Genomic DNA, 144179 nt, shown 5'->3' with positions numbered 1-144179 from the left:
CGTTTTGCATAGAGGGTGAGAGAGGAAGAGGAAGAAGGCTTGCCGCTGCCGCCGCCATTCACGAAGGAGAGCAAGAGCCTCCGCCGTGACGAGGAGCCGCCAAACCCTCGCCAAATCTTTATGGTGAGTCCATTCTCTCTCTCTTTTACTTGTTTAGGGTTTAATTTGTGTATATTGAGAGAGGGAGAGGAAATGAGAGAGAAAGAGAGGAAGAGAGAGAGGGAGGGAGAGGGAGAGGGAGGGAGAGGGAGAGGGAGGGAGAGAAAGAGAAACAGAGCGAGAGGGGGGGGGAAGGGGAGGGGGAGGGGGAGGGGGAGGGGGAGGGGGAGGGGGAGGGGGAGGGGGAGGGGGAGGGGGAGGAAATGAGAGAGGGAGAGGGAGGGAGAGAAGGAGAAAGAGAGGAGGGAGAGAAGAAGAAAGAGTGTGACCGAGTTGTTTAGGTACCTTGTACATACACTTCGTTGATTTTTTTTTTGTACTATTATTACAAACATTTATGCTTTTTCAAGGTGCTTATGATTTTTTTCAAGTTATTGAAATATCATATATTACCACCTGCAAATACCATGCCTGAGTCTCGTGATGATGCACAACATGTTTTACGAAAGCTTGGCATGGACTATAATAACATCCACACATGTATCAACGATTGCATACTGTTTCGAGGAGAATATGAGACTATGGAGACATGTCCAAAGTGTGGTGCTCACAGGTATCGACAGGACTTGCAAGGGCAACTCACCCCTCAAAAAGTTCTCAGACACTTTTCGCTTATCCCCCACATAAACCACATATTTCGTAAGTCCGACATGGCGAGCTTGACAACGTGGCATGCGCAGAATAGGTCCACGGATGGAGTTCAACGAATATCAGCGGATTCACACACATGGAGCCACATTGACTCTACCTTTCCATACTTTGCCCGAGAGCCAAGGAATCTTCGGCTCGGTCTTGCAATGGATGGCGTGAACCCATTCGGTCTGCGCTCAACTTCTTACAGTGTGTGGCCTATAGTCCTTGTCAACTACAATATCCCTCCATGGCTTTCTACAAAGAAAGGACATCTCATCCTTAGCTTACTCGTCCCCGACCGCTACAAAGTCAAAAATATGGACATGTATCTTCGCCCATCAGTTGATGAGCTTAAGATTTTGTGGGAGGAGGGGGTCACCGTGCAAGATATGAGCAAGCGAGATGGCCGACGGTCTGCCAATATTCGAGCCATCCTCATGTGGACGATGCATGACTTTCTGGGATTCGAAGAGTACTCAGGTGAATAGGCCTTCATTCTCGTTGGTAATATCTATATTTTATCTCGTTCAAGCTTATATTCACTGGGTCGTGGTGTTGAAACAAGTCTGGTTACCTCAGGTTATCATGCATGTCCATTGTGCGGGCCACAATTAGACTCCCGAAGGTCACGAACCATGAAGAAGATGGTATATTAAGGACACGCCGCTTTCTTGCCAGAGGATCATGAACTCATGGAAGGTTTTCTTGGATGACCTCCAATACGTATGAATGCTGCAATCTGGTACAAGCTGAAAATGGTCCACGATGAGTCACATCCAAACGGAATATGGTGGTTCTCAGTTTTCTACGCATTGCCATATTGGACCCACTTATAGGTCAACCACTTGTTGGATCCCATGCATATTTTCAAAAATGTAGGCAGCTTGCTATGGGACCACATCACAGGAAAGAGAGACACTATAGGGGCATGAATGGATTTGAAGGAGGTAGGTAAGATGGAGGCCCTTTGGCCGCAGTCGAATGCTGATGGTCGCGTGTAGCTTCCTCGCACTCCTTGAGTTTTGTCCACTAAAGAAGAGCGCATTGTGAAGCAAGTATCAAGTCTAGCTGCACTCCGACGAGTATGATGCGTTCTCTCATGTCTACATTTTCTAAAGACGACCAAAGCTAAAATCCCATGACTAGTATAAGATATGTCAGGTTTGTACTACGAATGGATTGTAATTGGCGTGCGCATTTTGCTATTTTGAGTGTAGCCATTATTCATAATGCTTTCTCATTTGTGGCAGTTTGTACTACCGACCGCGATCGCAGGACATCTTACTCCAGAAATACGTGGGTTCATTTACAGGTTGTTGACTTTGGTGCAATGGATCTCACAGAAGGAGATTCAGACGTCCTCTATTGAATCCGCGAGGCGGGGAGCAGTGGAGACGGTCTGTCTCTTTGAGAAATACCTGCCCACCAGCATACTCACGATACAAATCCACCTTCTTATGCATCTTCCAGATGAAGTGGAGATTGTTGGACCTGTCCATACGCAATGGATATTCTTCTTGGACGCTTCATGAAAACCCTGAAAGGCTTTGTGCGACAATGAGCTTGGCCAGAAGGTAGCATGGCTGAAGGTTGGTTGGTGTCTGAGGCGCTAGTGCATATTTCACAATGGCTACCAACGGTGGATCCAGACAACAAAATGCTATGGGTCGCTGAAGGACGATGATAGACTAACTAGAGATGTGGTGGTTGGAAATGGGGTAGAAAAAAGAATGGATGCCTCAATGGAGGAGAAGGTGAATCGCTTTTGTATGTTGCACCATGCCTCTATGGAGACGTAGCTCGCCAAGTACCAGATTGCTAGAAGATCGACAGGAAGCGCGAGCTGAATTCTAACGTAGTACGCGTCATCAACCAATTCGATATCCCGAGGGCATGGAGAAGATGCTGCGGTTCATGTCAATGCGATGGTTGCATGGAGCTTTGACCGCAACGTCTCGCAAAGGAACAGAGGTCTCAATTGAAGAGTGGGAATTCTCAAGGGGATGTAGTCCAAAGGTGATGAGGGGTTTAAAATTTGTCGTATCTAATTTTATATGCAAACGGCATTTTCGCGTGGAGCGTATTGACAAAATGCACTCCACAATGGACTGTGGTATCATGGCAAGGTTCGAGCAAGAGAGCCGGCGACGAGCAACGGATCCAAACACGGTTGTGGATGAGATGGAGTATTTTGGGAACTTGCAAAGTATTATTATGGTGGATTACCGTAGCTTCTCCATGATACTATATGATGTGCAATGGTTCAAAGTGGTACTTGGAGGAGCTGGAGCAATAGTTCGACAAGGTCCATCTGGATTTCTCAAAATAGATTTCGAAAAAAAATGGATGGAGTTACGCGACACCTTTGTGTTGCCGGCCCATTGTGAACAGGTGCATGGACTCATTTGTTTACTGATTGTATGACGACATGGTTTATGTCACAATGGTTTGAACTCTCTTGTACATGTTTGTGAACAGGTAATCTTCTATCCAAACTCCCGACAACCTCATCGTGGTATGTTATACCTTCAACTTCCCGAAGTGCGAGAGTATATAATCAAAGCGATGTTCCGAGCATAGATGAATTTAATATGCAAATAGAGGGGTCGATATTGCAAGGGGTGGAGGCCGTCGCAAGCTTGGAGCCAGCATCGGCTAGCAATGATGGAAACACATGAGTCCAAGATTTCTTTGAGAATGAGGTGGACTCATCCTTTTGTGGTGCCTTCCAGTGTATGTGGAGTTGTGTCAAGGGATTGACATGGGACCATAGGATACTTCATAGTTGGAGCATCCACTAACTCAATTCATTGACCAATCGCTTATAAGGGTATATAAGATATGTATTTTAAGTGAGATTTTTTTTTAAGATTTATATTACTGTACTTTGTATGATTTAAATTGATTATTCTAACATCATTTTTTATCTGTGCAGGTGACATTTTCAGGATGAGTCAAGGGATTAGCGATGAGGAGTTACAGGATATCGTAACACGCATGTCTCCAGACCAGATCATGAGATTCAGAGATATGGCAGACCAAGAGCTGTCTTGGTCTTTGTCAGGCCGCTCTGCTAGATCTACTTCAGCGCGATTAGATGCTTCAGCTTCGAGTAGATGAGGTTGACGCTCCAAACTTGGGCCAGAGGAAGGGAGTGCTTCAGGGCCAAGGGGATGCTACAGAGATACGGAGGCAGTGAGCCCGCGGTCGACACAAGATACAAGTGCGACTCCTCGCTCTCGTGGCGGTTCCAGGGAGCGTGGCTCAGGCTCAGGTGGATAATGTGGAGGCACGGACGCGGTGTCTCCGTCTCATCGTTCAACTGAAGTTGCATCACCTCTAGGATTTGTCACACCTGTTGAGACGTCTACTCGAGTTACTCCAGCTTTTGCTCAGCCATCTACAGATGGCACCCCTATGAGTGCCACTCCGACAGATATTACCCCAGTCAGTATACCAGATGCACAGGGGTCTCTTGGATATGCCCAGGAGCGTGGACGCAGATGGAAGAGAACCCATCTTAGGCATACCCCAGCGGGATATGCATATCTAGTCGATGATAGGTCAGGAGCCATCATCATGAATGATGAGGGGAGGAGGGTGATGGCTCGCATGAGAGAGTTATGCCAACAAGTTTTTCAGCAGCACATCTTAGATCATTGGAAGAACATACCGGAGGGGAGCAAGGACTACATAGTAGCATCCTTGCATGAGGAGTTTCCGGTTCTAGTCTCAGAAGATAGATTTTCTACGAGCTGGATGATGGATTGTATGCGTGCATATATGTCACACAGACAATCCAATGCACGCAAGGCAATCAAGAGTGGGGCTGCAAAGCCCGAGTGGTTAGATGCAGACGACTGGCACCGACTAAGGGAGAAAGCTACAGATTCTCCAGGACGTTGGAATCAGTAGCACGAGGTGGCGAGGTCACGACTCGAGGCCGAAGTGGTCCATCATCTTGGGAGTGGCAGCCACAAGACATATTTGGAGGACTTTGTAAGTTTTTCTTTTGTTTTGCTTGTTTATTTTTTTGCAATATCCTTTGTATTGACAATCATGTTTCTAACAATTAGCATTTTGTTTTCTTTGCAGCACTTCATTACAAATCACGATCCAACTGGCCTTGAGACTCGATATGTAGAGAGGCACGGTCTCACTTCATTGATCGACCAATTATATAGACGCGGCGGCCCTGTAAGTCACTCATCTTTCTTGTCCGTAGTTACCATGTTTAATTAGAATGCATTATGTATGGTGGACTGATGTGTTGTTTCTTTTTTTGCAGAGTCTGTTCGATGCTCCTTTACGGTGGGACGAGCTTTCGGAGGGCGAGGATATGTAGCTCGCCCTTAGATCCCTGGAGCTCACACACCTTTATTTTTGGGTCGCATGATCTATGTAGACATTTTCTATGTATTAGTGATATCTTGTCATGATTATACCAATCGTTTACTATGCAATCATGTATTTATTTCATGTATCAGTATTATGATTTCAGTATACATTGTTTTTGTTTGCAAGCGCATTGTACACAGTGCAGAAACTATTTTGTATGGCTCTAATAAAGCACACAGTGCTATATGTGCTGCCCTACCACATAAATTTTTTTTTCCATGTTACCGTCGCTATTAGCATCGTAAATTTTACTGCTCGCGTTGTTATTTACGTCGCAAACCGTCACTATCAGCGTTGATATTGACGTCGATATCAATACCGACGCTGATAGCGATGTTGATACCAACTGTTCTATGGCGTCGCCAATAATGACGCTTTTTGCGACGATGGGGGCAAATTTTGTTATTTGCATTTTCATCGCTTTTAACGTCGGTATAAGGCCTATATCTTGTAGTGGCTCCTCAATCCAAGATGCAAGCTCAAGTAAGCTCGATCCTCAAGCTCCAAGCTCCAAGCTCCATTTCCATGTGTGAGACAAGAGAAGAGAAGAGAAAAAGAAAAAGAGAGGAGAAGAAGGAGAGCTTCTCCACAATGGTCACTCACCCTCACACACTCACACACACACTCCCTCTCTCAAGCCCAAGCTAAAGCAAACAAGCACAAGAACAAGAACAAAAACAAGAAGAAGAAGAGGAGACCTAGTTTTGGCCACACACCATAATGAGCTTCTCCATTCGCTTTTTAGCTCTTATACATGCCCTCATTCCTTTTGGGCACCCACTCATTTTTTACATGATCAGCTATTTTAGCGCATGTCCTTTTTTTCATATTCCCTTCTGTTTACATTATGGCTTCACCCATGCCTATCCACTCTTTAGAAATTGCACAAGGGGGAGCCTAGCACTCATTTATAAAGATATAGGGGTGCCTTTGCATTTTAAATGCACCTCTTCCATTCCTGCAGCTCACCTTAGCTTTTTAAGGTGTCTTTGTGCTTTTGGTAGATTTTCCTCTTATTTCTACTGTCGAGTCACCTTTTTCCACTTTACCCTGTATTTTAAAATTTTATTTTGCTTCTCTTGTGGTGCTAGGGTTAACACTTCCACCATGTTTTCTTAGAAGCTATGCACAGCATCTATAAACTCTTACTTATCTCCATTATTAAACACCATCTTTCAAAGCAAGGGAGCCAATTTATTGAGACTAATCTAAACCTTGGCTTTGGCCAACCTTGTTTTATCTCCATCACTTTGATTAGGAACCGTGGTATGAAAATTATTCCATCCATTGTAATCTTTTAGTCTACAAAGGAATTTCTGACATTTCCTTCCTCATTAATGGATGTTAAAAGAAACTTTCTAGCCTTTTCTCCTTCAAAGCAAGGCTTTTTTGGTAAGTTGCCATTTTTTCCTAATCTCTTCTCATCTTTTTCAAATCATTACTTGATGCTTATGTAGCCTAATTTCTGGCGCGAGTATTGTGCATTTACACCATTGGAGATTCCTCATATGCATTTTAAATTTTTCAAGCATCCTGCAAGATGCCATTCCACCAAGTATTAACCATACCCTTAAACTAAGAGCATCTCGCCATGATGGATGATGATTGGGATGCTTGTGTGTGTAAAGAATAATTGTAGCACCTCAAATGTTTCCTTAGAAACCTCAAATGCAGTAAGATACCACACATGAAGCTCTGATTAAACACTAAGTTCCCTGGGTTTCTCTTATCAAGTTGTAAAGCTCCATTCATCAAAGTTACACTAACTCTTTCAAGCTTGACTCCTTCGAAGACCTTACTTTCATCTAATTTTATGACACACTGTAGTTTACCATTACACTCCTCAATGGACAAATTGTAGTATATATTACCATTGATGTCTACACCTTTATTGTTTCCACACCTTGAACCTACATGGAATCTCCTATTCGTTCTAAAACCTTTGCATTAAGTTGTTGTTGGGTCTCTATTAACTTTGAAGGTCTAGGAAGAGGCATGATTCTATTGCTCTTCAGTACATGACCAAACGTAGCCTTCACACCCTTGAATATTTTTTCGAGTAATTTGTTGTACTAATACCAACCATGTCACAAATGGATTGTGCGTCCACAATTAATAAGAACTTGTTTGACACATCTTTCAATGTGGACTCAATCACCTTCTCATTTACAACATTGACCTTTGGATTGCTCAAAGTGTTTTCAAATGTACTCATCTTTAGCAATCTTCTAATAGATGATCCAAGCTCACCCTTACCTAGGTTTTCATTCTGAGCTTTCTTCATGTTTTAATACATCACTTTTAGTTGTTACTATTTACAATTAACTCATTGATTAGCTTCTTATTTCGTTTGCATAATTACGTTAGCTTGTTTTTGTTGATTTTTTAAAGGTCATCCAATTGTGCCTTTGCCTCCTCATATGAGATACTAATGTCATGGGATAGTGTCTTACATTGTGATAATCTGATTATTTTGTTAATCATAGTCTCATTCAACTGTACTACTTATCATATGAGTTGTTATATATAAAGTTAATATGCAACAATGACATCATGATAATTTTTTATGGTTGCTTAGAAAGTTGTAAACACTTTGAATGCCTAATCAGTGAGCCGCTTAGTGTAACCAAGCAACCTATCGGTACCCTCACACACATGCTTTAGAAGATTTGTAATTCCTAAGAAAGTTGGAGGTTTATTGGTTAGGGGATCAATTGGGTAGATTCTCCCATCAACCCACAAGTCCACGTACTTCAATCCCATTTGTGTCTAACTCTATAGAATCTAAGAGTTGTCATTGGTATGTGGGGTCTATTTAAATAATGGGGCATACTTGACCTATATCACAATATGCAACTCCTTTTCTATATGCATTTTACTTATTGCTTGTGCCCTAGTTGTAGGTATATGAATTGATTACATAGAGATGCTAATGAGAATATGAAGTCAATATTTAGAGAGTTAGATTGAAGAGAAGTCAAATGGCAGACTTATACGTTGATAGGAATAGGGATATTGATTTTATCATGGTAAACTAGAGAGGCACATGTAGAGACATTGAGATAGACACATAAAGATGCTAATGGAAATAGTTGGTTTGGTATCCATATGGATATATATTGGAGGGGATGCATAGAGATATTAGTAGAAATGGAGATTCTGACTTAGTTATCTCAGAAAATAGAGTGGAGAGGCACACAAAGGTCAAGTGAAAGGAGGTAGCTTAGTGCAATGAGGGAGGATAAATAGACAAACATAGATAGATTGCATACAGTGGTTATGGATGAGTAATTGTGAGCAAGAGCGGTGTAAGTAGTGCGCTATGTTAATGAAGGTTGCATAATCACAAAGAAGAGGTCATAGTAGAGCCAAGAGTAAAGAAATGGGAAAAAATGGCTCAAAGAGTAGGGGTATCCAAGAGTTCTCGTATTTTAGAAAATTTAATCTCCAAATGTATCTCTAAAAAATGGAAAATTTGACAACTATTTTTAAAAAAAACCAAAATCTGTGATATAAAAAATCTCTAAAATATCTTAAAAGGAACTTTTGAATTTTTTGTTTTTTATTTTGATTGAAATATCAATTACTTCATATATGTTGATTATTTTGTATTGAAAACCAAGGACCATACTCCCTTATAACTTCTTTTCTAATATAAAATTTGGTTGAAAAAGGTCTTGAATGAGGAGAGAGAAGAAATCTAAGCAAATCATTTGTGGTGGATAATATAAAAAAACAAAATGAGTTTGCAAAAGTGGAGGGAGAAGAGGATTATTTTACTATTCTTCTCTCCTGTTTCCTTGTTTTAAGAAGAAGAGGGGGTTTAAAATGCCCTTTTTTGAGTTCATTCTTTTTCCTAATGGATATGAGGTAGTCTCCCCTGAGGTAGTCTCCCCTGAGGTCATAAATATTGTGCAAACTCTTGCAACAAAAAAGTTGAGTACTTCCTTTCTATTAAATAAAATTACTATACATTGAAAATAAAAATTTGCAATAGATCTTAGGTATCCCAACCCTCAACTAATTTAAATTATCCTCAGGAGAAGAGGTTTTTATTTAGACAAGTAAAACCCCAAAAATTGGATGATGAGAGAGTTAAGATTGAAACCAATGCTGAGACATGGCTTGAACAAATGGAAGATTATTTTTCCATAGCTTGTAAGCATAAGTGTAGCCAACTAAGCTATGATTTCATAGCTCTGGGTCATCAAGGAAGACCATCGATGGTGGAAGCAGTGGTGTCATGAGATAAGATAGTAACCAAAACTTCACAATCATGGGAATGAACTAAAGCCATTGTTCAAGGAAGATATTTTTCCTTGTCAAATTAAATTTACAAGATGGATGTTTTTTCAACCTTAAAAAAGGTTTGACCATAGAATACTATTATTCTCTCTTTGTGACACCTCTAAAGTATGCCCCCAAGATGACCATGACCCAATTAGTCAATTGTTTTTGTCACCTCTCAATTGTCAATTTTGAAGGCCATGAAGCCCTCCAATCTTGAAGATGCTTTATTAAGAACCTAACCTTGATTGAGACATTTCCTAGGTGGAACTACCATATCTTTCCACATTAATCAAATTAAGGATTTCCCTACTCTAAGAGAGCTCACATAAACCTACAAATAGGTTTGTAATTAGGAGACATCAATCTAGCCAAAAACCCCTAAAATTATCCCCTCAATAACAACAATATCTATTGAAATCAACTTAGCCACTTTTGAGGTCAATATCTTGTTAAGGAAAATGGCACAAACACCAATGCCCCCCTCAATCCTCTTAGATGAGGACATTTTAATAATCATGGTTTAGAATGAGGGGCACAAAAAGGTGCTAGTCTAGGCTATGTATATGATATAATGGAATAAGAAGAAGTTGACCCAAGAAGTCAAGAGAGGAATCGTTCACATGGTTATAGATAATCAAGGATCCATATGACAATGTTCTGTAATCCAAGTACTTGTGCAAATCATCAATGCATCTTCTTCAAAACTCGTATTGGCTATGAATCTATGAGGGAGCTACTCATTCCTTCATTTCTCCTAAACATGTTAAGAAATTGCAATTAAGACTCGAAAATGCCAGGAAACTCATAGTTGAACTGGCAAACATCAAGGAAACTTTTTCTACCCAAACATTTACCAATGTCATGTTTCAACTGGGAAAGGAAACCACAAGGGTTAACTTTACCTTAGGAATCTATGAATGTCTCCTAGTATGGACAAGGATAGTTCCCAACCAAGCTGACATTCATTGCGGGCAAGGACAAGCCACTTTTAATAACCTTCAAGGGACATCAATAAAAACTATGGAAAAACTTGAAAATTTAAAAAATCAAATTAGCTACAACTAGCCAATTTTTTAAGGGATTCAAAAAAGGTCTTTATATTTACTTATTCAAACTAAATAATATTGAATCACCTAAAAAGACATAGAAGATCAATCATGGCTTAGTGAGTATGACGATGCCTCCTTTATAGAATTGATAGAATCGCCCTTTAGTCTTGAGGTACACCATGAGATCAAACTAACCCCTAGAGTTGAAGCTGTCCTTGCAAAGAGAACTAATAAATACACTTGAACCTATTGAATTCAATGAACATTCAAAACAATTATTAGACCAAGGATTTATCGGCACTAGTAATTTTCATTGGGGTATTCTCTTTCAAAAAAAGAAGGGTGGAAACCTTGGACTGTGCATTGACTATAGTGGAATGAATTAAGTAATTGTGAAAATTAAAATATAGGGAGCTAAAATCTTGACCAAAATTAACTTAAGGTCATTGTATGATCAAATTAAAATTAAAGAGGAGGATATTCCAAAAATAACATTCAATACTAGGAATGGTCATTATGAATTTACAGTAATGTCCTTTGGAATTAAACCTAGTTTTAATAGGTTACTCTAGGATATTTTTAGGCCATACCTCCTCAAGTTTTCCCTCACCTTCTTTAACAACATTCTAACCTATTCAAAGGAGTGTGAACACTCAACCATCTTCAGATCATCCTTAAAAATCTTGAGGATGAATAAGCTTTACACCAAGAAAAGCAAATGTGCCTTCTTTAAAAATGTATTTTATATTATTAAAAAAGAAGATAGAATACCTAGATTCCATTTTTTGAAAGGAAGGAATATTAGTTAACCCATCCAAAGTAGGAGATGTACAAGAGTAGGCATCACCCCAAGAATATGTGAAATTAAAGGGTTCCTAGGGCTAATAGGATGGTATGTAATACTTCCACATAATTAAAAGTTAGTTTGTTAGATCAAAAGTTAGTTAGCCAATTAATAAGTTAGTAAGGTTACTAACTAAAGTAAAAAACTAACTAACACTAATAACTAACAATTTTTATTTAATTAAAAATATTAAAAAACCGAGAGTCGTAACCATATATTTTTTCCAGATTGACAAAGACTGTAACCACTCATCACGAAAGTTACCACATGAACAAGAGTTATGAGCCATATTAGTCATTAGATTTTTGGACAAGACTAACATATTTTAGATATTATTTATTGTAAATATCCTAAAAAGATATGGAAATTTCTAGAACAAGATGTCATGTAAAAAAGGCAAGTGGTTTTTTGAGCGAGTTTTGAAGATTTAATGAAAAAAAGAAGGATTCACGAAATCACGCGCATCACGATCGCAGTTTACAGACAGCAAACAGCACTTTAAACAGGGAGAAGAAGAAGGATTGATTTGGAAGATTTCTAATCAAGTGTCTTGGGTTTTTACCCCCTTTTTGGAGCCAATGAAACTATTAGATTTGTGATTTGAGCATCAGATTTCTGATTTTTCCAAGATCCCCTCCACAAAGAGCTCTTCTTCTCAACCACAACCCTTCTTCTCTAATTCACCTATAAATATGAGGCATGGGGAGCAGTTAGAGAAGCACAAGGAGACCCTAAGAGGTTGCAAGAGAGAGGTAAAGACAAGGAGATAGAAGGATACTCCTCCAAGAGGCTGTGAGAAGGAACTTGAGAGAGAGAGAGAGAGAGAGAGAGAGAGAGAGAGGAGTTACCCTGAGAGGCTACAAGGGAGAGAGTTATCTCAATTTTCCCCTATCTCGGTCTCTGACTAAATCATATTCTCTTATGCTCTCCCATTTCAAATTCATTCCTCCTTCTTTATCTCTCAAATCCACTACTATGAATGATGGCTCCAAAGAAATGAGGTGGAAGGACCATGGGAACCACCACAACTGGTCAAGGAATGGGTATTGCTAGAGATACGGGAGTGCCCGAGGTTGCCGGAGTTGCCACTACCAAACAGTATATCAAGTGTGGCAAATGCGAGCGTAGGCAAATATGAAATTCCCAATGTTGTCGTGCCAAACCAGGTTATCACTTCACCACATAAAATAATCAGGTTTATGGCGAAATACATAAAATATTAGCTTTCGTATCTAGAAAGCATACTAGTGCATGCATAAACAATTAATCGCTATGAATTGTAGCTAGATTAATTGAGATTCTAAATCATAGAATCGTGTTGGAGATAATTGCCAAAGATTATTACACATATATCTTTATGTGCATTTGATATAGTTATGGTCAAACGCAACAAGGTTAAGTGTTGAGTAATGCTTATTATGAAAAGTGAAACTCTATTTAAAGCATCTGTAAGTCATCTCATTGAGTTATTGGCACAATGTATTTCTTTAAGGAATTTCTCTTATGTTGGGTAAGATAGCCTAAACAGAAAGTTCATGCCTTGCTTAATATGTTATAAGAGATATACTCAACACTTCTTTATGGGGAGGAGAATCCTCATTAGAATGTAAGGTTACCTTAGGATAAGGCCTACCTTGGCTATGGAAGCTGTGAATTGCACGATGGTGTGATTGTCATTACATCATTTGATATACGTTTGAAAGGATCATTGTTGTGCCATCATTATAATAATGCCAGCTTCTGAGGGTTTCAATAGTGTATGTTGTGAAAAACACTCTGTCTACCAACTTCCAGTGGGTTGCTAATTGAACAAACAGGAGGTTGTCAGTGCACCAAGCATCCCACGTATCTTGCTGTTGAGCATCCACAGACCACAACTCCTAAAGCTTCTTCACGATCTCCCACTTAATGATGTCTAGAAACTTCTCAATGAATGCCAAATCTTCCATGGATGGTCATTCTCTCAGTTTCTTCTCTTTAGTTTGTTTCCAAACAATTTGCCACCGAGATGCACATCTCTGTTGCACAAGAAGAGGAAATAGTCCACCACCTAGAGCTTGCATCATGATGGTAATATATTTTCACCATTGTGTAGAACTTCTTGTAGAAAGTGGATTTGGCAATAAGAATCTCCAACTCTTCAATGGAAGAATGAACTTTGCAAACATCCATTGAGACTGCAACACCTTGCGGGCTGTCGTGTCTCTGCTAAAGTGTCCTCCAGCAATCCCACTATGCGCCTCTGTGAGCACATCGTGCATCTCATGCTGACATATGCATCTACATAGTAACACGTCTTGCCCTAATCTATATAATTGGCTTGCTATCAACTGATAGGGTTGGATTTTTAGGATAAGTCACCTAAGTCAGGCCTTTTCTATTGGCCACTCAAGCAATTCGTGCTCTAGTTCATGGACGATGTCATCTACCCAATATGGTGTTAGATCAGTCTTGAATAAATCTCTTTTGCTGGAAAGGTTGAATAGATGGGCGTCTGGCAGTTCATCGGCAATGCCTTGTCCAGCGGCCTCTCCCGTGGGAATGTGTGACATGTGGTCAGCCATGTAGTGCTGCTTTCCCTTTCGTACAACCACAGAGAAGTTGAATTCTAAAAGCAGAAGGAGCCATCGAACTATGCATCCTGTAGCGTAGGGTTTGTTCACTAGATACAACAAGCCTTGATGGTCCACAAAGAAAGTAAAAGGCGTAGCCAAAAGATAATGTCGAAACTTCTTTATAGCAAATACCATGGCTAAGCCTTCTCTCTCAATCGTCGAGTAGTTGATTTTGGTTTCAGTGAGTTGTCTGCTAGCAAAGCTCACTGGATAGTCGAGGTTGTGTTCGCCAAATTGGCACAGTACTGCCCCCACGACGACTCTTTGAGTTTTTGTGCAAGATGAAGAGAAGCTGACTTCACAAGGAATTCATCTTGAAGCAGTTAAAGAATTAATTACCTCAATTGAAGCTGAAGATAAAGAAAACATGAATGCAAAAATTAAAGAAGTGAAAGCTGAAAATGTAATGGTTGGCTGGTCCAAACCAGTTGGGTAGCCCACCTCTCAAAAAGAAGGCCGTCTATAGAACATGCATGAGGAGGAAGAGGCTCAGTTCATTCCAAGCAGTCACTACTCCCATACACATTGGGCAAGAGCAACAACGGAGACACTTGTCAAAATTGGAGAAAAAGAAACACCGTGTATTGCACTCTTAGACCATGGCTCGGAGATAAACGTCATGGCAAGGAGTCTCTATGAAAGTGGCGGATGGCCCATAGATGTTGATCCAAGATGGCGAATGAGAGAGCTGCAAACAACTCTTCTAGAGAGTTATATGATGCATGTCCTAATGTGCAGGTAACTATTGGAGACATAAAAGACAATTTTCGCTTCTTTGTTCGAGACTCTTGTAGTTACCCTATCATTCTTGGGTAACCTTACATTTCTGAAGCCCACTTGGAAACAAAAGCTCTTGATGATGGATCTTCCTATGCTCGAATCTGAAGCAAGGATAATGAATGAGCAGTCCAATTTCTTACTGCATGTGTTAACCATCATTGAAACAGAGATCGACTGCATGATTATCCTGTGCCTCCTAATTCCTGAGAATTCAAGGGCTTTCGGGCTGCACTACTATAAAAGGAGGCTGTGATAGTGCGTCATGTAAAAAGATTGAACCTCCTTATGCTATAGAAACTGTGTCTCTAGCAAATTTGTATGTATGTATAGCCAATAGTATGAGCTATTATAAGTCTCTTCCGGTCATGACTAAGGCTGAAAGAAAATATTTATGTCATGTAAAAAGGGAGTTGAAAACTTATGACATGATGGCTAAAAATGAAGATATTTCGGGCTTTTTTTTTTAAACTGAATACTACTGACACATTGGTTGAAATATATGCAACTGCTCATGCAAAAAATCAGGCAAAAAATCAATCCATAGAAGTATGTACATTGGATTTTTATCAAACAATTCAAGAATTTGTTGAGCAAGAAGACATTGGTTTACTCAACAAGGTTGAAGCGCAAGTGGAGACAAAATACAAGACTATGGATAAGAAAGTCAAAGCTGTGGCAGTCCCACTGCCTCCTGAAAGTGAAGGGCTAGCTGATAGGGCGGCAAATCATCCAAGTCTTCGTGATCCTTCCAACATTGGTCACAAGTTCACATCTGAAAGTATAAAAGAGCTCAAAATAGGTGAAAATTATTACCTTTTGCCGGTTGAAAAACACTCTTTTATGCAAATGCTAATGAAACATGGAAAAGCTTTTGCATTACAACCAAGTGAAATAGGCTGTGTGGATCCAAATATTGTCGCTCCTATGGTCATTTTTACAGTCCCACATGTGCCTTGGAACCTCAAGTCTATTCATGTTCCAAGGGTGCATTTGCCCAAATTACTGGAACTTCTAAATGAAAATATCAGAATGAAGATTTTAGAACCTTCTTCAGCGCCCTACTCAAACTGATAGTTTACCATGCCCAAGAAAAATGGATCTTTACGATTCATTCAAGATCTACAGCCTGTTAATCATGTCACAATCTGAAATGTTGGTTCATGTCCAATTATTGATGAGTTTGTTGAAGCTTTTGTAGGTAGAGCAATTTATTCTATGGGTGACCTATATTCAAGATATGACCAATTTCAGCTTTCATTAGAAAGCGGAGACATTACCACAATGAAGACACCTCTTGGATTGGTCCGTGTGCACTCTACCACAAGGTGCAACAAACTCTGTAGCCCATATGATGAATGCCATGCACAAAGTCTTAAGGGACTTTATTCCACAACTTACTTTTCCATTTCTTGATGATGTACCTATCAAGGGATGTGAAGTCAATGAAAAGAATGAGGAGCTTGACGAAGATGGATGCAGGACATTTTTAGTAACCATATTCATGATTGTGACAGGATTTTGATAAGGCTAGAAGAGGTACATCTTACCCTTTCTGGAGCTATGTCGATTTTTGGACTAGAAGAAGTCCTAGTGGTCGGTCATCTATGTGGCCCCTATGGACGCAAACCTTCTCCAATCAAGATAGATGCCATTAACAGAATGCAAGAAAAATGCACAAATGTTTCAGAAGTGAGAAGATTTCTTGGGGCATGTGTATTCTATCTCATATGGATACCACATTTTGCTCATGTAGCTGAAAATCTTTATCAATTATTAAGAAAAGGTGAAAGATTATCTTGGGGTTATGAGCATACTCTCACTATGCATAGATTAAAGAAGTTGTTAATTTCAGCCCCCACTCTCAAAAGGGTTGATTATTCAAATGGTAAACCCATCATCCTTACTGTGGATACAAGTCCCATTGGGATAGGATGGGCTGTTGGCCAAGTAGATCTTGAAGGTAACAGGTATGCAATTCGTTTTGGAGCAAAAGTTCTCAATGAACATCAAAGAAGGTATGCACAAGTAAAAAGGGAATTGTGGGGAGTTGTAACAGCATTAAAGTGTGATCGTGAATACTTTATAGGTACTTTCGTAGTGGTAGAAACTGATTGTCTTCCACTCTTGGGCATGATTGCCAATTGCTCTACACCCGACATTGCTATGCTAAGATGGATTGCATATATTAAGTCTCTCAACCCCGAATTAAAGCATATTGCAGGAAAGGCGAATCCAGTTGCTAATATGCTATCATGTGCAAGATATGACAATGAAGAAGAGCTGATGGGAGAAGATGAAGCTGAAGAATCTATACTTGCTAAATTTCATTCCATGGCTACTGAAAATACCTTTTCAGTTACTACATATACTGGTCCAAAGCTGAAAATAGCAGAATGGGGTCAACTAGAAGCCAACATGCTCATTGCATTGCTCAAGTTCTAGTTTATTTTCTTGAAGAAGATTATGAAGAAGATTAACTAAAGATCGGCCATTATGTGAGCACAATGAAGAAGAAGGAGACTTGGACTGATGAGGAGTTCAAGTATATCAAGAGGAAAGCTTATGGCTTTTTTTCTTAAAGAATGACATCTATGGAAGCACGCAAAGAAGAAGAAATGAGCGCCTCTTCGAGTTTTAGGTAACAAAAGATTGCAATAACAGGTAATGAAGGAATTTCATGAAAGCCTGTGGGCTGGCCATAGAGGCATATGGGGAACCTTTAGTAAAGTCAAAGAAAAATATTGGTGGCAAAACGTGTATCGGGACATAGCACATTTTGTTGAAACCTATTATGTGTGTCAAATGTATTCTATGGTTAAGCATCGAGATGGGTTACAACCGACTTATCCCTTGTCTATACATTATAGATGGGTTATTGATCTTGTAACCATGCCTACAGGAATATGGAATATGCGGTATTTAGTGCTTGCAAGAGTGGATCTAACCAATAAAGTTGAAGGCAAAGCCTTAACAACCACATTCACTCAAGTTGTTTGTCATTTTTTGCTTGAAGAAGTGTTTTGTAGATATGGTTATGTGGGTAAAGTAACTACAGATAGAGGAGAGTTGGATGCTGATGAGGCATGCAACTTCTTTGTTCAATTGGGTATTAATTTGGCTTTAACATCAACCTACAACCCTAAAGGCAATGGAAAGAGTAAGAGAGGTCATCAACCTATTCCAAAGCTATAGCAAAGTCTTGTAGAGGAAAGATCAAAGAATGGCCTAAAATGCTACCTTTTGCATTATGGGTTGATCGGACTACTCACAGTTCAGTGACTGGCTATATGCCAGCTGAACTTATGCATGGACAACAATCGATTATGCCAATTGAAGAATCTATTCTCACATGGAGTCTTCTACCTTGGGAGGAAGGCATTAGTAGAGAAGAGTTGCTGACTTTGCGCATATGGCAGCTAGAAAGAAGGCTTGAAGATGTTCATATTGAGAAGCTAAAGACAACAAGACTAAAGAACAAAAGAAGATTTGATAAGCATCATCGACTTCAGCCAAGAGCAATTCAAGAAAATGACTGGGTGCTTATCTATGACACTAGCTTAGACAATCAATACGTTGCTTTTAGGAAGATGGTGAAGCGTTGGTTTGGCCCATATGTGGTAAAGGTCGTTCATGACAATGCCACATATTCAGTGTGAATTGGATGGAACAAGTATGAAGATACCCATAGCTGGAAAAAGAATCAAGCTCTTCAAATGAAGAGAAAGTTCAACATATGAGCTAGAAGACTTGAATATAATTCAAGAACATGAAGACATAGAGGAAGAAGAAGAGGCAGAAGATTAAGACATTGACATGATAGAATATACTTCTTCTGACACTGCAAATCCATAAGACTTTGGCACATGCCAGAGGATGTGCAGGTTAGGAGGGGGTGGATGTCGTGCCGCTATGCGCACACCGTGTAAAAAAAACTAGAGTGTGACTTCCTTTAGATTTAGAGAGGCAATGCCATTTTAGACATTAGTGTTAGTGTCCATGGTTCAAAAATATTAGATTTTAGTCAATTTTTAATATTCTAGATATTATCTCTTGTAAAAAAATCTACAAAACTATAGATAACTTCTAGATTAGGATAACATGTAAATGAAAGCACATAGCTTTCAGCTAATTTGAGAGGATTTTATGTAAAAAGAGAGATTAGCAAAATCGCGCGACAAGCAATCGCTGTTTTCAGGCAGTGAACCGCACTCCGAAAGTGGGAGATGAAGAAGGAGTGTTTTGGCTGGATTTTGGCCAGGCGTCCTAGTATTTAACCCCCCCTTTTGGAGCCATTAGAATGATCAGATTGGCTATTTGAGCATCATAGAGAAAGGTATTATTTTGTACATGTTTTTGTCTATTAGAGTTATATTTTCTCATAATGATGAAAGAAACTGATAAGCTTCATCTCTATTAGTATTCTTCTATATTTTCTAATTCTTTTTGGAAGTATTCTTTTACATCTTCAATCTCTTTGAACCGCTTCTCTTCCGTCTACTCCTCTCCTTGAATCTACCTTCACCCTATTGTCACTTATCTTCAAGAACTTGACTTGAAACCTTCAACCCTTCTCTTATCTCTACCATCTCTGGAGTCTAAGCTCTTGAACCCCCATACATTCTTCTCTTGCCAAACCCCTGTGGTGACCTTCAACCCTACGCACTGCGACAATGCTGGTCTTGGTTGTATTTCACTATGCCTTGTAGTGCCTTGTGGGCTAGCTTCCGTTCCTCCTCCAAGTGTGTTATGATGGCTTCTGTTATTCTACCGCGATGCTCATACCAAGCATGTGCATCATAGTTACTTATCAACTACTGAATCGCCTCTGGAAAAACTCCTAAGTTGAGTTTCTCATTCGACCTGCGGTCTGAGCTTTCCTTTGACATGATCGCATTCTCATACTCCACCAAGTTGTCGATCAGGTTGCACAAGCTGGTGAGATCCACTTCTCTAGTGCTACTTGCTTAGTCCTACTCTGTACCTTGGTTGTCCGTCTATGTCTTGGGATCTTCTCCTACTGGTGGGTTCCTTGAGGTGTTTATTTGAGTGAGTTCCTTGACTTATTGCATCCAATCCTCAATTTACCTCTACTCAATATGTGTGTGTTCTTTTCCATGCACTTATACTCAATCAGGCTTTCAGTTGTCCTTAAGTGTATTTCAAGTGCGAAAATTCAGGGTGAGCACGGAAAACAAGCGTCTAAGCAGCTTACGCACTCTCTCGCTTCCTTTTAGGCCCAATAGGCTTGTTGATCCACGTCTGGCTGTCTTGTCCGTTTTTAGGGTTTCTCACTGCGTTATCTTGCACGTTTTAGAGTTATTCAGGATCTTTGGCTCAGCTGGCTATCGTTAGGACTCTAGGTCTAGCAATAGCCTACTCGAGCTGCTAGGTGACCGTGTCCTACAAATTTGCTTATTCCATGCGCCAGAATCAAGTTCCGTGCCTCAAGGGGTACTACGAAGGTTTACGTGGCCGAAGGATTTTTCCAAATCCTTCGGCTGGAACAATCCTAACTTGGCCCAACTCGTCTAAGTTGCAAGGGCCGAGTGTGTCACTCGAATGGGCCAAGGGCCGAATGGAATTGTAGGTCGAGTGGATTCACTCGGACAGGCCGAGGACCAAATGGTAACTAGTCTGAATGGGCCGATGGCCGAGTAGTAACTGGTCCGAATGGGCCGAGGGCCAAGTGGCCGAATGGTAACTAGTCCGAATGGGCCGAGGACCAAGTGGCCGAGTTAAGTGGACTGAGGGCCGAATGGTGAATTCGACCGGGCCGAGTGTTGACTTGTCCGAGTGGTACTGGGTCAAGGGCCAATTTTTAAGGTTGGTTCGAATACTTCACTCGGACCGGCCGAGTGAAAGGCGTTCGAGTATAGTTGCTTGAGGGCCGAATGGCAACTTGTCCGAGTGGGGTTGGGCCGAGTCGGCAGGGCCGATTCTAGGACTCGGCCCAGAATTGCCAACACTCGGATGGTGGGTCGAGCCGTACGCCGCGTCGGGAATGATTTTGTCGAATCTAATGATCCGCACAACCACCGAGCATGCCGCATTCTAGATCACAACAAATACATAACAAGGAGGTCCTGACGTACCTGAATCACGCGGAGAACTTCTCAATGGCAAGATCGAATCAAATCAATGCTGGAAACACACTCTCGCTCTCTCTCACTCTCTCTCAATGTCAGGGCATGAAATGAGCTCTTCCCTGTTCCCTTAGCTCTTAAATCCCTTCTCGGGTAAGGTTTCCGTGTCTCCAATCACTCACTTTCCAACATTAACATCCCAAGCGCTCTTTTTTTCCCATTTTTGCATGACTTGTGCCCTATTTTACCCTGTTTTAGAGCAACAAACCCTACACTTTTCCTATCCGGTTTCCTAATCCTAACCTACTCTAAATGCAACAATGGTCGAAGGTAAAACACTGAAATGATTTCTCCATCTTTTTCAATCATCAAACCAACAAAATAACCCAAAATACTTATTTTTTTCAAAGATCAAAAACCCAAACTTCCTACCTACCTCAAGCACTAGTTCGGGGATCAATCCCTTACTTCGATGCTCGATATGAGGCGCGTGAGGGCTCAAGCTTGAATTTGTTGGTCTCGACAATGGAACCAAAATGTGGGAGCTTTCGCTCAACTGCCAAGACCCATGAACTGCTTATTGCTTCAAGCATTCCAAGCGAGCTCTCATGGCTATCTCTCACCTAGCCGACACGTCGTCGATCCTCTCAGGGTGCAGTGAGCTTACCTTGATGCCGAAACGAGTTGCCTCCTCCCTCACACAAGTCGATAGCTCCACGATCCTAGATGCTAGCTCAAGCATCCTCAAGCCTCCTCCATCTCCAAGCTCCATTCTCCATAGCCACATGCAAGGTAACAAAAGGGAAGAGAAGAGAGAGGAAAAGAGAAGAGGAGATGGTGAAGAGCTTCACCCTCTTGATCCCTCACTTCCACACACTCACTCACTCCCTCACACTCTCACACTCTCTCCCTCAAGAACACACACACAAGCAAGAAGAAGAGAAAAATAGAAGAAGAGAGGACTCTTGTTAGCCACACACCAAAGAATGAGCTTTCATTCACTTTTTGAACTTTATATACACAAACCCTAAAACCCCCATGGGCGACTACCATCCCTTGTTACATGACTGGCCATTGTGGCAAGGCCCCTTTTTCTAATTCCCTCTTCTTGCTTCATGCCCTAAGCCTATATCCATCTATTCTTTTACAAGTGGCACAGGAGGGAGCCTGATGCTCTTTTACAAGAGTTTTTAGAGTTTTTGAGGTGCCTTTCCTTTAAAATTGCTATTTTTGCCTTAGTTTAGTTTTCGAGACCGCCTCTATGCCTTTGCTCTCTTTCAGTTCTTTTTGCACTTTTTCCTTTATTTTTCCACCATTCTACTTTGAGGTTAACAACTTGGGATCAACTTAATAAATTGTTTGAATCTCAATCCAAGAGTTCCAAATTTGGCCTGCTAATTGAAATTTTTCTGCATAGAAATGAAGCCTCAAACTTCTCTTGCATCTCACTCGAAGCACATGAAAGGCTTGTTAACTCAACTTGTAGGAATTGAACTTAAGGTGGTAGAAGGTGAAAGGTGAGAAGGATTGAAGCTTGCTTGGAAGTGAGCTATGGCGAAGAGCAAGAGCAAGAAGAGAGAGAGACACAAATGGGAACTCCAACAGTCACAATGTGTGACCGGGCCTTCCTTTATTCAAATTGTCACTAAAAGAATAAAGAATAAAGTGACGGTGACGGGCGCCCGCCACCTACAGTGTGTAGTGGCGAGTACTGTTAGTGTAGTAATACATGGGCGGCTAGGCAGAGGCGCCTTTACCCCCAACAAAAGAAGACATTACTATTGGTGTCTTACTTAAATCTTTGATTAGAGTGTAAGACCTTGTGGTCACTACTCTTATCAGCATCCCTTCTCCTAAGTTAGTTGAAATTGAAGCCTCTCTTCTAGGAGAAGTGAAAAATATTTTGAACTTTAAGCAAGAGATCAACACAACACCAAAGCATGAGGCCCTCTACGCCAAATCCAAGTTCAAAGGGAAGAACAAGGTCAATCATAATGTGCCCATTGTGTGTGCCTTTTGTCACAAAGCTTGCCACAAGCGCAAAGACCGATTTCATAGAAAGAAAGCTCAAAAGGTTTTTTTAATGCAATATCCCCTATTCTTCGCATATGAATGAAGGCTAGTGGAGGAAGGGAATGACAATTAAGGTAAAATAAAAACCTTAGGAATAATCCAGACACCATTTTCTGTAGTGTGGACGTTGTCTTCATCATTGTCATCATGAAAAAACTCACCATGATCAATGTCATCACATCAAGTCATCAAACAAATCAAACCTTCAAATCGCCATCATCATTGACACCATGAGCTGCATTAAAAGAATCATCAAGTCATCGAACAAATCAAACCTTCAAATCGCCATCATCATTGACACCATGAGCCGCATTAAAAGAATCATCAAGTGTATCATCAAAAATTAGATGAACTAAGATACCATTGCATTGCAAGATCCATTGTCTAGTTAATCACCATCCATGTCAATCACATGCACTTGACCATCAAATCAATCATCACAGGTATCAAACTCATCGTCGATCAACAACATGACAATGAAAACAAGAAGGGACAATGATATTAAGAGCGAGAGTTTACGAGGCTTATATAAGCCTTAATATGGAGGCTTTTCAAGCCCTCTCTAGGCGTTATTCTCCTCAATATGCTACAAAAATCAAGGAAGAGAGATTGACAGAAATAGGAGGAGGAAGGGAGATTGAGAGATAGAGGTAGAGAAAGAGGAAGGCATAGAGAGATAAAGGGGAATATAGGGGGGAAAAGAGTTTGAGAGAGAGTGAGAGAAAGAGAAAGGCATGGAGAGATAAAGGGGAATAGAGGGGGAGAGAGATTTTGAGAGAGCTAGAGAGAGAGAGAGAGAGAGAGAGAGAGAGAGAGAGAGAGAGAGAGAGAGAGAGAGAGAGAGAGAGAGAGAGAGAGAGAGAGAGAGAGAGAGAGAGAGAGAGAGAGAGAACAAGAGAGCATATAGGGAGAGATAGAGGAAGATAGATAGTGCCAAGGAAAGGACTTCTTCAATTCTCTAACAATTACTCCATTATCCCCCAACATTGATTCAAGCTTAAGTCAATTATTGAATATCTACTAAGTGAAGAATGAGAAGGGGATTCTGTACCTGAATTTTGACCTTTGAATAAGATGTTAACATGGCACCTAAGAAAAGCACTTTGGACTCAAAGCACACAACTGCAACTACAATGTTTGTTCCACCCATGTCACAAGCTTTCTAGGTGCTATCTAACTCAATGAATATGTTGCCACAGAAACAAGGCTAAATTGGGGTTAGTTGGTAGTATTGTATAATGACTTAGTTGAAATCAATTGACAAACTTCTATTATAGCTATCATATAGAAATCCTATGCTTTTGCTATGGAAACAAATTGCATTAGGATCAATGAGACCCAAGGAGGGTAAACCTCAACCTAAATTTCTAAGGCAAGTAATTAGGCAATCTTTAGACATGCACTAGGGGGCTTAGATGTAAAACTAAACCTTGGAAGGTAAACTTGCATTAGCACAAATATGGAGGAGAAATTTGAGTCAAAACCCTAAGAAAACATATATAGGTCGGTAGAATCCTTAAGCTAAGTGAACTTAGGGCCGACTTGATCACCAAGCATAAACCCCTTGCTTATGGCCTTATTATTAAGTGCTTTTATGAAGTTGTCTTGTTGTGCAAAGATTGGGACTACGAGATTGTGAGAGGGGCACCTTGAAAGAACTACACATGAAAAGAGAACTGAGAATAACTCCTACACATGTGCTTTATTTGCTTAATATTCTTATCTTATTGTACCCTATAGATTTCCTTTCAAAGTATGAATAGACAAATAAAGCTAAATTGATTCATGAGTACAAATTGTGATTGGTGAATATTTATGCACCAATAAGCTGTGTGTTTATTCCTAAGGTAATTGCACTCTTTAGGAGGAAAAAGTTATGGACTATATCATTCATTATGAAGCATTCAAAGGGTTTGTCTCAGTTTTTATCGAAATACTTTAACATATACTTTGTTGCTTTGTGAAAGAAATGATTTCTTAGTTAGAGATAGACTTTTTTTGCCTTGTTCTTGTTTGAGCCTTGGAAGTCCTCGAAGGGGGAGAGCTTCACTCATTTCGAAAAGATTATCGAACAAGGGTTTTGATGCATGGGTGGATTGCCTCCATGGAAAGAAAATGTCAATAAAGGCAAGAGACCTGGATGGCACTACTCGATACATTGGCCGAAGGTTGAGTGGTAAGAAGGACACCATGGAATGTTGATTTGCTCCTCTAATAGTTGTGGGTCAAGAAAGCTCTAGATAACCCATGTTGGGCCTAAGATGGGGAGCTAAAAAACCCTCAGTGGTCTAATGTCTACACATTGGAATACCTTATTCTAGATAAAGAGTGGATTATGGGTTGTATCCATGGGACTTGGATAGGGGTATCTAGGTGCTTGGATATGGGTCGTAGTATAAGGGACAGAATGCTAGATTAGCATTGCACCTTGGAGAAGGTGTGTGTGAATACATTATTACCACACATTTTTCAAGAACATTTGATATTGTATTTGTGTTTGTACATAAATTATGTGAATGAACATCGTGCTAATGGGATTTAATTAAGGAAGTTTTTTTTGTATGCTACATTAACTATACTAGGTAATTAAATAATCAAGACACTCTATCAAGGGAAGCAAGAGGATGGGGTCCCCCCCTCTGGTCGGTGGTCTCGATGAATCAAGAGTTTCCTTTAAAAGTGCTAGAGTTAGGATGTTTGAGGAAAGGGCAGACAATGACTATCTTAGGAAATACTATAGAGCCTGACCTCCTATTGTTTTAGGGGATTGGGTTGATACTTTGCCTTATGGGCAGAGGGGTTGACATGCCAACTCCCCTCATTTCTCACCCACTTTTAACTAAGTGTGACACGTGTTTGCTTAGATTTGCTTGCTCTAACAAGCATATATTTGAGCATAATAACTATTTTAAGGTTTATTCCACGAGTAGTAGTCGTATATATGCAACCATCAAGCTAGAGATCATGCTTTGGTATTTGTGGAGATCCCAATCTCATGCCCTCATAGACATTGTAGTGTGCAATAGTGTGGAGAGAAGATGAGGTGAATTGCCAATCCTATTCTTAGTGAGTGCAACCTACCCATAGTCATGGTCGTCGTGGTCGTGGTCGTGGTCGTGGTCGTGGTCGTGGTCGTAGTCGTATTCGTAGTCGTGGTTGTGGTGGTCTTGGTCATGGTCGTGGTCGTATTCGTAGTCATGGTTGTGGTGGTCGTAGTCATGGTCGCGGTCACAGTCGTGGTTGTGGTCATGGTCATGGTCATAGTCGTAGTCGTGTTCGTGGTCGTCGTAGTCGTGGTCGTGGTTGTGGTCGTCATAGTCATAGTCGTAGTCATGGTTGTGGTTGTGGCCGTGGTCGTAGTCGTAGTCGTAGTCGTAGTCGTAGTCGTAGTCGTAGTCGTAGTCGTAGTCGTAGTCGTAGTCGTAGTCGTAGTCGTAGTCATAGTCGTAGTCGTAGTCGTAGTCGTAGTCGTGGTGGTGGTGGTGGTGGTGGTGGTGGTCGTAGTCATAGCCGTGGTCATGGTCGTGGTCGTGGTCGTAGTTGTAGCTATAGTCGTAGTCATAGTCATAGTCGTAGTCATGGTCGTAGTCGTCGTCATGGTTGTGGTTGTGGTCGTGGTCGTGGTCTTACTTGTGGTCGTGGTCGTAGTCGTAGTAGTAGTCGTGGTCGTGATCGTGGTCGTGATCGTAGTCGTAACCTAGAAAAAGAGAGAGAGATGGAAGGAGAGGATAACAATTTAAGGAAAAAAAAGAATGATAACAAAAACAAATTGTTTGTTGTAATGTAGACAAAATGGAAAACGATGAAGGTCTTGTTGTTCAAGATCACGAGCGTATCTTAATCAGCGTGTCCCATATCCTTGCTCTCAATGCAAGCTGGCAATTAGACGAAAACGTCGATTGTCTATAGAACACGTACGATGATTTGGCGAGTTTCAATCTAAGATCATTGATCAGGTGATTGTGGATTTTCAGCAAATGGTAAGAAAAATTAATATTAATAATGCATTGTACTCGCAAGTTTTTTGAATACCATACAAAATTAAGATTGGGTCTGGCTGGCAAATTTCTATCCAAGGAGGTGATGTCTCGTCCCAAGGAGGAGTGCACCCTTTGCGGCCGATTAGAAGAGTTCGTGGGTGTGCAATGGATAGAGTGCATGAGCCAATCCACCACTTGCAAGGCCAATCTATACCATCAATGCCAAAGGAGACAGGCAACCTCCCAGACCTACCTACAATCTTGGAGCCTGAATCAGAGGTAATGATCGATGCATTGATTTCCATGGATGTCAAGATTTCTGATCTGCTTAGAGAGGAAGCATCCATACCATTATATGATGGGTGCCGAGTATCTCGCCTGAAGACACTGCTTGCACTCTTAAGTGTGCAAGCAAAATACAAGTGGAGCGATGCGAGTGTGACCGAGTTGTTTAGGTACCTTGTACATAAGCTTCGTTGATTTTTTTTTTGCACTATTATTAAAAACATTTGTGCTTTTTCAAGGTGTTTATGATTTTTTTCAAGTTATTGAAATATCATATATTATCACCTGCAAATACCATGCCTGAGTCTCGTGATGATACATGACATGTTTTACGAAAGCTTGGCATGGACTACAACGACATCCATGCATGTATCAACGATTGCATACTATTTTGAGGATAATAAAAGACTATGGAGACATGTCCAAAGTGTGGTGCTCACAGGTATTGACAGGACTTACAAGGGCAAACCATCCCTTAAAAAGTTCTCAAACACTTTTCGCTTATCCCCCGCATAAAGCATATGTTTCGTATGTCCGGTATGGTGAGCTTGACAATGTGGCATGCGCAGAATAGGTCTACGGATGGAGTTCAACGAATATCAACAGAATCACGCACATGGAGCCACATTGACTCTATCTTCCCAGGCTTTTCCCAAGAGCCAAGGAATCTTTGGCTCGGTCTTGCAATGGATGGCGTGAACCCATTCGGTCTGCGCTCAACTTCTTACAATGTGTGGCCTATAGTCCTTGTCAACTACAATATCCCTCCATGGCTTTCTACGAAGAAATGACATCTCATCCTTAGCTTACTCGTCCCCGACCGCTACAAAGTCAAAAATATGGACGTGTATCTTCATCCATTAGTCGATGAGCTTAAGATTTTGTGGGAGGAGGGGGTCACCGTGCAAGATATGAGCAAGCGCAATGGTTGGCAATCTGCCAATATTTGAGCCATTCTCATGTGGACGATGCATGACTTTCCGAGATTCGGAGAGTGCTCAGGTGAATAGGTCTCCATTCTCGTTGGTAATATCTATATTTTATCTCGTTCAAGTTTGTATTCACTGGGTCGTGGTGTTGGAACAGGTCTGGTTACCTCAGGTTATCATGCATGTCCATTGTACGGGCCACAGTTAGACTCCCGAAGGTCACGAACCATGAAGAAGATGGTATATCAAGGACATGTAGCTTTCTTACTAGAGGATCATGAACTCAGGGAAGGTTTTCTTGGACGACCTCCAACACGTATGAACACCGCAAGTTGGTACGAGTTGAAAATGATCAACGCGGAGTCACATCCAAACAAAATGTGGCGGTTCTCAGTTTTCTACGAGTTGCCATATTGGACCTACTTACAGGTCAAGATCCCATTCATATTTTCAAGAATGTGGACAGCTTGCTATGGGACCACATCACAGGAAAGAGAGACACTATAGGGGCACGAATGGATTTGAAGGAGGTAGGTAAGATGGAGGCGCTTTGGCCGTAGTCGAGTGCTGATGGTCGCGTGCAGCTACCTCGCGCTCCTTGGGTTTTGTCCACTAAAGAAGAGCGCATTGTAAAGCAAGTAGTCAAGTCTATCTGCACTCCGACGGGTATGATGCATTCTCTCAAGTTTGCATTTTCTAAAGATGACCAATTATCAAGGCTAAAATCCCATGACTGGCATAAGATATGTCAGGTTTGTACTACGAATGGACTGTAATTGGCATGCGCATTTTGCTATTTGGAGTGTAGCCATTATTCATGATGCTTTCTCATTTGTGGCAGTTTGTACTACCAATTGCGATCGTAGGATGTCTTACTCCAGAAATATGCGGGGCCATTTACATGTTGTCGACTTTGGTGCAATGGATCTCATGGAACGAGATTAAGACGTCCTCTATTGAATCCGCGAGGCGGGGAGGAGTGGAGACGGTTTGTCTCTTTGAGAAATACCTGCCCACCAACATGCTCACGATACAAATCCACCTTCTTGTGCATCTTGTAGATGAGGTGGAGATTGCTGGACCTGTCCATACGTGAATGGAGGAGTGAAAATTCTCGAGGGGATGTAGTCCAAAGGTGATGAGGTGTTTAGGATTTGTCGTATCTATATTTTATATGCGACATATAATTTGAGTGTTTCAATGTACAGTACAAAATATATAGTGCAGCGTGGTCGTGGGAACGACATTTTCGCGTGGAGCGTATTGACAAAATGTGCTCCACAATGGACTATGGTATCATGGCAAGGTTCGAGCAAGAGAGCCGGTGACGAGCAACGGATCCAAACATGGTTCTAGATGAGATAGAGTGTTTTGGGAACTTGCAAAGTATTATTACGGTGGATTATCGTAGCTTCTCCATGATACTATTCAATGTGTAGTGGTTCAAAGTGGTACTTGGAGGAGTTGGAGCAACAGTTCGATGAGGTTCGTATGGATTTCTCGAAATAGATTCTGAAAAAAAATGGACGGATTTGTGCGACACCTTTGTGTTGCCGGCCCATTGTGAACAGGTGCATGGACTCATTTATTTGTTAATTGTATTACGACATGGTACATGCCACAATAGTTTAAACTCTCTTGTACGTGTTTGTGAACATGTAATCTTCTATCCAAACCCCCGACAACCTCGATGGTGGTATATTATACCTTCAACTTCTCGAAGTGCAAGAGTATGTGATCAAAGCGATGTTCTAAGCATAGATGAAGACAATATGCAAATAGAGGGGTCCATATTGCAAGGGGTAGAGGCCACCGAAAGCTTGGAGCCAGCATCAGCTAACAATGATGGAAATATAAGAGTCTAAGAATTCTTTAAGAACGAGGTGGACTTATCCTTTTGTGGTGACATGTCTATCGACCTTCCAGTATATACGGAGTTGTGTCAAGAGATTGACATGGGACCATATGATATTTCATACTTAGAGCATCCACTTACTCAATTTCGTTGACCAATCGCTTATAAGGGTACATAAGATATGCATTTTAAGTGAGATCTTTTTTTAAGGATTTATATCACGGTGGAGTTACAGGATATCTTCACGCGCATGTCTCCAGACCAAATCGTGAGATTCAGAGATATGGCAGACCAGGAGCTGTCTCGGTCTTCGTCAGGCCGCTCTGCTAGATCTACTTTAGCGCAATCGGATGCTTCAGCTTCGAGCAGATGAGGTCAACGCTCCAGACTTGGGCCAGAGGGAGGGAGTGCTTCAGGGTCAGGAGGATGTTGCAGAGATAAGGAGGCAGTGAGCCCGCGGTCGACACGAGATACATGTGCGACTCCTCGCTCTCGTGGTGATTCCAGGGAGTGTGGCTTAAGCTCAGGTGGATACTATGGAGGCACAGACGCGGTGTCTCCGTCTCATCGTTCAGCTGAAGTTGCATCACCTCTAGGATTTGTCACACCTGTGGGGACATCTACTCCAGTTACTCTGGCTTTTGCTCAACTGTCCACAGATGGCACCCCGATGGGTGTCACTCCAACAGATATTACCCCGGTCGGTACACCAAATGCACAGGGGTCTCTTGGATATGCCCAGGAGCGTGGACGCAGATGGGAGAGAACCCATCTTAGGCATACCCCAGGGGGATATGCATATTTAGTCAATGATAGGTCAGGAGCCATCATCATGAATGATGAGGGGAGGAGGGTAATGGCTTGCATGAGAGAGTTGTGCCAATAGGTTTTTCGGCACAACGTCTTAGATAATTGGAAGAACATTTCGGAGGGGAGTAAGGACTACATAGTAGCATCCTTGTATGAGGAGTTTCCGGTTCCAGCCTCAATAGATGATTTTCTACGGGCCGGATGATGGATTGCATGCGTGCATATATTTTACATAGAAGATTCGACGCACGCAAGGCAATCAAGAGTGGGGCTGCAAAGCCCGAGTGGTTAGACGTGAACGATTGGCGCCGATTGAGGGAGGAGACTATAGATTCTCCAGGACGTTGGAGTCAGCAGCGCAAGGCGGCGAGGGCACGACTCGAGGCCTGAGTGGTTCATTATCTTGGGAGTGGCGGCCACAGGACATATTTGGAGGACTTTGTAAGTTTTTCTTTTGTTTTGCTTGTTTATTTTTTTGTAATATCATTTGTACTGACAATCATGTTTCTAACAGTTAGTATTTTATTTTCTTTGCAGCACTCCATTACAAATCACGATCTGATCGGCCTTGAGACTCGATATACAGAGAGGCACGGTCTCACTTTATTGATCGACCTGATTGTATAGACGTGGCGGCCCTGTAAGTCACTCATCTTTCTTGTTCGTAGTTACCATGTTTAATTAGAATGCATTATTGTATGGTGGACTGATGTGTTGTTTCTTTTTTTGCAAAGTCCGTTCGATGCTCCTTTGCGGCGGGACGAGCTTTCGGATGGTGAGGATATGTAGCTCGCCTTTGGATCCCTGGAGCTCACACACCTTTATTTTTTGGTCGCTTGATATGTGTAGACATTTTCTATGTATTAGTGACATCTTGTCATGATTGTACCAATCGCTTTCATTATGAGATCATGTATTTATTTCATGTATCAGTGTTATGATTTCAGTATACTTTGTTTTTGTTTGCACGAGCATTGTACACAGTGCAGAAACTATTTTGTATGGCTCCCTGCCACATATAGCACTGTGTGTGGCAGGGAGCCATACAAAATAGCCATACACAGTGCTATATGTGGCAGGGAGCTTCTTTGGACTCTAATGGCATCTCCAACCCTTGTGAATTAGCCAAAAAAATTACATCTTTACTCAAGTCTAATTTGGAAGCTTGTACATTGACTAGGCTTCACAACTTGATCTCAATTGACCGAAACTAGTCATAGTATGCCTTAATCATAGTTGACTTCTAAAAATTGAAAATGAGGATAGAAAGCATTCTTAATCTCAATCCAAAATTCTCACCCATAATAATACTAAGAGAAGAAAATCCAACCTTTTTGAGCATATGGTGCCAAGAGCAATGAGTGACTCTATCAAAGAGGGAGAGCTAGAACTTCAATTTGCTTAACCAAGAGAGCCTTTCCTCATTGAACAAACTAGACGTCAAGTCACCTAACAAACTAGAATCTACAACTAAATCTAGAGCTTAATCTTTCCCTCCCTCTCTATTCTCGTACCCTCTCTTCCTTTTCCCTCTTCCTCTCAGCATACCTTTGTTTATGGCTCTTCCTTTCCCCCTCCCTCTCGACATATCTCATCTTGTCCTCCCCGCCAGCTAAGAATTCGTTGAGTGCCTCAAGGTGTGGAGCGTGCAGAATTGCCGAGCTTGTGATTAAGCCTCCTCTTCCTGCTGGAGCTTCGCTGCGACGATCAGGTGCACAGAGATCTCACCTGAAAAGAGTTCAAGTTCCTGATTTAAAAGTCTCTGCAAGAGGCCGCGCCGGCGTAGCCTCCCTGGGCAAGGTCTAGTGGCTGTGGCTGCAAGTGGTGTGCTTTATGCACTGTGGCGTCGTGCCGTTCAGTGCCATGTGGCGTCGTGCTATGTGTCCGTTGTGAAAACCTGCGCAAGGAGGCTGCACCGGCACGGCCTCCCTGAGGGCATTTGCCTTGTGCTACGTGTGTCCGCAGATTAGCCATAAAAGGCATGGTCTGATTTCTCCACAGACTGCCTCAGTCTAGGTCAAACTCCAAATCAATGCTCCTTGCTCCCCTCTTTGACAATCCCGTTAAGAATTATGCACCAGACTGTCATAGCGCTCAATCACTGCACTCCTATATTCAGTCTTACAAGCCTTTCTCCATAGTTGTTTGTCATCTTTTCCATCCCATTGCTTTACCAGCTCCAACGCAAAGAGCAATTCATTGGATTAGAGCACCGATGGCCATTGCACAACACTTATGTTCCAGGCCGGTGCAGGTATCGCCAGAAGCTTCACCTCCCTGTCACTCAGAAGGGTCGCCTCCCTGAGCACATTGATGATCAAGTTCTATAGGAAAGAAAATCAGCCAGCTTTTCATAGATAGTGCTCAAAGTCTGAAGCATTGCCACCTTATCACCATGCACATGGGAGCATCAGTAGAGTCATTGGCATGACTCAACAATTGTATCATCATCACACTCATGATCATCAAAATTTTCATCATCGTAGTCATCACAAGCACGAGTACTCATAATCATAGACACAATTACCATTGTTGTAGACATCATTGCATTGCCACGAGAATGCACTCATGGACTTGCCCACCACTTGTTCATCATTGCATACTTATCACATAATTATCTACACTCATACGTATCACCCCACACACACAATCATCATCTTCACGATTTTCACTATATTAAGCATCTCAATTGCAATCATCAACATAGGTGCACACACTTGCAATCATCTCCACAAACCCACTCATATTCATCACTATACTCACATTTGTAGACATGTTCACTTGTGATCACCCCACTCATGACATGCATATTTACAGATTTATCGTCTAGCCACCTGCTCATAGATAGACTAGCCACCTGCTCATAGATAGACTCACCACCCACTCATAGATAGGCTCAATCGTAGCCACTGTAGTGCATTGTAGCCACATACCACACCAAGGCACTCGTGGTCATCAGAGGTACATCCACTTGTAGTCAAGCACTCACCACTCATAGTGATGAAGGTAAGGACACAGAGAGGCACAAACTAGACATTTATAGGTGTAATCCACTCATAGTCATCATAAGTGCAAATCATTCATAGTCTACACACTACACACACAAGAACTCATCATAGTCATTGTAGTCATAAGTCACACTTGCACTCTTAGATGTATCACTCGTAGAGTTGCATTCCTAGGTCAACACATTCTTTTGTTCTTTTCTTTCTTAGAATCGAGAGAAAGGGTATTTGGTTGGTCTAGAGCTTGAATATGAGCCAAACTAAGTGAGAGATACTTGAGCTATAGTTGTTAAAGCTCTTAAAACAATAAGAGTTCCATCAAATGCCCCATTATTGAGCATTGAGGCCAATACTTTGGTTTCATTTTGCTGGGACCAAGGATGGAATCAACTCATCAAGGTGGTCATACTCTTATTGGATGGCAAAATAGAAAGCTTGTATGCATAAGTTTGGGTTGGAACGATGAGGAGTCGATCCCCCACACTTACTTACTCTAAAACATGCATAACTAGGTTAAGAAGGATAGATTGATGATGAATTGGTTTGATGGATTGTGATTGAGTAGGCAGGTTAGGATCAAAGAAGAAGAAATATGCAACTTAAAAAGCTAAGAACACAAAAAATTTCAAAGTAAAGAACACATACAGAACTCAAAAATGCAAAACTTGAACTTGTCTTGGTAGTTAATTTGTGTGGCACTATTGTGATATGAAGATTAAGTGCTATTGCATTTGTTTGTTTTATTGACCATGTGTGCATTGGGCAAGAAAAAATCAATGGAAAGCAATATCTTCTAATTAGGACTTGGATTGTATATACATCGATAGGTGCACTCGTAGTAGGGCCAAGCATATATGCATCATTCTTAGGATTCTATGCTAGATTCCTATTAGATGCATACAATTCATTACTAGGCACCTGATGAAACCAACCCTCACCTCACAAGGTTCAGACATCCAACCCTTTCAAGGGAATTTGGGGGCTGAAACCTTAAGCCCTTAGGCAATTAGGGCACATACACAACCACTATATATTTTCTCTCTTAAGAATATTCACATAGGAACTTAGGATTAGCCATTGTGATAAACTCCAAAAATCACCAAAACATGCCCCGGCACCATAACACAGCTCAACTCGGCATATCACGTCCCTTGGGACTCCACACGGCACCATAACATGACATATCACAGCATAACACGGTTTTCCAACTCGGCACAGCACCGCGACACGGCACAGCCCAACGCGACACGGAGGGCGACACGAAAGGTAACACGCCACGGAAGGTAACACGACGCGGTAACGCAACACGGCCCAGCGCTGACGCGACTCAACAGTCCACCTTGTTATCTCCCCCCATCGGGCAGGGAATTCCTCATGGCACTTGATATTTCTTGGTGCTTACGCAAGGACGCACCCCCGAAACCCTTCACGGTAACACCACACCCCACTCACCTCTTGCCCCATGAAAAAGACTACCCAACCCCCTCACTCTCACTGTTTGCACTCACCACCCCCACTCACCTATTCCTGGGGGAAGCCCCGAGCCACTTAACCATGCCCAAGCGACACGCACTACGGCCCCATGCCGCGATGCGCCCAAGGAGAGCCAAGCCTCGAGTAGGGTACCTCCCTTATACACACCCCCTCTACAAAAATCCATATCCACTCTTCAGCCAATTCACCTTCGTTGCCCACAAAATCCTGCGTTCATCCTCACAATCATACCATCTTGCCAAAATCTTGTGTTTTGAATCATACAAATTCTCAAATCTACACTTTTCGGCTTCGATTTGTGCTTTTTCCACTTCATTTTGGTCACTTTTCACTCTTTTCCCACTTTTCTTGCGTTTTCCCATTTTTTGAAATTTTTATGAATTTTTGAAATTTTTTGAATTTTTTATGATTTTTTCGGATTTTTTTCGAATTTTTGCCTTTTTTTGCCCCTCCCCCGCCTCAGGACGTCTCCAATGCGTCATGGGGTCCTGCTCTGATACCAAGTGTGATAAACTCCAAAAATCACCAAAACATGCCCCGGCACCATAACACAGCTCAACTCGGCATATCACGTCCCTTGGGACTCCACACGGCACCATAACATGACATATCACAGCATAACACGGTTTTCCAACTCGGCACAGCACCGCGATATGGCACAGCCCAACGCGACACGGAGGGCGACACAGAAGGTAACACGACGCGGTAACGCGACACGGCCCATCGCCGACGCCACTCAACAGTCCACCTTGTTATCTCCCCTCATCGGGCAGGGAATTCCTCATGGCACTTGATATTTCTTGGTGCTTACGCAAGGACGCACCCCCGAAACCCTTCACGGTAACACCACACCCCACTCACCTCTTGCCCCATGAAAAAGACTACCCAACCCCCTCACTCTCACTGTTTGCACTCACCACCCCCACTCACCTATTCCTGGGGGAAGCCCCGAGCCACTTAACCATGCCCAAGCGACACGCACTACGGCCCCATGCCGCGATGCGCCCAAGGAGAGCCAAGCCTCGAGTAGGGTATCTCCCCTGTACACACCCCCTCTACAAAAATCCATATCCACTCTTCAGCCAATTCACCTTCGTTGCCCACAAAATCCTACGTTCATCCTCACAATCATACCATCTTGCCAAAATCTTGTGTTTTGAATCATACAAATTCTCAATTCTACACTTTTCGGCTTCGATTTGTGCTTTTTCCACTTCATTTTGGTCACTTTTCACTCTTTTCCCACTTTTCTTGCGTTTTTCCATTTTTTGAAAATTTTATGAATTTTTGAATTTTTTTGAATTTTTTATGATTTTTTCGGATTTTTTTCGAATTTTTGCCTTTTTTGCCCCTCCCCCGCCTCAGGACGTCTCCAATGCGTCACGGGGGTCCTGCTTTGATACCAAGTGTGATAAACTCCAAAAATCACCAAAACATGCCCCGGCACCATAACACAGCTCAACTCGGCATATCACGTCCCTTGGGACTCCACACGGCACCATAACATGACATATCACAGCATAACACGGTTTTCCAACTCGGCACAGCACCGCGACACGGAAGGTAACACGACGCGGTAACGCGACACGGCCCAGTGCCGACGCGACTCAACAGTCCACCTTTGTTATCTCCCCCCATCGGGCAGGGAATTCCTCATGGCACTTGATATTTCTTGGTGCTTACGCAAGGACGCACCCCCGAAACCCTTCACGGTAACACCACACCCCACTCACCTCTCGCCCCATGAAAAAGACTACCCAACCCCCTCACTCTCACTGTTTGCACTCACCACCCCCACTCACCTATTCCTGGGGGAAGCCCCGAGCCACTTAACCATGCCCAAGCGACAAGCACTACGGCCCCATGCTGCGACGCGCCCAAGGAGAGCCAAGCCTCGAGTAGGGTACCTCCCCTATACACACCCCCCTACAGAAATCCATATCCACTCTTCAGCCAATTCACCTTCGTTGCCCACAAAATCCTGTGTTCATCCTCACAATCATACCATCTTGCCAAAATCTTGTGCTTTGAATCATACAAATTCTCAATTCTACACTTTTCGGCTTCGATTTGTGCTTTTTCCACTTCATTTCGGTCACTTTTCACTCTTTTCCCACTTTTCTTGCGTTTTCCCATTTTTTGAATTTTTTATGAATTTTTGAAATTTTTTGAATTTTTTATGATTTTTTCGGATTTTTTTCTGAATTTTTACCTTTTTTGCCCCTCCCCCGCCTCAGGACGTCTCCGATGCGTCACGGGGGTCCTGCTCTGATACCAAGTGTGATAAACTCCAAAAATCACCAAAACATGCCTCGGCACCATAACACAGCTCAACTCGGCATATCACGTCCCTTGGGACTCCACACGGCACTCCACACGGCACCATAACATGACATATCACAGCATAACATGGTTTTCCAACTCGGCACAGCACAGCCCAACGTGACACGGAACACGCCACGGAAGGTAACACGACGCGGTAACGCGACACGGCCCATCGCCGACGCGACTGAACAGTCCACCTTGTTATCTCCCCCCATCGGGCAGGGAATTCCTCATGGCACTTGATATTTCTTGGTGCTTACGCAAGGATGCACCCCCGAAACCCTTCACGGTAACACCACACCCCACTCACCTCTCGCCCCATGAAAAAGACTACCCAACCCCCTCACTCTCACTGTTTGCACTCACCACCCCCACTCACCTATTCCTGGGGGAAGCCCCGAGCCACTTAACCATGCCCAAGCGACACGCACTACGGCCCCATGCCGCGACGTGCCCAAGGAGAGCCAAGCCTCGAGTAGGGTACCTCCCGGCCGGGTGCAAGGAGAAGGTTGAAGAGAATGGCATAATACTCGTGAGCCGCGAGGATAAAGAAACGGCCGTGTGCGAGATGGAGGTGAAGGAAGAACTCGTGAGCCGCGAGTCTAAAGAAATGGCCGAATGCAGGATGAAAGAAGAAGACCAAACTCGTGGAGCCGCGAGTCTAAATGAAGGTGCCGGATGGGTTGAGGATCAGGTGGAAGCCAGGGAGACAGGAGGTGCCGAAGAACTCGTGAGCCGCGAGTATAAACAAACGGCCGTGTATTGTGATAAGTGGGTGGATGAGATGGACAGTGAGACCAAGGGGGCGGGTGACGATGGGAAAAGCTATGCAGAGAAAGGGGTAAAGACAGAGACGTGTGCTGAAGAGCAAGTTGAATACAATGTTGTGGAAAGGCCCAGGGCGGAGGGGGCTATGATGACAAAATCAACCGTAAAACCACAAAAGATTGAGGCAGTGGGAAAGGGGAATCATGTACAGTCTAGTCAGGAGTTACAAATATTTTCTTACAAAACCAACAAGCCAGAAGACGGGACTACATCGGCTGATTCAGAGGGAAACAAGCCCTCATACATCAAAGCAGATAGGGGTACTGGGGTGCCCCTCGTGTGGACAGATAGTGACGAATGGATTTTCTGGAATGGGACTCTAATCGCGGGGGTGCATGAGGCTGGGGACCCTGCGCTTCGGATGAGAGTAGCTTTTAGAGAATCCACTCCGACCTTGAAGTCTACCTGCACATTCAAGCCCATTCCGGTCTCAGGACCAACGGGGTGCAACCTGCTAGGCAACATCGTTGTGGTTGGATGGCTTCACGGTCGAACCGAGTAGGTTGCGCGGAGGCTTCACCCTCCAAGTGCTCAACGGCGGATCTGGCTTAATGAGGAGCCTAACACAAGTGCCGAGATCAGGTGTGAAGGCTTGGTCTCAACCTGGGTCACTAAGGTTAGTCCTGGCATCAAGAGGCCATTATTCACAGCCAAAGAAATGGATTTGGCTGTAAGGGCAAGGCGACATGCGAAAATCCCGCGTATCGACTTGTACAAGCTTTTCTGGTCCCACTTGCAAAATCAGGCCATACAGGGCCATGTCGAGGTGGACACAGCGAGGGAGTTGGCCCTCGCGCTTCAAGCTAGACGGTTTGATGGTCCTCATCAAGTCCCTCTAACTTGTACGAAGGTGATTCAACTCAATCTGGCCAAGCAGGGCTTTTTAATGCAAGCAGGCGCAGTTTGGCTACCTAATAGCAATGGCCGCGGCATGTATGTGCGCATCACCGAAGTGAATCAGGTCAGAGAGGGCCAACACATAGGTTTTCAGCACAAACGGGTGATCAAGTCGGATCTAGCCAAACAGGGCTTATTACTTCTCCACACTGCCTGTATGTGGAGTTGTGCAGAAAGGAGAAGGGTAAAACATGCAGGAGTGATGGATTGCACCAGGAGGGCGCGTCGACATTCGACTCCAAAGATTGAAGGCGCGTACTACACAAAGGCGTTCCCGAAGATCCGTGCCAGGTGGGGCACTCGAAAGAAAAAGAGCACAACGAACAAAGGAGCTGGCGGCGCCGACACGACCTGTTAGCATTGGGGGAAGACTTAACAAAGTGGAGGCGTCACAGGGCAGCTTGTAAGTATACTTGAGGGCATAACTATGTAGGGGCATTCGTATAGTTACCTTCACTTTTTTGAAGTTAGGTATGAGCGTTGGGCTTACTCTTGTAAATAACAAACTGTTAATACCTACTCAACTCGAAGTGGGCTTCGAGTTTTTTGTAGGGGGGGTGTGTATAGGGGAGGTACCCTACTCGAGGCTTGGCTCTCCTTGGACGCGTCGCGGCATGGGGCCGTAGTGCGTGTCGCTTGGGCATGGTTAAGTGGCTCGGGGCTTCCCCCAGGAATAGGTGAGTGGGGGTGGTGAGTGCAAACAGTGAGAGTGAGGGGGTTGGGTAGTCTTTTTCATGGGGCGAGAGGTGAGTGGGGTGTGGTGTTACCGTGAAGGGTTTCGGGGGTGCATCCTTGCGTAAGCACCAAGAAATATCAAGTGCCATGAGGAATTCCCTGCCCGATGGGGGGAGATAACAAGGTGGACTGTTGAGTCGCGTCGGCGCTGGGCCGTGTCGCGTTACCGCGTCGTGTTACCTTCCGTGGCGTGTTACCTTCCGTGTCGCCCTCCGTGTCGCGTTGGGCTGTGCCGTGTCGCGGTGCTGTGCCGAGTTGGAAAACCGTGTTATGCTGTGATATGTCATGTTATGGTGCCATGTGGAGTCCCAAGGGACGTGATATGCTGAGTTGAGCTGTGTTATGGTGCCGGGGCATGTTTTGGTGATTTTTGGAGTTTATCACAGCCATATTTAGGTCTCACTCATTTGACCCAACCCATTGGGATCAATGTAGCTAGACATAGCCACAAGTGCAACTGAGGTTGATTAAACAAAAGGTAAACTTTAAGAGGTTGAGAGACCAGAATCATCTAAGAATTGACTAGCATGTTGAATGCTTGAGATTGAACCACAATGAACAAGGGGTTTAACAACACAAGAAAGGTGATCAATGGAGACCTAATTCATATAAATAAGGAACAAGCCAAGCCCTAAGGCAAGAAATTAAGGTGCGTAGAGCTAAGAAAGACCTATTTGGCTAGATACGAGCCTAGGAATCACAAGTGCGTGTGCTTGTGTCGTGAGCTAGTGATCATAACCTTAGAAAAGGGACGGAGTCCTAGACCAAAATGGCCATTATGAGAACTTGATATTGAAAACATCCTAGTTTCTAATCTCATTGATAGAGTTTTCAAACTTGTTAACCAAGAGACAACAAGACTTAAAGATAACATCATGGCTAAATTAATGAGCGTCGTTCGTTAACTCTGTGTTTTGTCCGTCTTCCGTTGTGTACTCTGTGCGTTGGTATCAGAGCAGAGTTTCATTCATCTACTTGAGTGAAGTGAGGTAGTAAGTGACATTACGAGGCATCGCTCATTGGGTTGCCGTGTTACCGTTTTGAGCACTTTCGTCCTCTTACGTCTAGTAAATCCCTCATGGCTTCCAAGCAAGTTGGGAATGCTTTCTCCTTTGCATTCAAGCATATATCAGAGAGGTACAAGTCGCTGGGGCACTCTACCATTATAGTTGACGAAGCTCAACCAAGTTCAAAGTGGATCTTACCAGAGATTGGTGCATCTCAAATTTATGGAGAAAACGGAATCTTCAAGTTCAAGGCATCTACCATGTTCATAGAAGATCAAGGTCTTTTAACTGTCGGAGACTCTCTCTCAGAAGATCAGTATGTTAATCTTTTATCTTTAGTTTATCCAAAGATACAAAAGTAACAAAATAGAAAATAATACCCTTACCTACATTTAGGATATATTGCTATAGGGATTATCCCTATTTTTTGAAAAGGTTTAAATGCATCCTGTATGGCAGCAGTCTTAGACACCCGCCATTTAGAATTGTATGATATAATAGTTGGAGCTGCAGTATCACCACTGTTAAATGGTCCCATATTTTTTGAACTTAGACCAAATTATGTTATAGCAGTCGATGATCCTTATCTTTCAGAACTTTTTATGTTACATATTCGAACTATAGGTTTACAAATGAAAGCATCCTCTGCACATTTAGCAATCCAATATAGAATGGTTTTCCATTGTATGTCCTTAGCTATCCCTAGAGTGATAGAAGGAGTTAATTCTTCAATGACAAAGGCCAAACCGTCATTATGAAATTTAATGAGGTCACACAAAGGTTTCTACCTGAATGTGTAAAGTGGTCAGAGATCGAGCTACCTACTGAATGGCAGCTTGATATTAGTTCCATTAGAAAGAAGGAATTACTTCCTCTTAAGATTATAAAGGTTCAGAATATAAAAGGAAAAACATTATTGCTCCCATAAAAACAGCTGCTTCCAAATGCTCCTCCAGAACAATCAAAGGCAGTAGTACAACCACAACTGAGGGTTTCTTTCTCCGAGAGAGTAAACCTACTAAAGTTCCATACTCACCCATCTTCACATGATTGAGTTATCCATGGAGTCTGTTAACATTGCAAGAAGGTTATTGAAAAAGCTACATCCTCGGTACTCAATGCTATCCAGACTTTCGAATATGAAGAAAATCACTATAAGGCACTGTCTTATCTGCGCCTCTAGAATAATAATTCTTGGACAGCAGAATTGCAGACAGTCAATTGGACACACGGCACTAACAGGACTCATTGAGAAGATGGAATCTTTATAATAGATTACAGACTAGTTACTTGTCCTTTGCCAGCAAATACAAAAAAATACTATTGCAAAGCCAGCCACTACTAGTGTTTCTTCTAAAATAGTGCCTACACCAAGCATTGCAACGGATTGGTCCACATTCTCAAATAAGCGGTTACATAAAGGGTGGACATCACACTTTTCTTCTCCATCAACTGGTTCATTAAATATGTATATTTCTCTCAAGGGTAAAGAGAGAGATCATACCCACAGGAGAAGGTACCTCCAAGTCTACTGAAGGTCCTCCTACATCCATATTCCCTGAAAATGATTTGTTATGTTATGAAAATCTGCAGGACACAGATTATCCTGAAGATATCTTGCAACAAATTCAAGATATTTATTGCCAACCTATTGGATCATGGACACATAAAATACAAGAACCACTGTTTCAAAGTTCAATCCATCCAGGATCAATAATACTTGAATTATCAGAATACCTAGAATTTATGTTTCTAGATTGGCTAGAATTTGATTATAAAATGACTTTTGATGACATTGATCTTGACCTAGAAAAAATCAAAAGATTAAGAGAAGAAAACAAAGTTCTTGATAAAATGCCCCTGTGTATTGACCCAGAAGAGCAGGATAATGAAGACTTTACCAGATATATTCACAACAAGATCAACTCTAGATATTTGGGTGAAAGTATACAGCAAACTCCACCAAATCTACCACCTGTAGAAACACCTGCATGGTATTACAGGGATCAAGCATACTTTGAGGAAAGAATGACTCATGCTATTACATCTTCAGATGAAGATGGTGAAAGTGCAATTGAAGAGGAATTTACACCTATTAATCCTCACAGGTCCAAATCTCCTACAAGCATTCTTAGAGCACAAATGAATGCACATCAACACTTGTTATTCCAACAGTCCCATTAAATGCTACTACTTCCAGTTCCACATCCAAAACTTCTTATGGTAACTTCTACAAGAAGATTGGCGTCCCAGAGAAAGTTGACTCATTTCCTATCTGGTCCATTGATAGGAAAACACCAGAAGAGATAAAAATACTGATTTACATGATATATGCATATGCAAGCCAGAAGATAGTTGACAAGCCGTAGACAAGTAGGATTGATATTTTGAATGCAATCATGCATGGCTTTGTAGGTGGCATCAAGCACTGGTGGACATCCATCCATTCATAGGTAAAAGTAGCCATTACACAAGACCCTGACCCTGTACAGATATTCTTTGAATTATTACTAGGAGAGTTAGTGGGAAATAAGCTTGATGACGTCTTAGAAGCTTGTGAAGCTTTTTTTAAGTCAAAGCTTTGTGACCCCCGTCTGTACAAAGAATATTTGATCTACATGAGAGATCTATTATATGAGGATTTAGGAGCACATGATAATACTATGAAGAAACACCTAGCGTGTTCTTTTCCGAGTCAATTCCATCTCACTACAAACAAAAGAAGCAAGCAAAAAACAAAGATTTTACAAACAACGTGGGACAAATCATCCAAACAATTGAACAAACAGTAAAAGAAGTCTGTCATCATCAAAAAATGACTCAGTTAAATCAAAGGTTTTCTCAGTCAGTTTGCAAGCAGGTATACAAGTTTGACATGGATTTTGGTTGTGAAAAATACATGTGTGATAATTGATCTAAATATAGTCATCGGCATCACAGGCATTGTTATCCCTCTAGATATCACAGAAACTATTCTCATTCTAAACCATTTTTGAACAAACAAGATGACACAAGGCACGGACATTCAAAGCATTCAAGAAAGTCATATAAGTACTCAAAAGGCAAGGCACAATATAACAAAGAACACATAAATGATTCAAAGAAGAAGGATCTGAAATGCTGCATCTATGGAAGTGCTTCACATTTGGCGAACAAATGTCCAAAGAGAAAAGAGCAAACAAATGCAGCCAAGGTCAACATGATGATGCATCACATTGACTATGATAGTTGTTATTCACATGACAACTATTCAAAAGATGAATACTCTTATAACAGTGATTATGATTCTGGTATTGAGTTAGACATTGAGACAGAATCCTTTGGATTAGAAGATTATGCTACATCAAGTTCTTCCTATTCTTGGCATATAGCAAAAGAAGAAGAGCAAGAGTCAGAAGAAAAATCATCAGGAGACACTGCTTCTGATGCAATAGAAGTCTCAAACGAAGATACAATTGTTCCTTCAAGGTTTTATCTTGTCAATGCTCATAAATCCTATTTCCCAGGAGGTCTCAAACGAAGATACAATTGTTCCTTCAAGGTTTTATCCTGTCAATGCTCATAAATCCCATTTCCCACGAGACAAGAAACAAAAGTTCATGGCTTCAGCTTTCAGTTCTTATCCCAAAAATGGTTTTCAGAAAGATTTAAAAGGAAAACAAAAGAAGTATGATTCCTCTGGCTCAACAGAAGATTCAGACACAGATACATCTTTCTCCAAGGTTAAAAAACATAAAGATAAAATAAGACGAGTTTTTTGCTAACCCTTATGATTTACCTAAACCAAGTACATTGGGTACAGAGACTAAGAATCAGGCAAATATGTTTGTACCACATAAGTTGGAAAGCATGCATCAACCAAGAACTGCATCACAATTACACCACCTACAGCCACTGCCACTCAGCAAACTGGTGGAAAAATGCTAAATGCATTTACTCAAATGCAGCAAGAGGTCCATTCACTATGCAAGGTATATGGGAGAATTCTTTCCAGTTAGAAGGAACTAGAAGAAGGCACAACTGACATTCTAAGAGGATTGCAAGACATACCTTCTACTTCCCAAGGAAAAGCCACTTCAAAACCTACAGTCCCAGTCAACCAAATCAGGCTACACAAGGAACAAACATTCAAGATCAATGCCCTAGATATTGACGGTCCTATCCCTATGATATGTGTTCAGCTCAAAAACATGCCACAGTTTTCCTTGTATGTAGATGCTCTACTTGACACATGTTCAAGTTTAAGCATTGTTCCTTTCGAACTTTTCCCCAAAAAATGCATTAAAGCTACTATCCCAATCATAGTGGAGCTCTCAAATAATAAGAAGATCACTCTTATTCATGTAACCCATGCATATCTTCATTTTGGCAAAATCAAAGTGCCAATTGAAATCTAGCTCATGCGCCAAATGCGGTACGATCTTTTGATCGGTACTGATATTCTACAGCATCTTGTCCCGTATACTTTTTGGTAAAATAAATTTGGTATTACTTATCAGGACAGGAAAGCAAAGCTACCTCTACTCCCCAAGATTGGTAGAACAGTTTACTCAATAACTGAAACTAGTGGTCATGACAAAACAGTAGTAAGAGAATATTGGATAAAGTAAGAAATGAAGAAATATGAAGATCAAATCAAGAGCATGAAAGAAAGACTTCAACAGTTTATGCATGAAGATCCATTGGTCTACAAAGAAAAAATGCAAAGGTTTGCTATTTCTCTATGTATCCATCAAAATATTGTACCAACAAAGGCTGTTCATGAAGGAATGAAAGAAGAAGACTTAATACTTTGTAAAGAGGAATAAAGTCTTTGCTGGAAAAAAGTTTGATTGAATCAACAAATTCCCCTTGGGCTTGTCAAGTATTTTATGTCAATAGGCATTTGGAACAAAAGCGAGGCAAAAAGAGAATAGTAATCAACTACAAGCCTCTCAATAAATATCTTATAGGACATGGTCACCCTATCCCTTTGAAGGATCTACTTCTCAAAAGAATTAAAAAAGCCAATGTCTTCAGTAAGTTTAATCTTAAATCTGGCTTTTGGCAACTACCTCTAAAAGAGGAAGACATGTACAAAACAACTTTCTGTGTTCCTCATGATCACTACCAGTGGACAATTCTTTCCTTCGGCATCAAGGTTGCGCCAACGAAATTTTAAGAGTAGACAGATTCTGTTTTTGGCAAATTTCCTTTTTGCTTAACATACATAGATGGTATCTTGGTTTTTTCAGAGACTATTCAAGATCACCTACATCATCTTTCCGAGATCACCACTGTAGTAGAAGAAGCTGAAATGGTTCTATTACCTACCAAGTCCTTAATGTTTCAAACTTCAATTGATTTTCTTGAAATGGTTCTATTACCTTGCACAGTGAAGGGACCTCTTGCTGCATTTGAGTAAATGCATTTAGCATTTTTTCACCAGTTTGCTGAGTGGCAGTGGCTGTAGGTGCTGTAATTGTGATGCAGTTCTTGGTTGATGCATGCTTTCTAACTTATGTGGTACAAACATATTTGCATGATTCTTAGTCTCTGGACCCAATGTACTTGGTTTAGGTAAATCATAAGGGTTAGCAAAAAACTCGTCTTATTTTATCTTTATGTTTTTTAACCTTGGAGGAAGATGTATCTGTGTTTGAATCTTCTGTTGAGTCAGAGGAGTCATACTTCTTTTGTTTTCCTTTTAAATCTTTCTGAAAACCATTTTTGGGTTAAGAATTGAAAGCTGAAGCCATGAACTTTTGTTTCTTGTCTCGTGGGAAATAGGATTTATGAGCATTGACAGGATAAAACCTTGAAGGAACAATTGTATCTTTGTTTGAGACTTCTATTGCATCAGAAGCAGTGTCTCCTGATGATTTTCTTTTGGCTCTTGCTCTTCTTCTTTTGCTGTATGCCAAGAATAGGAAGAACTTGATGTAGCATAATCTTCTAATCAAGAGGATTCTGTCTCAGTGTCTAACTGAATACCAGAATCATAATCGCTGTTATAAGAGTATTCATCTTCTGAATAGTTGTCATGTGAATAACAACTATCATAGCCAATGTGATGCATCATCATGTTGGCCTTTGCTACATTTGTTTGCTCTTTTCTCTTTGGACATTTGTTCATCAAATGTGAAGGACTTCCACAGATGAAGCATTTCAAATCCTTCTTCTTTGAATCATTTATGTGTTCTTTGTTATATTGTGCCTTGCCTTTTGAGTACTTATATGACTTTCTTGAATGCTTTGAATGTCTGTGCCTTGTGTCATCTTGTTTGTTCAAAAATGGTTTAGAATGCGAATAGTTTCTGTGATATCTAGAGGGATGACAATGCCTGTGATGCCGATGACTATATTTAGATCAATTATCACACTTGCATTTTTCACAACCAAAATCCATGTCAAACTTGTATGCCTGCTTGCAGATTTAACTGAGTCATTTTCTGATGGTGACAGATTTCTTTTATTGTTTGTTCAATTGTTTGGATGATTTGTTCCACGTTGTCTGTAAATCTCTGTTTTCTGCTTTCATCTTTTGTTTGTCGTAAAATGGAGTTGGCTCCGAGAAAGAACACACTAGGTGTCCCTTCATAGTATTATGTTGTGCTCCTAAACCCTCATATAATAGATCTCTCATGTAGATCAAATATTCTTTGTACATGCGGGGGTCACAAAGCTTTGACTTAAAGAAAGCTTCACGAGCTTCTAAGACGTCATCAAGCTTATTTCCCACCAACTCTCCTAGTAATAATTCAAAGAATATCTGTATAGGGTCAGGGTCTTGTGCAATGGCTACTTTTACCTGTGGATGGATGGATGTTCACCAGTGCTTGATGCCATCCATAAAGCCATGCGTGATTGCATTCAAAATATCAATCCTGCTTGTCTGCGGCTTGTCAACTATCTTCTGGCCTACATATGTAGACATAATGTAAATCAGTAGTTTTATCTCTTCTGGTGTTTTCCCATCAATGGACCAGATAGGAAATGAGTCAACTTTCTTTGGGACGCCAATCTTCTTGTAGAAGTTACCATAAGAAGTTTTGGATGTGGAACTGGAAGTAGTAGCATTTAATGGGACTGTTGGAATAACAAGTGTTGATGTGCATTCATTTGTGCTCTAAGAATGCTTGTAGGAGATTTGGACCTGTGAGGATTAATAGGTGTAAATTCCTCTTCAATTATACTTTCACCATCTTCATCTGAAGATGTGATAGCATGAGCCATTCTTTCCTTAAAGTATGCTTGATCCCTGTAATACCATGCAGGTGTTTCTACAGGTGGTAGATTTGGTGGAGTTTGCTATATACTTTCATCCAAATATCTAGAGTTGATCGTGTTGTAAATATGTTTGGTAAAGTCTGCATTATCCTGCTATTCTGGGTCAATACACATTGGCATTTAATCAAGAACTTTGTTTTCTTCTCTTAATCTTTTCATTTTTTCTAGGTCAAGATCAATGTTATCAAAAGCCATTTTATAATCAGATTCTCACCAATCTGGAAACATAAATTCTAGATATGTTGATAATTCAAGTGCTGTTGATCTTGGCTGGATTGAACTTTAAAACAGTATTGGGTAGTTTTTATATGGTTAAAATTCTTGATCTTAGAATAATGAAAAAGGACAAAATTAGGGAAAGTCTCATGTTCTTGGGGGATAAAGCAAGAGCACTCTCAAGAGACTAATGGATCTTGTAGTAGTTGCAAAACAACGAAAGAGCACTGATGCGAAGAGAGATTGCTGATATATGGAGACTTATGTTGAACATTGATCTAGTTGAATCGTCCAATGACTTGTGTGTTGAACTCGTTTGACAAGTTTGCATTTGACCAAGAACTTGCTTACTAGGCTAGGTGTCATGCCATGAACCAAAAAGCAGTCCAAGATTCCCCTATTGGCCAAGCAATTCAAACAAGGTTGTGAGGCAAAGAAATTCACTTCTAACTCATTGAGATAATTTAAGGCAATAGGCTTCTGTAAACCCTTTGCTAGCTTGAAAAACTTATATAGTGGTGCCCATGCTTTAAGGACCACCCCAAGGCTAATCTATTACTACTTAAAGAGCTCTCATAAAGTCCAAACTAGTAATGAACCTGTTTGCATCAAAGGATTGTTGACCACCACAATGATCTATTTGCAACCCTCTTGTGGGTTGAGGATCATTATGCTTCAAAGGAAGACCCACTTTTGTAATATGAGTGTCATGGACTTTGATATTACATCCATTGACTATGAGAGTACCTGGGACTTTGAACTAGAATCCGCTAAGTCTGAAAATGCCATGCAGTCTAAAGAGGGTCCACATATAAAAGAATGATGGAACAAACCGTTGACAACCTTAAGCACCCTGCAATGGAAGAATTGCTTGCTAAATTCGCAACTAGCCTTCCTTTCGTGGATGGGTGGTAAATCCCTGATGACAACTAAATTACAGGAGCAAACAATTAATGCAAATTTGAAAATACAAATTTACCTACTGATCTTGGACAATGCACACCCGATTGGCCCCAAAAATTGGCACCTCTTTCGGTATTTCTTTAGCTTTATTGAAGAATAAGTTGATTTACAATGGGATTCTCCCCATTCCTTTTGGTATTCCAACTCCCCTTGTTGTGATGAATCACTAGTAAGTCTTTAATCATATTTGCCCTTGATTCGGGCAATCAATTGGCCGTCACCCACTTTGCTAGAAATGGAAAATGCCCCAAATTCAATTATTTTCTGATCCCTCCACCTAAATAAGCTAAAAACAGCTTCAGCTCTGTTCAGTCCAAGTCTTGGAGCTTCCAATTTTGACACGATTCTCGAGGTTGCTGCTAAACCCTAATTTTTGTTGCATATTAGGGTTTATAGCAGAGAAATCTGAATTTTCTCAGCCTCCAAGGGTCCAAATGTTGAGATCTTCGGAGCAAGGCTGTGAAATGGCTGGGAGATGAGAGAGAAAGCTGTAGAGAGAGAAAATTCAGTGTTTGGTCGCGAAGAATGACTGAGAATCAGTCAAATGTAGCTGTTGCCTTGCCACAACAGCTTGTAGATGCAAATAATTGAAGAAAATCAATCATTTATAGCTCCTGCTCTGTCTCATTAGCCTGCAGATGCTGTCTCCTGCTATTGATTGGTCTTCTCCTACCCTTGGCAGCCTTAGAAGGTCCTCCAATGGCTGCAAATTAGACCAGCAGTCTTCTCTCCCTCTCCCTTGTAGGCTGAATTTATAAAAATGCTTCTCTCTAGCCTCTAAAGACGTTATTTAGTCTTGCATGGGCTTTTTTGACAAGTGGCAGTCTTCCCAAATGGATTTTTCAATATTTTTCATAATTAAATATTAATTTTTAGTCTTTAAATACTGAAGATTAATCTAATAATTATTTTGGTGCCTTGAAAAATAATCCGACCGACCAATAATTAAATTGGCTAGGCAACTTTCATTCCCGAGTGTCTTTGTGTCATCTTTGACCATCAGGTTGGCGTTAGTAGTATCATTAAACGCCACTTCTCTAGTGTCACCAACTGACATTTATGGCGAAATGGATGACCTAGGCTAACAACTGGCACCAGATACCACCAAGTGGCTGTGTGGCATAACTTATAATAACTTTTGCCTTTGACATCTTGTGATTTCTTTGGGTCCCGGGCTCGTAAATTTACTTTAACCCTAGTTGCACCTCACATGTGCAACATTTACTTAATCATGTGATTAAAATTAATCCACATGTTAAGTGAGGTTTCAAAAATACATGTTCTCATGACAGCCGTCCCCCTTGAAATCCTTACAATCGTCCTCGATTGCATTGGCAAATGCATCAAAAGCAAATTGCTACATTGGAATTTCCATAGGGCATCATAGTCAACACAACATTGCCCATTGCTGTTCAACCACTCCATATGCCCAACATATGCTGAAAATTACCAGCCAACATAACATTAAACATAATATAAGACTCACAAAGAATCTTAAAAACATTGCTAGATTATCATGTGATATGTCTATTTCTCATGAGCTCAACTTATCTGGCAAAACCAAACCATAGTATAGCAAAAACCAAGCATAAACCATGGCTAAAACATCAATGGCATAATAACATATGCTATTGTCTATGGAACTAGATGTAAAACATTGAAAACTGAGCATAATCTGATCATAAACTGATCACTTGCTGATCTGAGAACTGATCACAAATTGTTGCAAATGTGACCCCAAACTGATCACAAACTCATTGCAAAAACTGACCATCAATTAGTGCAAAAACTGATGCACAACTGATCCAAAAAGTGGCCATAGACGGTTCTCAAGCTGATACAAAACTGAGTTGAAACTGATCAAAATTTTTGTCTCAAAATTGAGGCAAAATTCATGCTCAATTGATCATAAGTTGATGCAAAAGTATAGTTCCAGTGCTTGGGTGAAACTCATACTCATCTGCATTCATTTCATAGTGACTAGTATACTAAGTAGTGACCTCATGGCAAACATACTGTCAGCGTAGTACCTTGGATGGAGGTTGAATATATTGGAGATTCACTACATACGAGAGCTGTCCATAACTGGAGGAGGGGAAGTGCTACCTCCCCCTTGAGCATCAGGCAATACTCTGGACCCTTGCTTTGCTGAACTTGACGGAGCCCAAACTAAAGTCGGCTCTAACTGAAAGGCATCTAGATAAAGCTGCAACAACTGAGAATGGTCTGCCAAGTCATTCTCTTCTATCCATTTGGCATCCATTGGTGAATAATTCTGAAATTTCACCAAGTATCTCTTGGAAACTTTACCTTTGATATTTCTTTCCTTATGTGCCAAAATCTGCTCAGGTACAAAAATCTCATCTAGCTTCTCAACCTCAGGCTGAATTTCAGCAGACATATCCTTTGGCACATCACCATGAAAAGGCCTCAACAAATTGAAATGAAAGGTATTGTGTATCTGCCAATGTGGAGGTAATTTTAGCCGATATGCCACACCGTTGATCTTCTCCAACACCTGGAAGGGCCCATAGTATCTCATACTCAACTTCGGATACAATCTTTCTCTTCCTTTCATCTTTTTCAGCCTTGCCTTTTCAAAATGCAGCAATACATAATCACCCTCTGCAAACTGCAAAGCACGTCTCTGGCGATCAGCTACCCTCTTTTGCTTTTCTTGCGATCTTTGAAGTGCATATTTTATCTTTGCATAGGCTACATCCAAGTTTTCCACATAATGATCAGCCTCAAAGATCTTATCCTTAGTTTGCAGAATAGGCGGTACCTTCTTACTATCCTCAATCACCTCAAATGGAGCTTTGCCGTAGAACTATGCACTGTGTTGTTGTAAGCAAACTCAACCAAGGGCAAATACTGCTCCCACTATGTCTTGTGGTGTGAAACATAGCATCTCAAAAGATCTAACATTGTGGAATTTGCTTCCTCAGATTGACCATCTGTCTGCGGATGGAAGAATGATGAGAATTTCAGCGTGGTACCCATATTCTCAAACAAGCCCTTCCAAAATAAGCTAGTCATTCGAGGGTCTCGATCACTAATGATCGACTCTCGCATACCATGATACTTAGAGATGTGCTACAAAAACAATCGTGCCATATGATCGGCCTTTATTTTCTTCCTTACCGAAATAAATTGGGCTTGTTTGCTAAACCTACAAATGATAGTCCATATCCTATCATTCCCTGTATGGTGTCTTAGGAAGCTAAAAATAAAGTCCATTGCAATGCTCTGCCAAGGCCTATCTGGAATAAGCAAGGGCTGCAATAAACCCGGCATCTTTTGCCTATCAGGCTTTACCTTTTGACATATGATGCATGTCTTAACAAATTGTTCTACGTCATGCCTCAAAGCTGGCCAATAAAATAAATGCTCCACTACCTTGACTGTGGCATCAATAGCTCTGTGTCCTGCATACGGAGGAACATGACTTTCAGTGATAACCCTAGGCCTTAAGTGCTTTGTGACACATAGTCGACCATGCATCATCAGAAATCCATCTCTTAGCACAAAGTGTTCATGCCTTTGGCCATTGCAAAGCATAAACATTAGCAAAGTCCGAATCAACAAGATATTGCTCTTTCATGGCATCCAACTCAGTGTAATAAACCATGCTAACGACTGAAATTTATGGCTTATGTGACAGTGCATCAGCCACAACATTCTTTTTACCATCAATATGTACAATGTGAAAATGAAACATAGAGAGAAAATTTGCCCATCTCATATGCTTCTCTGACAACTTTGTCTGCGTTAGAAAGTATCTCAAAGTTTGATGGTTTGTCTGCATTGTAAAATCAGCCCGTAACAAATAATGTTTCCACGTAGACAGTGCATGAATTACAACTAAGAGCTCTTTCTCATAGACTTGCAAATTCTTTTCTACACCGTGGAAAATTCGGCTCTCATAAGCCACAACTCCGCCCTCTTGCATAAGAACAGCCCCAATGCTGTTACCACACGTATCACATTGAACTATGAACTTTCTTAGACCGGGCAACACAAGTACAGGATCTGAAGTCATCTTTTTTTCAACATTTCAAATGCTGAAATTTCCACTGCTGTCCATCTAAATGGCACATCCTTCTTTTGCAAGCCATGCAATGGAGATGCAATTTCAGCAAACCTGCATACATACTTCCTGTAGTAAAAACATAAACCCAAGAAGCTGCAGATCTCATGCACATTCCTCAAAGGTGGCCATGATCGTATTTCTTCAACCTTTGCAGGGTCCATTCGAATACCATCAGTCGATACAATATGCCCCAAAAAGTGGATTTCATGCAAGAAAAATTCACTTTTCTTGTCATTGATAACCAGCCTATGGTCATGCAGTTCATTGAACACAATATCCAAGTGTTTTCTATGCTCCACCTCGTTCTTTGAATAGACAATTATGCCATCAAAGAAAGTGCCTACACATCCTCTATGTGGCCTGAAGATATGATCCATCATCTGATTAAAAGTGGCAGCAGCATTCGTAAGTCCAAAAGGCATAACAAGAAACTCATACAATCCAAAAGATGTCCTAAAATCTATCTTAGGCACGTCTTTTGGTCTAATGCATATCTGATGATATCCACTTTTCAAATCTATATGGCTAAATGTGGTTGCCCCTTGGAATCTATCCATAACATCATCGATCCGAGGAATCGAAAAGGGATTCTTTATTGTGATCTTGTTCAAAGCATAATAATCAATGCACATACGCCATGAACCATCATTTTTCTGCACCAAAAGCATTGGAGAACAAAAAGGAGATGAGCTGGGCTGAATCAACCCTTTTTCTAACAGCTCATTTACCTGTCTTATAATCTCCTTCCTGTTGGGCTGCACTGACTCTGTAGGGTGGCTTATAAGGTGGGCTACTTCTAGGGATAAGATCTATGCCGTGATCTTCTGGCCTTTCAGGCAGTAGCTGCCCTTGAAGTGATTGAGAGAAGCAATTAGCATACATTTTCAGAAATGACATGCGATCCTTCTCTAACTTAGACATGTTCCCAACATTCTCACTATCATCTTTATCCTTAGTAAAAACTAAGTACGATGAAAGATGATTTTTCATTACTTTAGAAATGGCAACTGCAGATACAACAAGGACAGATTCACCTTTCAACTTTACATCAAGTGTGAATATCTTTCCTTTATGTTGAATAGTGATCTTTTTTACATGAGAATCAATCACTGCATGCATACGGTGACACCATGGCATACCAAATAATACATCACAACCCTCAAGTGGAGCAATGAAGAACTCTTCGCTGTCCACATATGCTTGTATATGCAACCGAAGCTTTCCAATGAGGGGTGTGACAGGCTTTGCATGGCCTTCACATGCCATTCCAACTTCCCCCATGGGTCCCATCTCATCCTCCCTGATGCCTAGACGGGCGGCCATGCCAACAGAGATGAAGTTGGCTGGTGCACCATTATCAAAGAAAATCAATGCATGTTGATCCCTAATTTTGCCCCATACTCTGCACAACTCAATAGCATCGTCATTGGGCTGATCACTAACAACATCGGGCACCAATCCCACTGATGTTTTAGGCTCCTTTCCTTTAGAATTTCCTTGATTTTCTGATTTTCTAGCTTGTTGCCTATTGGGACAGTCCCTTGCAATGTGTCTCTTCTGTTCACAAATAAAATATTCATTTGTAGCCATCAATTCCCTATGTTGTGCAATGTTTTCAAGCCCTTTCTTTGTTGTTTTGGCCTCTGCTTAGACTGATTTTCAGATCTGCCCCTTTTCTCAGCCTTAAATAACTTTTTATTCGGCTTCTCCCCACTCTCTAGGAAGCTTGAATCCTTCCCATGCAGCAAAGCATCGGCTGTAGCAACAGTCTCTATAAGCTGAGACATGCTAGACACGGTGGATTTAATGCAAAAATCCTTGATTTCTTTGGGCAACCCACAAACATATTTTTCCACTTGCTCATGAAGGGGTACAAGGCGATAAGAGGTAATAGGCAGCAATGCATCCCAAAACTTCTTATTATATTTCTCCAAATTCTTACATTCCTTAGCATCCAGCTTATTCCAAGCTGTCATGATGTCCACCTCAAAGGTACTTGTCAACCAATTTGATGCAAACATTTGCTTGAATTGTATCCACATTGACGATGCTTTACCTTGCATCAAAGGAGTGGATCACCATTGTAATGCCTTCCCTTTCAAGAAAGTGGCTGCCTTTCAAATCTTTGAGGACTCCGTGAAGTTCCCCCTTGAATAGGCTGCATCAAACTGTTGAATGAAAGTCAAAGCTTTTAGCTTATCTTGTACACTATTGAAGGACTCAAACTTCACTCCTTTTCCATCCTCATCATAGTCTTTTGTTGCCCCTTTCGGTGTCAAGTTTTCATACACTGGCTGCTACAAAAAGGGTGCATTTACTGAATTTACATTAAAACAAATGCCAAATGGAGCATTTGCATGACCAACATTCATTCCTTGAGTCCCATAAGCATTAAGGGGTGCAGATGCAGTACCAAACATGCTACTTTGTACCCCAGGCGTCAAGCCTATGCGACAGCCATACATAGGGTTTTGCATATTTCCAGCCATACGCGAATACATTGGCCTTGCACAGCATGCATTGGTTGCTGCATACCATTGGGATTTGTGCCATACATTTCCGTATGCGGTCCTTGTTCAACCATAGCATGAAAAATCGTGCTTCCTCTAAAATATCTTTGCTGCCCTGTCATAGTATGCACGCCTGGCTGTCCAAAATCCATTGGATTGGCACTTCCGTGATGACCTTGCATTTGCATTCCTTGCCGTGTAAGTACCAACTGTTTTATTTCATTAGCATCTTTGGGAGCTTCAAATGAAAGGTTTGGCATTATCTTCGGTGCATCTTGCTGTTCCGAAAGTGTAGAAGACGTCAACTTCTTCTTGCCTTTGTTGTCCTTCTTTGGAGCATTTAAAAATCGGTTAAATTGAGGATCCTTTGCGAATTCAGCAAAGAGATTTGCTGTTGTTCTCATCCGATTCTTGAACTGGTCATCGAATTTCTCCACTTTGCTGGTCATCATTCTCCTTATGCCCTGAAGACTGTGTATCTTGCCCAACAACAACATTTTCAGCTTGTTGTTCATAATTTGAGCCTTCTCCAAGGTCAGGCATTGCATTTTCTTCATTTCCATGTGAACGTTCATATTGAGAGGCATCATCATTGCTTGACTCCATCTCATTGTATGAAGACATATTGCTGTAATTTCTCAGTTGAGAGTAAAAATCAGCACTAGCACAAAGCTTTGGCTTGCAATCAGGTGCCTTGGGCTCAGTAATCAAGGGATTGAGTGGTATCCCAGCAATGGAACCATGTAACCAACCTTCCTTTTGTGGATGGGTGGTAAATCCTTGATTACAACTAAATTACAACAGCAAAAAATTAATGCAAATCTGAAAATGCAAATTTACCTACTGTTGTTGGACAATGCACACCCGATTGGCCCCAAAAATTGGCGCCCCTTTCGGTATTTCTTTAGCTTTATTGAAGAATAAGTTGATTTACAATGGGATTCTCCCAATCCCTTTCGGTATTCCAACTTCCCTTGTTGTGATGAATCACCAGCAAGTCTTTAATCCGATTTGCCCCTTGATTCGGGCAATCAATTGGCCTTCACCTGGTTTGTTGGAAATGGAAAATGCCTCAAATTCAATAATTTGCTGGTCCCTCCACTTGAATAGGCTAAAAACAGCTTCAGCCCTGTTCAATCCAAGTCTTGGAGCTTTCAATTTTTGGCACGATTCTCGAGGTTGCTGCTAAATCCTAATTTTTGTTGCATATTAGGGTTTACAGCAGAGAAATTTGAAATGTCTTAGCCTCCAAGGGTCCAAATGCTGAGATCTTCGGAGCAAGGTTGTGAAATGGTTGGGAGATGAGAGGGAAAGGTGTAGAGAGAGAAAATTCAATGTTTTGTCGCGAAGAATGACTGAAAATCAGTCAAATGTAGCTGTTGCCCTGCCACAACAGCTTGTAGATGCAAAGAACTGAAGAAAATCAATCATTTACAGCTGCTGCCCTGTCTCAACAGCCTGTAGATGCTGTCTTCTGCTGTTGATTGGTCTTCTTCTGCCCTTGGCAGCCTTAGAAGATCCTCCAATGGCTGCAAATCAGACTAGCAACTTTCTCTCCCTCTACCTTGCAAGCTGAATTTATAGAAATACTTCTCTCTAGCCTCTAAAGATGTTATGCAGTCTTGCATGGGCATTTTTGACAAGTGGCAGCCTTTCCAAATGGTTTTTCCAACATTTTTCATAATTAAATATTAATTTTCAGTCTTTAAATACTGAAAATGAATCTAATAATTATTTCGGTGCCTTGAAAAATAATCTGACTAGCCAATAATTAAATTGGCTAGGCAACTTCCATTCTTGAGTGTCTCTGCGTCATCTTTGACCATCAAGTTGGCGTTAGGTACCATTAAACGCCACTTCTCTAGTGTCACCAAAACTGATATTTATGGCCAAATGGATGACCTAGGCCAACAACTGGCACCAGATACTACCAAGTACTTGTGCGGCATAACTTATAACAACTTTTGCCTTTGACATCCCATGATTTCTTTAGGTCCCGGGCTCGTAAATTTACTTTAACCCCATTCCAAAATGATATCCCACAATGGAAGAATTTATTGCAAAACTCCAAAAAGATTCAACATACACACAAAAGGTCAAGCTGAATTGCGAAATACATATGATGATATCGAGGGAATAATTCAGGAATCAAGAGTCTTAGAATCATTTAATGACTTGATATAATAAATGCCTTCTATCGCATAATAGGCAAAACTATAATATGGACTTTCAAATATGCAAATAAGCACAATGTTGAGCATTATAAACACACTTGAGCTTACAAAGCATCAAGATAATCACAACTTTTAGCAAAGGCAATCTTGTTTATTCTCAAGGGAAAGGCAAGCACATAGCCTCAAAATCAAACACACACCCTAGTGAGGATGATAATAAAATTCTCAAGGAGTTGCTTAATGCCGAAGAAGAGAATAGAAAACCACTTGGTTTCTTGGAACAGAGACAAAGAGAGTCAAAATCACTAAGTGCATATCCAAATCTCCAAGGACTACCAAGGGAAAGGCTCCTCCGAGTATGACCTAAATACCAAGAGCTTACAACTATTAGCATTGATTAGAACTTACTTCAAAGTTGTGATTGATTCCCAAACCCCTATTGCATGCTTGAGGTTTTGATATCGGAAATCAGTGGATGTGGTTACCTAAATCACCTATAAAATGTTTTCATTGACCACAGTTCGAACTTGGTCATGCATATTCCCCATTAACTGCACCAACAAGTTGACTTATTTGTGCTGCCTTTTTAACTACATATGGATACCCCAGTCACTTGTATTTCTTGTGCTTTTTGGGATCATTGATCCAAGCTGTCATTTAGATGTTTGTGTAGCCTTCATGCTTGCATAGGTTGCTTACACTAGCTTTCATGCAGTCAAAACTTTCAAGCTATCATTTAGATGTTTGTGTAGCCTTTGCATGTATGCAGGTTGTATATAGTAGCTTTCATGCAGTCAACACGTCTGCATTATTGACTGATTTAATACTGTTCTAATGCTAAATCTGCCATGTGGAAATTGAATTTCTTTCAGTTGAGGTATGTTGACAGCTGCGGGAAGTCCTCGGTGTTTGCCACATTTGGCCTGTCAAAATGGCAATGTGTAAGCTGGTGCATCACTTGAAGAAGTTATGATATCGAGTGACATAATGACTAGCAAAATCTGATTTTGGCTGGTTTCTTTGATTGCAACAGAAAACCAGGGTGGATTCTTCCAAGATGTACCATGTTACAGACGGCTCCTCTTCCTATGAAAAGTCATGAGCTTAAGAACAGGTTTTGAGTCTCTTGTTCATCATACGCACATGCACACATTTTCTCTCTCTCTCTCTCTCTGTGTATACAACCGAGTAAATTAATCACCAAAGATCTTTTGTGTAGGTTAAGAACAAGCCCAAGTGTTCTGTTTTTTGTTTTTTTGTTTCTCTTTTGATTAAATTACAATCAAGATGAATCAAATATGCATGTGTTCTCTCGTACCAAGAACAGGGTTAAGCACAAACCCATGTTTTTTGTTTTTACACGAATCAGATATGCATGTACCTTCTCATACCAAGTATGAGGTGCTTGCTTCAAGCCATAAAGCACCTTTTGTGAGGGACAAACTTTGTGCTCATGTCCTTTGAGCTCAAAGCCAGGTGGCTGAGCTACATACACTTCTTCATCCAAATCACTTTTTAAAAATGTTATCTTGACATCCAACGGATGCACTTGCCGATAACAATGAGCTGCAGTAGCAATGACACATCTAATGTAATTGTTATCATATGGAAGGTTGGTGCAAATGTGCCCTCAAAATCAAATGCCCTGTTGATGAACGTAGCCTTTCACCATAGGGTGTGCTTTGTAGTGATCGGCCCCACCAGCAACATTTTGTTTTAAGTTTGCACACCCACCTCGTACCAACACACTTACTAATATGTAAAAGTCCATAACTTTCATGTGTCATTTTTGTGAGTGATATCTAACTCTGATTGCATGTCTGGCCGCAATTTGTATCATCAAAGGCATCTTTGTGATGCAGTGGCTTTGCATTGCAAGTTGCAACAATTAATGCAACATCCACAAAGTGTCCTTGCATGTGAGACGATAAAGGGACTCCTATTTGCTACTGCAAAGAGTTTCTAGCAACCATCTTTCTTTTGCTTCTTTACCATATCTTGCATTGTTATATCATGATTTGGTGGCATTTTAGACTGAATTTTAGCATGCTTTTGCTTTTGGTTTGGCTGATTCTCAGCAACCACATTTGGCTATCTTGATTGTCAATGACAATAAACTTGTTCAAAATCCAAATAATCATTTTGAAAGAGTGATAAGAGTGTCAAACACATCCCAAGGATCAATCATAGGCTGGGGCAGTCAAGGCTCAAGCAATGGTTGTGCTGAACTTTCTCGCAAAATATAACATCTCTACAATGGTTTTTTCCCATTGAGAGGTTGTACAAATCGTAATACTTGCTCTTTCAACTGTATTCTTAATGATACATTCAGTAGCCTTGTTCTCTAAGTTGTGCTGATTTGGCATGGGCCCAATAGCATATGCCAAGTCTAAAATACACGTGACTCATAAGTGACTTTCTTCCATTCCATGCCTATAGGGTTTGATACGTTTCAAAGCTCTAGTTGGGCATCCATTCAAGATATATACACATGGTTACTTCCAAACAAAACTTATGAGGTAAGGGCTTTCCTTTCACGATACATCATGCCATGTCTATAAGATAGCTATTTTTGCAATCAACCATATGCATGTTCCCTGCCTCTCTAACTGGCAATGGACAATTGGGTGAGATATGTCCCCTCTCTCCACAAGTAAAGCGGGTCACATTCTCCAACTTGCCTCTCCCCCTCTACGAGCTCCTCTTCTTGGCTGTGGATAAGGTGGCCTTACTCCCCTACCTTGCATGATATTCAAGTTCAAGTTAGCCAACTTTTGATTCACATCTTGAATCCCTTGTAATATTTACTCAGCTAATGTAGGTTGCAGTTGCACCTAATTTTGAACCATTGTTTGAGGGTCAATAGCTATTGGTATTCTTTTCCATGGTATAGTCCCTTGTCTTATTTTTGTTTGTTTCTTACTTCTCTGTTTTTGTGTGATATACCTTAGTTTTCTATCTTTTTCTCTAGCACAAGTTATTACTTGATCAAAGTCCTCAAATGTTTTTAGTTCCACTTTTTCCCTCAAGCCCGGATATAATGTTGCTATAAACATATCCCTCCTTAAAAACTTTAGTGGTGCCTGACTTATGGAGGCTACTACCCTATTCCATTGATGGACACATTTTTGTAGAAAAGCATCCAAAGGTTCATCTATATTTTGAGTGAGTTGACCTACTTCTTTCCAATCTTCTTGGGTTATTCTTTTTTTTATAAAGTTATTTCTCAATTAAGCACAAATTAAAGGCCAACTATTCTTTACTTTGGTTTGTATTGCTTCATTCCATTCCCTAGCTTTCCCAACTAAAAGCAAAGACAATATGTGTAATCTATCTTCGTTTGTGTCTTTGTTTATTGTGCATGTTATTAATTCTACGGCCTTAGAAATTCAATTGGGCCCTCCTCTTCATTGCCACCATGAAACTCCGAATAGCCCGATTGAGCCATCTTAAGTTATTTTGGAGTGATGTACAACTCCTAAGAACTGATGAGTCTTGAGCGGGGGCACCAAAAACTATGGGATTTTCCTCTTCAACTAGGTTACACCCCAACTACAATCAAATTTATATGATACTAAGGATTCGACTCTTTTAAGTTTAGCTCATACTCACACTTAAAAGTCTTACGTCACTCTTAAATACACAAATTCCATGCACACCAAAATAACCTTACACTCGCAAGTATTTAGTTCTCTAACTTTTCAAGACAAACATTTTACAATCTTTTAAGTTTTTAAAAAAGATTTTTAAATATCATCTCTATGTCACAGCATTTATAAAACTACACCTCTTTTTACCAATAAACCGTAGGTAGTGGGTCCTGGTAAACAATGGCTTGAGTAGGGTGGTCCAACAAATGCCATAAACCATCCTTATATTATACCCTTACGACATACCAAAATTGTTTACATTGTTAAACCTCTCCACGTCAATACCTCTCCCCATCTTCAAAGTAAAAATACTCATGTTTAGGCCATCCTATCTTCTCCCCATTATGATATATATAATGATATCCCTCATGAAATGTCTCCCTAGGATCCAACTTGCACAGGCTCACCTTCTAGCAATAGAGCAAAATGGGCTCACCCTTGAGCTTAGGAGCTAGCAGCACTCCGCGAGTCACGACCACACCCCAAGGATTGGTGTCCCAATTCCCATATTACCAACCCACACCATCTTGATGTACGGATGTTTCGGCCAACGAGCCAAGAGTCCAATGGTGGTGATCACACAATGAATGTGCACAATAAGGCCTTGAGTCCTATAAATAGGACTTAACTTCCCTAACTCCGAAGTGTCCTTAGTGCATACGCACTAAGTCACTTCATAACCACTTAGACCAATGCTACTAGTCCCCATCCGGATGTCTAAGGATATAACACCTCAACATCCAACTCATGTATTAGTCTTCCCATTAGTTGATTGATCTTGGAATTTTCCCCTTTCTCTTCTCCTCTTTGTACTCTTTTAGATGTTTTTCCTTTAGTTTCCAAATCTTTATAGTTTAGAATTTTGGTTCACCTCTTTCGTTGATTGTCTTTTCATTTGTGTCCTCTAGGTTGTACACTTTTTCATTTCTATGTTTACCATGTCATTTTTGACATCCTCCTTTGAAAGGGATAGGGGCTTGGAGGGAACCATGAGAGGAGATAGTGGGGGAGGGTGAGGCAATGGAGAGCTATTGAGGAGGACCCTACAAAGAAGAAGGGAAATGGAGCAAAATATAGCCCACTACTCTTGGTTCAAAGTATGACTCTTGAGGTAGCATCCTCAACAAAGATGGTTTGCTTTTTAAACACAACCTGTATCCCAAGACAAGTAAGGCCATAGACTAAGAAGAGATGGAAGCCCAGATGCAAAGGATGAAGGATCTCTTGCTATGGAACTTGAAAGAAGGTCAGCTAGAATCAACATAGAGCCAATACCTTTGATAGGCACATCGGAAATATCACTAACTTGAAGAATCGGCATAGAGCCAACACCTTTGATAGGCACAAAGGAAGTGCCACCAACGATGATTGTACCTCTCTTGGGAATGGAGATCACCCTGCACTAAATTTGCATTTTTCATTAATTAAGCGTTTTTTGGGACTGTTTAAAATGCTAATAAGTTGTAAAGGGTGTTTTAGTGCAACTTAAGAGACTCCTTTGCTCTATTTGTTGCAGTAAGATGAAGGTGAAGATACTTCTTCCAATAGTCCTCCTCGGGACACAAGGTCTTCCCACAATGTGGACACTTGGAAAACCTTTTGCGGTTGTTCTCTTAGTCAAAATCAAAGTTTGAGGATGACTCTAATTTAGCCTTTTTCTCTTTCTTCTTCTTCTTTTGTTCTTTCCCCAATGATTCTTGCTCAAGAACCATGGGAGCTTCCCATGGGATGGTGTCTTGAACTCACATCGTAGTTTGTTGAGGGAGATGTGACAACAGAGTCACAAGCAAGTCTTTTGAGGTAATATCTTTACCTAGGGTTACAAGCTCATCTCGAGTCGAATCTTCTCCATCTTTGTGATGCGATCCTTCATGGTTGGGGAATTTGCGAGGCAGAAAGTTGTCGTAGCTTCATCTTGAGGGTTATCTTGTGGAAAAATCTCGACTTAGCAAATGCATTGGGTTTGAGCCTTTTAGGCATTACGAATATGCCGAATGTGAATAAGAATAGAATCATGGCAACTTATGAAGAGGAATGACTGAACTTATGAATTAACCTAGTCCCATAAGGTTTTTGAATTCATTGTAGATTCAATCATTGGATCCACTAAGGGACTTAGAGTAGGAAGAGTGATGAAGTCCCAAAGATCAAAAGTGCTAAGATATAGTTGATCTCGCATGATTGTGTGGCCCAATTCAAGCCATTGAGCTTGTGTCTATTGGAGATTTGGGGAAGAACAAGCACTTGAATTAGTGGTTCCATGATGAAGAAAGATGAGAGTTATGAATGGATGGTGGATGGGAGGTACACATATGAAGTGCAAGTCAATTAAGTCATGGTGATAGCCTAAGTACCTTAAGTGTGTTGTGGGTGAGATTGGCAAAAGTTGCATCAAGTTATGCTGGACAAGTACTTATAGGTGCCTAGTGTCAATTTGGGCCTTGGGCATTAAATGGGCCTTTAAAATGTCATGTGGTGAGATTAAGACTAGGCATCAATTAATAAATGTCTAAGGCCAATTGATGTTGGGAACAACTTAAAGTTCCAAAGGGGTTAGCACATTAAATGTGGATGAGCTCCAACCAATTAGTAGGCATGGTCAATTGGATAATAAATTAACTTTTAGAAATTTAATTTTAAAAATCAATTAATTAATGCGAAAAATTGCTATTGGAAGGCTGCCACTTCGCAAACTTGCCCATGCAAGTTGAGAGAAGGCTCTTTGGATCTGGTTGAGGGTGGTGGCAGCCATTCAAGAGGTAGAGGGATGTGGAGAGCTGTTGGAGAGGAAGAGATCAGCCATTAGGAGGCAGCCAGCAACCAGGCAATAGTATTGCGGGGCTGCTGGATTAGCTCTAAGGCTGGTGACAACTGATCACATAGTGCGATAGGATAGGGGCAACAGGTTTCCTTCTCTGCCTTAGTAAGACGTGGCAATAGAAGAGGAGGGCTTGTCAGTTGCTCTAGGGTTTTACCCCTCTTTCAAAGCTGTTGGAACCATTAGAATCATCATCAGATCATTCAGAGGATTCCCTCTCTTGTTGATTTTCTCTTTCATTCTCTGATAGAATTCTCAGCATATTCCAGCCCCTGGTGAAGCGGAGTAGTGATTTTTGCTGCTGAAACCCTAATTTACAGCAGCAATTAGGGTTTCTCAGCCACCTTAAGATCGATGCCCAATAATTGAAGGCTCCATACTCAAAGTAGCAGCTGTGAATTGAGAATTTACAGCTGAACTAAGTGAGCCCATTCCCATTTGATTTGGCCTGCATGCAAGAGCCCAAGGATCAATTTGTGCCCAATCTCCAATCAAATCAAGAGGCAAATTGATTATTTATCGTTGTTGGTTATTTATGACAGCCATTTGTATTGAAGGTTGAAGGAGATCAGTCCATATATCTATGTACTTCAACCTAGACCAATATAAGATAAAGAAATACCACAAGGGGCACTAGTTGGGGCCAATCGGGTGTTGGCTGTCTAAGATTGATTAATAAAGTTTAAATTTCAGATTTTTGAGTTTTCTTTGCTCGCTGTAATTAGTGTATAATCACAGCCATTTAACACCCTTTTGAAGAAGGCATGTTGGTTCCAAAGTTCTATAGATGGACATTTGAACAATTGAGAGTTGGTTTGATGCACTGTTGAAAGTGATAGAGTCCTTGGAAGCTTGGAAAGTTCAGGGGTTAATTGGGGTTTAGCAACAAGGGTGACAAGGTCCTTGAGCATTTGTAGATAAATTGTGTTTCATCAAATTACTGGAAAACCAGCCTGTGTAATTATTTGGGAGCAATTCTTTATTTAAATCCTTTTGTGTGTGCTCTAATGTCTTTGGACAGCTTGCACAGTAGCAATTTAATACATGATTGCTATATAAACAGTGTAGCATTGTAGATTGGCTGTTGTGTGTGAACAATCAATTGCTAGATTCCTTCTTTGTTCTTAATTGTTTCATTATCCACACCATCTTTGGACTGGTGCATTGTGAACAAAGTGAGATTGCAGCTGTTCTATCTTGGGAAATGCATGGGAAAATTGGGGAATGCAAGGCAAGATCTAATGGAATGCATATTGAAGGGATCAAAGCAATTGCCCTTTGGTTTTGGATACAAATTGTTTGTTGTGGCAGCAACGCAAGTCTGAATTTACTTTGTTTGATAGTTAATTGGGTGTGGAAGGGTTAGGGCAAAGCTTTGAGATTGATACATAAATAGAGTTGGGGCTTTATACAATAGATTGGATTAGTTTGGAATTAAGATTTGTAGGTAATACATAGTGTTGCAACATGGAGCAACGTGGGACCAAGTTAGTACCTCCAATTACACTGTTGTAGCTCAATGGGATTGAGCACGGATATATCCATGTGTATCACACTTTTTAGAGTGTGAAATTGTGAATGCACAAATTTGCTATGCGTTTGGTCAAGGTTGGTAAAAGCAATTGAGAGAATCATTGGTATTGAGAAAGTGATGGTTTTTGATAGCAAGTCACTTGTGATTCATGTAAGCTTTGATTAATGTTAAAGACATATTGTAAGGGGTGTCAATCTTTGGGCCTATTATGTATAATCTATTGTGCAAGAGCATTCTAGCTATCCTAAATGAGTCTTTTGATTATTTATCAATTTATTTCAAATGTGCAAGTTAGTTTATAAAGAATGAGAATTAAGAGATTATCTCCATCTCTGCGGATGGAAAGCATGCTCTCAATATGTGAATTCTTGAAACCAAGAGTAATCAAATATTTATGTATCTTCTCGTACCAAATGTCCTAGGTGCTTGTTCTATACCATAGAGGGCCTTATGTAATGGACACATTTTTTTTTGTGAGTCTTTTTGAACAAAGCTAGGAGGTTGAGTGACATAAACCTCCTCATGAAGATCACCATTTAGAAAAGTAGTATTCACACCCAATTGATTCACATGCCAATCAAAATGGACAGCAAAAGCAATAACACTATGAATGGTAGTCATACATGAAGTGGGCGTAAATGTCTCATTATAGTTAATCCCATGCTATTGCGTATGCCTTTTGGCAATGAGACGTGCCTTGTAGCGATCGATGCTACCATCAAATCTTTGTTTTAATTTGTAAACCCACTTTGTGCCTATAGCACGCTTGTCAACAGGCAAATCACATAATTCCCGTGTGCCATTTTTATGGATAGAATCCAACTATGACTGTATAGCTGTTATTCAATCTTGATTCTCTAAAGCCTCATATAAAGTAATAGGTTCCTCATTGCATGCAGTAGCTAAAAGGGTGTGCGCAACCAAGCTACCTTGTGCATGGCGAGAGGTTGCTCAAGTTTTATTGGAAAGTGGAATGGATTGTTTGCTGTCCCGTAATGTATCCAACAGCCATCTTGGGACTCTTTTAGCTTCTTGAATAGGAGCTCTCATTGGCCATGTCTTTATCTCATTGGCCACATCTTTATCATCAATGCCTTAATCAATGGGCTGAAAAATTAAGCTTAGCATGTGTTTGCTGCTGTAAACCCTCAATAGGTCGTTGAAATTGGGTGCAAAAACAGTGGCAACATATTGTCAAACATACCCATAGGCACCACATTGGGGTGATTTTTGTAGTTGATGAAGGGTTGATCAACATGTTTAGTGAATACCACATCTTTACTAATAAAAATCTTGTTTAGGGAGGGTTGGTAAAAGTGGTACCCTTTACTTTTTGCACTGTAACCAATGAAAATGCATTTGATAGCCTTGTCTTGCAATTTATGTCTTTGTGGCTGTGGCACCAAAGCCATATGCCAAACAACCATAGACATGAATGTGTGACACCATTGGTTTTTGGCTATTTCAAGTCTCATAAGGTGTACACTTAGCCAATGCTTTAGTGGGGTTGTGATTCATCACATATACCGCACACAATAGTATCAAGCCAAAACTTTGGGAGCAGCTTATTGTGTGAAAGCATACAATGTGCTGTCTCCATCAAAGTCCAATTTTTTCTTTTAGCCACATTGTTTTGTTGAGGTGTGTAAGGTGTAGAACATTGATGTTTAATGCCCTTTTCAACCAAAAAAGAGTTAAACTCTTGTGACATGTATTCGCCCCCTCAATTTGTACGGAGTGTAACCAACTTGCATCCATTGCCATTTTCAGCCAAGGCCAATAAGGTTTTAAAGTATGCCACACACTTTTGATTTGTGTCTCAAAGCATATGCCTAACAATGATGGGCCATCTCATCAATGAAGGTAACAAAAGACAAGTATTCTTTGATGGATTTGAAAATTGACATGCATGTATCCACAAACATTACTATGCACAAGTTATAATTTGTGATCAGCATGCATAGATTCACTTTTGGGAAATGGAGCCTGATGGATTTTAAAATTGACATGCATGAGTCCATTAACATTACTATGTACAAGCTGTAATTTCTAATCAACACATATAGATTCACTTCCGGGAAACGAAGCACGATGCATTTTGTCAAGTACACAATTTTCACATACATTATAAATAGGTGCTTTCAAAGGAGGTAGATCAAGCACCATATTTTTGCTTCTCAAGCGAAGCAAATTGTCATAATTAAAATGGCCAAATTGAGCATGCCATAACTCTATGTCATCCATAATGGTAGCATCAACCTGTAATGCATCCTCTGATGCTCTCCTCTCATATAGATTAAGGTGATATAGGCCATTGTACAAGGCCAATGACAACGAGGGCATCCCTATCACTACAATCATAGACAATGCATTGATTCATGTGGAATTTAACCACAAAACCAGCACATGCAACGATCGAAAATGAAAGCAAGTTTTTCTTTATGCCAAGCACATAATACAAAACCTTTTCAAGCATGATAGTTTTCCCATCTACTACAACAATGGGAATCTGTCCAATGCCTTGGATTGCATACGAAGCATTATTTGCACATACAACTAATTTCCCTTTTGTACATTTGCATATGATACAAACAAGTCGCTAAAGGATGTTATGTGCTTGGATGCATCATTGTCAATATACAATGTATTGCTGTTTTCAGCCATTAAGCCATGTGCATGAAAAGAAGGATCATACAAACAATGCACAACAAATGCATAAGACCGACCAATGTCCAAACTTGCTAAATGTGCTGTTGCATCCTTTGTATTTGCTGACTTTTCAGCAATAATCTTGCTTGGTTGCTTTCTTTTTTCACTTGCAATCCTCTTTTTGCATTCCTCAATAACATGCCCCTTTTGTCTTGCAATAATCGTATCTTGTTTTCTTAGCACCCTTATCCTCAGTGCTTAAAGAGTCTGTAGAAGAAGGTGATTTGCCTATGCCTTTTGAGTTTGATGGCTGCCGTGACTTTTCTTTGTTCCTATGGCCGGCTGCAAATGCTTGGTTTTCCATACTTATGTTAGAGCGATTCACCCATGATTGCTCTTCTTGCAATAACAATGACACCAACACATCAAATGTGTATGTATTAGCATCTCCGTTTGCAAGCAAGTGTAGTGGTGAAACTTTGATAAGACTCAAGTAGGCCAACCAAGACTATAGAAACAAGAAGCATCAGTAATTATCTCATCAATATTTGCAAGTTGCTTTGTTATTTCGTGGACATGTGTAATATAATATAGGCATCCATTGAATCACCCTCTTGTCATGTGCTTCATCTCAAGTTGTTTGTGCAAATAGGCTACACTAGTGTCATTGTGCATGTGATACAATGAAGCAAGTTTATCCCAAGCATCCTTGGCCGTTGTGCACAACTAAATATGTAGAATAACTTGTCTTTTGCATGAGAGTGCAATCAAAGCATATGCTTGAGCATCTCGCCTGTCCCATCTTAACTGAACAATGATGGAAGGTGTAGCAGGGGCTGGAGTGGAAGATCCACTTGTGACAGTGGATGAACTAGATGAACTTGTAACATTTTGTATAGTGGGGCTTGCAAGCCTAACATTTGAACTAGATGCATACCCCGAAGCTGTTTGGCAACCAAAACATGTTTCATCATGTATGCCCACATTGGATAATTTGTACCATCTAATTTATCGGAATGCCATTGCTTGACGTATGAAACTAAATTTTCACAACGGCGGCAATTGCCAAACAGGTACTTGTAGGTGAAGCAATATGAAAGAGCAAGAAAAAGCTGTAAAAACTTAACAAATTTGCGGACAATGATGATGTTGAAGAAAAATTTGCAGTTGAGAATGCTCTAATGTCTGTGAACGTCGGTGAACATGATGAAATTTACCTCAATTTCGATGAATTGGGCCAAATATCACAAAACCCCCAAAATTGTTTGACAAAATTTGGTGAAATTTAGGCTCAAATGTGAAAAGCCCAAGTTTTTGATGTGAAATTGGGAAATTTTTAGCTCCAAATGGAAAATCCCCATATTTTTGGGAAAATTTGATGATTGTGTGAGAAAGCCCTAAATTTTGGGTCAATTTGGGAGAGAAATTGAAGATTTCTAAGTAAATTTTCTAAATGTGCATATTTCTGTGTGAACAAGGGCTTATTTGTGGGAATAATGCAGAGTAAGGCTAGGAGTATGAATATTTTAATGTTATTGACTGTTGAGCTGAATTCAATTGGCGAAACACATCAGAATATTGTGCAGGCTGTCGGCGTCTAAGACAGGCTGTTGGGCAGCAGATTTGACACACTATGAGCTGATGAATAGGCAGACGACAGGCAGACAACAGGTTTGACGAGCAGCAGGCGATAGATGTAATGGGCAGGAGGCGGTGGATTCGACAAGCAGATGTGATGGGCTGCAGGTGGCTGATACCACAGGACTGTTTGGAGTGAAGCGCGCTGCTGGACAGGCTGTGTGGCAGGGCAGGGAAAAGCGAGCTTTTGTCATGAGCATACTGCGTGGACTGAAGGGAAGAACTGAAGCAAACATGCATCCCGTTGAACTTGGAGCAGCAACTGGTATACGAGACAATAGCCGAGCGTGAGGCTTAATGGTGGTAGTGGGAGCGGTGGCTCACGAGCTGAGTGGTGGCAGCTGGAAAGAGGTATGGCTCTGATACCACTATTAGGTTAGGATTCAGCAGCATGCATGCACACACACTCTCACAGTGAACAAGTGAACAACAAGAGAGGAGGGAGTGCTGGAAGGTCACATCCACTATGTGAGAATGATAATGAAAGTACAACTAAGGTACCAAGTACCACACCCACTGACAGGTGTTGACATGAGAGAAAAACTCTTCTCTAGCTAGAAGGTAAAAAGTGCTTGTGGATAAGGGAGTGTTCACACCAAAACTACAGAGAAACACGATAAGTGCAACAAAGAGTTTGATATGATAGACCTTGACCTATTCCATTTCTTACTTGGTCTTAAGTTTTACCAGTTACCACAAGGAATTTTCATTTCTTAGCATTAGTATTTCTTTGAGTTGCTCACAAGGTTTGATGTGTTTGCATGCAAACCTCCTCCTTGCCCCATGGACCTCAAGTCCAAACTTTCATGTGTAGGTGACAACGTTAATGGATGTATCCTGCTATTGGAGCTTGGTTGTGTATTTGATATGGCTCGCCCGTACATGCCCTGACATCTCTTTTATTGTGGCTTTATCTTCTTTCATGAAGACTCTTCTTTTTGCCCATTGGTGGGTTGCTCTTTGTGTATGGAGAGGGGGCCACTTTTACAGGTTGAAGTGATTCAATATGAGCTGGTGACATTGACACACACAAATCCATGGTTGGATACGCTCTTTCTTTGATCGAGGCTGAGTATTGCGCCGAGCCTTGTGCTCTACAGCTCAAAAGGGAGTGTGGCTTTGCTGCACAATTATGAATTCCCATAGGTTGGACCTACTCTTCTTTGAGTTGACAATAAGAGTGTTTTGGCTCTTGCAAAGATCTCAACATTTCATGCTTGCACAGAGCACATCAAGGTCTAGTACCATTATGTCTAAAGAGCATATTTTGGGGGTGGGGTGTTGGAGCTGGTCTATTGTCCCATGAAGGACAATGCAATAGGCGTCTTCATAAGGGCCTTATTGTTAGCATATATGTTAGCTCATGTGTGAGTATGTGCATGCCGAATTGGGCTGGGCATGTGTTAGATATTTTAGGCATTTTTATTATGCTTTATTTGTGGCACTTTAGGGCATTTTATGCTAGTCAACCAGCATTTAAGGCTGGCTGACCAGCTCTTGTTTATGGCATATTTATTACCTATATATGGTGCTCTTCCTCCTCAGTCATGGTATTCATCACCTGGAGGTCCTAATTGGAGAGAGGAGCCAGTGCTAGTGCCCACACAACCAATGACTCACTTTTGTACGCAACTATTGCATGTCTTGGTATATGGATTCCATATCTTGACTCTTCTTTTGAGTTCTCTTCTTTCGTAGTGTTCTTCTTTTCTCTCGGTTTTGTGTTTGGCAGTCTATTTCAGCATACCTGTACACTTCCATTGCTGATCCACTTCTGACATGGTATAAGATTGCAGGATCTAGGTTCTTGCTGTTGTTTTTCTGTTGTTTTTCTTTGTTACCTCTTCTGATTAGGTGACTTGTTGTTGATTGATTTCAGCCCGTCTCTCATCTACTACATCCTGTGTTTTTTGCATAGAAATTAGCGTTGTCAGTCTGTGTCAGCATTCAGACCTGTTTTCATCAGTTTGCTGTACTTATTTCTTAATTCAGCCTGCGTTTTGGTTTTTGACCTTGACTGTTGGTTGGACGGCTGTCTACTAGTTGTTTTTACTGTTTCGGACATTTTTTGGTTGTATTTTTAACCTCTTGCAATAGTCTCCCTCCTGATCAAATTTTGGTTTCCATTGTGTGTGAACTCTCATTTTGTGCAATCTTTGCTGTTGGTTTGACTGTCTTCTCTCTTTGTTCACTTTCTATCCTCTATCTTCTTTTCCTATCCTCTCCAAATGGCTCCTCCATGCACTTCTATTGATGATAACTTACATGGCCTTGACCATCTAACTTGGAGTGCTATTATGAAAGCCTCATGAAAGGACTATCAAGAGTCAGCGGCTTCAAGGAAGAAGGAGAAGAAGAAGAAGCAGGATTTGGACTCTTCAGCTGAGTCGTCCTCTTACTTAGACTTTGATTCAGATCCTGCGGCCTAGGCGAAGGCCAAGGTGCAAAAGAGGTTGGCTTCTTTTGATTTAGGGAAGGGCTTAATAGCCCCTCCTTCTGCTGCTTTCTAGTATAGGTGATGTGGTCATCTCTTACGACTCTTCGGTGCGAGAGAGGGTGTGTAAGGGTGGTGAGATAGGGTAGGTGAACTTCATCTATACCGGTATACAAGCGTACATGTTCTAGAGAGGGACGTCACTGACAGATCGATGAAATTAGAAGATTCAAATCTTGGAGCTAGGATTGACATCTAAGTCCATGATGGGCTAGTATTTGATAGAGAGTAGGATTGGCTTCTAGCCTGAGCTCACATAAGGAGACACTTTGGCAATTTGGCCAAAAGCGAGGAATCCATGGTCACATATATTCACACACATTTTTGACAAGTTGGTCTTGTATGCTATTGTGAGACATTATGCTCGACATTGATATCAGGCTCTCTTTGAGAGGTGCCTTGGTGGTGGCTTGCACACCCACTACCTAGGTATGTATGGCTCTACTTTGGTGGACATTGTTGTGTGTACTATGTTGGGATATTATCATTGTATATTGTATTGTATCAAATCACTCATGATTTGAGAGAGGGTGTTAGTAGATATGTCAGCTCATGTGTGAGTTTATGCATGCCAGACTAGGCTGGGTGGGCATGTGTTAGATATTTTGGGCATTTTTATTGTGTTTTATGTGTGGCATTTCAAGGCAGTTGTTGTTTATGGCATATTTATTGCCTATACATTGTGCTCCTCCTTAGTCATGGTATTGATCACCTGGAGGTCCCGACGGAAAGAGAAGCCAGTACGTGTGCTTGCGCAGTCAGTGACTAGCTTTTGTACGCGATTGTCTTATGTCTTGGTATATGGATTCCATTTCTTGAGTCTTCTTCTAAGTTCTCTTCATTCACAATGTTCTTCTTTTCTCTCTATCTTGTGTTCAGTAGTCTATTTCAGCATACGTATACACTTCCATTGCTGCATCCACTTTTGATGCTTACCATAGTGTTCTTTGCTCCATAACATGCATCTCCTTGGGTTGCATCCACTCGTAGGATTTGAGATGGGGTGTTGTGAGCTTTGTCAGAGACACAAGAGCTTTGACATGCTCTATGCACGTTCATGCTCTTAGTGAAATCATTCAGTCATCGCACCCTCAATCTGGTGCCCTCATTGATGCACTCTTGCATGTGCAGAGGCTGGCTGTTTGCAGCCTTGTATCAGTTTTCAGATCTGAGTGTTGCTTCTTTCACTTGCGTCATTTTGTCTCTCCTCCTCTTCGCACTCTGTGTTTGAGTTCTTGCTTTCATTATGTACTCTCACACTATGAGCAACAAGAGCTCTTTTGGGAAAGTTAGCATAGGAAAGAGAACCTAATGCTTATGCTATTACGGAAGAAGCAAAAAATTTTGAGAGATCCTTGAATCTTATAGTACAGCAGTAAAATGGATTAATGTTGGGCCATACCATAAGACTTTATTTGGCATGACCAAAGTGATGGAACTGCCCCTATTGTCAATATTGGCCACCAACTTGACCTGCTGTCAACTTCTGTTTGCTGTCCTGCAAACCTGGATGTCGGCCAGTCCTCCACGTCACCCATCACACAACCAATTTGTCTCCTCATGTGCTGCCTTGTCCAGCAGTCTGGTTGCTACTGCCTCCGGTAATATGCCACATCATCAGGTGCATCACATTGTAAACAAGACTGTGGAGAGAATGAGGAGCTTGAAGTTTAATATAATGATCAGCCCTTGCGCAAGGTGCAATATGTACTAACACTAAGGGCGTCGAGGATGAATAGTAGAGGCGGTAGCTTGTGTAAGATCGAAGTACAACAATGGAGCAAAAAGAAGTGAACACAATTGATAGAGAGAGGGAGTGGTCACAACATGACAGTTTGCATAATAGAATATGTAGTACAAAGTACAAAGTACAACCCTTAGACTTTAGCCTTTAGGGTTGTGAAAGTGACTTAAAGGGTGTTCACACATAGATGTGTGTATTGTGCAATAAGTGACCAAAATTTGTAACGTAAATACACATATGAAAATAAAAGTGATTGGGTTAAAAAACCTCTCTTACGGAGAGTAAAAAGTACCCCAGTGTCCTATGTGCAGATCATTGACGTGAGTAAAACCCAACAAACCCAACAAACCCCTCTAGAGTGATAGGTGATCATCATACAAGGGTCATCCACCAAAGGAGATCAAATTTAAAGCATTGCAGAATACTTCATATTTGTCGCGAGGAAGAGCTTTGGTGAAGATGTCTGTCACATTCTTGTTGGAACGCTTCAAATTTGTCGCGAGGAAGAGCTTTGGTGAAGATCTTTGCCACATTCTTGTTGGTAGGATAGTAGACAAGGCTGATATCCCCTGCATATAGCCTCTCTTCAACAAAGTGATATTGTGTCTCAATGTGTTTCGTGTGTGCATGAAACAACATTGGGTTACGTGCCACTGCAATGGCACTTTGACTGTCAGTAAACAAAGGAGTAGGCTCCATGATAGATACATTAAGATCAGTCAACAAACATCTCAGCCATACAAATTCAACTCTAGTAGTGAAAGTTGCCTTGTACTTAGCTTCACAAGATGATGTGGCAATAGTGGATCGTCTCTTGCTAAGCCAAGAAATGCAAGAAGAGCTAAGAAAGAAACAATTGCCACTGGTAGAGTGACGAGAATCAAAATCACTAGCCCAATCTGAATCATGGTGAGCATGTAATTGCAGTAGCCTCCCCTTGGCATAAAGCAATCCAAGAGTCGTGGTGCCTAGCAAATAATGGAAAACATGCTTCACAGGTTGCCAATGTGACATGCGTAGGTTATGCATATATCTTCTCAAGGCTGAAACTGTAAATTGAATATTTGGCCTTGTGTTGCATAGATAAATGAGGCAGCTAGCATATGTATGGATCGGTGTGCTTATTGGCTTGCCATCTTGGAAGGCCAATCTCTTAAGAAGTTTACCAAGTTATCTGGACTGTGACAATCCAATGCCTCTAGCATCATGAATAAACTAAATTCCCAAATGGTAATGTAAAGGCCCCAAATCTGACATATTAAAAGTTTGCTGCAAATTTTTCTTAAATGCTGAAATTTGATCAGCATGTATCCCTATGAGCAAAAGATCCTTCACATAAAGATAGATGACCAGCAAGGATCCCCTTTGTTTGCATACGTAAAGAGTAGACTCTGATGGGCTGTTTATTAACCCTCTTGGTTGAGTAAGAAGGCATCACTTTTTGCATGCCAAGCTCGTGGAGCTTGTTTCAAACCATACAAGGCCTTTTTCAGCTTGCATACCAAGTGTTCTTATCCTTTAACTGCAAAACCAATGGACTGCTATACATATACTTCTTCTTGAAGTTCCCCATGTTGTGCTAATAAATGCACTTAGCCACTTAAACAGCCCCAAAACATGCTTATTTTAGGCTTATTTTAGCTAAAATCCTAAAACGGGGAGCGGATCAAGAAAGTTAAGTGGGAGAGGATTTAGAAGCCTAATTTTCTATAAATTGACAGCCAGTCCTCCACTCTTTCACAATCTTGTTTTTGCAGGTTTCAGTTGTTACCAGCTTGCTGCCCACACCCCGGTCACGAAGGACATCTCAGCACTTGCTGTCCATCACTGTTTCCTATAGTCTGGCGCCTGTTTCTAGCCCTCCACACAGTGATTGCTATTGTTGTTGCCTGGCGATTGACTGTTGTTCATCTGCACTGCTATTGTATAACCTGCCACGCCAGCAAACTGCTGCGTTTGCAGGCTCCTGCTGCCGCCCTGAGAGTTGTCTCTCCTGTTTGCAGTTGCTGCAGTCTTTTTCTCTCCTGTAGGCTGTTGTGCTTGCGTTTTCAGTCTTTCTCTCTCCGTTTTTAGTCTCTCTCTTTTGCAAGCTGTCTTGCTTACGTTTTCAGTCTTTCTCTCTCCTGCAGGCTCCGTTTTTAGTCTTTCTCTCTCTTGTAGACTGTCCTGCCTGCGTTTTTAGTCTCTCTCTTCTGTAGGCTTCGTTTTTAGTCTCTCTCTTCTCACTGTTGTTTGCATTAGATCTAGCTTCTCACTGCTGCGTTTGCTGGTGTTTATTGTCTTTGAGTTACTCTAACCCTAATCCTAACTGTGTTCTTTTTATCAGTCTGTGCTTTGTCATACGGTTTTTGTTTATGCTTCTATGTTAGGTTATTTTTCTTTACGTGGTATTAGAGCCTGGTACTCTCTGAGAAGGTAGGCCTTTGATCTGAAAGCTCTTCACAAGAAGCAAGAACAACTGTAGGTTTAAATGACTTCGAACACATCAACACTGATTCAGTCTATGTCGAGAACCGAGCGAGAGTGGCCGATCAGCTTCCTCCACAAAGTTCCGACATGGTGGGAGAAACATCTGAGTACATGGAAAAAAAGATAGGCAAGCTGACCTTTGAGGAATATAAACTGATCATAGTCTATCGACAAAAGAAGATTGAGGAGCTCGGGATTGTCCTTTAAGAAAAGCTTCTAAATAAAGGTATGCATGGATTTCACTCTTCAGATGTTGCGTGTAAGTTTGATGATGTTGCAGGGCCGTCGAGACCGCCATCAGGGATGGTCCCCCCTCTTAGAGAGCAAGATCCGGAGTATATTTCATTTTTTCAGACTCTTCCATCCTCTCCGGTGCAAGGTACTTTTGATTCGTCTTTTGTGCCTTCTTCTTTTACCTCTTTTGTTTTGCAATATACTGGTAGAGATCATGTGGAAGAGAGAGTCCAGTTTGTTGACTACGGAAAAGGTCCTCTAGAGGATCAATTCTTATATGTTAACACACGTCGCGGGGATTATAAGAAAAAGCCAAGTAACTCTTATTCTATCCTTCCTTCTTTTTCGTCTACTTCACATAATCAAAATGAATTTGGTGTTCCTTTCACTTTATTACATGGTGTATCATCATCTTCATAGTTTCATTTTCAATCTTTAAATGATAAAAATGAACAAAAAAAATTTGCACCTCATATACCTCACTTTCAAAACCCACCCATCCCACCACATTCTTCCGCTGCTTCATCACTTTCATTTATACCATTTATATTTCCATTTGAGACACCTCATGTCGCACCGCACATTACACCTGGGGGTTATAGAAACATAGGCACATCCTTTAGGACCTCATCCTTCCCTCAGCTGGGTGGTGTTCCATCTACCTCATACACACTTTCGGGATCATTGCAGCCTGGGTATCCCACTCAGTCTCTCATGAGTGTGGATCAGTTGGCTCTAGAGTTTGCCTCCATGGCATTGCCTAGTGGACCTTCTGGTTATAATGCTGTGTCCCAGCCTCACTTTGAACAAGGCTATTGTGTCCCAGTGCCTCCACCTACATCGGCACCTTATGGAAACATTCATGTTTTAGTGCCTCCGCATCAATCGGCACTCATTGGACACTCACAATCTACTTCTGCCTACCCACCTCTTCCCCCTCCTTACTCTTATCAGATACTCTCACCTCCACCATCTTTCCCACCATGATCTTACTTCACCCACCCGACACCTCATGGTTCTAGCTCATCTTCTGCCAAGAATGCATTTAATGATAAGACTCATTTTAATGGGTCAAACTTTACTACTTGGTTGAATTTGATGAGACATGTCCTTGATTCACAGAACCTATGGGATCTAGTGCAGGGGTTGGAACCCCAACCCGATCCCGCATTTGTTCCATACGAGGTCGTCCGCTTATGGAAGGCTAGGAATGTCTCCGTTATTGTCGAGCTGATACAGGGCTTATTGCCTGAGTTTCATTCTCAGCTTCAGCATTTTGACTTAGCATAAGAGCGATGGGCACACATGACTGACCGCTATGCGGCTCGAGATAGGACCCGTCGTATTAATCTTGACCATGAGCTTCAGCTTTTCAAAATCACTGACCGGGATAACTTGAAAGTCAAGTTGGCTGAGTATCGGCATTTCCTCGCTGAATTCTCCACTACGGGGACTCCCAAGTTCTCTGACGATCAGGTCACATTGTTCCTAAATAAACTCTCCAAGAAATACTTCAATTTTGTGGAAGGAATAGTTTCAAAGCCTACCATGCCTACATTCTATGAATTTGAGTGTCAGCTGTTGCATTACGCACGGTTGTTCGATCAGTTTTATATGAATTCCTCTTCAGAGGGGGCTCTTCTTGCTCATTCTCAGAAAGGGCAACATGGAAAGGGCAAATCAAACCAAACCTTCACTCAAAATCAAAATCAAACTCAAAAGCTAAATCAATTTGGGGATTCTTAAGGAAACTCCCAGTCACAACTCAAACCTAGGTGGCAGAATGTACCTAAAAAGAATAGGTATTGTCAACATTGTCAAAAGGCTGGCCATTTTGATGAGGAGTGTCGATCAAAGGCATGAGACACAACACCAAAACCTAAGTCTCAGATCCCCGCCCCTCAGTCGGGCAAACCCCAACAGGGGAGACTGGGTGATGGCAAGGGACAGTTTAAAGGTCAGATTCACACTGCCACCGCACAGTCATCTCAGTCGACAACGTTCTCAACTCCAGAGGGCTTGTTTGATTGGTCTGTAGAGTCCCATATCGTCTCCATAGAGACATCAGATGCGAGTTTCGTCCACATCTGTGAGTTGCCTCTCGACGAGGTTACTGCAGAGGCCCATTCGTCACAGCCGAGCATTTCAGCTCTAGTTTGGATTGTGGACAGTGGAGCTACACATTACATGACTCCTATAGAGGACATTTCCCGTACCCGAGCCCCTACAGTCTGGCGGGTCCGTGTAGGAAACAACTCCTCGGTCAAGATTCAGGCTCAAGGTTGCGTCGGTTTTGCCACTGACAAGGGTCCGGATCTAGCTTCCCTAGACAATGTATATCATGTTCCTCAGCTTGGGGTGAACTTGTTATCTGTTTAGCAGCTTTGCCGGTTGGGTCGAGCAATTTTCTTTACAACGACCACAGTCGAGGTCCTTGACTCTCTGAGTGGTTTAGTGATTGCTTGTGGTGAGGCACAGCCTAATGGCCTATACCACATGACACTTTCTGACCGAGCCGACCGCCGAAGGCTCCGTGTTTCATAGCTTCCAGGCCTTAGCCACATCTTGGGAGTCTACGCATAATGAGCGTCTTTGGCATTTTCGCTTAAGGCATCTTGGTTATGACTCACTTTATGAGTTGTCATGCCGTGATCTGGTTGAGAGCCTTTTACGCCTGAAGCTAGCTCGAGATGTCTGTAAAGCTTGTCAGCTTGGGAAGCAATACCGTATCCCATTTCCCTAGCAGTCTATACATAGAGATGAGGAGCCTCTTAGATTGATTCACGTTGATCTTTGTGGGCTGACATCCACTGCTACTTTTAACGGTGTGCTGTACTTCTTTTTGATAGTGGATGATCATTCTCGATACATATGGGTATACTTCCTCAAGCATAAGTCAGATGCTTTCACATATTTTTCTGCTTGGGTGCTGCTGATTCATAACCAGACTGGTCATCGTGTTGGGTGCATGAGGAGTGATAGCGGTGGTGAGTTTATCTCCCAAGAGTTTTTTGAGTTTCTACAAAAGCATGGCATTTCTCGCCAGCTTACCTCTACCAACTCCCCCTCTCAGAATGGAGTCGTAGAGCGTAGGAACCGCACAGCCATGGAAATGGCACGCTCTATGTTGTTCGCAGCAGAGTTTCCTGAGCGCCTTTGGGTCGAGGCTGTTAACACTTCGGTGTACATCCTCAACCGGTGCCCGACTGCTGCTCTTCCTCAGAAGACCCCGTATGAGGCATTTTTTGGCTCTCGACCTATTACTTCCCATTTCAGAGTCTTCGGGTGTTGTGCGTACACACACGCCTGATGACAAGATAGGAAAGCTTACTCCTCGAGCTGATCTTCTTATTTTTGTGGGATATTCTTCTGAAGCAAAAGCCTATCGTTTATTCAATCCTCGGACAAACAAGGTGATCGTTAGGCGGGATGTCATCTTTGACGAGAGGGATATTGTGCAGTCTTCTGCATCGGATTCCGATCTGCTTCCTTCTTCCACATCATCAAAGATCGTGCCTATTGAGCTTGGTCTACTTCCTGCTCCTGACATTCCCGCAGTTTCTTCACCTCCTAGGTCCCCCTTCGTGAGACCCGTTACCTCGCTGGTACTAGCAGACCATGCGGGATTCGGGGATCCTACCACTGGATTTCACTCCCGAGGGACCTAGAAGATTTGCCTGGCTTGCTTCTCAGGCATCATTTGCATTGATGTTTACAGCTGATTACATAGCACACTCTGAGCCAAATACCTAGTAAGAGGCTCTTTAGCATCCTCAATGGCGAGAGGCCATGGATTGGGAGCTAGAGAGTATTGACCAAAATGAGACTAGGACATTGGTGGATTGTCCGAGCCACAAGAAAGTCATTGGGAAAAAGTGGATTTTTCGGACAAAGCTAAAAGCTGATGGGACTTTAGATAATTACAAGGCTCGCCTTGTAGTGCAAGGGTTTCGACAGAAGCACGGCATTGATTATGAAGAGACCTTTGCTCCTACTGTACGGTTGACTTCCTTTCGGTTGCTACTCGCGCTCGCCGCTCACCACGGCTGGCCGATACATCAGATGAATGTCAAGAGTGCCTTCCTGAACGGATACTTGGAGGAGGAAGTTTATGTGAAGCAGCCACTGGGCTTTTCTTAGGGAACCTTAGAGATACGGTATTCTGCTTGCAGAAAGCTCTTTATGGACCGAAGCAAGCGCCGCAGTCTTGGTTACATAGAATGGATGAGTTCTTACAGACTCATGGATACCATTCTACCCCTTATGACCTGAACTTATATGTTCGATCCACTCCAGAGGGGGTTAGCTATATCCTGCTATATGTTAATGACTTACTCATCACAGGTTCAGATTCTGCTGCCATAGCGGAAATTAAGGCTAAGCTTAAAGCTACATTTGAAATGACAGACCTTGGTTTGTTGTCTTATTTTTTGGGGATGGAGATAGTTCGTTTTGGAGGATGTATTTTTGTGTCACAGTACGCACTTCAGCTTGTGGAACAATACATTTCGGATCAGACACGGTCAGTGGCCACATCTATTGATCCTACTGTCCACTTGTCGAAGGATACCCTAGGACAACCCTTCAATGCATACATCTATCGTTCTGTTGTAGGAAAACTTCTTTGGTTAATTCACACTAGGCCAGATTTAGCTTACTTAGTTAGCATACTTAGTCAGTATTTCACAGCACCTAGGATGTCACATTGGATTGCATGTCTTCGTGTGTTGCATTATTTGCGGTGTACTTTTTCTTATGGCTTGACATATGGTTCGGGTTTATGTTTGCAGGGGTACACTGATACTGATTGGGCAGGAGATTCTGATACCCGGCGTTTCCATGGCGGCTACCTCTTTACCTTGGACACGGCTCCCATTTCTTGGTCCAGCCATAAGCAAGAGACGGTGGCGGCTTCAATGGCTGAGGTTGATTACCGGGCTCTCTTCGATGGCACCACCAAGGCCATCTATCTGAGGAGTTTACTGGCAGCGCTTCATTTTCCATGTGACTCTCCTACAGCTGTCTACTGCGACAACCATAGTGCCATTGCCCTTGCGGGCAATATGATCATCACACCACGGACACGGCATGTGGGAGTCCACTTTCACTTTTTCAGAGAGCAGGTTGAGATAGGCACTATTCGCCTAGAGTTTGTGCTTTCATCAGATATCTTGACCAAAGCGGTCAACCGGCCGGTTCTTCAGTACCCGCTACCCAGGATCGGCTTGGGTACACCCTCCCCTACTTCTTTAGCTTGACAGGAAGAGGGTGCTTCTCTCTTGCTTTCCCTTCCAGTTTGAGAGGGGGCGGCTCCTACTCTTGATCGTGACAATGATGATGTTTATAGTTTTTTAGACATTACATTCACTTATTCTTTTGTATTGTATTATGGGCATTTATAACTTCATCCGCACTATCAGGATGACCTGATTGTAAAAGGGCACTTGGATAAGTGAACACTTTCCCTGCGAGGGCACTATCCCAGTGGCACCGTTGCATAGCATATTGCATGAGTATGGCATCTTCCATCTCCCTTTGCATTACCCCATGCATTGGCATTCTGTTCATGTCAACATGTATCTGTGCGTATTTATCCCTTTTCGGTCTTTTGGAGTGGTCGATTCTAGGATCCACCATATTCATAGCATAACACATGGCAGTTTTCCTAAAGGCAGTTTCCCTACCCTTGCTTGCTTTGCTTGTCTTACTAAGCCCACTATTTTTTTTTGCCTCTCACATATTCAACACATGATTGGCACATACACTCACTTTTATCATCCTTAGGCACTTATCCTCGTCAGTGCGAGGGATTGGCTTGCTAGTTTTGTGAATAACTTGGGTTTAAAACTCTCTTTATCTTTTTCTATCTGTTACTTAATCGGCCGTTGTCCTTATATTACTTATGTATTTTCAAAACACTTTTCAAAGAAAAAAGAAAACAAAACAAACAAGTCCATTGTTGATTCCATCCGCCTTTGTAGGCCTTGGTAGGCCCTCGGGTAGCCGACGTGTACCCTTGGTCTGATGCCGTGACCTCTCTGGGGTGATTACTTGGGCTCCCTTGGTAAGATATCCATCACCTTTGTAGTCTTGGTAGGCCACTGGGCAGCCGATGTGCACCTTTTGGCCGATGCCCTGACTGCTTTGGGATGGGACACCTTAGGGTAAATCAAAATTTAGGTTGGCCTAACTTTCTCGCCCTATTTTGGGCTTGAGAGGGGGTGTTGTGCTAAGAAATGCACTTAGCCACTTAAACAGCCCCAAAACATGCTTATTTTAGCCAAAACCCTAAAACGGGGAGCGGATTGAGAAAGTTAAGTGGAAGAGGATGTAGAACCCTAATTTTCTATAAATTGGCAGCCAACCCTTCACTCTTTCACAATCTCGTTTTTGTAGGTTTCAGGTGTTACCAGCTTGCTGTCCACACCCTGGTCACGGAGGACATCTCAACCCTTGCTGTCCATTACTGTTCCCTATAGTTTGGCGTCTGTTTCCAGCCCTCCACACGTTGATTGCTACTATTTCTGCCTGGCGACTGACTGTTGTTCATCTGCACTGCTGTCATACAGTGTGCCACGCCAGCAAACTGCTGCATTTGCAGGCTCTAGCTGCCGCCCTGACAGTTTTCTCTCTCCTTTCTGCAGTCGCTGCAGTCTTTTTCTCTCCTACAAGTTGTCTTGCTTGCGTTTTCAGTCTTTCTTTCTCCTGCAGGCTCCGTTTTCAGTCTTTCTCTCTCCTGCAGGCTCCGTTTTTAGTCTTTCTCTCTCCTCCCTATTGTTTGCATCAGATCCAGCTTCTTACTGCTGCGTTTACTGGTGTTCGACATCCGGAGGTTGCCTTGCTGTGATTCGGGATCCGTTCCGAATACGACACACTCTCCAGCTCATTATCCCTACCGTGATCCTAGAGATACAGGAGTTCGAGGTTCAATATTCATTCATTGCATAGTGTGTTTGCTGTATGAGGATCCTGTTACTAGTAGTCATATCATTTCATTTATTCATTGTGTTCATTGTCTCTGAGTTACTCTAACCCTAACCCTAACCCTAACCCTAACTGTGTTCTTTTTATCAGTCTGTGCTTTGTCGTACGGTTTCTGTTTATGCTTCTGTGTTAGGGTATTTTTCTTTACACCCCATACAAAAATGCAAATTTAATGTCAAGCTGATGCACAATCCAATCATAATGGGTAGCCAATGCAACCATATACCTGATAGTGGCTATATGGGATGTAGGAGCAAATGTCTCCTCATAATCAATGCCTTTCTTTTGCGCATAGCCTTTTGCTACAAGCCTAGCTTTATACTTATCAATGGATCCATTCGCTTTTTGTTTCAACTTATAAACCCATTTAGTACCAATGGCTTTCTTCCCAATAGATAATGCAACTAAATCCCATGTTTGATTCTTCATGATAGAATCATATTCAGCTTGCATTGCTACCATCCAATGTACACTATTGTGCATCCTCAAAAGAATCAAGCTCATCATCATCATGTGTGTTCACTGCCATAACAAACTCCATAGCATTAGCATAATTATGTAGGTGTATTTGTCTTCGAGTACAATCAGTAAGAGGAGCATTCAAATGACTATCTTGCATAGTTTGCAAATATCATCCAGGGATGTGCCTGGCTTTTTGATTATTTACATGCTCTTGTTGAATCTGTTGTTCAACATCTTGCTGAATATTGTGAGCAGCCATAGGCTGAATTTTTGCATTATTTAATGGAGCAGCTAGCCGAACATTTTGTTCATTTAATAGAGCTCTAGCTGTATCATCAAAAGAAATAGACAACAACCTTTACTAAAGAAGAAACGGACAACAAATTCTTCTTTATCCTTGGTATATATAAAGCTTTTGGATAGGGCCACTGTTCCTCTTGTATGTGTTCGGGTGTGAATACACCCTTGCACTTGTGCTTTAGTCCTTTACATATAACTATAAAAAAACCAAGAGTGGTACATCTTTTCATACCTACACATTGTGCATCACACTTTACTTTTGCTGCTTACTCTAACACACACACACACTCTCTCTCTCTCTCTCTCTCTCTCTCTCTCTCTCTCTCTCTCTCTCTCTCTCTCTCTCTCCGCCATCGCCATTGCCCAACGTTGAACCTCCACTGCGCATCAACAGCCACCACAAATTGGTATCGGAGCTGAAGGTTGTAGGTCATCAGTCCTTGCCAAGCGTGCTGCAGCTGACAGGCTCTCAATAGGGTGGATAGGTCAACGCGAGGCAAATAGGTTCTCAACAAGGCCTCGATAGGGTGGATAGGTCAATACGAAGCAGATAGGTCCTCGACAGGGTGCAGCGCAATAGGCATCCAGGCGGTAGCTCTATCGGTAGGTCATCGATAGAAAGGCCAACGTGAGCAATGCAAGTAGGTTGCTCAAGGTCAGCGCGGGATAGGCCGTCGACACGCATGTGGCAAGGCAGGTCAATGAGGGCGCAAGATTCGGTGGGAATGGGCAATCACCCATCGCTCATCATGCCCCTTCTTTGTTTTTTTTTTGTAAGGAAATCATTTTAGAAAAATCAAAGGTTTATCCTTTGTTTGAAATTTGCAGGCCTTTACGGGCACAAGCACAGTTCAACGAATCCAAGAGATTGGGCATGCTTTCAATCTTGGAACTTTGGAATTTTGGTATATGCGGAGATTTTACTTGTCAAAGTAAAATTTGTGCATTCTTGAACACTCTCGGGTCTCAAAAATTGGGGCTTTTCTCGCATGTGCAGAAATTGCAGTGGGATAGGTGCAATTCTTGAAATTTTGACACATAGGACCTCGTACAATTTGGGGCTTTTGCAAAATTTGGGTCAAATCTGGTCTTGATATGTACTTGCAATGTATTTTCTATGCAAATTGAGCACATAGGACCCTAGAAAAAATTGGGGCTTTTGGAAAATTTGTGAAATTTTGGCAAAATTGGCTTGCATAACCCATTCAGGAGTTATGTTTGATGTCATTTGAGCATTTTGAGCATTGAAAATTTGGGGCTTTTGACCGTGACAGTCGAATTGGTGCCTGTGGATGCATTTGGAGCAGAAATTGCAACTAAAATTTGGGGCTTTCTCATGTAATTGATGTATTAGTTAGTGATACGGTTGCAATTGCTTGTGGTGTGCTGTAGCATCCATTTTGTACCTCTGAAAATTAATTTACAGATCTGAAATTTTTTGCAATTACTTGATTTTTCATTGCTGATTGGTACTTACTTTATACCTCGGTCATTTGTGTGACTTTTGGGCTCACATTTGTTGACATTTGAGTCACCTTTGATCTGTAAATCATGGCTAGCAGCAGTGATAGTAGCAATCTTTTGCACATTAAGAAGCTTGAAGGTGCACACAACTTTGCAATATGGTAGAAGTAGTGCTATGATGTCTTTCATGGTTTTTAGGCAAAGGTTGTTATGCATAGAGACAAGGAACGCCCGTTCCGGCACATAGGAATGGATTAACGCGTTTCAAGAGTTTTGAGCCTAGGAAACACTGGCGGAACATTCCAGCCCGTTCCCACTCGTTCCGGGCAGTTCCTTGTCCATTCCAGGGAACGGCCGCTCTAGCACAAGACATTTTTTTAAAAAAAACTTTAATTTCAGCGGGTCTGTTTCCCGCCCATTGCTCGTTGCGCTCTCGTCGACTCCCTTGCCCATTTCCCGCCGACTGCGCTCCTGCCGACTGTCTCGCCTGTTGCGCTGGTGCTCCTGCCCATTCGGCGTTGCTCCCGCCGACTGTCCCTCAGGACTGTCCCGCCCGTTGCTCCTGCCAACTGTCCCTTGCTCGCGCTGCTCCCGCCTACTCCCGCCGATTGTCCCGCCTGCTTCCGTCTCTCCCGCTGCTCCCGCCTGCTCTTGCCTGCCCCGCTTGCCGCCATTGCCTACTCCCACTTACTCTCGGGACCCGCCTACCTCTCTCGCCTGCTTGGCCCGCCTCTCTTACCTGGAGTGACTCTTGCCCGCGATCAGGTGAGGTCTCGAGGATCATTATCTCGATTTTCCCCCAAATTTGGGGCATTTTGGATGAGACTTCAGCTGTTGGTAGTTGCCCCAAAATTCGGGCCTTTCTCAAGGATTGGAATTTGGGACTTAAATTTGGCTGCAATGTCCCCAAATTTGGGGCATTTTAAATCAGTCATTGCTCCAAATTTGGGAGCTGAAAATGCGCCAAATTTTGGGGCATTTTCAGCAAGGGAATGCAGGTTGGAATGCCGCAAATTTGGGAGCTGAAAATAGCCAAATTTTGGGGCATTTTCAGCAAGGGAATGCAGGCTAGAATGCCCCAAATTTGTGGCATTTTCAGTTAACGGAATGCAGGCTGAAGTAGCACCAAAGTTCTGGCATTTTTAGCAAACATTTAACACATGCATGTTGAAATTTTGGCTGCAAATTTATTGAACTTTACTGATTATTTGTCACTTTCATATAGATGGCAGCATTGACATCTATGGGATCTTCGTCATCCTCAGCAGGTACTTCATTAACAACTGGATGAAGTCGAAGCACTACTTGGTCATGGTGGGATGAGGTAGATGCAGGGGTGCCATTGAGAGGTGGAGGGGCTCGCCCTTGGAAATGTAAACTTTGGTCTTATGCTCGCACTAGTGGGGTTGATAAAGTGAGAGCCCATCTTCTACACGAGGAGGGGAAAGAGATGCATTTTTGCACCAATGTATCAATTGAGAAAAGGCAGGAGTTACTTGACCGCATAGCCACTTCTATGAGGAATTCACATGCAAGAAGGACTCCAAATATAGCAGTGGATCCAGCAACATGGACTCCAAGGCCAGGAGGGCATGGTGCTTCATGTAGAAGACCACTAGGATTAGTGGCTATGCAGTCTTCTTGTGGGCCATCAATGGCAGCAGGTCATGGCATTAGACAGAGTTCATTGCACACTTCATGGGAACCAAAGAAAAAAGAGGAAATAGATGCAGCAGTGGCACACTTTTTTTACCATGACCATATTGCATTCAAATCAGCCAGATCACCCTATTTTTTAAATATGGTGACAAAGATTGGAGAGTATGGACCCACATATAAGCCCCCTTCATCAGAAACTATCAGGACTACATTGCTTCAGAAGGAGAAAGCAGCCATAGAGATTGCAACAACAAATATTCTCAATCAATGGGCAAGAAATGGAGTGACATTGATAGCAGATGGATGGAGTGACACACACCATAGGTCCATACATGGCGTTGTCGCATATTCTAGTGGAGATGTATGCTTTATTGGTAGTCATGATGCTTCAGAGACTGGAAAGAGTGCAAATGTATTGGCATCCGAGTGGTGCAAGGCAGTGCAGGCTGTTGGGGCAAAAAATGTAGTGCAGTTTGTGGCAGATGGTGAACTTACAAACAGGGCAATAGAAAGCATTTTAATGGTAATTTATCCACATATCACCTTTAGTCCATACATGGCGCATTGCTTGAATAACTTGGTGAAGGATATTGAGGACTTGCCATGGATTGCATCTCTTGTTGCAAAAGGCAACAAGTTTATCACATTTATATGTAATCATCAGTACTTGCATGCTGAGTTTCGCAAGAGAAGTGACAAAGAACTTCTCAAATACTCGGATACACGATTTGCATATAACTTTCTTATGCTTGATCGATTTCACTATTGCAAAGGTGCAATTAAGGAGCTATTTGCTAGTGATGAGTATGAAAATTGGACTGGGGCTGCTACTGCTACTGGTGTGTTATGCAATGCATATGTCTCTGATAGAGATTTTTGGGATGAGGTGAATCGCACCAACCAAATGGTTGATCCTATTATGCACATGTTGAGGCTTGTAGATGGCATGGATCCATGCATTGGAAAGATCTATGAAGGTATGGATCGCATGATTGAGAGGTTGGAGAGTTTGGAACCAAATGCAGACAGGTATGAGCAGATCAAGGAGTTATGCATCAGCAGATGGAATGAGTATGACTCTCCTATGTATGCTGCAGCATATGTGCTTGATCCTGAGTTTCAAGGAAAGATGCAAGAAAGAGACCTTGATGTGGTCAAGGCTTGGAACACATTGCTTGCCAGGCTTTATCCTAGCCATGAAATGCAACACAAAATTAAAAATCAGCTCTCTGTGTACCGGCAAACATTAGGGATGTTTGGTACAGAGGATGCACTAGAGGACAGGACAAATATTGGGGCTGCTTTATGGTGGGAGAACTACGGGGCAGAAACTCTAGAGTTGCAGAGTTTGGCTATTCGTATTCTTAGCCAAACAATTAGCTCTTTTTGTTTAGAGCAACTATGGATCTCATTCAATCACATTCACTCAAAGAAGAGAAATCATCTTGGTACAATGAAGACAAATGACCTAGTTTATGTGAGCTCCAATCTTCGCTTGCTAGCTCGTATATCGCTTGCAAAGGCTGATTCTTTTATACGTTGGAAAAAAGATGACGATGATGACGACGACGATGATGATGATGATGGTGATGGTGATGGCGAGGATGTTGTTCAACAGGATGAGCATTCAGACACAGTGGAGCCATCTTCCATGAATCAGAGTGCTTAAGCATTTTGAAACTTTAGAGTATTGACTTGGAAATTGGGACTCTAGTAACGTGGATCTTTAGACTTTAAAGTTTAGTGTATATTTTGCGTCTTTGCAATGCACACTTGTTGGACCTATGCAACATTGTTGATCACAATGTTGAATCATGAATACGACAATCCATTTATGATTACAATGTTTTGAATCTTTATTATTGTTGAAACTATGTCTCTAATTTCACGAATTATGGTTGATATGATATCTCTCTAGATTCTAAGACTTAAATGTTGATTCTCTCTCTCTCTCGCTCTCTCTCTCTCTCTCTCTCTCTCTCTCTCTCTCTATATATATATATATATATATATATATATGTTGTTCCCTCCGTTCCCGTTCCCTAATTTTGGGTGTTCTCCCCGTTCCAGGGGGTCTCGTTCCTGTTCCCATTCCCCGTTTCTGGTAACTATGCTGTTATGACATCCGTACACTTGATAAATTGGTCACCAAATAGGTCTTTGGGGAGGAGAGGTTCTCAAGAAGTGTGGTCGGGCAAGCCACCTTTGTATACACACTTGAGAGTGTTTAGCTGTGAGACATTCATGCACATACGTAAGGAACATTGCAGCAAATTGGAGTCAAAGTCCTGTAAATGCACTTTCCTAAGATATGGTGATGAGGGAGAAATGGGGTGTAAGTTATGGGATCCCGAAAAAAGGAAAATTGTATGCAGCAATGATGTAATCTTTTGGAATGATCGCATGCATAAACAGACTGAAAAGACAAAAGAAGTGAAAAGGGTTGTGTTTAGAGAAGAAAAACTTGTAGGACAACAAAGAGTGCCCGTTGTACAGCAGCAAATACCTGCTGTAAATGACCCTTTAAATGCAGGGAATAATGGTGAAATAGATCAGCAAGAAGTTTCCCATGATATACTATAGTTTCAGCAAGTAAATTTGCCTTTGGAACAACCTGAACAGTAAGTACAGTATGCTGAACCTTTGGAACAGCAAGCTGTTCATGAAGATTTGCAGGTTGAAGAGCTAGCAAACACTGATCATTGGGTCCATAGGTCAACCAAAAATATCAAACAGCCAGGTAGGTTTGTTCTTGGCGCGAATTATGTTGTTGATTATATCATGTTGATAGATTGTGGTGAACCATCATGCTTCAAGGAAGCAATGGATAGAAAGGATAGCAAGAAATGGCAGAAAGCTATATTGTCAGAGATGGAATCTCTAAAGAAAAATGATACTTGGGGTTTGGTGCATTTACTTAAGGGGTAAAAAATCCTACCATGCAAATGGGTTTACAAAATGAAGGTCACCTCTGGTTCCTCACTAAAGTACAAAGCACGACTTGTTGCCAAAGGGTACAAGTAGGAACATTGGATTGACTTTGATGAGATCTTTTTTTCTCTAGTCAAAATGACTACTTTACAAACTATATTGGGCTTGGTTGCACGTGAGGATATGAAACTCATACAAACGGATGTAAAGACTACTTTCTTACATGGTGATCTGCATAAGGATATATATATGCAACAGCTAGAAGGTTATGTGGCTAAGGGGCAAGAAAAGATGGTATGTAAACTTAACAAAAGCTTGTATGGGTTGAAACAGGCATTGCGTAAATGGTATCATAAGTTTGATACATTCATGTAATGTCAAGGTTTTCAAAGAAGCCAAGTGGATCACTGCTTGTATACCAAGAAGGCGGCAAATGGCAACCTTATTATATTGATTTTGTATGTGGATGACATGCTGATTGGTGGTAGGGATGTTCACGCATTAGACACATTGAAGCAGAATCTACATAGTAGCTTTGATATGAAGGATCTTGGTGAAGCCAATCATATCCTTGGCATGCGTATACTCAGAGACAGATCAAAAGGTATTCTTCATCGGTTAGAGCAGGAGTATGTATCCAAGATTTTGTAGGGTTTTAATATGGAGTGGGGGAAAGCAATTGGTGTACCATTATCTCCACATGTGAAACCCGACTCCTGTTCTCCACTGTGATAGTCAGAGTGCTATCATGCTCGCACAGAATCCTGTCTTTCATGCAAAGATGAAGCACATACAGGTGAAGTATCACTTTATGAGGGATGTACTTGACAGCAAAAGCATTGAGCTTGTCAAGGTTTATACATATGATAATCTTGAAGATCTTCTCACGAAGGGACTTCCAATAGAGCGGTTTGCTCATTGCTGACAGATGATGGGAGTTGGATAGTATATGTATTGCAGCTTTGTATATACTTAGACTTAGTTGATTCTTTTCTTGATCTTCAGGCATGCTGTCTTTAGGTGGGAGGTTGTTGGGAATAAAGGGCCATCATGCCTTTTATACATGCTTGGGTGTGAACATACCCTTGCACTTGTATTTTAGTCCTTCAGATATAACTATCAAAAAACCTAAAGAGTGGTACATCTTTTTGTATCCACACATCATGCATCACAATCTACTTCTACTGCTCACTCTCACACACACACACACTCTTTTTCTCTGCTATCGCCATTGCCCAACATTGAACTTCCACTGTGCATCAACTGCCACCACAAAAGCATCATGCAAATGGAGAGTAGAGCTATCAATCGCTTTCAAAACAATCTCTCCAACGCCTCTAACAAGATAAGATGCATTGTTGGTACATTGTATTAATTTGCCAATAGGAGTTGCAACAACAGAAGTGAACAAATCCCTGCAGGATGTAATGTGCTTAGAAGCACCATTATCAAAAGCCCAAGTACTAACATCCTCGGTAGAGCTGAATGCTCTATCTGTCCAAGAAGAATCATAATTGCAAGTATAAAAACAATAGTTAGGGTTAATGATAAAAGACACGGACTCTATGGCAGTAGAAGTAGAAGGTGTATCTGAAATTGATATCCCAGACTTCTTTTTCTCCTTGGCAATGCATTTCTTGCATTCTATGATATAATGACTTGGCTTTTTACAATGATGGTACTTGTCCTTCTTAGCTTGTGTGCCCCCTGCTTCGAATTGTTTTGTGAAGTTTCAAAACTTTCAAAACTTTGTGGAGCATTCTTGGGCTGATTGTCCTTACCTTTTTGCTTTGCCACAAAAGCTTATTAAGAAGCTACTACATTCGCACCACTATTCTTCTTTGTCTGCTCTTCTTTTAACAATAAGCTAACCAATTGAAGAAAAGTAAGTGATTGTGGAGAAACCCACATTGTAAGATTCAATGCAGCGCGGAAGGCCAAATAAGATGGTGGCAAAGAGTTCAAAGTAGTAGAAATCGTCTGAGCATTAGAATAATATCCATCTACATTGATCAATTGCTGGCGCAAGTCTTGAATTTTATTCAGGTGATCTTGCATAGCATCACCTTTTTCCATCTTCACATTTTCAAGCTCCTTCAAAAAAGAAATGTGTGCTTCATTCTTACCAGCAAACATATGCTCAAGTGTAAGCCATGCTACTGGTGAAGTAGTTGTACAATGAATATGCGGGATTATCCATCGCTGAACTGCCAATGAAATAAGTGGAAACGCTTGGGCATCCCTAGTGTCCCAAGCCCTCTAAGTAGGTGTTCTTTGGGGTGGTGGTTGTGTGGCAACTTCTTGCCTTTGTCCACGTCCTGCGGCTTGTTGAGAGGTTGTTGTTGCACCCTCTTGCCTTTGTCCACTATCTCCTGCTTGTGGAGGGTTTGTAGGAGCCAAATCACCGGGACATACTTCTTTTCCATTGACATAATCCCAAAGACCTTTTGCAACAAGGACATTTTTCATCATAAAGGACGACAAAGAATAGTTGTTGCCATCCAATCTATCCTCTTTCGAAACATAAGTGAAGACATCATTCTATCCATAAGTTGCCATGATAAATGTCACTTAATCAAATGCAAAAAGAGCAATTGTAAAAGTTGCTGACCTGGAAATCTTCAAATTCCCAGAAATTACAGCAAACGTCAAGCTGTAATCGACCAAATTTAGTCACAAGAACCACCAAATTGTCTCACACTTAACCAATACTGCCTTAATGTGCTGAAACTTTCCAGATTTCAGCAAATAATACGCTGTCCAATCCAATAAGAGTGCTCAACAGCACTAAAAACACAAAGCCCCACAAAGTTCGACTGTCCAATGTGTGAAGTTTTAGTCCATTTCAGATTAAAAACACATTAAATGTGCCAATGTCTGCCATAAATACAAAAACCCCAAATTTTCTGACTCAAATATCTACAGATTTCTTCAATTCGTGCACTGAAGCACTTGCTGAAGCAAATATTGATGTGTTCTTGCAAAAGCCCTTTGCTTTGGCTTTGAAATTCTAATTAAAATAATAAAATATACTTGTAGCAGCTGCGCAGATTTGAGAATATGCTGACGTGGCCACTCAAGAGCAAGCAGAACCTGTTCTGAGCTGCGCGGTTGCTGACGTGGCATGCTGGAACAGATCTGGAGCAGTTTTGGACTGTGCAGGTGCTGATGTGGCAGTTCTGGATTGCGCCTGCAAAATTAGGGTTTTTGGGACTGCGCCTGTAAAATTAGGGTTTTTTGGACTACGCTTGTAAAATTAGGGTTTTCTGGATTGTTTTGAACAGCTGCGATAGGTTGCAGAGGTCCAGGAGAACAGTGAAGGTGCATCAGAAACATAGGTCACCACAGGTAGGAGCAGCACGTGGGCTGAGCTGAGAGTGAAGAGAGTAGAGAGAGCTCTAGTTGAACTGCTGTGATATCAAATGGAAGATTGAAGTACATCAATGAAGCAGAAAGAAGTTAACACGATTGATAGAGAGAGGGAATGGTGACAGCACGACAGTTTGCCTAATATAATTTGTAGTACTAAGTACAAAGTACAACCCTTGGACTTTAGGGTTGTGAAAGTGACTTAAACTGCGTTCACACACAAATGTGTATTGTGCGGTAAGTGACCAAAATGTGTAATGTAAATACATAGATGAAAATAAAAGTGACTGGGGGAAAAAAGCTCTCTTATGGAGAGTAAAAAGTGCCCCAGTGTCCTATGTGCGGATCACTAACACTCCTGTGTGAGCATAGATGTGAGTAAAACCCAACAGCTGGCTGGAAATGGCATGACTAAGTCAGTGTACGCTTAGGCAATTATGCAAACTGTGCAGCCCAAACATGACATGGGCATGGACAAAGAAAATGGCCATTGCAAAGAACAACGTCCATTGGACTAGGTTCTTTATATCCCCCATGAGTCAGTGCTGGGTTTGGCAAGCAAGACTATACTACTGCCAGCATCTCTTCGAAAGGAGGCAGAGCATATCATTACCTTTGTGAAGCCAAATGTTTTTGTGTTATGGATTGTGGATCAGTTTGAAATCTTTCATAGGTAAGGCATATGAGGACCTTGACAAATTGGTGAGTGAGTTGGACCTTTTGTGAAAGATGTCCTAGAAGGTGAGGGCTTCTTGCCAAGATAGGTGGGACAACTATCAGTCATAAGTGCATAAGTTGGCTTTTGAGCTGCAGCATGTGTTTCAGGTATGTGAGCAAGAGTGATGCATATGTTAATAGATGCCAGATGTTGCAGAATTAGTATAGAAGTAAGCAAGGAAAGTTTGGGCCAGGTGGTGACTGGTACGTGTCCTTGGACCTACACCACAGCTCCAATATCTTGCTGTAACAACTCATCTTCTAAGCCAAGCAAGTTTTCCCACATTTAAAGATGAAATCTTTATACAGTTAATACCATTGAGATAGATTCAAATGAGGACCTTGATTCTCATCATGATATTGCTGCAGTTGTTGCAGCTGAAGATCATCTCATTGGTGAATATCTTATTTGTAACTGAAAATACCATGCACATTGTTTGCAAGCTGTCTTTCAAATTTTATGTTATCTAGCTGTAATACTTGGTGTTTACTGCACTTGACTCTTCTATTTGGATCTTGATTCCCTTGGAATCACCAAACTGAACAGACACACCCATGCAAGCATGCAGATTCTTTTCCAGCTGTAATATGCACATGCCAATGTGTATGTGGTGATTTCTCCCTTCCTTTCCCTGCATGTGTTTCCTGTTCCTATTTACTGCTTTGTGATGAGAAGAGGCCAAAATGGAGGGTTCTACACCATAATGTTAAAAGCATACTTTGATGGGTTTGAAACAGCCAGTTTTTGCAGAGTTTTGAGGGTCAAGTTGGCTTCTAAGCTAAGTCATATATTGCTGCTATATTTGGGCTTCTTAGGCAAGCAACTCAAAGGAGGTAGGATACATCTTGTGTGCTCATGGAGTCATATGTCTAATGGCTTTTGAATTTGTGGCAGCACACCAGTTGAGGAGATCAAGGCACTGAGGTTAATCACTGCAGTTAAGACCCCTTACTTACCTGATGGTCGTTTTGATCTGGATGCCTATGACAACTTGGTACATCTTCAAATAAAAAATGGAGTGGAAGGTATAATAGTTGGGGGAACAACTGGGGAGGGCCAGTTAATGAGCTGGGATGAGCACATAATGCTGATTGGTCACACTGTGGTCTGCTTTGGGGATGAAATAAAAGTCATTGGCAACACTGGGAGCAATTCTACGAGGGAAGCCATCCATGCTACAGAGCAAGGTTTTGCTGTGGGGATGCATGGTGCTCTGCATATAAACCCTTATTATGGCAAAACTTCCTTGGAAGGATTGGCAATCCATTTTCAAAGTGTCCTGTCAATGGGCCCATCTGTGGTTTACAATGTCCCTGCACGGACTGGACAGGATATTCCTCCTAGTGTAATTGAGAAGATTATGTCTAGTGAAAATTTTGCAGGTGTGAAGGAATGTGTTGGCAATGATCGGGTGAAGAGATACAACCAGTTGGGTCTTGCAGTTTGGAGTGGAAATGACGACCAGTGCCATGATGCTAGGTGGGACTTTGGGGCTAGAGGAGTGATTTCAGTTGCTAGCAATCTGATTCCAGGGTTGATGCATGATCTTATAATCAAAGGAAGGAACACAAAGTTGAATGAAAAGCTACTGCCTTTATTAAATTGGCTATTTGTGGAACCAAATCCGATTGGCCTTAACACTGCCCTTGCACAACTGGGTGTGATTCGTCCCGTTTTCCGCCTGCCCTATGTTCCCTTGGATATTGAAAAAAGGAAACAGTTTGTTCAGATAGTGGAAGACATAGGTCGACATCACTTTATTGGGGAAAGAGATGTCCAAATTTTGGAAGATGATGACTTTGTTGTTCTGAGGCGGTATTGAGCAAAAACAGGTCCATTGTAGTGAAGTTAATTTATCAGGATTCAATCCCATGTGGTAAGATTGTCCATGCATATGACTTCACATTTTTGAGTCTTACGATCAGAGTAAAAAGAGAAGCTCCTCTTTTTCCGTTGGCTTCAACCAGGCTTTAAGTCAAGGATTTTGCTGACAATATTATCAGGTTCTCAAAGACACTGCTTGACCAACAAGACCTAAAAGGTCAGCCTTTGTGACTTAGGTTCCAATACATTTACTTTTGTTGACGTCATGTGTAGCAGCGTTTCTTATGTATAGATAACATGCTTTGACCACCTAGCCATAAGGTGCATGCATGTTGCCATTAGCATGATGCACTTCATTAAGGTGTATAGAGATGATTGTAGGCTTTGCTAACATTCCAGCGAAGGGTAATTGCAACAGTTGCCTTTTTTTAATATCTATTTAAGTTGATGTCGAGCCTGTAAATTTCTTGGAAAGTCATGATATTTAATGCTCTGTAGAGCACTGCCCGACTTTCTGCTCTGTGTTTGGATACACTACTTAGTACTGATATGCTATTTCCCTCTCTTCACACAAAGGTTTTTAAGACTGATTTTTATTGTCAGCAACCCAAACTTCAATTTTTAATACAGCCAAAAGTGCAGCCTGCCAGCCTGATTCAATTTTAGAATGTGTGCATGCGGGTGTGTTGAGAGTTGGAGCACATTTGTTGTACTTGTTAGTATTTGCACCCCAAACATGACTATTACTAGTATTGCTTCACTTTCATCACTGCAAATCTGGTGGTGAGTCTTGTTACTCTATCAATAATCTTGCAATACTGTTGTGGCAATGGTTGCTGTCTCTACATTGATTTCATTAGTAGGTGTCCTCACGTCTTTCCCTCAATCTAGAGCACCACTCAAGGTTTAAATGGGTTTACTTGCATAATTTGCTATTAATTTTGCAGTCATGAAACATATGCACGTCAAATTCTTGTGAAAGGTTCCATGATCAAGCATGTTACCAAGATTTGTGAAAATCGGGCTTGAAAGCAATGGATGTGTAACTTCGAATTTTGGTTATGTTGATGACCACCCAACACATTTAGGAGGCACTTAAAAGGCTATAAGGTTGCAAATATAGGTCAAACATCCAAGTCTTGATAATCTTTGTTGAGTGCTAAAACTAGAGAATGGTGGTAGATGTTTAATCATTGAGAGCTAGTGGGAGTTACCTAAGATGTCAAATCTTTTATCCACTTTGTTTGCTATGAACTCTTGGGTTGCACAACAATACTAGATGTGGCTTCTTTGACATGTCACACGTGCACGCACACTTGCTACACACACCCCTATAAGGAAATAATGTTTATTATATACATTAGATATACTAGGCATTCGATTGCAATTATGGTCACTCAATTTGCTAAATAATATTGTGGACTACTCAATGAATTTGTCTCTTTTCCTTGTTAAAATTTAAAAAAAATCTAGGATGAAGCAAAGCTAGAAGCGTGTAAGTGAGCAATAAGGGCTTCCATTAAGAAGGTAATGCACAAAAAGGATCAATCTATTTTACAATAGGTAACTGAGATTCTAGTAGAGAAAGGGAATGCTCTAAAGGGAATGAAAAAGCAACAAAGGAATTATAGTCCTTTGACTTTATAACCCAACGTGAGCTGATGACACAAATAAGGAGCATGAAGGCATAGATCAACAAGCTCACCAAGTTAAAGGAAATCATGACTATAAACTAGGAAATCAAGTCGCACCAATGAATAATCCAAGAGTAGACAAGAACATCACATAGGTGGCTAGGGCGCAACATGTAGAATATGAGCTTTGGAGTGATTATGTGTAGAATTGTAGGGATAAAGCAAAGGTAATAAAAGCCAAAGAGGAACTTCAAGAGAGCCTTGATAAAATCCAAGAAGCCTACAAGGAGTTACTCGTGGAGTTTGACGATCTACAGCTCCGAACACAACTTTGAGAGAGACTCGAAATTTCAAGAAAAGGCACTTGAGCTTAGAGAAAAAGATGAAGCACTCAAGGCTAGGGAGGAAGAAGTGGAAAAATTGCACAAACCACTAGATAAATATCATCAACTAATTGACGTCACTTTCTAGTTGGCTTAATAAAAGGCAAAAATAGTATTGCATTAGAGACAAAGCCTATATAATCAATGAAAACTTGCATATGTAGATTGCATATCTAGGACTATAGGAGAGTAGTTACTAGCTTGACAGGGCTTGTAAGCCTAATGGAAGGTGAGATCTAGAGATTATATGAGTCAATACTTGTGAAGATATCCAATGAGCTAGGAGTAGCCTTATACAATGAGAGTAAATGTGGTCCAAGTGGTTTGCCATGGCTAAGCAACAAGAGTTGTTTTAGGAAGCTGCATTATTGGCATACGTACCACATAAAGAAGAACCACATGGACTCAAGGCTCAACTAGTATTGATTTCTGGGAACTTTAGAGAGTATGGAGCAGATTCAAGAACTCAATTTGATATCCATAGAGCAGACCAAGGAATACATGATCTGCCATTTGAGAAAGAAAGGTTATGAGGATCACAAATCGAAAGCAACTAGTCCTTTGCAAACCAAAAATGTCCCATCTAGCATAATCTATTGCCTTAGATTCACCAATAGTCATGACATGGCCTACTAATTTTGCCAAAACCATTGGAGTTCAATGTAGGTGAATCAAAATAGTAGACAACAAAAGAGGATCAAGAGTAGGAGAAGACATATACTACCATGGTACAGACATTGAGAGTAATTCGCAAGTGGTGATTGAATATCCTCTTTTCCCTAAGCTCTTACCACAAGAAGAAGAGGAAAACTTAAGAGGAAACTCTGCAAATGTATTAGGAGAGACAAATATTGAGCACCTTGGTAGTCTTTGACTTCAAGGTGAGTGAGAAAAGTAGGTTTCGAAGATCACTATCCCTATGCACAGTATGGTTGCTCATACATGCAGTAGAGAGAGTGTCAAGTAAGTGGCAATCCAATGGATCTCACTGTCTACAGAAGATCTTGCCATGCGCAGGGAAGCATGGGTAAGTATCTCAAGCAAAAACCAAGGGAAGCATGGCTAGGTCAGCTAGAGTAGCGATACCCCATCTTGAAAAACAATGAGGGCATGGGAAATGTTCTATTATTTACATGAAGATGAGAGGGCAGATCCACTCTATTGCCCCTACCCACAACGAAGACATGGCAAGCAATATGAAGAAAGAAAATATGGTGAGCACAACTTTCAAAGGATTCCGAATATAAGAGCCACTCATGCTAATAAGACCTAGTTGTTCCAGTTCATAGACTAGTGCCATCCTTTGGTCACTTTTTGAGAAAGTTTACTAACTGCCTTGACCTCTCCATCACAACACATAACTACCTCAAGCTCTAGATAAGCTACTGTAACAACTAGTTACACCATACAAAGACGGGCTTCTCCTGCTCTTTTTGGATATAAATGCAAGTATTGACCTAGTGGTGATGGTTTGCAACTTCACTTGAGAGCTACATTATTGCCCACATTTTGTGATTAGTTGCTAGAAGACATGGTCGATAGCAAGTTCGCTATGTGTACACACCCTTTCTTTCCCGAGTCATCATTACAGTTGTGGGATACCTCCAAAGAACACTTTGATCATTCCTCGAGTATTGTGTTACCTTCTATCCACTCATTTGTATTTTAGTCAAATTTCTTAATAATAATGATGATGAAAAAGAAAAGAAAAGAAAAGCAAGTCATGTGCTCAATGCACCTAGGGGTCCTTAATAACTAATAAGCGTTTGGTGGTCTTGGTTGGCCAGCTCTATCTCTAATCCCTTAGCCCACACCTCCACATCACAATCTCAAGGTGCATCTAGGGTAGGACATGCCACAGATGACTTGTTTCCCGAAGATCAGCATATCAGCATGACTTCTCATCAACTAGGTTGTCAAGTGTGGGATAACATTCGAAGTTTACTAGGAATTTGACTTACTCCCAATTGCACATATACGTACACCACTCACTTCACAAGTAAGGTAGATACATCCATTAGGGAGAGCATGAGTGATATGACATGTGTACCAAACTTTCTATAGACCCATTGACATCAGTGGTCCCCCACATCAACCACAATCCACCATTTGCCAGACAACCATCACCCTACTCTTCGATGTAGCCTTGCCAGAGTGTGGGCAACCTTCAACCCCGCAAGCTCATTTCTCTTTAATTAAATCTTTAGTATCAACTACCATCCCTTCTCTATTAGACCATCTCATTGATCATTCCAACATTCCTCCATTGCAATAGCAATCTATCTTTGGCATGAGTGCCATGGGAACTTGGCTAGGAGGGAGCATAATGTTAACTACAAATGCAAGACTCCGTAATTTTTGAAAAGAGAGGCCTATAGTTTTTGAAAAGAGATTATTGTATTAATCACCTCTGTATATTTTATTGAGAACAAACTCCCTCCTTGTATCAAATTAAGCAGCATCATGAGGTTGGGACACACTCAAATTAATTTCTTCATTAAAATTAAGATCTAGATGCATGCAAAATAAGGAAAGACCGGTCATGTGGCCACAAAGAGAGTTGGACGCCCAAAGGGAATGGGGAAACCCTAACCCTAAACATCATGTATACAACGGATGAAAAAGAATAGAAGAAGCTATTCATGCATGTGCTAACTTTTCTTCCTCTCTCTCTTGCTACTTTAGTATCTAAGTGTGTGAGAGTAAAGGAGAGTCTTCCTATTTTTCTCCATTCCTTTGGAGTGAGATAAGAGCTTGAACTAGAGTTTGTGGTGTTGAGCTTATGAGGGAGTGAGGGATGTGCATCGCAAAGTTCTTCTCCCATCTCTCCATCTCCTCTTAATCATAGCATCGACTCCTCTCATGTGCGTGGATGACAATGGAAGTAATAGCAAGCAAGTACATGCATGGATTGTCAAGCGTAGCATACGGATGTGAATGACTACAACATGGCGAGTATTGGTAAGTGTGTTCACTATATTGCATCGAGCCGTTATGATTTTGTGTAAGCATGCAAGTAGATTAGCTGAGAGGTAGTTGCATGCTTTGTGTGTCAAAATCCTTGAATCAATAAGGATGTGTGTCCAAGTGTCCAATGGTCTTAACATTGAGCTCATAGAGCACAATAGCTGTGTTAGCACATTGATAACAAAGAAAACCACTTAGAATATGAATATCCTTTAGAAGGTGGAGCACCATACCAAGATGGGTGTCAAAAGGCTTACTCCATGCACAAGGATACTATCAAGGCAACAAAGCACCCTAGCCACCCAAACAAAATCTTCAACACAAGCACCTAAAAATACATAGTTCAAACCAAACTAAACAACCATCGGCAACTCTAATGAGGAAGCCAATCACTAACCCTACAAAAGTGGTAGCCCCCAACTACTACCACTCTTGCATTGGAAAAGAAGGAAGTTGCCCAAACCCCAACTATCAATCTAGAGTAGTAGTAGCCTCAATTGTGCAAACCTTGTGATGATGACAAAATCCAATGAAATGAAGAACGATGAAAGACTTGAATCATAAAAAAATAGTAACTTTTTAAAGTTGCAAAACCAAGTAGATCGGGTAAATTCAACTAACCCTAACCTCTTACTAGATTAAAATCAAATTATCACAAGTGATCTCTTTTTAGTAGCTGAAGATGTAATTTAGAAGACATGACAACCTTTGCCCAAGTGTTTCCAAGAGATTGATACAATGATGAAGCTCTTTGTATGTAGCTATGAAACTATTTACACTACAACATACATATAAATGGGGTCCTGTGTGGAACATTCAAGTACCAATTGGATCTAACTTGTGTTTGCCTATTCAACTTCCTATCTCTTTACATTCTCCTTCATTATTCCTTTTCCCTCAAAATCAATAATGCTTCATATGTCTCAATTGTGGAGATTATTCTTTGCTAAAATTACAACCTTCAATAAGAAACAACCAAAGAAGGTCTCTTCTATACTTATGTATTAGTCTACGTAAGCATATCTACTCATGTAATTATTTACACTATAGCACATATATGAATTGGGTTCTTAAGTGTGGGGCATACGTAGGGTCCAAATATGAGTTCTTCATCCTTCCATGCCTTGAAATTCTTTCTTACAAGCACTTCCTCGTGAATATTACGAAAGGATTCACTAATCAAGCATGTTGACATCAACAACAATACTATCTTTTACAAAGCCTTGTAATCTAGCATTGGTTGAACTTTCATCTAGCAAGAAAGACAATTTGCATTCGTCAATGTCTCCCACAACGCGAGCCACATACCCATCAAATAACCACCATTTCTTCTACATTGAACTTTAGCACATGAGTCCCAACATTCCACATCTACAATGCATGCTGTGGCACATTACCTTTGATAGAGAGGGCCGAGGGATTCTTCTAGGACAATTTTGATAACTACCAAAAATAGTAGAACTGAAGTCCAAAATGCAAAAGCTGCCAAATGTAGCATGAGTTACCAAAATCACTATTTTCAAGATTTTTAAAATATAACAACTATTAAAAAAGGTAATTGTTAAAAATGAAACGTAACAACTAGCAATTGGAAGTAGTAAGAAGAGACAAAGATAGGAACCAACAAATAGTAAAATAATTTTTGAAGATGTTTGAGGCTTCACTGTTTCTTTAAGTTATATCTCTATTCTTTTTTTTAGTCCTTTGGCTATTCCACAATATTGTAGAGTTATTTTTTGAAAAGTATTGTGCATAGAGAATATTATTGTAAAATTAGAGCATCGAGCTCACTATCATGTAAGTTCTATAAACCCTTGGGTAAAACTAAATTTTCAATAAGCATAAGTTCATTAGAATATCCTACAAGCTAAAAAATGAAATTTCTTGCATACATTTTTGAAACCTCATGGGCAAGTTGTGAAGGCCTAGTCTATATTTTAAGTGAAAAAGAGAGGGACTAAAGGGTTGAGGGTGCTGAACCAAAAAGAAATCCTATGTATAATGTACAAAAATGACTAGAGAGCTCATTCCTTTGTGTGCAAATGTGAGAGCTAGTGCTTCTATCTTCTTCTTCTTCTTCTACACACACACACACACAAGGAGCTCCGTGCCTAAATTCTTTTGGTGCTTCGCGCCAGTGTTCTTCTAGTGTTTTGTACTAGGGTTTGAAAGCACATTTCATGTGGCAAGAGGATTTACGAGAGGGGTATATAAGGAACACAACCTCAACTTTGAAAGCTTTGGGGGTTGTGACACTCATTGATATATAGGGAGTGGAAGAGAGGTGGAAGAACATTAATAGGATCAATCCAACCATATCTCCAAAGAACCCTTATGACTATTTCTCAAAGACAAATGCATTTAAAGGTCATTCTATTCACATTGAGCCTATCACGAGATGTTTATTATTCTCACATATTTAGCCTTAATTATTATATATGTAATAAAGTACATTAAAGTAATAATAATTATAATACATGTATTATAATTATCATTGATATTGTCCACAAGGAGTGACGTGGCGAGGCATAAGTGGAGGAGGAAGTGTGCAATGGATTATCCAGCTGGCCTCTTGGATGCAACCGCGTGTTTGGATCTAATAGGTCTAGAGAAGAGAGAACAGTGTGAGACAAAAAGGACACCTGTTTATTTTCATTTTCTAGTACTTTATACACCTCCCCGTGTGAACACCAAGAAGTCCTAGATTATTAGTTACAGGCATGTGGGCTGTTGATTGGCCACGTTGGCAATCCCTCTCTCTCTTCTCTAAACCCATCAGATCGAGACACGTGGTCGCATCCAATAGGCCAGCTGGGCAATCCGTTGCGTGCTTCTTCTTCCTCCAGGTATGCCTCGCCACGTCCAGTTGTTCTCTCTCCTCAGTCGCATTTGGGGCATTGGCGGAGATGAGGGGAACTCAACATTCTCACATATTCATAGATCCCCAACATTCCAGAGTTGCGCTGTAGCAAAGCAGAAAACTGCAGTCAAGCACACTTCTTCTTCTCCTCTCCAATACACATCTACACTCCACTAAATGTAGTCATATGCATCTCTTCTTCTCTGAAATACACATGCAACCCAAGAGCTTCTCTTCTCCTACCCTATACTATTAGAAACCATCTTCATCAACAAACTTCACACCAAAAAAATCAAGACGATGAGTCATCCCACATCTCCACACTCACATCCAAACTCTCCACAGTCTCACGATGCAAACGTGCATCCTGAATTCCTTCAAGAACACCAACAATCAATGATGGAACAGATGTTTCGTGTAAGTGTCTTCCCTAGTAATGGCATGTCAGTCGATATCATACATAAGTCGTGCAATTACAAAGGCAGAAGAAAACTATAGTACAATTGAAAAAGTACTGTTAGCCATAGTCTGGACTACTAACAAGCAGCACCCATACCTCCATGGTATCTTTTTTTTTATTATCAAAACTGATCATCAACCATTGATACCCATGATGCCAAAATAGCTGCACACACCAGGAAGACTACCGAGATGGATTCTAGCTCTACAAGAATGCAACTTTATTATCAACTACACAAGCCAAAGGAACATAGTGGCATATAGCTTACCAAGGATCCCACAAATACAACATGTCGAGGTATGTCACATCCCCATAGATAAAAACACATTAGTGACATTGCTACAAGCTGATCCTCATATATAAAACATAATATTCCCCATTAGAAGGGATCCAACACATGAATTGAAAGAGTCTTTTCAAAATCATAGACAATTTATTATATTCCATTCAAGAAAAAGCAACAAGGTTCTATGCGCCAGCTCTCTTAGTCAATACATACATGGAGTACTTCCACACAAATCCAATGTTCAGCCATTTGGGCTTTCACAAAATACTCTCAATTCTTAGAGCTAAATACTATTGGCTAGCAATGAGAAAGAAACATTAGATTATGTAAGGGCATGCACGACATGCCAATCATACAAGTCTCGTCAACAGAACCATGGCAAACTACAACCAATAACAATATCAGCCCCCAAGTTTGAGATGATTGGCTGGGACCTCACTGGCCCTTTCCCACAAAACACAATCTAGAAACAAATACATTGTGGTGGCAATGGATTACCTAACTAAATGGTGTGAAACCCAAGCTCTACCAAATAGTAGGCATTAGCAATAGCAGATTTCATGCCCACAAAGCATCCTGTTAGATCAAGTACAGTAATTTGAAAGTGAGGGTATGCAAAGTTTGGCAAAGAGACTTGGGAATTCAACAACTATTTACCTCCCCATACCACCCCCAAATGAATGGGCTCATTGAAAGGTTAAACAAAACCATCAAGCAGATGCAGGCCATGTACATCGATCCACTTCAACAAAACTGGGGTCAGATGCTACCCTTTGTCACACAAGCAAACTGCGCCTTAGTCCAGGAATCGACAAAAATCAGCCCCTTCAAAGCATTATATGGAAGGGACCTGATCTTCCCACCCGATCTTAGCATAATTTAGCTAAAACTAAGGCACAGTGATGTAATGGATTGGTACGCCTACATGTCCACCCATCAGCCCATATTAAGATCCACAGTATAAAAAAATATCCAGCAAGCACAACATAAACAGAAGAGGTTGTATGACGCAACACATACTCATAAGGAATACACTAAGGGGCAACTAGTCAATGTCTACTTCCCAATAAGGAAGCAAGGCTTGTCTGCATCATTTCTACATAGATGGATTGGACCATTTGAAGTCCAAGAAAGAATGAGAAGGTATACATATAAGTTGGAAAATCTCAATATTAAGGGGACAACAACAATAGCACATGTATAAAGGCTAAAACCATTTTTCAGACCATTCCTGGCCGATAGTGAACATTAGATCAGAACATTAGCAACGACAACTCTAGCCACAACCCTTGTAAGCCAGTAGCTTGCCGAAGCCCCCAATGAACCCCCGGCACCTGCAACAGCCAGCAAAATCATGCAAAACAACACCAGAGCTGCAAACTAGCCGACAACGTGCAAGCCATGATGCTGCACTTACTAGTCCTGCACCACCTCTCCAAGCAAGCCAACAACCCATAGGCAAGACGACCATGGTCGACAATCCAGCAACACATCAGCCCACAACAAAGAGAGAAGCAAAGCAACAGCCATGGCCCTCCACCCTCTCACACACCTCGCCAACAACAGAAACCAACAAACCTGTCCATAGCGATGGCCCTCACCAAAGACAGGAAAACTATCCCTCCAAAGAAGAAGGCCGCCTCTTGGATGCAATCACATGTTTGGATCTGATAGGTCCACAGAAGATTCAAGACAGACGGATTGCTAGCGTGGCCAATCAATTGTCTATAAACTAACAACCCACCAACTCGACTTCTTGGTGTTCTCACCAACTTCCAAGGTGTATAAAGTACTGGAAAATGATAATGCAGAGGTTCCTTTTCGCCTCTCACAAATTACAATACAAATACTATATGAAAGATAATTATATGTAGTAATAATTAGTTAAATTAATAATACATTAATATAATATATTATATTATAGTTCTATATACATATATTATTGAATTAGCCTATAATTATATCATATGTGTCATCATCATCATTATTATAATACACAATAGATATAATACTATGTATAATTATATATACAATTTATTATATATGCATTAATACTTATAATAATTAATTCTTGATAATTATATATAATAATTAAGTATTAGTATATAATGTAAGTATTAATAATAGGTCAACCATAATTTACATCATAATATTTAATCATAATAATAGTATATATCTCGAGGGATATTAATTATGGGTTAAGTATAAGTTACATAATAACAATATTTAATTACAACAATAGTACAATAGAGAGAGAGAGAGAGAGAGAGCCTCGTCCTTAAGTATGGAGGAGAGATGGAAAAAAAATGTAAAAAAAGGGAGAAAAAAGGGAAGGTTTAACGGGGTGATTTGGGAGGTTACCACGTGGCACTTCCAAAACCTTCTAATAATAATTATAGAAGAATAGAATATACATGTATGTATGTATGCATAATACACACACATTCACACATTGATATGTGTATGTGTGTGTGTGTGTGTATGTATGAATGAATGATACACACAAAGCGACACTTTTTTTTTTCTATCTTGTTTTTTCTATACTTGCTTATGTATGTGTGTACATATATATATATGTGTTCAATACATGTGCATCTATTTGTGTGATCTCATAAATGTGTATCCTCTCTCTCACTGTCATCATTTTTATTTTCTCTCCTTTCTTTTTCTTCTTTCTGGCTCTCATCTTTCTTCGTCTCATATGTGTACATGTTGTGCATGGACGTGTATATGCACTGTATGTATATGTACATGTACGTGTGTGGATGTGTGTGTCTACATATGTGGGTGTGTGCATGTTTGTAAATGCATATTTTATAAGTGTGTATCCATTCCCTTTCCTCTACTCTCTCTTTCTATTTTTTCTCCCGCTCATATATATATTCAGATGTGTGCGAATGTGTATGTGTATGTGTTTTGTACATGTGTGTCCATTTGTGTAGTCTCATAAGTATGCATATCTCCTCTCTTTGTTTTCTCTGTCTTGTCTCTCCTTTCTTTTTCCCTCTCATGTCTCTCTGCTCATTCTTTTTCTTCTCTCTCTCTCCCTCATATATATATATATGCACACATACATACATACATACATACATACATACATACATGCCTCTTCTATTGTTTTAATGCTCTATGTGAGTGTATGTGCATGCGTGTATGTATGTATGTATGCATATGTGTGCGTGTATGTGTGTGTGTGTTTAATATGTACATGTCTATTTGTGTGGTCTCGTACATGTGTGTCCTCTCTCTCCCTCTTATCATTTTTGTTTTCTCTCCTTTTTTTTTTCTCCTTTCTCTCATATTTCTTCACCTTATATGTGTGCATGTGTATACATGTGTCTATGCATCGCATGTATATATACATGTACATATTTATGTGTGGATGTTGTGTTTGTATATGTGCATGTATGTATATATGCATACATGTGAGTATATATGCATATATGTGTATATGTGTTTGCACATATATGTGCTCACATACATGTATACATGTGCATATATTGATAATGTGTTTTTATAATCTCATTTGTTTGTGGTTTTAGAGTATGCATACATTGCATGAATATGTTTGACCATTAAAATTATTATCTTATCCCACATGTTCAATATAAAAGAAATTAAAGTCTTTTTTTATAGTGTATGTGGCTTTGTGGATGTTTTTAGAGTATTACACATTGCATGCACATGGTTAATTAAAAAATAAATTTATATATCTCTATCTATAGGAAAAGGGGGGAGAGAGTGTGAGTGAGTGAGACAGAAAGCTACATACACTTTTTCAAAGACTCGCCCTTCCCCTTTCCATGATCATATCCTATGTTTAATTAAAAAAGAGAAACGGGGAGAGAGAGAGAGAGAGAGAGAGAGAGAGAGAGAGAGAGAGAGAGAGAGAGTGTGTGTGTGTGTGTGTGTGTGTGTACAAGTGTTCAATTGAGAGAGAGAGAGAGAGAGAGAGAGAGAGAGAGAGAGAGAGAGAGAGAGAGAGAGAGAGGGAGAGATGATGGAGAATAAATGTAACCCCCACTCACCCTTCAAGCAAAAGTTCTCTTTATTTCTTGAATACCAAACTTTCTCCTCCTTGTGCCACATAGGCTTGGGAGTCTTTTGGTTGGTTTGGGAACGCCAAGGCAAAGCTCTAAATTTTGAGTGAGAGAGAGTGTGTGAGAGAGTGAGTGAGTGAGTGAGTGAATGTGTGTGTGTGTGTGTGTGTGTGTGTGTGTGTGTGTGTGTGTGAAAACTTGAGGGAATCTTCCCTTCTCTTCTTCTTGCTCTTGGGAGTGGTGGCTACCAAATTGAAGAGGATGAGGCCACAACTCACAAGAGGATCATGAGACCATTCCTTGCTTCCTTTTGGTAGCCATGACTATAATGAAATATGAAAAGTGTGAAGCTACTATACCTTTCCCTTATGTCTTACAATATGAAACAATTTCATATGTTAGACACATGCAATAAAAATGAGATGGCATAAGGCTCAAACCTAGTTCTATTAGTAGCAATGCTAGTAGGCTATACATTAAGCCAATGGAATAAGAAGAGGAACAAAATATCCTACATTCTATGAATTGCACTAGCTTAGTCACTAAGCCAAAATTAAATACACATACACACACATAAAGTAGAATGAACTCAAGGAAACATTGAAAATGTTTCAACCTTGACTTGCGAGCTTGAACAACATGCAAATCACACAATATCCATGTATTTCATGTATACAAAGTCCCTATATGCACGATGCTAGGTATTGAACTTGTCACACATATCAACACTATGTATCTCTATCAAATGGGACATCATGTATATGTGTGTGTGTGTGTGTGTGTGTGTGTGTGCACACCTCAATCCCCTTTAGATCTTTATACGACCATGCAAAGATGTCCAAGTTCTCCTTAAGTAGGTCTTGCAGGATCGACAATTTCTCTTCTAGATATTAGTACCCACCTTTAAGTGACATTTAGTACTATCTATATTCTCAAAAGTTAATTGCTTTTCACCTTTTACTTCGTGGATGAAGGTCCCATGGATTGCTTTTGGGTATAGATTCGACTCCTTCAAGGGAGTGGCCTTCTCATCTAATGCTCCACTGGAAGCAACTTCTTTCTTCCATGATGGAGACTTGGCTAGCCCTTTGGGATGCTGAAATGGTATCATGACTTTTTTTACTTTTCTTTTGAGGATGCCTCTAGGAATGTCACATAACATGATCCATCTGAGTTTTGCTTAGGTTGCAATGAACGAATATCAAGGAGAGAGAGGAGAGAGGAGAGAGAAATACTAGATTTTTAGAATTTCATTCCCTTCATCATATTTCATAAGATTATAGCCAAATCTTGCTCTTCTTCCATAGATCAGAGATCCATCATCATCTCTCATGATTGTTGAGGCATGAAAAGGCACAAAAATCCCCAAATTTTGGGGCGCAAATAAAAAATGCCCCTCCACCTGCTCGACATGAATTTTTCATGTTTTTTCAAAGTTTCATTTCATTTATAAATTATCTAGCTTAAAACCTCCATGTTCACACTACAAACCAAGTGGTTTCGGCCCGTTCGGAGAGGCAAACAAACTTAGAATTGCAATCCAACTAGACGGCTAGCTCCGTGACGTTGAAATCTATAAACCTCAACCCCGTCGCATACTTTTTAGCTCTTAGATCATGTAGCTGCTTTAGAGCGCTAAACCTTGCAGGGATTAAATGGAGGGTCAAACGGATTACGATCGACGAACTGAGACTTGCATTCGTGGCATCGAACTCCATCTAGGAAAACTCTAGCTCATCGATTCACAACCATTTCATTTTGCATGAAAATTTGGTCTTTTACAGCCTCCCGGGCTCTTTTGTACTTCAAAAATGGTCTTTAAAATCCGCTCTCTTGTGTAAATAAAGCACGTGCAAAATATCTAAGGAAGGGTGGAATGCATGCATGTGAATGTATATGTGCACAATTGATTGAGTAACAATGAGCTAATATTATTGTCCCGATATTGACTATTCGAACAAAGTGAAAAACAATAAATATTGCATGTTATTGTAGTGAGTGTAACAAATTGTTTGATACCCTATTCTCTTATAGTATGTCCACACAATAATGCTCAATTGAAAGTAGCAAAAATATGTGTGATATAGTTTCATTTATGTGTGCACAATAATGAAAGTGATATATTAGGATATAATATCAAATCATACACATAAAAATGAGAGGTATGTGAATGTATATATGCACGTGGGAGTAACAATATAACATTCTTTTTGTCCTACTATGAGAGAGAGAGAGAGAGAGAGAGAGAGAGAGAGAGAGAGAGAGAGAGAGAGAGTGGGTGTGTGTGTGTGTGTGTGTGTAGGAGAGGGAGAAAGAAAAAAGTTGCTAATTGAGAGAGAGAGTGTGTGTGTGTGTGTGTCAGAGGGGGAGAAAGTGAGGAGTTTCTATTTGAGAGATAGAGAGAGAGGAGAAAGGAAAGGAGAGAGAGATAAAGCGAGAGAGAAGGTGAGTGTAAGAGAGGGAGAAAGTGAGAAGTTGCACAGAGAGAGAGAGAGAGAGAGAGAGGAGAGAGAGAGAGAGAGAGAGAGAGAGAGAGAGAGGAGAGAGAGAGAGAGAGAGAGAGAGATACTGCTACATGGGACTAGGAGAGATAGATAGAGAGAGAGAGAGGGAGATGGGGAGGAGAGAAAATAGAGAAAGAATAATTGGTGGAAGATGGGGGGGAGAGAGAGAGAGAGAGAGACCTATGATTGAGGTAATTAACATGGGGGAAGAAACACGGGAGGAAACGATAGTGGTGGAAGAGGTGGAGGTGGTAGTGACAGCGGCGGTGGAGGAAGCGGTAGAGGTGGTGATGGTGGTATAGATGGTGGTGGCAGTAGGGGTAGTAGTGGTGCTTGATATGTGCATAAGAGAAGAGGAGGAATAACTAGACTATGTGAAACAAAAAATGGAGGTTGCCCAAAAAAGCTCACTCAAAAAGATCACTTCTTGCACACACTCGAAAAAGTGTGCCCTTTCTAGGAGTTGTGTCTACCTTACCATGTAGTGTGTTGTGCAAATGATGGTGGAATTGGGAGATGGGTCAAGCCTAAGGTATTGTCCCACACTAGACGACCCAATTTGTGAAAATGGGGGTGTTGTGAGAGTGACTTCCTTAGGGAGATAGGTCTATCAATCATGTGATCTGACCCTTGATGTGCCCTAAGTTGTGATGTGGGAGAGGGGCTTGGGTGGTCCCTAAGTGCAATGCTTGTGACACTCATAAAGTATAGATGGGTTGATTTCATTGTTGTGGTCCTTTTCTTCCCACTTATTTTTCTTCTTGTCCTTTTTTTTTCTTATCTTTTTTTTCCTTCTTTTCTCTTTTCTTTTTTTTCCCTTTTCTCTTTTTTTCTCTTTTTTCTTTTTCTCTCTTTTTTTTTGAATTATAAAGGGAGCACACTAAGACGCATCCCGTTCATGTGCGCAAGGGTCAAGACTATGTGGTAGTTTAAGGGCTTTGCTTAGGAAGGCCTTGCTATGTAGATACCCCTTAGGTTAGATCTTACATTAAGTGGAGTAGATGACAAAAACAGGTGGTTACACCTAGTGAATCTACTATCACTCATGTCTTATAAGAGGTTCATACAAAATGTTGGCAAGAGGGTGGCTCTTATCATGAGGCACATCATTACATAGCTATCTATTCCGGCATTAATATCAAAAAAGAAGGGCAATAACCGCTCTTCCTCCATAGTAGGCTTTTGTTTTGAACAGTTCTCTCTTTCTTCATCGTACAAATCCTTTAAGCTATCTTCTCATTCCCTTGCCTTTAAGCCTGATTCTTTTAGTGCAATTGTCTCCCTTTTTAAGATGGTCATTACCACGGTTTTGAGATCTCCTCTACTACTTATCTTTCCACCTTCTCTAGTGCTTCCTATTTGAATTATGGCCATTAGTTCTCCTCCAAAGCCTATGTTTGAAGCCGTGGAGTCAAGTTTTTCCTCTTTGACTTTGTTGTCATAGAGTTGAAGACTCCCCTCTTGTTGCCCTTGGTGCTATGTCTACTACATTTATCAATGCCTAGATTGTCTTCGAGATGTAGGCATTCCAATTTACCTCATCCATGGCATTTTCTATAAGGCTTTATAACAATGTTACACCGATTCTATTCGTGAGAGCATTATATCTCTAGCTTAAGAAGAGGGTATGGACTATTTTTGCCTGCATTTGGATGGTGGGGTTAGGAATATCAGCTAGGTTGATCCCATCATTTGTACAGACCTTTTTACCCATCCTTAGTGTCCTATATACATCCCTCTTTGGCCTCTTCTCTAGCTTAACTACTAATCCTAAGGCCTTCTCCACAATTTTTGGATTAAGGGCAACTTTCACCCTTCTAGAGGTCTCTTCTTGCCTAATGGTTACCATGTTGCTATCTCTTTGGACATTAGGTGTCTCAGAAATTTGGTACATTTGTTGTGGTCAATGTCTTGTCCCACCTTTTCCATGTACATTGCAAGATTATATCATTTTATCATTTGTGCCACTGCCTCTTCAAATGCCACCACTCCTTCTAGATTGTGGATGCTCTGGTATTTTAATTGGTTGAACACTCGTATCTCCATGACTAATCCATATCTTTTGTGCTCCTCCTTTGAGAAGGAGAGCCTATTGGCTTTATCATATTGACCTGCCATTTAGGTTCATGTCACCACACAATAACCCACAATTAGTTCTCTTTAAAGGGCATCTCTTGCATTGAAGGTATAGTGATTAGAAAGATTAGTGTACCACAAAATAAGAATTCTCACATTAATCAATCCACACATTTTTACACATTCATTCTTCTCTTAGAATTCAATTCCTATTTCGAGTTTTCATCCATTTTCCATTTTTACCCCCTCCCTCTTGGAAAGGATAGAAATCCTTCCAAGGATTGTGGGAGTCAAGGTGTATGGAGTGCCTTGCTTTCTCAAGAGCTAGTCATAGAACTTGGGGTTATACTCTAGAGTCGCATAACGGTCCATATCTTATTGGCAAATGCCCACTTGAGTGATATAAGTTAACACATCAATCAAGAGATCACCGAAATTAAGTCAACTTGCAATGTGGAGTTCATCCTTTGTTAAGATTTTATCCAAGTATAGGTGAAGCATGATATTGTCTTCTAATGGCCAATTCCTTGTTATGGTTAACACTCTAAATGAGGTTGGAGCCACATAGGTCTAGTCATGCTTGGAAGTCTTAATGGCACATTGTTGCTCTGCATTGGTTATGATTTGGTAACCTTCTTGAGCCCATGCAAGGCACAAAGTATACCACTGTATAAGAAACTAGACCCAGACTTAACAAGTCGATGAAGTTCAGAAAGTTGCTAAGGTGGCATGGGAATTTTACTTTTCTTATAAGAGGTGATTAAGCATTGGCTTAAGGCCTCTTCTCGTGAAATTTCATTGCCAAACATTTCATCTTCAATAGTGGAAGTGTTTGTAAAAGTGAACTTGTATTCTTCCCAATAACACGGCAAGGAACATACCTCTCTTGCTATGGGTTCATCAAGTAGACCTAGGTCCAAATGTTTGTAACTTATAGCAAATAACATGAAAGTTGAGTCCAATCGTTAGATGCATGTTACCAAGTCATCCCCTCTATCCATGACCATGTTGGAAGCCACTTCAAGAGTGGATCGTTGTGGCAGAAATGGCCTAAGGCCTACTGGTGGTTTGGGTTTAGTTGAAATTGACAAGTTGATGCACGGTACTTCCACTTGGGGATTCTCAGTGAGTGTGGCAAGCTTGGTTTGAGAGGTTTCGAGTCGGATTCATGCTATGCCATCATGTGTTGTAGTGGTGGTGAACTTAGAGGCATTAAGCAGGAGCTTATTCATGAGCGGTTGCTTATAGACTCGTGGTTCAGCTTTGGGTCGATAGACCATTTGAGCACCCAAATATTGAGTTCTTCTCCCCTATTTTAGTTGACATTTCTAGGCCTTGGTTTTAGGGCATGAGATTGATGATTATACATGGCACTTGAGATTTTAGGCAACCACAACAAGGTGTTACCCCCATAGTAGCATTGGGCTTACAACATGGCTTTTAGAACCGAGCACTACGCAGTCATATGTGAATTATAGGAGCACCAAATTTGCCATTTAGGCCTAGAATTTGAGGCATGGACACTATGCATTCCCAATGATTGATGTTTGTGAGACTATGGTCTATGCTTAGGGACCGCCTTGAGTGTTTGGGCCATAGCTTTAGGTGTAGTTTCTAGATGCGGCTATGAAGTTACTATGGGGGTAAATTGTGATGTACTACCCCCTCCCTAGGGTTAATACTAAGTTTGGATGCCAATGGCACTAGAGGCTTTGAGGAAATCATGGTGCCCTTGCTAAACGCCATTACTATTCTAACATTACTAATGGCAAGGTGGATGTGCCACAACACATAGTCAACATTACAATGAGCTTGTTTCTTGAACACATGCCCTAGCAATGATTCCTTAGCAACACTCTACTTGTTAGGCAGCATATAAAAGAAAATGGATAGGCTCTCAGTCTCAATAGAAACCGTTAGTTTACATTTTTCCAAAAGTGGATGAGACTGCCCCCCAAACGAGCTAAGTTTTGTAGTGGTTGGTTGAAATTGGGGTTGACCCATGGTGGCTTATTGTTCATACATTAAGATATTGGAGTTGGCTCCCTCATTAGCACATTAAAGGTGCATGTCTTTTGGGCGGCTACGATTATTTGCAAGTAGGCTAGTGCTACTACTTTTGCATCTGCCTCCTTGAGTTCAGTTATGGTTGCAACCCTCACATTTATTGATGCTTCTATCATTGGAGGTTCATGAAGTGAATGTGACAGAGAGCAATAATTTTTAACGTGACTTCCATTGAAAAAACCTATGCCCTCTCCTTCTAGATTTTCAAGTTCCATTTTTCTCGTTCTATTGATATTGTGAACGTTGAAGGAGGTAATGTAAAGGCTCGAGCTAGATTAGAAATGAGTGAAGTATATGTGGTATGGATAGTTCAATGTCTCAAGGAGAAGAGGGTGAGATTGGTTTGAGAAAGGATAGAATATATGTGTGGCTAGAAAAAATATTCTTTGAGGATAAGGTTGGGTGAGAATTAAATGGATTGTGTGTGGGAGATCACTTTAATGGGTAATGGATGGGTGGGCCACAAAAAAGATAGTGAGAGAGAAGGGGTTTAGACCTTAATATGGCAAAGGACCAAAGGGGTAGGTTGGTGGAGAGAGAACATAAGATGAGATAAGGATGACAATAATGATAAAGAGGACAAATATATTTCTCTCTCTTAAGGAGAGGTGATAATGAAGAAGTAAGAGTAGGTGAAGATGATAAGAATAGATAAGAAGTAGGTGGACAGGATAAAATAAGTTCAAGATAATGAGGATAAGGTGCATGTGGATAAGGTTAATTTACCCTGACACAAATTCAAATTCTATTATCTACACATAAAGCCATTGATTTGGATTGCATGCACGAAATGAATCTAAGGATTCACCAAGTAGAAAAAAGCCAAAAGCTAATAATCTAGGCCCTCATCAGGAGCTTGGTGTGCTTTGATACCATGTAGTGAAAGTGATGGTGAGAGAAAGAGAGAGCTATGCGGATTGCCCATGAGAGACAACACTATAGAAAACTTGCTTAAAGAGGGACAAAATGATCATGGACTTACATAGCTCATCCAATTGAGCACAATCATCTACATCAATACATTTGGGCTTGACATCCTCATGTTTCGAAGGCTTAATCTATATTTTTTAAACTAAAACTTGACAAAATTTGTCCTTCCAATAGCTATAGTTGGTGCCATCCAACTTGTCAATACTAAAGATAGTGAGTTTTGTTGAGAAATAGACAAATGATGTATGCTCCAAGAGGAGCTGTCCTGAATCCCATATGCATAGTGAGGAGAGTGGAACAACTCAAAGCCTATAAAGCATTGTACTTGACTATGAAATGAACACAATATCATGATGCTTTGTACTTTCAGTTAAGTGTCTATCATTGTCGATTCTACACAAGATTGTGTTTATGAGTCCAAGCTAATCTATCTTGGAACCTAATTCACTTGTGTAATAGTTTGTCTCTACTTGTCCATGTCATTATGAACTTGGTTTACATCTTTGATCCACCATAGCTTGTGTCATGTCCTAGATCCACATAATTTAACATGGTATCAGAGCCCAGTTGGGCATGGCACAGCTCACACTCTGAATCTCTAGTCTACCTTCATCTCTGGTGATCTCTAACCAGCCCACATTCAGCTCATATCTTCAGTTTCAACTTCAAATCTCAGTTGGACCTTGTGGCAGCCATAGCCAGCAGCACCCTGTCATCTTGAAGCTCCTGTATCTCACTCCACATACCAAATCTCTCTGAGCTTCCTTCTGGAAATTTGTTCTCCACCTCACAAAGCTTCCTTGTATTACATCAATCCATGAGATTTGGCTATCTGGACCTCAACATTGTCACTATTGTCAGTTGCTGCCATAGCCCCAATTTGTGGCCTGCAGGACATACCTCACTTTGAGCTCTCATATCTCTCAAATCAGGCAATATTTCAGTGTGCTTTCTTCAGGAGGATTGTTCTTCTACTCAAGAAGCTTCTGTCTATCACATCTAAGCCTGACATTGGATACCTACAAGCCTGGCATTGCTGAAATTCGATGTCGCTACCATAACTGCGCCTAGTTACGTTTCGCTGATCTGCGCGCATACTACTGTAGCCGATCTTGACGATTATCATGGGGCTCTTGTAGAGCATGGAGTAAGCTACATTTCCATTTTAAAAAAATTCAAAATGATCAAATCTAGCTCTAGATATCTGGAAAAAACCAGGCCTGGGTCAAAACCCTAATCTAAGAAGCCATAGCCATCAAGATGCAAGCTCATTTTTTCTTCAATTTCTCATTCCCTTCAACTTAGGGCACACACTGCCACTCTTATCTGAGTTTGAACTCAGTTCCCAGCAAGATTAACACTTCAAATCAACAAGCAAAAAGAAGATCAAGCACCGACATTCAATACTAAGCTCAAGAATAGTATCTATTGATACTCAACTAGTGTCAGTTGACACTAACCTCCTTGTGACACTTCACAAATCCCCCTTGCTGGTCTTTTCTCAGTTAATTGGAACTGCTCAACATGGCAGAACTTGAGAAAATAGCAAAGTTCAATGGAGAAGGCTTCCATGCCTAGAAGGAAAAGACCATGTACCACCTGATGCGAAAGGACTTATGGGACTTGTTTGAAGATGATGCAGATAACAAGAAGGAAGATGATGAAGATGGGTTCATTGAAGAAGACCAGTTAAAATCCAAAGAATGAAAGAAGATGAATAATAAGTCACTAGGCATCATTGCTTGGGGATTAAGTGATGATGTGCTACATCATATATCTGGCATTAGAAATGCTAAAACCGCCTGGGAGGAACTTGATAAAATGTTTGGTACTCAAGCAAAGAATTCAAAGGTAAAACTTCTCATGCAGTTTTATAAACTGGATATCAAAGACAGTGCTTCTATGACCATACACATTAATAAGTTTAAGAGTTTAAAAACTCAACTTGCATCTCTTAAAAAGAATATTGAGGAAGATGAAGCAATAGCCGTACTACTTGCAAGTGTAAACAATGATCCATATGAAAATCTTGTGTCCACTTTGAGTAATGTTTCAAGCCTCACACTTAAAGATATTGAGCACTCACTACTCGATGAAGAAGGCAAAGTAAAAACCAAGAATGCAAAAGACAATGTCTCATCATCTAGGGACAATCTTTTGTACACCAAAGGAGCTGCTGGACCTAAAGGAAGAGGTCGAGGATTCATCAACAACAATAACAAGGATCGGATTACATGTCACTATTGTGGTAAGACTGGCCATGTAGCCAGTGAATGTTTCCACAAGAAGAGAGCCAATCACGAGGACAGTCTTACAATAAGTCATCTAGCCATAGGTTCTCATTGACTTGTAATTACTATGAGAAAGAAGGACATATTTGGCCATAGTGTCATAAAATGCATGAGGACAAGTGCAAGGAAAAGAGCAAGGGTAAAGTACATGACAAAAATGATGATTGCAGCATTGTCCCTAGCAAGTCCAACGTTAAGGTTGAAGTGATTGATGTTATGCAGAGACGATTCTGATGATGATTTCATACTTTCAACTTCTTCTTTTGATAGCTCACAAGTGATTGATGCCTTGTCAAGATATGCTTAGTGTTGTTTGATAGATTCAAGGCTTCCTTTCATGTGACCCTTCATAGAGAGTGGTTTCACTCCTATCATAGTATGTCTAGATTTGTCCATTTAGATAATGACCTAGCATTAGAGATAGTTGATATTAGTGATGTCTTAGTTCAAGTAGCATGTTTACTCTTCATAATGTACGTCATATACCGGCTCTCATGAAGAGCCTTATCTCTATTGGCACCTTGGATGATGCAAATTATCTTGTCTCTTTTGGTGATTCCTCATAGAAGATTACCTAAGAATCTTGTCATTGCATGTGGTGCTAAGTCTAATACTCTCTACCCCCTAGAGATAGATGATAACATGAGCATTTTCCACCCTCTATGGATTATGTTATGGTGACAGATATTGGTGAGCCTCTTATTGTTTATCGCAGCACAGAAGAGCGGGAAATGAAAAAAAGAAAAGAAGAAAAAGGCACCTTAACTGGCAACTAGACCCTGGAAAAAATTAAATGCACGAGCACGACCCTCAAGAAGTCTTAGAGTCGCCCAAGGAGAGTAAAAGATAAAAAGCGCACCATTAAGTGTGAAAACGCTTCCAAATCCTTGTAAGAGAGTTCCATGCTCACTCCTGTGCAAATTGTATGCATTAGTTGGGGATAGGATAGACTAGAATGGTGGGAAATGAGAAATGGGCCTAGGCTAATGGCTGGCCATGTAAAAAAGGGGGATGACCGCCTATGAAAAGTAGGGCATGTATATAAAGTTGAAAAGTGAATGGGAAGCTTATTCTTGTGTGTAGCCAAAGCTTCTTCTTCTTCTTCTTCTCTTGTTTCTTGCCTTCTTGCTTGTGCTTGAGAGAGGGATTGAGAGAGTGTGAGGGAGTGAGGGAGTAATTGTGTGAGAGTGAGGGATCTTGGAGAAGAAGTTCTCCATCTTCTCTCTTCATCTTCCCCTCCTCTCTTCTCTTCTCTTGTCTCGCGCGTGGCTATGGAGGATGAAGCTCATGGGAGAGGGATTGAGGTTGCTTGAGCTTGCCTCAAGGATCGTGGAGCTACCGGTGTGCAAGAGAGAGGAGGGTACTCGATCCAGCGTCAAGGTAAGCTCACTACACCCGTAAGGTAGGCATTGCACGTCGGCTATGTGAGAGGTAGCCATGGCCGCTCGGTTCGAAACACTTGAGCAATAAGTGGTCCGTAGGTCTCGGGGTAGAGCTTCAAGCTCCTCTCCATTTTGGTTCCGTTGCCGGGACTAACGGAATCTGTTGGGGGTAAAGGCGCCTCCGTCGTGCCGCCCTGTGTATTACTACACTGACAGTACCCGCCACTGCACACTGCAGGTGGCGGGCGCCCGTCACGTCACTTTATTCTTTATTCTTTTAGTGACAGTTTGAATAAAGGAAGGCCCGGTCACACATTGTGACTGTTGGAGTTTCCATTTCTTATCTCTCTCTTTCTTGCTCTTGCTCTCCGGCCATAGCTCGCGTGCAAGCTTCGATCCTTCTCACCTTTCAACTGGTATCAGAGCTTGGCATTCTCTTGCTCGAGCTCGACTCGGTGCTTCCCGACCTTCGCATCGACTCGCTTCACGAATTTGGTCTCCATCGCGGCAGCCATAGCCGACCTCTTGAGCTCCCGACTCTCCCCGGCTTCCCGAGCTCCATCCCGGCCTTCTTGAGCTTCATCAGGGCCTTGCCCTTGAGGTATTGCTTCAGCATTTGCAGGCATTTGAGTGTATTCTCAGTTTGAAACAGGGTAGGAACAAAGGGCAACCACTCTTCTTGAGCTCCATAGCTCATATCTTCCCTCCCCTTTGCATTGGGCCTTCATGGCTTGGTATGTGCCTACATTGGGCCATTATTGAGCCCCCCCACACTCAACATTTAGCCACGTGATTAAAGCAGCACTCCAGGCCTCAACACACTGAATATGGCGCCCATTTTCAGACTTTGACCTCCACGTTTTACAGCTAAATGCTTTGTTGCTCATGGAGCACTCATCATTGGCCTATTTGGAGGGCATTTGAGCCATTTTTGGATGTCATTTTGATGCTTTGGCTTGACATTGAGGTTGGGAGCTGATCATTCTCAGTTTTGAAACTGTCATTCACTGCATAACAGTGCTGGAAACAGGGCAGCACCCCTGACACTGACATTTGTTGCTTATGCCTCATTCCATTGGAGCTATTTGATGCCCATATGCGGTCTACTTCCTACCCGGATGTATTGGGGATGTATGCATTTGGTTTGACCATGATTTTGGCTTGAATACGGGGCTGAAATCTACTGTTTAGAATAGTAAATACATGCTGGAATAACAATGGGCTGAAAGTACTTTACATGCTTTGGCACTTACCTACCGATACCGGATGTATGCTTTGAGCTTTGGCATGATGTCTTTGACATCTGGGGACGACTTGGAGCAATTTTGGCTTGAATACGGGGCTGAAATCTACTATTTAGAACAGTAAATACATGCTGGAATAACAGTGGGCTGAAGGTACTTTACATGCTTTGGCACTTACCTACCGATACCGGATGTATGCTTTGAGCTTTGGCATGATGTCTCTGACATTTGGGGACGACTTGGAGCATATGTATGAGATTATGGGATGCTTTTGAGCTTCGCATTAGCTCCGTCTTCACTGGCATTTGGACCGACTTGGCATGCTCGTGGACCACCTATGCCTCATGTCTCTGCTTGACAGTTAGGCTTTTGCATTACATGCTTTGGTTCATGACATATGCTATTTGGTTCGTGTATGCCATACCGACATTTGGAGCTTGGATTTGGATGTATTTGAGCATTCACAACTTACTTGATCACTGATCTTGGTTGCTATTTGGATGTCATTGAGTTGACCGAGAGCTTATTTGGGCTTATGTATTGCTTCATGGTTAATACGACCGGTGCTTCATGTATGTCATGCTCTCTTGGATGTGCTTGATGCATTGACAGGGTCACTTATCACTGGTGCTTTCTCTTGGGTTGTTTGAGCTTATGAGCTCGCTTTGTATGCCTTTTGTGCCAGTGGGAGCATTTTACATGCTTGCTTGACCTTTGACAGTTGCATGCTATTGGAGCACTTACATGTATTTGGAGCCATTTATGTCTTGAGCAGCTACATATGCATTGAGACTTTGGGATCATACTCCGATCTTTATGGATATGCATTGATGTACTCTTGGTTCACAAGATGCTTATGAGCTGAGTCTCATATTTGGATCTTTCTCTTTGAGCAGACACCTATTTGTGTCAGGTTTTGGCAGTTACAGGAACACTTTGCCTAGAGTGTCTGGGGGTGTGCCTTTCACTAGCAGATGTTATTTTGACATGCTTCGGTGTTAAGCTCATGTTCTTTTCACTGTCATTGGCCTTTCTTATGTCCGTTTCATGCCGGCTTTGGACCTAGCATTGTTTGCTTGACATTGGATCCTATTTTGGGACAGTTTGCTCTCTAGACTACATACCTGCAATTTATTACAGCAAGCAGTTATTGGTGGACTGAGGTGTACTTTTCATGCTGAAATATCCTGATTTGGTGTACTGCACCTAATACTAACTGGGCATCAACTTTTGGCACACTTTGCTCGCTCTTTGGACCCCGTTTTGGTCATTTTTGGGCAGTTTCTGCAGTAAAACAGCAAGCAGTTTTGGACTGTTTGGGCATTTCCAGCCTGCATAATGGCGTCATCTTCGCATGATAGTGCCATCTTTAACATTACAAAGTTAGATGGTACCAACTACTCTTACTGGAAGAGTCAAATTTGGCAGGTCTTGGTGCAGAAATCTCAGATTAAGCCACTTCGGTTGAGTGGGGAGCAGCCTGAAACTATGGACAATGACGACTGGCTTGAACTTGATGAGCTATGCAAGTCCACGATTGTATTGTCTCTCACTAAACAGGTACATTATAATGTATTTGAGGAAGCACAGAGTGCATGGGATCTATGGAATAAGATCAAGAATCTTTATGATAAGAAAAGTCCGGCGAGTCAGATGTACTGGTTGAAGCAGCTTATGGATCTGCGCATGAAGGATAATGCGACTATGTCTGCTCACTTGAGCCAGTTCCATGCTATACTGAAGAACCTGACTTCGCAGGATATCACCTTTGAAGAGGAATTAACTCCTCTTTTCTTGCTTGGGACTCTGAATGAGTCATGGGATGTATTCCGCACTGCCCTATGTGCCTCTAGTGCTACTCTAAAATTGGCAGATGTTGAGAGTGCTCTTCTTCAGGAAGAGGTGAATCGCAAAGACTTGGATGCCTCTCGTGGTAGTCAAGCTTTGATAGTTAGAGGCAGGAATGACAGGTATGACCGTGGTAATGGCCGAGGCCGTGACTCGTAGAAGGGTCGGTCTAAATCTCGTGGCAAGTCGCGTAGTAAGTCGCGTGGGCGCAATGCAAATGTCACTTGTCATCATTGTGGGAAAAAGGGCCATATTAGACCACAGTGTCATGAGTTGCGCAATGAGAAGCGCAAGGATAAGGGGAAAGATAAAGTGTAGGAGAAGTCCTCTAATCGCAGCATAGTACCTGCGAAGTCCAGCGTCAAGATTGAGGATATTAATGTCATGCAGACTGAGGAGTCCGATGGTGGTGATGAGTTTATACTTGCAGCTAGTTCTTCTGATGCTTCACACTTGACTGAGACATCTAGTATGTATGCACAGTGCTGGTTATTGGATTCAGCAGCATCCTTCCATGTGACGCCTTACCGTGAGTGGTTCCACTCTTACCGCACTATATCTGGTTCAGTTAGACTTGGAGACGACAGGTCTCTTGACATTGTGGGCATGGGTGATATTCAGTTGCAGTTTTCCACTGGCAGTTCATTTTTGCTTAGGGATGTACGTCATGTACCTGCGCTTACGCGCAGTCTTATGTCTGCAGGACAGTTGGATGATGCAAGGTTTCATGTCTGTTTTGGGGATTCTGCCTGGAAGATTACCAAAGGCAGACTTGTGCTTGCTAGAGGTGCCAAGGCTGGCAGCCTCTATCCTCTTGTTGTATTTGGTCTTCTGTAGACCATGTTTTGGCAGTGAGCTCTATCCCACATGTATCACTTTGGCATACCCGTTTGGGGCATATGTCTTTGAAGGGAATGAAAATGTTATCTGGTTTGCAGTATCTTCTGCCTTTGGACTATGTACGTTTTGACTCGTGTCATCATTGTCTTTATGGTAAGCAGAATAGGTCTACGCATAAGAAATCGGGTAGGCCACGCATGAGTGAGCCCTTGGCATTGGTGCATTCCGATGTTTATGGGCCTATGCCTTGCATGTCTATGGGTGGCGCGAAGTACTTCGTTACCTTCATTGATGATTTTTCTAGGAAAGTGTGGGCTTATCCCATAAAGCAGAAGTCCGATGTCTTGGCAGTTTTTCAGAGATGGCTTGCTCTTGTTGAGAAGCAGACTGGGTATAGGCTGAAATGCCTTAGGACAGATAATGGGGGAGAATATGTCTCGCATGCTTTTAAGTAGTTTTGTGACGACAGGGGTATTAAGCGTCAGTTGACCGCCCCTTACACCCCACCCCAGAATGGTTCTGCTGAGCGCATGAACAGGACTATTCAGGAGCGTGTGCGCTCTATGGTTAGCCATGCAGGCCTACCCCAAAGTTTTTGGGCTGAGGCAGTTAGTACGGCAGTACATGTCATAAACCGATCGCCTTCCAGTGGATTGGATTTCCAGGTTGTAGAGGAAGTTTGGGCTAGTAAGCCACCCTCTTATGCGCATCTCCGTGTCTTTGGATGTGAGGCATTCTACCATGTGCCCAAGGACAAGAGGAGTAAATTGGATCCAAAGAGCATTAAATGCATATTCCTTAGCTATGGTGAGTCAGGAGAGATGGGCTATCGCCTATGGGATCCGCAGGCGCGAAAAATAGTACGCAGCCATGATGTCGTCTTCCATGAAGACAAGATGCACAGGCAGCCTGAGAAGGTGGTTGAGATCCGTAGAGTGATCTTTCAAGAGGAGCCTAGAGCTCCAGCACAGCCAGTAGTACAGCTTGCAGCAGTTCCTCCACAGGGCCAAGGTGTTGGACAAGCAGTTAGACAGGCAGCAGAGCCTGCGGTGAGACGGTCTGCTAGAGACAAGACGTCCACCTGACATATTTCAGCCCTCTATGCATTATGTTTTGGTTACAGATGCAGGAGAGCCTTTCACTTATCATGAGGCTATGCGCAAGGGTGACAGTCACTCCTGGGAGAGGGCTATGCAGTCTGAGATAGACTCCCTGCATAAGAATGAGACTTGGGATTTGGTTGCCTTGCCTAAGGGCAAGAAGGCTTTGCCATGCAAGTGGGTGTACAAGCTGAAAAGTACCCCTGGACACCCCAAGCCGGCATACAAGGCTAGATTGGTAGCAAAGGGTTTTAAGCAGGAACATGGTGTGGACTTTGATGAGGTCTTCTTTCCTGTGGTTAAGATGACCACCCTGCGCTTAGTCTTGGCTTTGGTTGCACAGCTTGACTTAGATCTATATCAGATGTATGTCAAGACGGCTTTTCTACATGGGGACTTGCATGATGAGATCTATATGGATCAGCCTAAGGGCTTTGCAGAACTTGGCAAGGAGCACCTAGTGTGCAAGTTGAAGAAGAGCTTGTATGGCTTGGAGCAGGCCCATAGGGGATGGTATCATAAGTTTGATGCCTTTATGCAGTCACAGGGCTACAGCAGAAGTGCTATGGATCCGTGTCTTTACACGAAGAAAGCCTGTGATGGCAGTTTGCTTATCTTGGTACTCTATGTTGATGATATGCTGATAGCAGGGAAAGCTCATGATGAGTTAGATGCTCTTAAATCTCAGCTGAAGAAGAGCTTTGAGATGAAGGATTTGGGACAGGCCTCACATATACTTGGGATGCGCATTAAGCGCGATAGGCATCAGGGGCTTTTGTATCTCTCATAGCGGGAGTACATTCATAAAGTCCTTGAGCGCTTCCGCATGCAGGACGTAAAGCCTATTGGCTGTCCATTACCTTCTTATGTGAAGGTATCACAGGCCGATTGTCCGCAGACAGATGAGCAGAGGGCCGAGATGGCCAAGATCCCTTATGCTTCAGCCGTGGGCAGTTTGATGTATGCCATGATAGCCACTCGTCCAGATATTGCACATGCAGTTGGTGTTGTGGCACGCTATATGGCTACACCTGGCAGAGCAGACATTGGGATTTCGTGAAGGGTATCATGAGGTACGTGAAGGGCACAGCAAATATGTGTATTTGCTATGGCAGCCAGGATAGAGGGGTCGTGGGATACACTGACTCCGATTATGCAGGACATGCAGATAGTAGGAAGTTCACTTCTGGCTATGTATTCACCTATGCTGGAGGGGCTGTCTCTTAGATGTCCAAGGTTCAAAAGTGTACGGCTTCGTCTACCACTGAGGCCGAGTATGTTGCAGCCACTGAGGCTTGCAAGGAGGCCATATGGTTAGGCCGTCTAGTTGCTGACCTTGGGATTGATGCTACACCTACACTGCATTCGGATTCTATGAATGCCATTCAGTTGGCTAAGAATCCGGTCTTCCATGCGAAGACGAAACACATGGAGGTGAGGTATCACTTCATACGTGGTGTCGTGGAGGACAGGTCTGTTGACCTTATCAAGATCTCCACTGACGAGAATCCTGCAGATCTGCTCACGAAGAGCCTCACTACTGAGTGCTTTGCCTTCCTCAGGAGGTTGATGGGCGTTGGATGAGATGTCGCCTTTCCTCATCCCTTGTACCTATGTACATTTGTACTGTCTTTTCTTTTTTCTTTTCTCTCTCACTAGGGCAGATTCGCCTTTAAGTGGGAGGTTGTTGGGGGTAAAGGCGCCTCCGCCGTGCCACCCCGTGTTTTACTACACTGACAGTACCCGCCACTGCACACTGCAGGTGGCAGGCGCCCGTCACGTCACTTTATTCTTTATTCTTTTAGTGACAGTTTGAATAAAGGAAGGCCCGGTCACACATTGTGACTGTTGGAGTTCCCATTTCTTGTCTCTCTCTTTCTTGCTCTTGCTCTCCCGCCATAGCTCGCGTGCAAGCTTCGATCCTTCTCACCTTTCAGAATCGAACCTTGAGCGCCGCATGCATCAAATCAAGCATAGAAGTAGGGTTTGCAGCCTGAACCGATGCTCGAGATAACTAGGAGATTTAGGAGGGTTTAATCCGTGAAACAAGTAAGTATTTGGGTTTGTTGGAAGCATTAGATTAGGATTACCATTCTGCATTTCTGTTTTGCATGTTGGCTGCACTAGATTAAGGTTAGTTTAGGGTAAGAAAAGAGAAAACAGAGGTTCTGTCTACTACTGAAAACAGGGAAACAAGGGACCAGATTCAAGTTTCTGGGTGAAACAGGGAAAGGGAACTGGCTGTAAGGTTTTGTAGTGCTGGGAAAGGACCTTAAGAGGCTTGGGAGGCCAGGACAAACCTCATTTCTTTGGTTAGCCTTGTGTGTGTGAGTGAGAGAGAGAGAGCTTCTGATTCACAAGAAGAGGAAACGCCACCACAATTCTAGGTGCCATCGATTCGTGCTGCTCCAGGTGAGTCTGGTGTTTTTCAATAGTGCTCTAATCAGATATGGGAAGTCTATAGTGATTGTGTGCAGCAGACATTAAGAGGGATTCAAATGCGTCGGAATCACGCCCGCCGTCGATGTAGTCGATCCAACTCGCAGTGGTCCAATTCCCAGAATCAGACCACCCGAGTCCTGGGGTCGAACCATCCGATTCCCAAAATCGGACCATCCGACTGAGGGAGTCGGACCATTATAGTCAGACCATCGTAGTCGAACTCGGACCAGTCATAGTCGGACCACTTTGAAAGTAGGACCAACCTCCTGGTCCGATTCCCAGAATCGGACCACCAGGGTCGGATGAGTCCCAGAATCGAACCAACCCCGTCCGACTATTCGAGTCGGACCAGACCTGTCCAATTGCAAGAATCGGACTGTTCGACTCCCAGAGTCGGACCAGCTCTGTCCGATTCCCAGAATCGGACCATCCTACTAGAAGGAAAAGATAAGATCTTTTACTGGCCTTGCCACAGACCTGACCCCAGGATGCAACCCTGAACACCCCCAAGACCCAGTTTGACCATTAGACCCTCAGAGACCAATCGAACTTAGGGCGCGGAAAGACCGTAGAATAGCCGGGAACTGAGTTGAGAACTCAAATTAGGCTGGGAATGTGGGTGGAAACAAGGTGGAGTTTGCATTAAAAGCTTTTTGCATCGGCACTTCACTCCTGTGCCCCACTAAGTCTGCATAGCAAGAAAAGAGAAAAGCATGTTTTCGCACCAAGCACCACGAAAGCACTAAGCACAACGTGTAAACAAGGATCGCCGCTGCTTTCGAATAGCAAGGAACACACCAGGATATCTAATAACATTAAGGAACCCACTAGTAGGAGAAGACCCCAAGACTTAGACAGGTGCTTGAGTGTCCTACTAGCAATACCTGGAGAAGACACGAAGACACGGGAAGCAACAAGATAGAGGAGTGGAAGCTGCCGGAGCTGATTGGATTCATTGACAACCTCGTGGAGCTGGAAGCAAAAACAATGTTGGGATCAAGAGGCGAACAAGGGAAAGACCAATTAGACTTAGGAGAATTTCCAACCTCGATCCAGGAACTGGTCCACGACTACGATCTACTCACCAGGACCGTGATCCAAGGCAGACCTGTAGAGGAAGTGGTAGCTAACCTGGAAGAAGAGAGAAGAGCTATCAAGAGAGTGTTGGAAGGCATAATTTCCTACAACCATGAGCAAAGGGATAGAAGGCTGCAACAAGACGTGGATATGTACGAGGCTAGACGAGTACTAGACCTAGCTGGGGCAGCCAAGTCCGGACCGAACGTAGAGAGGGAACGGGCAGCAGAGGCTGACATGACGTTGAGTGAACTGGTAGCAAAGCGACTCATGGACAATACATCTGTGGAATAGAGCGCTACTGCCCTAGCCACCGCTCTACTGTTAGGATTGGGAATCATGCAAGGGGCTAAAGGGCAGGCTAGAATCCCCATAGTAGCAAAACAACTAGCTCGATATGAACCTAGCAGTGACTCGTACAGCTTCATGTAGCAGTTCGAGCAAGTATGTGAGGCGAACGGTCTTACTGACCCTGCACAACAAGCTCAAGCCTTCGGCCTATGCTTAGACGACAAGGGGAGGACCTGGTATTCTAGTCTGGATGACGCAGAACGTACAAACTTTGCTCGCCTTAAGGGCCTCTTCATCAAGAGGTTTTCAAAGGCAGGGTATTTGGATAACCTCATCGTTAGGTTGATGAATATCAGTCAAAGGGAGAAGGAGGATGTTAGGGATTACGTCACTCAGGTGCGCAGCCTCTACAAGAGAATCCCTGCCAATGAGCAACCTACCGAGAGGGCAGTGTCTACAGTGTTCATGAACGGGATTCGGAGTGAGGAGCTCTACAAGGCTTTGCCCAGTAACTCCACCTTACAACGAGACGTGCTAGCTCAAGTCTTTGAAGAGGCAATATGCGTAGATGATCAACTCAGGGAATGTAGCATGAGGACTACCAACTGAGATAGTGCAAGCCAAAGGGACCCGGAGAGATCAACCACTTTGGGGAAAAAAGCAACTGCTAGCGTGCAAGATAAGGGAAAGAGTGTAGACCACGACCAGGGGATGGCAGAGATGAGAATGGAGATTGCACGGTTGCAAGAGCTTGTGAGGAAGCTTGTGAGATCGCATGTACAATGTGTATATTGCGGCGGCAATCACCTCCCAGTTGAGTGCCAAGATCCTAGATCTCGTCCGTGCTCAAATTGCGGTAGATTCGGGCATGATGCAGTGCATTACAGAATGCCGAGGAGATTCCCATACATGCAGCAGTACAACCCTCCATACTTAGGTAATAGGCCACCTAATTTCTTTGGCAGGGGAGCCCAGTTAGCTCTTCCAGCACCGACTGACTCAAGACCTGCCGTGCCTAGGCTGGAGATGAACCCAACTGGTATACCTAGGCCACCAGGGCCTTTTGTGACTCACCCATCTAGCGATTCTCCTGTTCACTCTGTGGAGGAGCCTAATGAGGAAGAGACATATGTCAATCCGTACATATCCTATGACGAGGAGGGCAACCCAATCCTGATGGACTATCGGCCAATGTCGGTCATGGCTTTAGGAAGAGGAAGAGGCAGAGGCTTTGGCGGGCCCAGCCAAGATCCAGTCACATGCTGGACTTGCGGCCACCTAGGCCACATTTCATCACGCTACCCAGAGCGAGAACAAGCTAACAAGGACAAAGCGGATCTCCGATGCGCAGAGTGTGGAATCACACATCTGTTTCCTGACTGTCCTAAGCGGAAGCCATCAACCAGCTCTGCCAACATGCCATCGGTGCCGTTGGGGCTCTTTGGAGTGGAAACGTTTGGTAGTGAGGACGCGCCCATCCCACTACATGCTATGATGCAAGCTCAAACGAAACAAGCAGGCATCTCCTTGCCAGGACCAAGTAACCTTGATGCAACCTCAATGGGGAAGAAAAGCCGGAGGAGACGGAAAAAGAGAACCGAGGCAAAGATAACCCTTAAAACCGAGGGAACGACTACGCTAGTGATGGGAAAGAAGGTCACAGACACAGAGGCAGAGACCTCGGCTCCCAAGACAGTTGAGCTAGGGAGTGCCAAGGTAGGGGAATATCCCCACCCCAAACGGCAACTCGAGGCTATAGCCAAGGTCAAGGAGTGGGTCAAGGATGCCCAAAAGCACCTCGAGGATGCTGAACCCATATTGGAAGATCCTATGGACGACTTCTCCAGTGTGAGCACATCGGTCTCACACGTAAAACCACAGGCTGCGAGTATACCTGCACCACTGGGAGCGACTCAACAGCAAGACCGGGGGGAAACTTACCAGGGCAGACAGAACGCATGGCCTAGAGCTGCTAGCCTCAGAGGAAGACAAGGGTCCAGTAACCTCCTCACAACCTTGTTGTCCACTCCAGTAACTCTAAGCTTGGAAGATCTGCTTAGGCAAAATCATTCCTTGTGGCAGGAGTTAAAAGACTTGATCGAGGGACACACAGAACTTGCGGGTGCTGATCTGCAAGATCATGATGCAGTTACACGGATCCAAAGTCTAACTCTACACTCAAATCCTAAGTCTTTGCACATCAATGCTTTTTGGGAAGGCACTGAAATGCATGCAATTTTGCCCGTCCTAGCCTTAGGAGACATGACTCGAAAAGGAATTGTAGACACAGGCGCCGGTGTTAGTGTGCTAAACCATGCAGTCCTAGAGGCATGGGGAAACCCTCCTGTAGAGACTGCTAGATTCAATGTGACGTTAGCAAATGGAATGAGGGTAAGACCATTTGGGGTCTTAAAAATTTGGCCGGTAAAGATTGCCGGTGTGCAATTTTCGGTAAACTTCATTGTCATGAAGGGAGTGGATTATGACATACTATTAGGCCGACCTTGGATGAGGAATGCACGTGTCATAGAGGACTGGGGCAATGGATTGATTTTCCTAGGGAATAGAACTAGTGCAGTGAGGGTAGAGATGGACACTTGGACGACGACACCTGTTGACCTAGCTGCCATCTCGGCTATGCTAAAAGGCGATACTCAAATGACCAAACCCTATGGATCGCTCGCTAGATATATTCCTTGCCCCGAGGATGAGAGGGATTGGATGCACGTTTTGGCAACCATTGACCTACCATTCTCGGATGAGGAAGAACCACATTAGCAAGCTGCTAAGGCCGCAACCATGCCAACTGAGGAGCCAGTTGTGCCACTTTGCATGATGGCAGGAAGTTCTCTCAACTCGGGCAAACCATCCTCGTCCCACATCCCCAACAACAAATTAGAGCTTCAGGAAGTCGTAGAGTATCTGACCAATAAATTGGACGGCAATTTGGCTGCTAACTTAAAACCTCTACGTGATCTTTTAACTAAACCAGAATGGAAATGGACCAAAGTCCACGACCTGAATTTATTATATAACTGGGCTTTAGTTACTGATGACAAGGAGATTGAAGAGGGAAGCTTAGGGGATGATGAGCAGTCAGAAGGATAAGACTCGGATGATGAGGAGTATGAGGACTGTCACTCTACGGGAGAAGAGAGTGAAGAAGAGATAGACACAATAGAGTACGACACGGAGGGAAAAGCGATAGAACAAATCAGGGCAGACTTGAGGCCTAGGAAAGAAGGGATCAGTCAGAACGAAAAAGGAGTCATGCGAATGGAGTGTGACAGATCCTGGCTAGAACGCATAGGAGCCGTGGATTATGAGCAAGCCGAAGTAGCACAACCATGGGTAATCCCAGTGCTCAAGACACATGCACCTACGGAACTACGGCCCCCTGGGGAAACACCTTCCTCAAGTGAGGGATGAGAGTTTAACTCAGAGTCGGAAGTTAGCACTAAGAGTGATCCCGAGATACCGCAACCCTCTAAGGTCAAACGCACCAAGGGAGACTTGCCAGTCCACCTAAGGCGCAGGAGGCTAAAAGAGGAGGCCGGAAAGTAAGCAAGGGACTCAGAAGCAGAAAGGCAGAAGAAACCACAGGATCTGCCCAAACGGTTCACAAAAGTTAAAAAGGGTGACAGAGTGGTGATTCTATTAGGTGCAAAACGACAAGGTCAGACTAGTGAACTTATTGAGGGACCTGCCAAAGTCAAAGAGGTTAACTTGGTTGGGGAGGGTGAAAAACCAAGACCGGTGTTCGTTGCAAATGACTTGGCGGAGGATGAAGAGACCAGACTCGTTGCGCTCCTGCAAGAGTACATTGACGTATTTGCCTGGACATTGGAAGAACTTAAGGGAGTCGACCCTAGGGTCGTGGCTCATAATATCCCAATGATCCCAGATGCAGTGCCAACAAAACAACGACCTTACCCCATGAATCCCAAGCATGCCCATGCAGTAAAAGAGGAGATTGATAAACTCATGAGGGCAGGTTTCATATATGAGATCGAGCACACGGACTGGGTATCACCTATCGTGATTGTCATGAAAAAAAATGGAAAAATCCGAGTGTGCGTAAACTACAAAAAAGTGAATGCCGCTACGAAGAGGGATAACTATCCTTTACCTTACACCGAGCATATGCTTGAGAGGGTAGCAGAAAAGGAAGCCTATAGTTTTCTGGATGGTTTCTCGGGCTACAATCAAGTGCAAGTGCACCCCGACGACAGGCACAAGACTACCTTTGCCACGGAATGGGGCGTGTTCGCCTACATTGTCATGACTTTTGGGCTGATGAACACACCCGCAACTTTTCAACGCCTAATGTGCACTATTTTTAAGGACATGCTTAGGCGCGAACTGGAAGTGTTTGTAGACGACTTATGTCTACACTCTAGTTGGGCCGAACACTTGGAAAAATTGAGAGCTGTCTTTGAAAGGTGTAGGTTGTACCACCTCTCGTTGAACCCCTTAAAGTGCCAGTTCTGGGTAAAACACGGATGCATCTTAGGGCACGTAGTGCCAAGGAACGGCATTGCTACTGACTTTTCCAAAGTCAGAGTCATTGTTGACTTACCGCCACCTGATAACTACAAGGGAGTTCAGTGCTTCTTAGGACACACTGGATATTATCGTCGCTTTGTACTAAATTACGCACTAATAGCTAGACCATTGTACAAGCTATTAGTGTTTGAGTGGACGGAGGAATGCGAGCGCGCATATGAGGAGTTGAAAAAGGCTCTTACGACTGCACCAATCTTACAAGCCCCAAACTGGAACATAACGTTTCATGTACACATAGACGCCTCTAAGTTAGCTATTGGAGCCGTGCTATGCCAGCTTGGTGAACATAACTTGGATTACCAGGTGAGTTTTGCCAGCAGGCAGCTCACAGAGACCGAGATGAACTATTCCACGACAGAAAGGGAGGGGTTGGCCATGGTATTTGCGGTAAAGAAATTTAGGCATTACCTGTTGGCCATCCCCTTGGTCTTCTTTGTTGACCATCAAGCCTTGCTATATCTTGTGAACAAGCCTTGCACTACGGGGTGCATAGCTAGATGGTTACTCCTCTTACTGGAGTTTGACTTCTCTGTGGTTGTACGCAAAGGAAAGCAGCATTACATGGCTGACCACATGTCCCGTATACCACAGAGAAGTTGCTGGACAAGGCGTGCCTGACGATTTGCCGGATGCCCATCTCTTTAACCTGTCTAGTGAGCGAGAATTATTTAAAGCTGATCTGATGCCGTATTGGGCCGATGACATAGTGCAAGTGTTAGAAAATGGACTACCAGAGCGACCCATTGAGAAGGCCAGGCTGAAAAGACTTATCGTGAAAATTCAGCCATACCAACTGATAGCTAGTCAACTCTACAGGTTGGGACAAGACGGTTTATTGCGCAAGTGCGTGTGTGAGCACGAGATGCACGATGCATTGAACGAAGCACATGGAGGAATCGCTGGAGGACACTTTAGCGGGGACACGACAACCCGAAAGGTGCTACAATCCTAGGTATGGTGGCCCACCCTCTTCCGCGATGCAGCTAAATTTGTGAAGCACTGCGATGAGTGCCAAAGGACCAAAGTGCCTGTGTGAAAGGACAAGATGGAGTTGACCCCTGTCATAGCCCGACAACCCTTTGAAAAATGGGGCATCGATTTTATTGGACCTATCAGTCCTGCGGCACAATACTCCCAAGCTCGCTACATCATTGTGGCAACCGACTATCTAACGAAATGGGCAGAGGCACGAGCCACGACGAAGAATGATGCTAGGACCACCGCAAAGTTCTTGTGGGAGCAGGTCATTTCGTGGTTTGGCTGCCCAATCGAACTTGTAAGCGACCAAGGCACGCACTTCATTAATGAAGTGATTGCCCACTTGCTCTCTACCTTCCTAATAATTCATCGGAAGTCCTCTCCCTATTACCCTCAGGCTAATGGCCAAGCCGAATCCACAAATAAAATCTTAGTCAACGTGCTTACAAAAGTCGTGTCTACTTCAAGAAGTGACTGGGACAACAAGCTAATGGTGGCCTTGTGGGCCTATCGCAGAGCTTATAAAACGGATGTAGGACAAATGCCTTTTAGGCTGACGTACGGAACTAAAGCCATTTTACCCTTAGAATTCTTCATCCCTAGCTTGAGGCTAGCAGTCCAGGAGCGTTGGGAGGGAAGAGAGGCTTGGACCAACCGCTTGGTGGAGCTAGAGCGCTTAACGGAGACCCAACTCCTCGCCACTCACTCTCTGATTTGTGAAAAGGCTCGACGAAAGATGTGGTTTAACAAGCATGTCAAGCAATGAGACTTTGAACAAGGGAACCTTGTTCTACTATATTCTGTAAAAGGACATAAACAGAAGATGAAGTTTAGGGGACTAGGGCCTTTCAGGGTATGCATGATTGGTAGGACAGGGAATGTTGAGTTGGAGACGCTTGAAGGCAAAGGAATAGGCTTTTTTAATGGCAACCGCATGAAGAAGTACTATCCTCCTTCCCATCCATTACACGAGCCACCCATGCTAGAACCTCCAATGAACATCTTCATGGCTACTATAACTGACCTTACAGATCTGGACGAGGAAGCAGTGGCACCGGCATACCTACGAATCACAGTCACAACAGGAGTGACATATTCTTTCAATGCCTTGATGGATGAAGGTGCCGACCACAACATCCTGATGCATGACCATTGGACACGCATTGGTCAACCATAACTACAGCCCATTAATGCCAAACTCACCCTGTTTGGGGGTACTTCTTATTCACTCCTAGGCAAATGCAAGGTAGTCGTTTCCATCAAGTCTGAAAGTTTACCAGCTTTCTTCCATGTGTTGCCTGACACTACAGGAGCCGGTAATGTGTCACTATTGGGTCGCACTTTCAAGAAGCAAATAAACTGTAATGTGGATTACAACCTAAACCGCATTCATCTTGCTATCGGCAATGTGCGTATAGTGACGACTTTCAGCAAGGGCTGTATTGATTCCTCCACCATTATGAAGCCACTGGTAGAAACCCCTACGACCACGCTTCAGCCCGAGTCTAAACGGAAGAAAACTACGGCCTCGTGCCAAGCTCTCGACCCACCAAGAGCGCTCACAAGGCGAAGGAGTCCAAGTTTCTATGGGTGCCAAAATGGCAAAAACCACATCCGGGTAGAGCACCCAAGTGTGATCCTAAATGCCAAAATCATCAACCGTCACAGCCTAGGAGGCAACCTAAATGATATCAACGTAGACACACAATCACGCCGCGTTGGATCCCCAAAGATCTTTTGCAAGCACAAGGATACTACGAGGGCAATCCCTAGATTTGGGTGCTTAAAAATGGCCAGCTAAAAAGCTCATCTACAAGCAATCTCACCCTAGTGAGGGAGGCTTGCACAAGTGGTGCCCTGAACATAGTCAGCAAGCCATTGCCAGCTGTGGCTAGTAAGTCTCTGCTCATCTATCGACCAAAGCAAACACCACATGCCTTAAACCTACCTAATCCAGAGAACTTAAAAACTCCTATGACTGCCCACTCAGAACCCAGCAAAACCCCCATGCCCCCAGAGCTCCCTACAGCACTTCAAAGTGCTTCAGAGTGCAAAGCGCAACCTGTGACACCGATGAGGGAGTCACCACTATCCAGTCCAGTTGCACCACCCCCACCAGCGGGTCTTAAACCTTCATACGCGATACAACCTTTCCTCTCCTTGGCTAAGGACCTTGCTGCAACTTCTAGGGATGACCTAATAACCTGCATTAAGATGTTGGACGAAACTTTCACTACATTCGCTAGAAGTTATGAGAGGCTAGACCTAGGTCTTCTTAACAAAACGCTTGCTTCGGATGTTCGTGCATTACCATGCCCTCAGAAACTCATCACTTCGTATCGTAAGCCCCCTCGTTCTGCTCCTGAACATGAGTTGCAAAAGCTCACACAGATAGCAGGCTCGCCTTCCACGTTCTTGCAGCAGTGGTTTACTCTAAGGATCCAATGGGAGACAAAAGATAATGACCAATGCTGAGCAATGCAGGGCCGTTAAAACCCTTGAATATGACCCTACTTATGTGGCACCTATATCGTTTAGGGTTTTGGCCATTGGCCATAACTAGCATTTAGACGATCGGGTGCTCGCTCACCCCTACATTGACCAATTCCTCACCGAAGAGGAGTTAGACGTTGCCAGTCGCCTCAATATTGGAGATCTCTTCCACGATATTTTGACCTACATTTCCCAAGTCTCCATCCAACCATCTGCTCTTGATTGTCTTGCCCAACTCGAATACAATCCAAGCTTCTATGATTGGTTATTGGCTAGTAAGTCAACCCACGCGAAACAGCGAGTACGTCGCCCTTCCTATGCTAATCCTAGGAAGGATTCCTTGAAAGATCCGCGACGGAGGGGGAGAGCAATGTGAGCAAGAGCAGAGCAAAATGAGAGTTATGCTATCTAGCTAGCATAATGTTATAATTAATTAAGTTTCTATGGAAAGAATACTGCAAGGGAAAAAAATAGCAATTGCTGCTGTGGGCCGATCTCTAAAATTCAAGCCTCTAAGCAAGTATACCAATTTTGGGCACATACATTTTTCTCTCAAACTGAGTTTTGATTAGAAATAAGCCGATTGTTAGGCATTAATGTTGGCATGGTGTGTTGACAGGTCACCACCATGGCAAGACAAGACAAAGGGGGCAAACTCCCATTCTCCAAAGAAGAGATGACCAAATTCGGCATCAGCATCGAGACACGAGGATTCAGTCAATTCACTTTCAAGCACACACTGAATCTAGATGAGGCCATCCTGGAGGAACCTGCGATCAAAGACTTGGTGGACAGATGCCACCTCCACAAGTATGTGGAAAAGGTGGGGCAGGCCGTGGATTACAGCATGTGTGCGGATTTCCTGAGGAACTTCGACAAGGGCAAGAACTGTGGCACTATCACAGTAAGGACAGGGGAGCAGGAAAGAAGAATCGAAGTGCCCCTCAATGCAACAACCATAGAAAAGGCCATGGGCTCATACCCAAGAAAGAGAGATGGCCGAGACGAGATGTTTACGCCATGCTGGGGGTAAAGAAAGAAGAGGTGCACACTGTGGATGGAATCAGCTTGGCCGACATCCCGGACCCAGCAGTGAAATTACAAGCGAAGATGATCCATACCCTCTTCTCGAGCCAATGGTACAATGCATTGATAAACAGGATCGGGGTCCCGTTGTTGGAAAGCATCGCAGCAGGAGTCCCTGAAGAGATAGACTGGAATGGGTTTGTGCAGAAGACCATTCAAAGTTCAGCTGCCCTCCTCACTCCAGCGGAAGCACCAGCAGGAGGAGAATCCCTACCTCAACCGCGCGTTCCGCAAGGAAGAAACCTGCGTCAAAGGCAGCTACAATCAAATACGGTGGTATTCGGACAACCATCATAGATGAAGCAATAAAGGATGCGGGCATCATGGAGGAGCAAGCTGTGCATCAAAGCCCACCACATCAAAGCCCACCTCACCACGAAGGAGGGGAATCAAGCGAAAGAACAATAAGTGACAAGGGAGAACAGGGGGTGCCGCCTACACGAGCGAGCAAACCTAAAGAACAAAACAAAAGTGACAGGAGACAGAAGGAGAAGAAAGAGAAATTAAGTAAAGAAGAACGGGTTGACATCAAGAGGGCTCAAAGAGAGTCTAGGAGGGCTGAGGAAGAAAGGAGGAGGAAAGAGGAGGAGGAGCTTGCAAGGATAAGAGAGGAGTCAAAGAAGGCAGAAGAGGATAGGAAAAGACGGGCGGGAGAAGAAGCCAAAGAGCAGCGACTAAAGGAACTGGCTGAATTAGCAGAAGCTACACGAAGATCTATGGAAGAGACCCATGGGGGCGGAGAACTCGAACCTGTAAGTCCCCGCCATAAAGCCAAAGCCAGTGCAAGTGTGGAAGCAACTCCAGTGGTCGTAGGCAAGGGCAAGTCCCTACTACATCCACTTCCTTCCTCCTTTGTACTGACAACGGTTGAAACTACGACTGCAACCACTGCACAACCCACACCTCCCCTCGACACGGCACAGCTCATGACCATGGTGCATATGCTAGTGAGCAAGGTGGCTGAAATCGTGCTAGAGACCAGATTGAAAAGGCCCACTGCCGCAAATGCAGAGTCATGGCAAGACCCTAAACGACAAAGGCTGGAGGCATCGACCACCACGCCCCATACTCCCATGCCTGCCGACACTGACTATGACGCATATGTGGCCGAGCTACTGACACAATTGGACAAGGCAAAAGAAGAGAAGAAAGTGGCCTTGCTAGAGCTAGAGAAAGAAAAAGAGACGTCAGCGGCCCTCAGGCTAGAAGTCTCAAGGCAGGAAGCTGACAGACAAAGAGAAATAAAGGCCCTACAAGACCAACTAGCAGAAAAAACGAAGGAAGCTCAAGACAATGAAAGCCGCCTTAGACAAAGGCTGGAAGACGAGAAGCAGAGCTTGGTGGCAGAACAAAGGAGCCTAAAGCTACTAATGCAGCAATACAGTAATCTACAGCAAAGGGTCGCTCAAGTGGAAATGCTCTACCAAGGGGTTCAGGAAGGCGAAGCCACTGTTCCACAAGAACATGCCACGGAGCCCCAGTCGTGGCAGGAGCTAGAAGAACAAAACAGGTTAATAAGCGAAATCGAATTCCTGAAGAGTGAAGGGCCAGGAGTCTCATCAGCTGAAGCAAAACGGCTACAGGATGAAGTGCAAAGATTACAAGATGCACTGGAGACCTCCCAGGAAGACGTAGAAGCCCTCATGGCCATGGCTTTCAATCAGAAAAGGCTATTCCTCGCGGAAATCCAAAGCCAAGAGCAGTTGGTGTAGGAAAAATCAGAAATCCTGGTCGAGGTGCACCACAGGCTTAGCATTGTCGATCAAGCCAGAGGGATTGCTGAAGAGCAGTTGGCTCAGAAATTAAGAGAAAGAAACCAGTTATGGTTTTTATCAAATGAGCAGCAACAGGTAGTAACCACCCTGGCGAGCCAATTGGAGCAAGAAAGGAAAAGGATGGAGGAGAGAGCCATGGAATGGGAAAGGAAAAATTTTGACAAGGTAAGGGACTTAATCGAGCACCTGGTAGTGGCAGAATGCGAAAGAATGCTTGCAGAAGCTAGGGTTGAGGCTGCAGAAATAACCACTAAAACCCAGCCGTCAGGCCTTCCTCAACACGGTGCTCCATGTGACGCAAGCTGAGGGCGATGATCCAGTAGAAAAGGTGAAAAGAAAGTTGGAGCTAACCACCCGAGCTCTAAGATACGGTCTTCAAGAGTGGGAGCTTCCAACAAGTACAGGAATCACTAAAGAGCAACAATTCTACTACCTACGATGTACGGGCCTTTCCACTGCTGAGCTCAAGGAGTTAGGTTTTCAGGAGCAGGAACGGCCACCACCACCACCACCAGTCATCCCACTTGTGGTTGAGCGGAATGTTGAAGAGGGTCCGGATTTTGAGCAAGATGATGACGAAGAGCCACAAGGAATGCCGAGTCTGCCTCAACCCGATATCCCACAGGAGGAACCTGCAGATGCCCATCTACCTGAGCACATAGTTGCAGCAAGGAGAAGGAGACAAGAGTTAGCTGAGGAGGCCCAATGCCGAGCACGCACACTTCCCCGACAACTCCCTGAGGAGCCCATGCCACTGAGGAATGATACACATCTTGTAGACTGGCCCCAGGAGTTGGTCATCTGGCGTCAGCGAGAGTTACATAAGAGGCCGTTCGATCTTTCCTTTGCTTTTCCACAATCTCTGGACCGGGCCCTGCCTCTAGGAGTTGTAGCCAATATCAAAGATCTGGCTAATGAACTTGCAAATAGATGGATAGAAGAAAGGAGCATGATAATGACTAGGTGGCGACAAGAGCCACAGGAGTACCAAGAAGACAAGCTCAATCTGGTTCCCAAAACCGTCCAAGGCTAGAGGCATAGCCGAAATGGCGAAGGAGGATTTGGGATACCAAATTTGATGCATTGACTGCATTTTGTAGTTCACTCCCCGAAGAGCGCAACGATCCCATATACATGCCCTACCCCCGTAGGCATGGAGTGGACTATGATAGAGATTTACATGGGGATTATGACTTTCCAAAAATATGTAATGTAAATGCTAGGAGCCCTGAGGAGTGCTTAGTGTTTAGGGTAGAAGATATACTTCCCTCTATAAACCGTTTTCTTATAGACTTTTCTCCCTGCCCTGATCTAGCATTTTTGACCACTTGTAATTACATCTGACTTATCAAATTCCTGCTACTCCAGAAACCTACAGCAGAGGAAGCCCATCTCCCCCCACTCTTCTTTGATATTAACCTAGGAATAGATAGTAGAGCCATGACTAGGTTGATGATGCGGGCTACTCTCCTCCCTGCCTTCTGTCTAGAGCTCTTAGAAAATATGAGTGACACCCGCTTTGCAAGGTGTAATCACCCCTTCTTATCCATCACTCCTCTGAGAGCTAAAGCTGATATTAAAGAATACCTATAAAGTCGCGCATTCTTATCACAATGCCTGCGACCGCCCCATGACTAAATAGGTGCCATATACCTTGCCAAATGTACTCTCCCCCATTCTTTTTTTTTTTTTTAAAGAAGAAAGAGCCAGACAAGAGCAAAAACAGCAAAGCTGAAAGATGGATTTACTACTAAACAGGTTGACAAGGAGGACACTTCACATGTGCTTGCAATCTTCCTTCACTATTATTGTGCACCACACTCACTGCATCTAGGGTTCTCTCTAGCCCCTCCCCCACTTCACACTTAGGGCACATCAAGGGCAGGACTTTCAGACCTGTCACCCTAAGTTTTGCACCACACCTCCAACGATGCACGAATTGGGTCCTCAAGAGTGGGACATTACCAAGGGCTTGCCCAAGGTTAGACCCATTTCCCAGTTCCACTGGCACGGGCACCATGCACTACACAGTGAGACAGACACACCCCCTAGAAAGTGCACAACTTTTCTTGCAGGTCATGTTCGTGTTTTCCAAAACTGTCTGCTTGGCTGAAGAAGATCGTCCACTACATCCTCCAATGACAAGGAATTTTTCCATCATTCGGACATGACTCTATTCCCACAACTTTGAAGCTTCACTGCAAAGGTCTAAAGGGCTCCACACACTTTATGTGGCCAAACATCCGTCTACTGACAGCTGCCATGATGACTAAACCAAATCAAGCAGAAGAAAACCCCAGTGATGGATCTACCATTGGCGTAGATCTTGGAACCTCATCGTCCAACGATCCCTGCCCAACGCCTCAAGATCTACGGATCGCTTATTGATTCCACAAGCCTAAAGACCTTCAACTCAAAACTAAAGACCTTCTACTCAAAGACAAGGATCTTCAACCACAATCACAAATTTTCAAGGTCAACAGCATTTGGGGGGTTTTTCCAGAATAAATCCCTCCAATACCACCCTCCTAATGGATTGCTTATTGCTTCAAGTGTTTCAGATACTCAAAGAACAGCCGGCTACCTAAAGGGGTGCCACAACATTGTGAAAGATGCCTAGGATCGATGGAGAGCTTCTTCTCTAAGATCCCTCACTCTCACACAATCACTCCCTCACTCCCTCACACTCTCTCAATCCCTCTCTCAAGCATAAGCAAGAAGGCAAGAAACAAGAGAAAAAGAAGAAGAAGAAGCTTTGGCCACACACAAGAATGAGCTTCCCATTCACTTTTCAACTTTATATACACGCCCTACTTTTCATGGGCGGTCATCCCCCTTTTTTACATGTCCGACCATTAGCCTAGGCCCATTTCTCATTTCCCACCGTTCTAGTCTATCCTATCCCCAACTAATGCATACAATTTGCACAGGAGTGAGCCTGGCGCTCTCTTACAAGGTTTTGGAAGCGTTTTCACACTTAATGGTGCACTTTTTATTCTTTTACTCTCCTTGGGCGACTCTAAGACTTCTTAAGGGTCGTGCCCGTGCATTTAATTTTTTCCAGGGTCTAGTTGCCAGTTAAGGCGCCTTTTTCTTCTTTTCTTTTTTCCATTTCCCGCTCTTCTGTACTGCGGTAAACACTTATTTATGATGAGGCCATATGAAGAGGTGATAGTCACTCTTGAAGAGGGTCATGCAGTCAGAGTATGACTCACTGTAGAAAAGTCATATGTGAGATTTGGTTCCTTTGCCTAGTGGAAAGTATGCTTTGCTATGAAAGTGGATGTACAAGTTGAAAATTACCCATAGACATCCCAAG

The 144179-nt window shown here is 42.1% G+C and overlaps 2 protein-coding genes across 2 annotated transcripts; both read left to right on the top strand.

Moving 5' to 3' along the window:
• Nucleotides 1-32293: 32293 nt before the first annotated feature.
• Nucleotides 32294-97501, top strand: LOC148035882 (4-hydroxy-tetrahydrodipicolinate synthase, chloroplastic-like). Its single transcript, XM_087677894.1, has 4 exons — nucleotides 32294-32494; nucleotides 59172-59240; nucleotides 59333-59413; nucleotides 96311-97501. The coding sequence occupies exons 2-4, from the start codon at nucleotides 59179-59181 to the stop codon at nucleotides 97236-97238; spliced, it is 1071 nt and encodes a 356-aa protein (XP_087534020.1). The 5' UTR covers nucleotides 32294-32494; nucleotides 59172-59178; the 3' UTR covers nucleotides 97239-97501.
• LOC148035883 (uncharacterized) lies at nucleotides 85686-96302 on the top strand. Its single transcript, XM_087677893.1, has one exon. It carries the CDS (start codon nucleotides 88190-88192, stop codon nucleotides 90065-90067), a length of 1878 nt encoding a protein of 625 aa, XP_087534019.1. The 5' UTR covers nucleotides 85686-88189; the 3' UTR covers nucleotides 90068-96302.
• Nucleotides 97502-144179: the final 46678 nt, after the last annotated feature.

This window comes from Lygodium microphyllum, chromosome 5, assembly GCF_053477565.2.
Source record: "Lygodium microphyllum isolate KBCC chromosome 5, Lygodium_microphyllum_v1.1.10, whole genome shotgun sequence".
Classification (NCBI taxonomy): domain Eukaryota; kingdom Viridiplantae; phylum Streptophyta; class Polypodiopsida; order Schizaeales; family Lygodiaceae; genus Lygodium; species Lygodium microphyllum.
This window is presented reverse-complemented; position numbering and strand designations above follow the sequence as displayed.

Excerpts from the sequence above, each read along its gene's own strand:
- LOC148035882 (XM_087677894.1), top strand. The coding sequence starts at position 59,179 with ATGTTGACAGCTGCGGGAAGTCCTCGGTGTTTGCCACATTTGGCCTGT. Across the intron at positions 59,241-59,332 it reads GCCTGTCAAAATGGCAATGT|AAAACCAGGGTGGATTCTTC; the intron begins GTAAGCTGGTGC and ends TGATTGCAACAG. Across the intron at positions 59,414-96,310 it reads AGTCATGAGCTTAAGAACAG|CACACCAGTTGAGGAGATCA; the intron begins GTTTTGAGTCTC and ends AATTTGTGGCAG.
- LOC148035883 (XM_087677893.1), top strand. The coding sequence starts at position 88,190 with ATGCATTTTTGCACCAATGTATCAATTGAGAAAAGGCAGGAGTTACTT.